Genomic DNA, 144,179 nt, shown 5'->3' with positions numbered 1-144,179 from the left:
AGCAGACACCTGCTCTGTGTGTGTGTCCCTGCCCTTGGGAGTGGTCCTATCCACTGCTGTGGGCCTGCTCTTGGGAGTCTCCCTGCTCTTAGTAGGTGCCTTAGTCTTCTCACTGTCCTTGGGAGTGTCCCTTACCTCTGCTGTGGGCCTGCTCTTGGGAGTCTCCCTGCTCTTAGTAGGTGCCTTAGTCTTCTCACTGTCCTTGGGAGTGTCCCTTACCTTTGCTGTGGGCCTGCTCTTGGGAGTCTCCCTGCTCTTAGTAGGTGCCTTAGTCTTCTCACTGTCCTTGGGAGTGTCCCTTACCTCTGCTGTGGGCCTGCTCTTGGGAGTCTCCCTGCTCTTAGTAGGTGCCTTAGTCTTCTCACTGTCCTTGGGAGTGTCCCTTACCTCTGCTGTGGGCCTGCTCTTGGGAGTCTCCCTGCTCTTAGTAGGTGCCTTAGTCTTCTGACTGGCCTTGTCCAAGGAACAGTCCATGGACATGTGAGTATCCCTTGCCTTGGGAGTACCTTTCGTGTTGAATGGCTGTGTAGCTCCGGAAGGCATGTCCCCCAACAACACTTGTGGATCCTGTGTGTGTACTCCAGTGCATCTGACGTCGTCTACGTGAACAGATTTAGCTGATCTAGGGGATGGGGTCTGTGCCCTGCGTGCCCTGACGTGCTGTCTGACGCTGCTTCTAGTGCAATAACCTGTATTTGAGTCCTGCTCAGAATAATCACTACCCCCTGAGACATCCAGCGGTGTAGATGGGGAAACAGAAGTAGCACCCTGTTCGTTCGACTGTACTATTGCAGACGACACACTGCTTGCCAATGACTGCACTGTCCTGTGTAGACCTGCAAGATCGCCATGCATCCCTTCCATGAATGCCACCACCTGCCCCAACTTCCTATCATGGTCCTGGAAAGCATTTGTCATATTGGTCTGCCCCACACACAGCTGTCGCAGCAGATCAACGGCCTCAGCACACAGTGCATTTTGGCTCACCGTGGCAGGGGCAGCGGTGCCTGCACCGAACGCCACTCTGCTCCCCCTACTCCTCCGGCCACGAACAGTACATGGTGCAGTTGGCGGAAGTGTGGGCCCTGTGTGCTGTCTTCCGACAGAAGGTGATGAGTGCCCACTCCCAGTCTGTGACAACAGTGCAGGCTCACCAAGAGTGTCCGACGAGGAGGACGATGGTGTCTCCACATGCGAGTCCTCAGGGACGGTCCTGTCCCCCTCTCCGGCGCTGGCCTCCTCCGTGTCAGTCTGCGTGTGTGCGAAGTCTGAGCCGGACTCATTTCCTCGGCTACTCTCCACCGTCTGTGGCTGAGTGTCCTCTGTCAAAGCTGAAATGCACAGAAAAGATGTGTGAGTCATGGGCACACTCACGTACAGAAGGAACAGGATAGCCAAATCACATAGCAGACAAAGGTTTAGGAGCCCTCATCCTGCACATGGCCCACCCCTACCAGTCATCCTCACATTTTATGCCATGGGGCCATGGACCACTAGGGGATGTGCTTTAACACTCAACTACTAAGCAAGTGGCGTGTCAACATGGCGGACCTGGATGTCAAATGAGTACCACCCAATGGGACCAAAATGGCATCACAGGCATACATACGCAACACGGAACTCAATAGTGTGTCTGTGCACCAATACATGCATAGCACTCACAAGTTTCCTACACAGACAGTATGCTCACCGCTAGTTTGCTGTTGATCGGCACTCAGACGTTCGGCCAGTTCAGGATGCGTCACTGCAATGATACGGTGCATGAGAGGGGTCATGGAGCGTCGGACCAGACGGGGCGTCCTTGGAATCAGGCCCAGTGTTACTTCCGCTACATTCTTGCTCAGCCTGGAAATGTCGTCCCAGCGTTTGTGGCAGTGTGTATGTCGTCTGTTGCACACCCCCAATGCCCGTACTTCCCGTGCTATGCTCCTCCACAGGTCCTTGCGAAGGTGCAACTTGACCTACCATGATGGGAGACAAAAGGGTTTAAGTCAGTGGACAGGTGGCCTGTCACACACATAGGGGCAAGACGTTACTGTCAGCAGCCATGCACAATCAGGAACATATGTCTAGCCCACACTACACAGCTAAGATAGAAATAGGCCTGATCATTTGGCCCCCTCATGCACACCAACATGTCCCACACTGCACTTATCACCCGTCCCGGTGCGCCGTAGAGGCGTCCATAGTTGCGGAGTACACCGTCCACGAGGACATCAAGCTCCGCGGCGGTGAAGGGTCGAGACCGGATCTCTTTGCCTCTCGACATGGCAAGACCACGGAGTATGGCACTAGAGCAGCAGTCGGTGGTCAGCTCAGCAGCAGCAGCAGGTCGAGGTGATGGTCACAGGCAGCAGTCGGTGGTCAGCTCAGCAGCAGCAGCAGGTCGAGGTGATGGTCACAGGCAGCAGTCGGTGGTCAGCTCAGCAGCAGCAGCAGGTCGAGGTGATGGTCACAGGCAGCAGTCGGTGGTCAGCTCAGCAGCAGCAGCAGGTCGAGGTGATGGTCACAGGCAGCACTGGTCCCCAGGGTAGGAAGTTTCATTTTGGCCAACACACATATATAGGGCCCTCAGCACGTGTCAGTGGCATACGTCGCCAGCAATTGGTCAGCCCTGGAAGCGTGATCGTGAAATGGGCCAATGACTGGCCCTGTTGTTGCGGTGCACAGCTTCCGCTACTTGCGATTGGCCGTATGCGGCCAGCGTCCCTCTTCCCATTGGCTGCATGTGCAGGGACCGTCACGGGCACACATCGGCAACCGCACGTGCAAGCCTCAGGCACGGATGCTTCAGTTGCAACAATGTACTATCACTGGCGCCTCCATGGCGGTGCACGTACACAGCGGGGGAGGTGCAGGCCTATACACCCTGTAGATGTACGCAATGGACATGCCAGTTCATGACCCCCCTTACAGTCACCTTGCATCATCCACCGTACACCGGCCGGAGCGGCCGGGCCATGAACAACCGCCGTGCCCGGCCATGAGCAACCGCCGTGCCCGGCCATGAGCAACCGCCGTGCCGGCCATGGAAACCACGGCCGTTGCACGGACCGCCAGGGAACGCCGGTAGTGGAAGGGCCGTGCAATGGCGGTGGTTGCCATGGCCGGCACGGCGGTCCTGGGCAGGGCCTGGCACGGTGGTAGTGGAAGGGCCGTGCAATGGCGGTGGTTGCCATGGCCGGCACGGCGGTCCTGGGCAGGGCAGGGCCGGCCGGCCGGCCGGTGAAGGCTGGATGATGCAATGGCACTGTAAGGGGGGGCATGACCTGCCATGTGCATTGACATCAGCTAATGGATGTGTTGGCCTGCACGTCCCCCGCCGATCACGTGCCCCGCCATGTTGGCGCCAGTGATACAACATTGTTGCAAATCGACCATCCGTCCCGGAACCTTGCACATGCACTTGCCGGTGTGTGGGCGTGACGGTCTGTGCACGTGCAGACAATGTGAATGTCGAAGGCGGCCCGCGTATGCCCAGACGTAAACAGCGGATGCAGTGCACCGCCATGGCGTGGTCAATGTTTGCATCTTAGCCGATGATGCACCTTGTACCATTGTCTGCAGCTGCCTGCTCACGGTTGTGTGCGTGATTGCGTGGCTACACATGTCATGCTCCATCCCATGTGTGTCCATACCATGGCCATCGGTGAGCCACAAGTGTCCATCACGTGTGCATGTCCACATCGGGTAGTACCCTACACAAGTTTGTCGTACCTCACATGTACACAGTAGATCCCGTATGTATGGGCACCTGTGAATCAGTTGTCAGTGAGTGGTATGTGTCAGATGATGACTATGGTGGGGGTTCTGTTGTGTACTGTACATGTGTGTTGCCTATTGTGTCCCCATGCATGTGATGTCCGTATGCCCACCATTCCTGGTGTTGCCATTGGTGCATCATGAAATGGGGGGGTGGGGGGGTGTTTAATTTAGTATGTGTGCATGTACTTGCATGTGTGCATGTGATGTTGGGCCTACACATGTGGGTCATGTCACATGTCTGGTTGGCAGTGATGTTGAGGTGAGACACTGTGCATTGCACATGTTGCTAAACATCATGTTGCTAGTGGATGCACATTGTTGCTACGTCAATCCATGTTGTCCTGACAATCAGAGGAGTCACACATATGACAAGCATACACTGGATACTACATGTTGGTAGAGGGCGTTGACATGTGATTGAGTTGCACACACATGCGTTGTATGTGAATTGACTTCCATTCCATCTACTCCCACACAGGAGGGCTCCAAATGTCCTTCGCCCATACACTGTGCTGGAGGATATGGTGGACGAGGAGGTGATCCGGAAATTCAGGCTGGATCGCCGTCGATTGTTGGAACTTGTGACCCTATTGTCTCCTCACCTGCAGCCGCGAAGAACCTATCCAGGTTCCATGACACCCACGCAAAAGGTGATGGCGGCACTCCATTTCTTTGCAACAGGCACATTCCAGTACACAGTTGGAGATGCCGGGGGAATGTCACAGGCCATGTTCAGCACGGTACTCCGGGATGTACTGACAGCCATGATGCTGTACAAGCATGACTATATACATTTCCCTCAGGCGGCGGAGTTGGCAGCGGTCAAAGCTGACTTCTATGCCCTGGGTCGTATACCACACGTTGTGGGTTCCATTGATGGCACGCATATCGCTATCATTGCACCACGGGCACGTGAGCAGGTGTATAGGAATCGGAAACACTTCCATTCCCTGAACGTGCAGGTGGTGTGCCAGGCCGACAACATCATCTCACATGTGTGTGCAAGATTCCCTGGCTCTGCACATGACGCCCACATCATGCGGAGCAGCATGGTCCCCCAACTGATGGCTAATCTGCGTCCGGCACAAGCGTGGCTTGTTGGTGAGTATGCTGTGGTGACAGGAGTGATATCTGTGTGGCATGGTGTGCCCCACAATGCAGGTTGTGATGTTTCTCTCTCTCTCTCTTCCACCAACACAGGCGACTCGGCTTACCCAAACAGGCCTTGGCTGCTCAGTCCCATACGCAATCCCACTACAGCTGGAGAAATGAGATACAATGATGCCCATGGTAGGACACGTCGAGTGGTAGAACGGACATTTGGCCTGCTCAAGTCTAGGTTTCGGTGCCTGGATAAGACTGGAGGGGCCCTGCCTTACTCACCAGGCAAAGTATGCAAGATCGTGATAGCGTGCTGCATGCTCCACAACCTGGCTGTGCGCTATAACATTGAACTGCTCTTGGACCCTGATGAACTGCAAGTTCCTCGCCCTCCCGACCCACCCATGTCAACTGATGAGGATAGTGGTGAGGAGGAAGGTGTGGACCAGAGGCGCCAGATCATTGATCGCTACTTCCCTTGATTGTGAGTGTGCTCCTCTTGTGCTGCTTGGGTATGCCCTGTGAATGTGTGCTGGTGTTGTGGCATAGTGGTGTGCTTCATCTCTGTGTTCTGCTATGTGATGCATGCATGTGTGTGTGTGCTAAATTGTGGCCAATGCACGTCTCCATGATGTGTGTCGTCTCATCCATTACTGTTGTGATGCGTGTGGGTTGTTAAATGTTGCACTGCAGTGTGTTCTGATGAGTGTGATCATGTTTCCTGACGTGTCTTTGCGGTTTCTATTTTCCCTAGGTCACTCCCGCAGCGCCATGATTCTGTACCAGTTGGATACCTGTACCTAGTAACATCTGTTTCTGATGCATTCATGTGAATAAACATGGAGGCAACACATGATTGAGTGAGTAAGTGGCTTTTATTTACAAATTGTGCATGGGTGTAGGTGCATATTTACAAATGAGTGAAGGGGTGGGGGAGTGAGAGTAGAAGGTTATGGCAGATGAAATGTCCGTGCTGACACCACATAGGGTGGTGTCTGCCTAGTACAGCAGGCCTGTGGCAGGTGGGACCGGATAGTTGGCAGGGTGAATGGCATGCTCAGGTACTGGTACAGTCATTTTCGGTTCCTCTTGGAGCGTGTGCCAGCTGCTTCCACACTGCTCTCGCCCACTTCCAGCCTCGGACGGCCCCTCCGTCTTTGTGCCGCTACGGAGTCAGCTGGTTGCGCTGGGGCATCGGGTACCACATCCGCCGCAGGTGGCGGTGGCGGTGGCGGTGGCGTTGTTTGTGGGCTGGTGTTAGCGGATGTACATGGCATCCGCATGTTGGTTGTCCTGGTAAAGATGTCCACTAGTTGGCCAAGCCGCCTCTCAATGGCCCCCAACATTGCAGTGTTGTCTACAAAGTCCTGGTGGGCCCGGTCTGCCTGTGCCTGACCACGTTGATAGCTCACCTCCACCCTGCCCAGTGCTTCCAATGACTGTTGCACAGGATTGGGTGTGTTGGTATCCTCGTGTCGTCTTTGGCGTATGCTCCTGCCTGCCGGATCTGGCCTTGCATCTCTGCCTTGCCTCACACTCTCCCTGCGTGGCTGGGATGGCGCTGGCACGGCGTTGGCCGTTGGGTTGGGCAGGGTGGCAGGGGCAGGAGTGGTGGTAGTAGTGGTGGTGGTGGAGGTGGTGCTGGTGGTGGCTGTGCAGGTCACAGTGGCCGGTGTTGTAACAATGGCAGAGGCCGTAGTCGTTGGTGTAGGTGTGACCTGGGAGCCAGATGGCCCTGGCTGCCTGCTTGTGCCGGGATCATCCTCTGCCCCGGAGGTGGCTGCCCAATCGTCCCCTGAGACTTCTGTGAGTGGCGAGTCTGGAGGGCGGGTGTTGCTTCCAGCTGTCAGATTAGGATGACCTGCAAAACCAAAATGTGAGGATGAGTAATGTGGACTTGACAGGTTGTTTTCATTTTGTTGCCGATTCTGTCTGCACTGGTACTCACCCCACCCACCACCACCACCGCCATCCCTATGGACATGGAGGCCTGTTGGGAGTTGTAGTTACATCCCCTCACACCCACCACCACCGCCATCCCTATGGACATGGGGGCCTGTTGGGAGTTGTAGTTCCATCCCCTCACACCCACCACCACCCACCACCACCACCACCACCGCCATCCCTATGGACATGGGGGCCTGTTGGGAGTTGTAGTTACATCCCCTCACACCCACCACCACCGCCATCCCTATGGACATGGGGGCCTGTTGGGAGTTGTAGTTACATCCCCTCACACCCACCACCACCGCCATCCCTATGGACATGGGGGCCTGTTGGGAGTTGTAGTTACATCCCCTCACACCCACCACCACCACCCACCACCACCACCACCGCCATCCCTATGGACATGGGGGCCTGTTGGGAGTTGTAGTTACATCCCCTCACACCCACCACCACCGCCATCCCTATGGACATGGGGGCCTGTTGGGAGTTGTAGTTACATCCCCTCACACCCACCACCACCACCACCACCGCCATCCCTATGGACATGGGGGCCTGTTGGAGTCATTTCGACGTTGGTGAGTATGTGGACTGCATGCATGGGTTGGGGTCTGGGAGATGTGTCTTCACAGTTGTGTGAGGCACACCATGTACTTGTGCTCGTGGTGCTTGGTTTGTACTTACCAGCTTCTTCTCCCTCAGGAAGTCCATCAAGGCTCTCAGGGTGGATGATGGTCATCACCTTGTCCTCCCACTCGGTGTAGGGTAAGGGCTCCGGGGGGGTTCCACCGCCTGTGTGATTTGCCCGGAGATAGTTCTTGGCTCGTATGGATTTAACTCGGGTCTTTAGATCATGCCACCGCCTCTGTATGTCCTGCTTCGTCCTCGGGACGCTCCCGGAGGCATTCACCCTGGTGACTATCCGGTCCCACATGCTGTTTCTCCTGGCTATGCTGGTCTGCTGCACTAGGGCCCCGAATAAGTGGGGTTCCACACGGATAATCTCATCTACCATAACCTTTAACTCGGTGTCAGTGAATTTTGGGGTTTTTTTTGGTGCCATGGTGTGTGGTGCTCGGGGTGTGGGTTTGCGTGGATGGGGAGGTGCAGGTGTGTGGTGTGTAGGAATGGTGTGGTGGGTCTTTGTGTGGTGGGTGTGTTTTGGTGTGGGTTGTGTGAATGATATATGTCTTTGGTGTCAGTTCAGTGGTGTATCCTGCTAGCAGCTATGCAGTGATGCAGAGGAGTTGTGGAGTGGGTGGGAGTTCTTTTATGGTGTGTGTCTAGGCCGTGTCTGAATGGTTATTGGCAGTCAGGTGCTAGGTGGGAGTGTTGCCAGGTGTGGATTGTGTGGTGCTTGGCGGTGGATCATTGTGTGTTGTGATTGGTTTGGATGTTTTCGGTGGGTGGCCGTTTTTTTTCGTGTGTTTGGTGATAACTTCCGTGGCAATGTATGGCATTGGTTTGACAGTAGGGATGTTGTTTGTGTTGTCGTTCCGCTGTGGAGCACGGATTCTCTGTGCATTGGTACCGCTGCGGACGTGGATGGCGGTGACTACCGGGGTACTTGCGGAGTTATCCTAATTGCGGACACGGACATTGCGCAGGTATCGCGGGGGTAGTGGATGTATTCGCGGTCATGTGCGTACGCGGCGGTCGGTGTTCTTTCTGTTCCGTCCGCCTGCCGCGGACTCAGGTGTACTCCGACCGCCGCGGACGGGGATTGGTGTGCTCCGTACGCCGCGGTCGGCGTTTTTTGCATGTTTTATCCTAATTGCTGTTGCGGATTTTCCGCGGACAGGTCCGGAGTATCTTGCCACCTTCCGCGGCGGACGGTACACGTTTCCGTCCGCCATCCTAATCGACCCCTTAATTTGTATTTCCATATCTTGAGCAAATATAATAATTGTCATGTTACTTTATAAAAATGTAAATTTAAAAAATAAATATTTAATAATGTTAATATATAATATTAACATTATTAAATATAAATGGAAGAAGCTGAAAAAAACTGGTTTTTTATTTATTTCAATATAAATACTTGTTACTCAAAGTTAATGATGATAAATATGTTTATTTACAGAAAAAATGTTGTTAAATAATTTTGTGTGATAATTTACAACATGTACATAAATGATAATGTTATTCTGCAAATACTACATTTCAAAAAATTTTTATGTTCTTTTTGATTGTGATTGTATTGTAGTACACATAAAAAATGTAAAAAAATTTAATAAAGTTTTGTGAAAAAAACCATTTTGCATTATTTTGTAATATAATAACACGGTAATGTACAATTATATGCAAATGTGCTGGACACTGACCAATTAATATTTACTATTGCTACTCCAGTCAAGCTAATATCATGGAAGGTGCTGGACACTGACCAATAATTATTTACTATTCCTACTCCAGTCAAGCTAATATCAGGGAAGGTGCTGGATAGAGACCAATGATTAATTACTATTCCAACTCCAGTCTAGCTAATATCAGGGAAGGTGCTGGACTCAGAAAAAAATTATATTCCTATTCCAACTCCAGTGTAGCTAATATCAGGGAAGGTGCTGGACACAGAACAATTATTAATTACTATTCCTACTCCAGTCAAACTAATATCAGGAAAGGTGCTGGACACTGACCATGTATAAATTAGAATTGCTACTTTAGTATAATGTTATTGTATAAAATTTTGTCAAATAATTATATATTTTTTATTAATTTTATTTACATTTATTTTTATTATATTTTTTGCAGAGTAGTACTAAATTTATTTTTTTGCAGAAAAATTTGCAACTTTTTGTCACTAAAATTTATTCAATTATTTTTAATATTTATATTATTTTTTTGCACACTTTATATTCCTAATACTAATATTATGTTGAATGTATGACATAATATCGACAGACCAAATATCTACATACAAAAATATCGACACAAAAATATAAAAAAAATAATATCGTAGTACCAAAATTTCGAATTTTAAAATATCGTATTTCTAAAAGTATTAATAATGTAAAAATAATTGTAAAATACATACAATTTTACAAATATTAAATAAAAACATTAAAACATATTTCAAAAATTAAAACTAATACATATACATTTAAAATAAATTAAAAACGTAATAATTTAATGTAATTTTTTTTTTATTTCATTTCATTGATTTAATATAAATTTATTTTATATTTACCCTGTAAGCCTGTACCCCAAAAACCCAATACTGACCCTGAAACCTAAAAATATCCCTGTACCCCAAAAACCCAAAACTGACCCTGAACCCTAAAAATACCCCTTTATCCAAAAACCCAAAACTGACCCTGAACCCTAAAAATACCCCTTTACCCAAAAACACAAAACTGACCCTGAACCCTAAAAATACCCCTTTACCCAAAAACTGAAAACTGACCCTGAACCCAAAAAATACCCCTTTACCCAAGAACTGAAAACTGACCCTGAACCCTAAAAATACCCCTTTACCCAAAAACAGAAAACTGACCCTGAACCCAAAAATATACCCCTTTACCCAAGAGCTGAAAACTGACCCTGAACCCTAAAAATACCCCTTTACCCAAGAACTGAAAACTGACCCTGAACCCTAAAAATACCCCTTTACCCAAAAACTGAAAACTGACCCTGAACCCAAAAATATACCCCTTTACCCAAGAACTGAAAACTGACCCTGAACCCTAAAAATAACCCTTTACCCAAGAACTTAAAACTGACCCTCAACCCTAAAAAATACCCCTTTACCAAATAACTTAAAACTGACCCTGAACCCTAAAAATACCCCTTTACCCAAAAACACAAAACTGACCCTGAACCCTAAAAATACCCCTTTACCCAAGAACTGAAAACTGACCCTGAACCCTAAAAATACCCCTTTACCCAAAAACTGAAAACTGACCCTGAACCCAAAAATATACCCCTTTACCCAAGAACTGAAAACTGACCCTGAACCCTAAAAATAACCCTTTACCCAAGAACTTAAAACTGACCCTGAACCCTAAAAATACCCCTTTACCCAAAAACACAAAACTGACCCTGAACCATAAAAATACCCCTTTACCCAAAAACTGAAAACTGACCCTGAACCCAAAAAATACCCCTTTACCCAAGAACTGAAAACTGACCCTGAACCCTAAAAATACCCCTTTACCCAAAAACAGAAAACTGACCCTGAACCCAAAAATATACCCCTTTACCCAAAAACCCAATACTGACCCTGAACCCTAAAAATATCCCTGTACCCCAAAAACCCAAAACTGACCCTGAACCCTAAAAATACCCCTTTATCCAAAAACCCAAAACTGACCCTGAACCCTAAAAATACCCCTTTACCCAAAAACACAAAACTGACCCTGAACCCTAAAAATACCCCTTTACCCAAAAACTGAAAACTGACCCTGAACCCAAAAAATACCCCTTTACCCAAGAACTGAAAACTGACCCAGAACCCTAAAAATACCCCTTTACCCAAAAACAGAAAACTGACCCTGAACCCAAAAATATACCCCTTTACCCAAGAACTGAAAACTGACCCTGAACCCTAAAAATACCCCTTTACCCAAGAACTGAAAACTGACCCTGAACCCTAAAAATACCCCTTTACCCAAAAACTGAAAACTGACCCTGAACCCAAAAATATACCCCTTTACCCAAGAACTGAAAACTGACCCTGAACCCTAAAAATAACCCTTTACCCAAGAACTTAAAACTGACCCTCAACCCTAAAAAATACCCCTTTACCCAAAAACCCAAAACTGACCCTGAACACTAAAAATACCCCTTTACCCAAAAACCCAAAACTGACCCTGAACCCTAAAAATACCCCTTTACCCAAAAACCCAAAACTGACCCTGAACCCTAAAAATACTCCTTTACCCAAAATTAATTAATATTATTTAATTACTAATTAATTATTAATTAACAATAACAAAGAAGTTAATATATTAGCACATTAGCTGTAATTAATTTAATGTAATAAATAATATTATTTTTTCCCAATTAATTAATTAACAATAACAAAATATTATATATAAAAAATTACTCTAATTAATGTAATTAACTAATTAATATTAATTAATTACCAATTAATTACTAATAAAAATATGTACAAAATTATATTAATTAATTAACTAATTAATATTAATTATTTACCAATTAATTAATAATTTAAAATATTTACAAACATATATTAATTAATTATTTATTTTAAATTACTCCCCACCCTTATCCCCTATTAACCCAACATCCCGCTCCTAAACATTAACTACAATTTATAACAATAACAAAGAAGTTAATATATTAGCACATTAGCTGTAATTAATTTAATGTAATAATTAATAATATTTTTTCCCAATTAATTATTTAACAATAACAAAATATTATATATATTAAAATTACTCTATTTAATGTAATTAACTAATTAATATTCATTAATTACCAATTAATTACTAATAAAAAATATGTACACAATTATATAAATTAAATATATTAATTATTTACCAATTAATTAATAATTAAAAATATTTACAAACATATATTAATTATTTATTTATTTTAAATTACTCCCCACCCTTATCCCCTATTAACCCAACATCCCGCTCCTAAACATTAACTACAATTTATATTACTATTAATAATTTATTTTTTTTTACCTTTTTTCTACATATTATCGATATTTTTTACTTTGACTATTTATCGATATTTTGTCTTGTCGATTTTTTTGAGTCGATATTTTTGTACTCGATATTTTTTTATCATTATTTTAATCGATATTTTTCCCAACGATATTTTTGTTATCGATATTTTATTATTGTCGATATTTTTAACTCGATATTTTGTCCATTCGATATTGTGGAGTCGATATTATGTCTAGTTACCCTTGTTTATATATTACCAGAATTCTTGGGATTTGCTAGGCACAAACAGCTCAAAAATCTGCAGCCATTTTTCCTCTGTAAATTTTACTTGCCAGACCAATGTTGAGCGACTCTTGGCTGCTAGTTTTAGTTCTTTTTTTGCAGACTCGGATCTAGTTGCTCGATAGGCTCTACGTTTAGAGTTCAGTTGTCTGGAGCAATTCTTAATTGCTGGTTGATGTCCCAATTTATAAGCAGAGTGAACATGGATTCTTTGAATGTCGCTCCCCCGAAGCTGATGTGCTAAGTCATATGCGAGTGAGCCCCATTCCCTTATTCGGCCCATGTTATTATGGCCAGTCTGCAAGCCTTTCCATGTTAGTTTCCATGAGGCAAATGTATGGCTTGGAAGCGGCCCCCATTTAATTCTTCTAAAGAGTCTATATAACTCTTCCAACTTTGTGGCTCCAATACAGCGAAGAGTATAACGTGTTTTTGCAGTAATGGACAACTCTAATGTAAGAGCGGCATGGTCACTTTCGATCCGGGGTTAGACCGTATAATTTAACATGTGTTTTTGTAGACTCTCACTAAGTAGAATGTAATCTATTGTTGTCTGGTTGTTGTAAGTGGGTACTATCAATGCTGTTGGCTTGACTTTTGTAGTTAAACAGTGTGTCGTTGCCAGATTATGTGCCCGCATTAGGGTATTGAATCTTCCGGTGCTTCCATTGCGGTGATTTTCAGGGGTCTTTTGTCCTATGTCATGCATGTTAAAATCACCAAGAATAATGGAATCCATGCCTGCATACCGTAATAGCAGAGTTTCAATCTCGTTTTAATAACTGGTTGAGTTTGTTGTTTGAACCCGGCCCTTGGTGGTTGAAATAGACATTGATTAGGAGTATTGATGTTGGGCCGTCTGTCGTGATCAAGCCTTTCAAAATGCCAGCCAAAAATATGTCTGATGAATTCTGTATTACTGAAAAAAGTACTTTCAGCTCATGCTTGACGTATATTGAAATGCCCCCAGATGGTCTCCCGAAATTGTTGGCTTTTATTGCGGGTTAGAAATATTCAGCATAGTCCCCTATTGGTGTTAAAGAAGTAGCCCATGTTTCCTGGGCACACATTATGGTGTCGATTCCGATCCGGTAAAAAGCGCTCCGAATTGCAGTTCGGAGCGTTTTTCCCCGTACGAATCGCACCCGTAGGCGTCCCCGTACGATTCAGCAAGTACGATCACAAATTAATGCGTGACTCCGTACGACTCGTAAAAAACACCGTACAAATCGAAAATCCATACGAATTGCAGTCGGCTGACGCACCACGCAGCGTCCGTACGTAAATAGACCGCGCCTTCCGACCCAGGAAGTACGATCCGAGTCGAACACACACCGTACGGCTCTTTTGCTACGAGAGCTCTAAACTACCGTAAACCCACACTCCGGCAAACCCGGCACCCGGTACACGACAAGCAAGACATGAACGCCATTGTCCGTGTCATCCCTATCCTGTACGCCCACCACCTCGTATATAAAAACCGACGACGGCGCAGAAGGTGAGTACAACGAACTCCAACATACCTGTACGTGTTGCCACTCGGGCACATCTCCATTGCACGACTGTCATGTCTGGGTACGTTGCACCACACACTTCCGCACATCACTAGTGTAATACGGATAGAGGCCGCACCAACGTCATTGACCACGGGGTACGTTAGGTCACCGCACATCACTAGTGTAATACGGAGACGTACCGCACCTACGTCATCGACCACGGGGTACGGAACGTCACCGCACATCACTACTGTAATACGGAGACGTACCGCACCTACGTCATCGACTTCGGGGTACGGTACGTCACCGCACTCCACCAGTGTTATACGTGCCGCATGTACGTCATCCAGCTCGGGGTACGGTACGTCACCGCACAACACCAGTGTAATACGGAGACGTACCGCACCTACGTCATCGACTTCGGGGTACGGTACGTCACCGCACTCCACCAGTGTTATACGTGCCGCATGTACGTCATCCAGCCCGGGGTACGGTACGTCACCGCACAACACCAGTGTAATACGGAGACGTACCGCACCTACGTCATCGACTTCGGGGTACGGTACGTCACCGCACTCCACCAGTGTCATACGTGCCGCATGTACGTCATCCAGCTCGGGGTACGGTACGTCACCGCACAACACCAGTGTAATACGGAGACGTACCGCACCTACGTCATCGACTTCGGGGTACGGTACGTCACCGCACTCCACCAGTGTTATACGTGCCGCATGTACGTCATCCAGCCCGGGGTACGGTACGTCACCGCACAACACCAGTGTAATACGGAGACGTACCGCACCTATGTCATCGACTTCGGGGTACGGTACGTCACCGCACTCCACCAGTGTTATACGTGCCGCATGTACGTCATCCAGCTCGGGGTACGGTACGTCACCGCACAACACCAGTGTAATACGGAGACGTACCGCACCTACGTCATCGACTTCGGGGTACGGTACGTCACCGCACTCCACCAGTGTCATACGTGCCGCATGTACGTCATCCAGCTCGATGTATGTCATCCAGCTCACCGCACAACACCAGTGCAATAGACGTGTGGGACATACGTCTGCTAAGTAATTGTATGTGTAAGTATGAGAGTGTGTGTCTGAGACCCCCCCCCCCCGGCCACCTGTGCCCAGCATCAGAGTGTGTGTATGGCTAAACCCCCCCCCCACTGCCCACCACTGCCCAGCATCAGAGTCCCCACCACTGCCCTGCATCAGAGTGCCCAGCATCAGAGTGCCCACCACTGCCCACCACTGCCCAGCATCAGAGTGCCCAGCATCAGAGTGCCCAGCATCAGAGTGCCCAGCATCAGAGTGCCCCCCACTGGCCACCACTGCCCAGCATCAGAGTGCCCACCACTGCCCACAACTGCCCCGCATCAGAGTGCCCACCACTGCCCAGCATCAGAGTGCCCACCACTGCCCAGCATCAGAGTGCCCAGCATCAGAGTCCCCACCACTGCCCACCACTGCCCAGCATCAGAGTGCCCACCACTGCCCACCACTGCCCAGCATCAGAGTCCCCACCACTGCCCTGCATCAGAGTGCCCAGCATCAGAGTGCCCCCCACTGGCCACCACTGCCCAGCATCAGAGTGCCCACCACTGCCCACAACTGCCCAGCATCAGAGTGCCCAGCATCAGAGTGCCCACCACTGCCCAGCATCAGAGTGCCCACCACTGCCCAGCATCAGAGTGCCCACCACTGCCCAGCATCAGAGTGCCCAGCATCAGAGTCCCCACCACTGCCCACCACTGCCCAGCATCAGAGTGCCCACCACTGCCCACCACTGCCCAGCATCAGAGTGCCCAGCATCAGAGTCCCCACCACTGCCCACCACTGCCCAGCATCAGAGTGCCCACCACTGCCCACCACTGCCCAGCATCAGAGTCCCCACCACTGCCCAGCATCAGAGTGCCCAGCATCAGAGTGCCCCCCACTGGCCACCACTGCCCAGCATCAGAGTGCCCACCACTGCCCACAACTGCCCAGCATCAGAGTGCCCCGCATCAGAGTGCCCACCACTGCCCAGCATCAGAGTGCCCAGCATCAGAGTGCCCACCACTGCCCACCACTGCCCAGCATCAGAGTGCCCACCACTGCCCACCACTGCCCAGCATCAGAGTCCCCACCACTGCCCTGCATCAGAGTGCCCAGCATCAGAGTGCCCACCACTGCCCACAACTGCCTAGCATCAGAGTGCCCCGCATCAGAGTGCCCACCACTGCCCAGCATCAGAGTGCCCACCACTGCCCAGCATCAGAGTGCCCACCACTGCCCAGCATCAGAGTGCCCAGCATCAGAGTGCCCACCACTGCCCAGCATCAGAGTGCCCACCACTGCCCAGCATCAGAGTCCCCACCACTGCCCTGCATCAGAGTGCCCAGCATCAGAGTGCCCACCACTGCCCAGCATCAGATTGCCCCGCATCAGAGTGCCCACCACTGCCCAGCATCAGAGTCCCCACCACTGCCCTGCATCAGAGTGCCCAGCATCAGAGTGCCCACCACTGCCCAGCATCAGAGTGCCCAGCATCAGAGTGCCCCCCACTGCCCACCACTGCCCAGCATCAGAGTGCCCACCACTGCCCAGCATCAGAGTGCCCAGCATCAGAGTGCCCACCACTGCCCTGCATCAGAGTGCCCAGCATCAGAGTGCCCACCACTGCCCAGCATCAGAGTGCCCCGCATCAGAGTGCCCACCACTGCCCAGCATCAGAGTCCCCACCACTGCCCTGCATCAGAGTGCCCAGCATCAGAGTGCCCCCCACTGGCCACCACTGCCCTGCATCAGAGTGCCCAGCATCAGAGTGCCCACCACTGCCCAGCTCATACATCATAAACATACCATTGTCAACCTCATTACCCTCAGGAGATAGACACATTTTAGTATACCTAAATGTGAACATCACACCAGCTCCCAGGCACCCAGCAGTCACAGACATCATCACACAAACTACAAATCTGAAAAGCAAAAATTAGCTTTATTCAGCGGAATCACAAAATAAAAGCAAATGAGAGTCCTCGCTCATTAAAGGCCAATGGCCAGTCCAATAGAGTCTCAGCAATAGTTTGTGCCTCCATGGGTGTCATCTCACCCAAACCTGCCTGCACATGGCGTTTAATCAGCTGTGCTGACTACGGGGGCACCATCTGTGGAATCCTCCGGCACCGCATGGACAGGAGAGGGAAGGACAGGTGGAGTGGGTGCAGGTGTAGTGGATTCATCCACACTGGTTGGGGCATCGCAGAAAGTAGATTCAAAAACCTGGCTGCACACCTCAGCCAGGGCGGAAAAACTACCACCTGAACCCGGGGACACATTGGGGGTGGAGGTACAGGGCTGTGAGTCAGTCCTACTGGGTGTGTGGATGCGTGTGTGAGGTGTCTCCCCTCTCGCTGTGGGTGTGCCTACTTGCCCTTGAGACTGTGTGCGTGGAGCTTTGAGCTTCTTATGCTGTGTGTGTCCGCTGGGTGTGTCTGACCTGTGGCGTGTGCGTGTATGCTGTGTAGGTATGTGAGAGGCACAGGTGGATGGCTCTGAAGGATGGGGGGGGGGACAGATGCTGCTGGGTGTACATAGCTGCCGTCAGTGTTGATTCAATGGCAGCCACACTCCGACGCAGATCAGACATGGCTGATGACATGCCCTCCATGAACGACACCACCTGTGTAATCAGTTGTGTATGTCCATGGAGGACAGACAGCATGGATGCCTGACCTACTGGAATCTGCCGGAGTAGGTCCACTGTCTCAGCACTGAGGGCAGCAGGGGACACAGGGGCAGGGGCTGCGGTGCCGGGAACAAAGGAGACACGGGGACTAGCACGGACCCTAGGCACACCAAGGAGTGGGAGGTTGGAGATGGGACTGGAGGAGGGGAGGGCAGCCAAAGATGTATGAGTGACCATTGCTGCATATTCCCCCCCTCCTGAGAGTCTGTCTCGGATTCGTCGGCATGGTACGATGTGTCAGTCACATGTCGTGCGGCCTGTAGACTCTCCTCCCACTCTGTGCCACTGCCTCCCTCTGACACCTCCCAGCAGGTGGCACTGTCGGTGTGTCCGTCCGCCTGGTCCACGCCTCTGTCTCCTCCAGATTCAGATGATGATGCTGTGAGCAAGGAGAAGAATGAAAACATATCAGTCACCTGTACACATCAGACATATCAGCTGCAAATCATATGGCCTCTTTCGTCAACATGGCATGCATCATGAGTCACATGACACATAACTCTTCATAATGACAATTCTACTTGTGGAGAAATGTCAGAGACACAAAGCTCAATGTAAGGTAGGAGACAAGGTATAGGCAAGGAAAATACTTGTATGAGAGACACAATCATGATCCACTGCCTGACAACAGGATAGCTGATGATGCATAGCAGTTCATTAGCCAACCCTGCCACCCAAATGAAGACCTGTCCATGTTTGATTCGCTTTGACTCTGTGCCACATTAGAAAAGTCCTGGGCAAACTGCCATGTGATGCCATCCTGGGACCTGAAACAAGTCTTCCATCACCTCACACTGCCATCACCGCTTTGTACATCCAAAGTCACATTGTGTGGCAAACCATCAATACTATGTACAAAGAACATGCCACAGATGTTGAGAATATGCACACACGCACTGCCCAGTGTGAGTATGCAGAAGTCCAAAAAATAGCACATGTACATTGTGCACCTGCAGCTAACACAAGATAATTAGAAAGTGTACCATGGACAAAGGCCACTGAGGCTGACTTGTGCACAAAACACTTGTTGAGACTCAAGAACAGTGCCACAATATGAAGAAGGGCAGACATAGTGCACATGTGGTGCTACATCTAAGGTACGAACAGGTGTCACATACCCCCCTACAACATGAAGATGTGCAAAGGAAGATGCAACTTGAGACACTGCACCATAGGAGTACATGTCAAAAACAAGCATTAGCCAAAGCAAACCTCTACTGTGGAGTAGGGCAAGGCATGTAAAGAAGCAGCTGCTGACAGAGGGACAATCGAATTCCAATGCATGAACTGCCTGTCTGACCACACCACTCAAACTCTGGGAGTGTGACCATGCCTTAGAGCTCTTCAGGTACCATTTCTCACACACATGACTACAAACAGACATGTACCTACCCCCTTCGTGCTGCTGTCCCTCCTGCAACTGCCTATGGAGGTCTGGGAACACCACTTCCAGGACCCGGAGCATGTTGGGGGTGAGTTGGCGGCTGCCGCCATGCCGGCGTGGAGCTTCCAGCTTCAGCTGGACTCGGGCGATGCGGCGGCTCCAGCACCGGATGTCCTGCCACCTCTTCTTTATGTTTCGAAGCCTCCTGCGAGGCCCCCCCTCTCTCCGGACAGCCCTGGCGATGTCCACCCAGATTTCACCCTTCTCATAGGCAGATACCTGTCACAAATGTAAAGTTACAGAACATCAGTATACCTGGTGCATGTTCCCAAGACACCCATATGTCCACAAAATACATGATGACAATAGGGCAACGTATGGCACACACATTAGCATCATTGTCCAGGAGTATGTGGCCTGTGTGCTAACACAACTGCTTAGCATGACATTGAAAATCTACAGATTACATGAGGGCTGTAAAACACTCTTTGAGCATGACACTCACTGAACAAGATATGCTATGTCTGGGTGCAATGCAGCACGTGACATGCTGTCACACACCACACTACAACAAATAACTCTCTTCTAACAACACTGTGCACCCTGGCACTCACTCACAACAACATTGCATCTATCCACTATTACTACACAGTGGCTATGATGTCACACACACAACAGGTGCACACTCCAAGGTATTGCACACATCACTCACCTGATCCTCTGGTCTCCCATACAGCTTGCTGAAGTTTGGCAGGAGGGCATCCAGAAGGGCCTTGTTCTCACCATCAGTGAATGCAGGTGCCCTCTCCATGTTCAGCTAATCAGGGCCAGAGGATTCAGAGACAGCAGCTGTGGTTAGCACACCAATGTTGTGCAGGCAAGTGCCCTCCCACAGCCACATGCTGCCTTATATCTGTGCTGCAGAGGGTCTGTGAGTCCAAGGAGTAGTGTGTGATAGGCCACCATAATTTGCATCCTATGTTCCATCCAATCACATCACACCTAAGCCCATGACACACATATGCATGGTTTGAAAATAGAGCCAGAGCTGAACAACAACTTTCGCAACATTGTATACTTTTTCCTAACTGATTCTTCCAGGACACCTGTAGGAGTGTAAAAAAACTCCGTATCCATGACAACCTGGTTGCATTTTGAACAGTACACTGTTCCCCTAGTTGTTCCCTATGCATATTTTAAAATCCACACACAAGTACGGTGACATTGCCATTGCCAATGCTACACATTGAATGGTGTAACGATGCGTACACAGGCACGTACCATTGGGGTACGCTCAGCTCGCGCAGAGCCTAAAGGCGATAGGGAAACGATGCGTACACACGCCCGTACCATTGGGGTACGCTCAGCTCGCGCAGAGCCTAAAGGCGATAGGGAAACGATGCGTACACAGGCACGTACCATTGGGGTACGCTCAGCTCGCGCAGAGCCTAAAGGCGATAGGGAAACGATGCGTACACACGCCCGTACCATTGGGGTACGCTCAGCTCGCGCAGAGCCTAAAGGCGATAGGGAAACGATGCGTACACACGCCTGTACCATTGGGTTACGCTCAGCTCGCGCAGAGCCTAAAGGCGATAGGGAAACGATGCGTACACAGGCACGTACCATTGGGGTACGCTCAGCTCGCGCAGAGCCTAAAGGCGATAGGGAAACGATGCGTACACACGCCCGTACCATTGGGGTACGCTCAGCTCGCGCAGAGCCTAAAGGCGATAGGGAAACGATGCGTACACACGCCCGTACCATTGGGGTACGCTCAGCTCGCGCAGAGCCTAAAGGCGATAGGGAAACGATGCGTACACACGCCCGTACCATTGGGGTACGCTCAGCTCGCGCAGAGCCTAAAGGCGATAGGGAAACGATGCGTACACACGCCCGTACCATTGGGGTACGCTCAGCTCGCGCAGAGCCTAAAGGCGACAGGGAAACGATGCGTACACACGCCCGTACCATTGGGGTACGCTCAGCTCGCGCAGAGCCTAAAGGCGACAGGGAAACGATGCGTACACACGCCCGTACCATTGGGGTACGCTCAGCTCGCGCAGAGCCTAAAGGCGATAGGGAAACGATGCGTACACACGCCCGTACCATTGGGGTACGCTCAGCTCGCGCAGAGCCTAAAGGCGATAGGGAAACGATGCGTACACACGCCCGTACCATTGGGGTACGCTCAGCTCGCGCAGAGCCTAAAGGCGATAGGGAAACGATGCGTACACAGGCACGTATCATTGGGGTACGCTCAGCTCGCGTAGAGCCTAAAGGCGATAGGGAAACGATGCGTACACAGGCACGTACCATTGGGGTACGCTCAGCTCGCGCAGAGCCTAAAGGCGATAGGGAAACGATGCGTACACACGCCCGTACCATTGGGGTACGCTGAGCTCGCGCAGAGCCTAAAGGCGATAGGGAAACGATGCGTACACAGGCACGTACCATTGGGGTACGCTCAGCTCGCGCAGAGCCTAAAGGCGATAGGGAAACGATGCGTACACACGCCCGTACCATTGGGGTACGCTCAGCTCGCGCAGAGCCTAAAGGCGATAGGGAAACGATGCGTACACACGCCCGTACCATTGGGGTACGCTCAGCTCGCGCAGAGCCTAAAGGCGATAGGGAAACGATGCGTACACAGGCACGTACCATTGGGGTACGCTCAGCTCGCGCAGAGCCTAAAGGCGATAGGGAAACGATGCGTACACACGCCCGTACCATTGGGGTACGCTCAGCTCGCGCAGAGCCTAAAGGCGATAGGGAAACGATGCGTACACACGCCCGTACCATTGGGGTACGCTCAGCTCGCGCAGAGCCTAAAGGCGATAGGGAAACGATGCGTACACAGGCACGTACCATTGGGGTACGCTCAGTTCACGCAGAGCCTAAAGGCGATAGGGAAACGATGCGTACACACGCCCGTACCATTGGGGTACGCTCAGCTCGCGCAGAGCCTAAAGGCGATAGGGAAACGATGCGTACACACGCCCGTACCATTGGGGTACGCTCAGCTCGCGCAGAGCCTAAAGGCGATAGGGAAACGATGCGTACACACGCCCGTACCATTGGGGTACGCTCAGCTCGCGCAGAGCCTAAAGGCGATAGGGAAACGATGCGTACACACGCCCGTACCATTGGGGTACGCTCAGCTCGCGCAGAGCCTAAAGGCGATAGGGAAACGATGCGTACACAGGCACGTACCATTGGGGTACGCTCAGCTCGCGTAGAGCCTAAAGGCGATAGGGAAACGATGCATACACAGGCACGTACCATTGGGGTACATTGTGTCAGACATGGTCAAGTGAACGATTGTGTAGGCTGCGTCCCTGTCCACCTTCATGTCACCATTGGCAGAGTCACACTAGGAAATCACACAGCAGGGATGGAGTCTACACTCATGTCGACCATGTGGATGCATACATCAGCATGGCACACATACATCAGTATGTGCCAGGTTTGGCAGACATTGAAGAAGCACAGGGATTGTGACCCTGTGCCTCAGTTGATGTGTGAATAGCTTGCACAACATGTCATCATTCATGATGCACATGTGCATCACATGCATTCAACAATTTCAACACGATTAACGTCTGCAACATGTAGCGAGGCACATGAACACTCGAATGGGCCACAATTCAGTACAGGGAACTGGCACATGATGACAGGAACATGCCCACTGTCACAGAGGTGTCATAGCCGCACAGCATGACCCTGTGTGACCACGTCATGTGTGTGCCATGTGCTACATTGTGCATGCTGTTAGCATATGCCATGAACAGGTCAGTAAAGTATTACTCACCTCAGAATATCCCCACATGTCATCCTGGACATGGCAATTTCCGTAATACCGTACACTTGTGTGTTGGTGTGTAAATCCTCTGGCTCTGCAAGTATCCTTGGCGTTGTGTCTGCCCTGATGACGTTATCTGAGTAGTCATATGTCACCTCTGCGTCCACACGTCAGGTCCTCTGTTTCTTTCTCAACACCAACGCAGGTCCGGTCTAAGTTAAAGCTTACACATTTTGTACCCTAAATCATTGTACTAACACTTTAGAACATTTATCTTTTATTGTCATACTCAAGACCGTGCCAATAGGGATGTCACTTACAAAGCCTGTGAGGAATGAAAAGGCCTCATGTTGGTGAGTGACCCTCACCGTCTGTGTCTCCACGGTTTTCACGTCAGGCACAACAACAAGAGCTGCTCCAATTGCGGGGACCTGACATATGAATCCAGGTGTGATATGTCCCACAAGCCACTTAGACTCCAGCAGTTGGCACAGCACCACAATAGCTCATGGTTGGGATGTAGGACCAGTGCATGTGTGTGGGTGTGGAGACATGTGAGCCCCTCATTAGTACATCATTCCCCAGGGCAAACTCGTCAGGTAAACAACAAAAGTCAGAGATGTGTAATTGCATTGACAAATAACCACGATGCAAGTGCAATGCTGCATGGGATTAGGGTGACGGCGACCACACGGCTCCATCAGAATAGCAGCCATCGTAGCCAGCACCACGACCTACGGTCCCAGCCCTGCATGTGACACAGGAGGAGTAAGTGCACTTCCTCATGTCCATGATGTCCCTCACCCCGCCCACTGACTCCGCATCAGCTTCTGGCCCACCGTACCCGTCAGGGGGCAGTTGCACCTCTGTTGATATGCCCCTGACGCCATCATTCGCTGAGTGACGGACGCAGGCGGTGCATACGCCCCAGAACCGCTGTGACAGACATGATCGGAATGTTCATCCTGGTCCCCGCTGGTTCAACTCACAACCTCACTGCCAGATCTCCCCCAGGTGTCAGCCGTGGCGCCATTCTGGGGTGGTGCTGGCCCCGATACCACACACTGTACGGCTCCGCCGTGGTAACTGTGTGGAAGAACACCGCTCTTAATGCTGCATGGGAATGTAAACATCAATGAGCTGGCCACACCTCATTACAATAGGCGCTAATGAGTATTGGGAGGGTCAAGAAGACCCACTGGCACGTGAGTGTCAGTCCCAACACCACAGGACAGGTGGACTGGGGGATGCGAGTGTTGTGGACACCTAGCCAGACACAGGTGATGTCTCAACTCAAAAGATGTATTTGGATGATTGGGCAACGTTCAGTGTAGTGTTTATGTGGGCGGTTGGAACCATGGCCCTTCATCTCCCTGTTGCTGCGGTGAGGACCAACTTGTCACTCAGGTCCTTCAACTACACTAACGCTACGCTGAGCCTCTGCAGGCCTATCTTGATGAGAGTACTGTATGTATATTTGCAAGCATGTACAGCCACGCAGCATGTTTGTCTGTACATAGGCACGTTGTCAGACCCCCACTGCCCTACCCGGACTGACCATGTTCCCTGTCCTACCACCCCATCCAAGGAAGCATCTGCATGCAGCCCTCAAAACCACAGAACACATTCCCGTTACCTACGCTGTAGAGGGTATCCAAGAGGTACAGGCACTACGCAAAGATGTCATCATCCTCCCTGACTCTGGGAGTGATGTTTAGCTACTTGACATGCATCTTTGCCTGCTACCCACACTCTCTGTGGGATATGTTTGTGTAACAGCTGCCAGTGTATGCATTGTAGGTACGGCCAAAACGTGGCCACGCCCTTGTCGGATGCCAATCAACAACACTAGTTTTGTTCCAGTGTGGCCTGCATAGCCACCACTCACTGGTCAGATCGATGACACCCAGGGAGGCTAATTAGTCCAAAGCTATGTATGTATTGAAACGTGACACTTTGCTACTGCCTACTGTTCCTTACAGATATTGGTTTACAAAAGGTAAGTAACTAGTCCTTGAAAGTACTGTGCATCTGCTGTAGGAGCATCTATGTTGTGTCCTTGCTGTGATGGCAGGGTGACTAATGTACACACACCATGCCACGTGTGTTAATGTTAATGACCCGTTCACATGTGTGATGGCATCACAGACCGTCAGTGACAAATGTAATTATCATGCTGTATGATGATGGTCATGTAATTGTCACTGAAAGTACACACCGCGACATGACTAAGGCTGAACAGTGCAAATGATTGCACATGTGGTGTGTGTGTGTATTGCAGTCTGCCCTCTGGGTGTGCAGACAACCTCCTACTGACATTGACATGACGTGTCTCACTGACATGATACATTGTCATGGTCACTAAGACCTTTACATCTGAAGACTTGTATGCATGTCACATCCATTCCACACACTACAGGTATTTTCCTTCGCCACGGAGGAGTGTGTGGGAGCTGGCATCTGTGTGTATCCCACACCACACTCCAAATTGTCTACATTATTTGAAGAAGTGTTGCTTGTGCCATGTACATTGTTATAGTCTTAGTCAGACAGTTGTAGACATATCCTTAAAATTGTGTCTTGCAGGGCACCCCCTCTGGAAAGGCCGTTGCCTGACTTGGAAGCCATGAGGGAGCGCAACTGCATCCGTCGATATCGCTTTGGCCGACAGTTGATCAAGGACCTGACGGGCAGGCTTGAGGCTCACCTACAACCACGCCACAGGTATCCAAGTGCACTGACACCCAAGGTAAAGGTGATGGCAGCCCTCCATTTCTTTGCCACAGGTACCTTCCTATTTACCATAGCTGATGTGGGAGGGATGTCTCAGACCATGTTTAGCCGGGTATTGGGTGATGTTTTGGGAGCAATGTTGCTCCACCTTGATGAATTCATTACATTCCCTACTCCAGAAGAGTTGACAGATGTCAAGGGGGAATTCTATGCCCTGGGCCGTATGCCACATGTAATTGGTGCAATTGATGGTACACATGTTACTCTTGTCCCACCACATGCTCAGGAGCAAGCGTATCGCAACAGGAAACACTACCACTCGATAAATGCCCTGGTGGTGTGTCTTGCCAACATGATTATCTCACATGTTTGTGCACGTTATCCAGGATCGTGCCACGATGCTTTCATCATGAGGCGTAGCAGGGTACCACAGATGATGCTGCAGCTGCACAACCACCGGGCATGTCTAGTTGGTGAGTATACACTGTGAGCTCTGTATGTCAGTATGTCACAACTTCATGATCTGCATCATATGATTCACTCTTGTACATGATGTAAAATTGCAGGAGACGCTGGGTATCCAAACATGCCGTGGCTAATGACTCCGCTACGCAACCCCAGGACAGCTGCAGACCAGCGTTACAACAATGCACATGTGAAGACCAGGCAGGTGATCGAACGGACCTTTGGACTCCTGAAGAGCCGCTTCAGGTGCCTGGACAAGACAGGCGGAGCCCTCCAATACAGCCCACGCAAGGTGTGTGACATCTTCACCGTGTGCTGCATGCTACACAACATGGCAGTGGAGAAGGCTGTGCCACTCTACCTGGATCCTGATGAGCTGGAACATCCGCCCGTTGAGGATGAAGGCCTTGGCCAGGATGCCAGTGGTGAGGAGGGTGAAGATGATATCCGCGGTCACCTCATCCGCAACTTCTTTTCATGATGGTGAGTCCTTTCATCTTTTAAGTAAAAGATGGACTATAGAGTAGCATGGGTAGCATGCTGTGTATGCAACAGACTGTAAGCAAGATCACTTGGATGTGTGTTGTGCTGTGTCACATGTTCAGTTGTAATGCTACACACATACGTGCTATGAGTGCACTCGGAATGTACAGGTGTCATACTACATCTGGCTATTCAACAGACATTGACAAAATGACATTATACCGAACGTGACCCCTTGTGTGCCACTCTCATCCACAGCTCGCCCTGCCTGTTGTCCGTTGGGGTACATCGTGGTCATCCTGCTGCTGCTCATTATGATTGCAACGTCAGCCACATCAACGGAGCATGCTTGAACATGTGGAGAAGTCAATTTGGGTAAGGACTTATATGAGGCTGTTTAGCGTTGGTATGTGTAGAAATGTGTGGTACATGTTCATGTGCATGTGGTGTCATCTTGCATACATGCTACTCCATTATGTACCTCATGACATGTATGGCCACTCCCATGACAGGATAGTCACCCCTTCTGTCATCTGTTGTACTTTGATACTCTGGTGAATGCATCAATGTGTGTAGACATTGCCACAGCAACATTGCACATACCATGGCATGACATTGTGTCAGAGGTCACAACCACGGACTCTGTGGGGGATTGCAGCCTCACTGTGTGCATTAGAATGTGACTGGATCCTCACCTCCAGCTTGTGCGCAAGTCCAGTGTGATTACCATGAAACCATGTGGTGTTGCCCAGTGTATGTTCCACATCTTAAGACAACTGTCCTGTGAATCAGTTAACATGGATGCATTGCCCCTTGCAGCAGTATATCATGTCACTGTCATGTCGTTACCTCAGTGCAGGTTGAGAATACTGCTACGCCAGCCTTCACAGTGAGTAGCCGTGATGTTTAGATGCACATGATGCCATGTATGTTTAGCATGACAAAGTAAAAAGTGTGAAAGATGCATATGTGAATTTCTGTGTAGCACCAGTGGAGTGCGGTCATTCACATGAATCTCTGGTCGCCGGCACCATGACTGTGCTATGGTAGGGTCTGATTATGTAGCTTGGATGGACATCACTTGCACGTAATATTTTTTGTACATGCATATCATGTTAAGCATTGTGATGCATACTTGACACGCCAGAAGACTGGCTACAGAGTGCCTTCATTGCATGTCGATCATTAGCTTCCTCATCATATGTGATACTAACAGCTGTAGTGGATTTGCTCAAGTTAGCCTACAGGGCCCTTATGGCTAACCAATATCACATACAGACTTTAGAGTTAGCGTTAGTTGGATTTCCATATGTTTCCATTTGTTACTGAGGTCTACCTCATCTGTGCCTGGGAATGTGTTTATACTACATAGATCTTTTTGCATGGGTGCTCACTTGTGAGCGTTACACATGACTCTAATGGATGACAGACTGTCCCAGTTTTTATGTGTCTGTGTCACAGCATCGAATCTGATGTGATGGCATGATTAATCATCATTATTTGTCACCAGACAGTACACTTCACAGGTGTGACTGGTACAGTGTAGCTAATGAGGTTTTTGAAGTGTCTGTGACATGAGAATGTTGTCCTAATGCTTAATTGCCTCTGTTTCAGGTCTCCCTCCCAGCAGTTCCCATCCTCTCCTTCCCTCGCCTGATCACCCTTTTGTGTCTGTTGTTTGTACTCAGACCAATGGGCTATTTGGAGGTGGAACCCTTAGAGCATCACACCAGTCTGATGAAGAAAGGTACGGCCAGTCGTTGACAGCCTTGTAGGTATTCGTAAAGCGGCATTACAGGTGACATCATGATTAGTGTAAATTGGACTTATTGACAATGCACATGTATGATTGTGAAAGCTCCATGGGCTCACAATGTAGATTATCATGTTGTGCATGACGTCTGACTCCTACAGAATATAGTGCCTGCTTGTGGCTCTACACACATGTCCGTCTAACGTGCACATATACTATTTTGAACGTAGTTACCTCATGCTTGTTAGGTGTGTAACTGTATATTGACCACACGCATGGGGTGGGTGAAGGCTAGAATACTATGTTGTGTGTGAGGTACATGTCTTTGTTGGTGCAGTTTTCCTTTGAACATACTAGCTCTTGTATACACCTGCAGACGCTGTGTGTCTTGTGCCCCACTTGACCGTAAGGGCCCTGATCCACTGACTGTGATGTGTGGTGATTACTGTGCCATTTAGTTGTCAATGATCCTGAGTGAGGCAGACACTCCTGCCTTCACATCCACATGTCACTTTGTGCATTGCGGCTGCCCTTGTGTCATGTGTTTGTTTAGCAATTAGTCACACCCCTCCTGCCGTCATGTATTCACTCATTGCTGCAGCTGCATACACAGCCAACATGCAGCACACACTATCCAGGAACACAGACACCTACAGGATGACCCTCCTTCCATCCATTAATAGAGCATGCTCCGGCCACCCTACACACAGACAACACCAGACATTCACCCTCGTGCTATGAAAATGCTTTGTACTCAGCCATAGCTGCTGCTATGCGTGTGTGTGCAACACATACTGGCACAACTATGCAGATTCACATTACATTGGGTCTACGTACCACCAGGTCATGTGGCGTGTCCAACACACACACACCTTACATAGGCACAATATTGTACAGTGTTAGCTTGTCAACACCACTAGATCCAAAAACTGTTAGCTTACAGTCACGTGCCAGAACACAACATGCTCACACCACTTCAACATTGCTGTCACAGTCAGTCAAGTTGGCACATGGGACACACACCATGACCCTGTCTCTTGGGTGTGGTGTGATTTGGCCGTTCCGGGGTTGGTATTTGTCTGATGTGTGTCGTTTTTCTGTATGCGTTGCTCCCATTACAGTAGTATAGTACTTGTAGCTCCATAGGGGTAGGTCACCTAATCAGGTGTGCTTGTGTAGAGTGCTCCAGCCCATTGCCCATAGTCTGTCCAGCCACCGTAATCCTGTGCGGCATTAATCACATACACAGTAATGCATCATGCTGATGGTAGCTCACATACCTGAGGACACAGTTGTAGGTACTCCCTACATGGACTACTACTTTTGTGACACTGACATGTACTCCTCAAAGTGACTCTCCTGGGCCTGCCTGTGCTAGCAGTATTGGGATTCAATCCCCCCTCCAGCATTGACTGTCCCACACAGGTGTGTCTTACCATCCATGTATGTAGTTTGTGGAAATTTCTGACCAATGTGTGTCCTCACTCAGATTCTGATCCAAGTGTGTGGATGACTGCTGTTTGTTGTATACCTTGCATTTATGACATTTGCTGACACATATACATGTATGCTGTTTCAAAGATTACTCACCAAATGCGTATGATGTATAAATTATTTATTGGGTGCTCTAGTGCATGAAACATGAATAGGTGCTGTACAGAAAGGGGGGGAATCCAAAATTCACTGCTGGAGATGAGATGCCTTACTGTTTCAGTCAACAGAGTCCAGCCCACAGTGCCTGACATCATTGGGCAGACTGGGACCAGCAAGTCCATGTGGGAGAGTCTCATAGGGGATGCTGTTGCACCCAGGGGCTATATGCCAGGTCCAGTGTCCTGGGAGAAGTCCATGGGCCACAGGCCCTCAACGTCTTCGGCGTGGACGACCCACCTTCCTTGGGGGACCCTCATGTGCAGGCATGGACGATGCATGGGACGCTACGTCAGAGGGTTCATCCTCCTCCCTCTCCTCCCTCCCTGTGGCTGGTGTTGCACTTTGCCGTGATGTTGCTGGCCTTGTGACACAGGGAGGGGGCTGCATGTTGGCAGCCATCTGACGTAGCACATGGACAATGTCCCTATGCACCATCAAGAGCTGAGCCTGGTGTGCCTCCACCCGTCCATAATGCAGGTCTTGCCTGGCTATTTGCTCTGCCTGCTGTTCTTTGAGCTGGTTGAGGGTCTCCGCAAGCTGGCTTACCTCACTGGTGTCCCGCCGGTATGCCTCAAGGATGTTACCGAGTTCAGCCATACCGGTCCCTGCAGCTGACTGCCCAGATTCTCGCCTCCGCCTTGCGCCACTCCCACCACCCTGACCCACATGAGCACGGCCTGCGCTTGTGGGCACATCCGATCGACGGGCCCCCCGAGTGCTGGGAGGGTGGAGGTTGTCACCAACCTCAGGGGCGCCCGACAAAGGGTGTCCCTCATTTTCAGACTGGCTCGATTGTGAATCATGGGCAGGGCTCTGACCTGTCTGCTGGGATGTGGTGGGAATAGGTCCGGTGGTTGGCAGAGATGTAGCTGGTATAGTTGCTGCAGGGGTTTGGGATCCAGAGGAGCCAGGTTGGCTGGGGTCATCCACAGTGCGTTGAGGGACGGCGCTGGCGGTGGGGTCTGGGTCCTGCTGAGCCTGGGACTGGGATCCTTGGCCCCCCTGGCTGGGGGGGAGATCCGCACATTGCCCTGTGTGTGGGAGAGAGAGAGACACTGTTAGGGCTATATCAAGTGACATGTGGTTTGGTTATCCATTATCAGCATCACTGTTCCACAAGCTATACATAGTTGACATTGTACAGTTGTGTATTTAGTGGTAGAAAAAACAATAGTACGATGGGGTATATACATTCTTCCAATCTCTTGACAATGACTGACACAGCCATTGCTGTGTCTTGTGTTGCCGGCACCACACGTGTAAAGCATTTGTAAGTTTCACGCAACATCCTGGATGTGGTGAAAATTCGTATGTGTGCGTCAAGCATGCACAGAGTTTAGATGCAGCATGTTGATGTAAGAGACAGAGCATCATTATTTAGCATGTCAGCGACTACTTTGGATGTCTTTTGCTGTTCCATGCTGGCCAAACAATGCCAACACCGCTGGACCTGTACACCCACTTGGAGATCATGGCTTTAGAACTTGGCACTTCTCTGAGACGCATCACCTTGTCAATACCCATGTCCATGTTGGTACTTATGTACATCCACAAAGGTAATGAGATGGGGCACTAGCTTTTTTAGAGGGGCACAATGGACTGGAGCTTCTGTTATGTGCATGTAAGAGTTGTATGCATATTCATATGAGTACGTGTTTTGTTGTGGTACATGGCAATTGGGACAGTGTTGCAATACAACGCCTGTCCCCCGGGGATGAGTTTCTGTAAGGGGTGTGTACAACAGGCCATGCTATTACTTTGTTTGCGAATTGCAAGCGTCCATTGTTCATGTTTTGGCTGTCCCCTCATGTGGTATGCTGCCATTATGTTGGATTTGTGTTGGTGCACAGGATGTGTGACCTTGTTCTGATGTTTGTGTTGGCAATGAGCACAGTAGGGACTTGTGCTGCCTACACCTGTGCCCATTGTGTACTATAGAGCTTTCTGAGATGTGTGTCCTGACACAGTACAGTGTTGACAGCAAATGGTGGGTGACTTACAGGCACATAGCAGATGCTTGCTGGTACTTGTGAGACATCCCTTAACATTCAGCTCTATGGAGTTTGTGAGGCCTGTGCAGTGCTTGTGTGCAACTGTGTGTGTGCCCCAGGGATGTGCGTTGAGGTGACCGAGGGACAAACACTGACTGATGGAGACAGAGGGAGAGGGAGACAGAGGGAGACAGAGGGAGAGGGCGACAGAGGGAGAGGGAGACAGAGGGAGAGGGAGACAGAGGGAGACAGAGGGAGAGGGAGACAGAGGGAGAGGGAGACAGAGGGAGAGGGAGATAGAGGGAGACAGAGGGAGAGGGAGAGGGCGACAGAGGGAGAGGGCGACAGAGGGAGAGGGAGACAGAGGGAGAGGGCGACAGAGGGAGTGGGCGACAGAGGGAGAGGGCGACAGAGGGAGACAGAGGGAGAGGGAGACAGAGGGAGAGGGAGAGGGCGACAGAGGGCGACAGAGGCAGAGGGCGAGACAGGGATGGAGACAGGTAGATTGTGCTTGCTCTCTTGCTACACTGCCTTACTTTGTCACAAAATAATGCATCTCTGAAAGGTGTGTCAGCAAAATGTTAATATTTAGCAGCTGTGGTCTAGTATCTTGTGTGATCTTTACCTATCCCTGTGCATTGGGCATTATGCTTGTGTGTGTCCCTGGGACATATGGCATGAGAGCAGCCTCTTACCCTACACATTGCACCCTATGTGCCTCCCCCTTGCAACTACCACCATTTGGTTGTGTACTGCTTGGAGTCATGGCCACCCACCCCATGCTGCTGGGCACTGTTGTTAGTCTACCCATGTAAGTTGTGTTTTTTGTACACTCACCAGACTCAATGGCTCCTTCTATTCCATGTACTCCCACCGCTGGCAGTAGGACCATGACCTTCTCCTCCCAGGGCTGGTATACAGGAGGTCTGCGGGGACCACCGCCTCCAGTGTGGTGTGCATTGGCGTAATCCTGTGCCATCTTTTTCTTCACCATCCTCCGCAGATCGTACCACCTGGACTGGCAATCATCCCTGGTGCGTCTGATGGGTGCAACAGCATTGACCCGGTCTACAATCCTCTCCCACAGGCGTGTTCTTTCTGCCAGGCTGGTCTGTCTGACCAATGCGCCAAACAGCTGCGGCTCGACTCTGATGACTTCATCAGTAAGTATCTCCATCTCCGGGTTGGTGAATTTTGGATTCTTGGGTGTGGTCATGGTGTGAGGTGTATGTGATTGAGGGTGTGATGGTGTGTATGGATGAGGGTGTGTGTTTGTGATAGTGAAGGAGGTGGTGTTGGTGTAGATGTGATAGGGTGTATGTGTGAAGGTATGTGGCTGCAATTGTTGGTGTGCTCTCTGTTTCCTCGCAAGCATGGGTATGTTGCAAAGGATGATGGGTTGTATGTGTGGTCCCTTTTATTGGTCAAATGGTGGGTGTGGCTTAATTTGATTTGTAGGTGTGGGTGTTATATGGGGTGGGTGTTGGTGTTGTCCTCTGTTTGGCTGCTTGGCTGTGACCAGGACATTGATTGTCAAAGGTGTGTACACAGGAGACATGTTCAGTGTGGTAGTGCGACTCGTTAGCAAGGTCCTTGTGGTCGTTTTGGTGTTGGCGTTATGTGTGCTTGCGGTACTTGTGCGTGCGAGTGAGTAGTACGGACCGTTGGCGGGTGGGGGTGTTCGCGTAGGCTTGTTGGGGGGTGTGCGTGTCGTACTTGTGCGTGCGAGTGAGTAGTACGGACCGTTGGCGGGTGGGGGTGTTCGCGTAGGCTTGTTGGGGGGGTGTGCGTGTCGTACTTGTGCGTGCGAGTGAGTAGTACGGACCGTTGGTGGGTGGGGGTGTTCGCGTAGGCTTGTTGGGGGGGTGTGCGTGTCGTACTTGTGCATGCGAGTGAGTAGTACGGACCGTTGGTGGGTGGGGGTGTTCGCGTAGGCTTGTTGGGGGGGTGTGCGTGTCGTACTTGTGCGTGCGAGTGAGTAGTACGGACCGTTGGCGGGTGGGGGTGTTCGCGTAGGCTTGGCCGAGGGGTGTGCGTGTCGTACTTGTGCGTGCGAGTGAGTAGTACGGACCGTTGGCGGGTGGGGGTGTTCGCGTAGGCTTGTTGGGGGGGTGTGCGTGTCGTACTTGTGCGTGCGAGTGAGTAGTACGGACCGTTGGCGGGTGGGGGTGTTCGCGTAGGCTTGTTGGGGGGGTGTGCGTGTCGTACTTGTGCGTGCGAGTGACTAGTACGGACCGTTGGCGGGTGGGGGTGTTCGCGTAGGCTTGGCCGAGGGGTGTGCGTGTCGTACTTGTGCAAGCGAGTGAGTAGTACGGACCGTTGGCGGGTGGGGGTGTTCGCGTAGGCTTGTTGGGGGGGTGTGCGTGTCGTACTTGTGCGTGCGAGTGAGTAGTACGGACCGTTGGCGGGTGGGGGTGTTCGCGTAGGCTTGGCCGAGGGGTGTGCGTGTCGTACTTGTGCATGCGAGTGAGTAGTACGGACCGTTGGCGGGTGGGGGTGTTCGCGTAGGCTTGTTGGGGGGTGTGCGTGTCGTACTTGTGCGTGCGAGTGAGTAGTACAGACCGTTGGCGGGTGGGGGTGTTTGCGTAGGCTTGTTGGGGGGGGTGTGCGTGTCGTACTTGTGCGTGCGAGTGAGTAGTACGGACCGTTGGCGGGTGGGGGTGTTCGCGTAGGCTTGGCCGAGGGGTGTGCGTGTCGTACTTGTGCGTGCGAGTGAGTAGTACGGACCGTTGGTGGGTGGGGGTGTTCGCGTAGGCTTGTTGGGGGGGGTGTGCGTGTCGTACTTGTGCGTGCGAGTGAGTAGTACGGACCGTTGGCGGGTGGGGGTGTTGGCGTAGGCTTGGCCGAGGGGTGTGCGTGTCGTACTTGTGCGTGCGAGTGAGTAGTACGGACCGTTGGCGGGTGGGGGTGTTCGCGTAGGCTTGGCCGAGGGGTGTGCGTGTCGTACTTGTGCGTGCGAGTTAGTACGGACCGTTGGCGGGTGGGGGTGTTCGCGTAGGCTTGGCCGAGGGGTGTGCGTGTCGTACTTGTGCGTGCGAGTGAGTAGTACGGACCGTTGGCGGGTGGGGGTGTTCGCATAGGCTTGTTGGGGGGTGTGCGTGTCTTACTTGTGCGTGCGAGTGAGTAGTGCGGACCGTTGGCGGGTGGGGGTGTTCGCGTAGGCTTGTTGGGGGGGTGTGCGTGTCGTACTTGTGCGTGCGATTGAGTAGTACGGACCGTTGGCGGGTGGGGGTGTTCGCGTAGGCTTGGCCGAGGGGTGTGCGTGTCGTACTTGTGCATGCGAGTGAGTAGTACGGACCGTTGGCGGGTGGGGGTGTTCGCGTAGGCTTGGCCGAGGGGTGTGCGTGTCGTACTTGTGCGTGCGAGTGAGTAGTACGGACCGTTGGCGGGTGGGGGTGTTCGCGTAGGCTTGGCCGAGGGGTGTGCGTGTAGTATGTATTGATGGAGCTTGCAGTGAGGCGAATGTCCCATACGAATCAATGTTGAAGCGTGAATACTTTGGCCCGTACGTATCTCGCTCAGGCATTTCGTTCCGAATCGGAATAGTGAGTTTGTACGGACTGATTACGAATCGTACGGTGGTCTGCCCGAGGCTTATACGTACGGGTATACGAATGTCAATCGTACGGATCGTAGCAAATCGTACGGAAATCAACGGTAACGGATCGGAATTCGCTGGTCGGACGGTAGTTTCCCATTCGTACGGAATCGGCTACGAATACGAATCGTACGCCGGATTTTTTTACCGGATCGGAATCGGCCCCTATATCTGCTCCTGCGAGAAGTGTAATTGCCCCTGGACTTTGCAAAACTTTATGTAGCCCCGCAACGTTCCAGGACATTATATTAATTGTTCGATTACTCGTGGTGGGGCTATTGTGCTGAGCGTGGCCGAAGGTGGTCTTTGATGGTATCGAATGATCACCCAATGAGAAGCTGATATTACGAGCTAGAATTTAATGCCAGTGGGACTGGACTTTAAATGGAAATATAAAAGTGTAGACACTCACTATTCAGAGTACCGTTTTGCTTCAGAGAAGTGCTCATACTCTCCTATGAAATGTATTGCAGCATTGCTGAGATCTGCAGGTACTCTCTCTTTTAAATTCAAGAAGTGCAGATACTCAGTACTGGACAGTACATACCGATTTAAAGCACTCGTAGTGGAGAGCTTTTCATGAGCACCAGTTTTAATACACAAGGACACATTCTTTTGATAGGTAGAGCCTGAGCAAGCGTGCAAGCGCTGCTCTGTAGATGATCTGTTGTAGTTCAGTACGGTGGAGATGCCCTGCCCACTCCCCAACCCCCGCAAATATTTTTTACTGTCTTGTCTCTTTGTCCTTTGTAAATGCTGGCCTCTGATTCCTTAATAGGCTTGTTAATCCCTCCTTAGTACGGCCATGTCTTCATTTATAACCTTGCATGACTACTGGCCCCTTTACTTGGTTGTTACACAGTACGTGTACTATTTCCTTTATTGAGTTTTTCCTATGCTAGGCAAGACGATGTGCTTCACTTACATTTGGCGGGCCATGCCCAATTTCACTTTCACAACAGCCGGGACAATGGCGGCTGTTTGTTTCCAAAGGTATAGGTCTTGCATTTAAATGCAAGACCTATAGCATTGCAAATATTTTTAACCATGGCGGCCACGCGCCTTTCTGTTTTTCTGCAAGCGCCGGTATCTATAATGCTATCATACCCCTATGATACCCGTGTACATCATAATCGCAGCACAGAGACGCTGCATTGTGGCTTATTCCACCACGCATGACACCACAGCAAGGATGTACGGGAACCATTGCAGCCCATCGTAGCCAGCAACACACTGTCTGTCACCTTTGCATGTCACTGTCTGGGTCCTAGCGCAGCCTGCTTCTCAACCGTCCTCTCCACCTATTCCCGGATGGTTTGTTCACCTCTGACATTCCTGTATAGTGTAAGTATGTGTGACAGTGTGTGTGTCTGAGAGTGTGTTTGTGTGTCTGTGTGCGCACAGTCTGAATATAATGCGGTAAGTGCGCAGGGAGCCGCAGGCCATGGCCTCTAAAGGGGTTTTACAGTGCTTTTTGGAGGATTCAGCTGAGTCCAAGCAAACTCTGGAGTGTGAAAGGTGGGGCGACTGTCTTTGGGCAGTTGCTTTCTCTCTTTGGGGGACAATAATCTGCTTAAGTGAGCCACGGGGAACTCATTACAGCTTCAAGCCCAGCGTATTCTGGTCCAGATAGACACCAAAAACCCACCCAGAGGCCCCCTCACATCCTCTACTCAGATACAATCATCCCCTACCCATTGCCGCCCTCCACTCCATCTGTCTGCTTTGATTTCACGAGCACCAGGAGCTTAAGGATGCCACTTTCTGTTCACCAAACACAAGCTCCTTTTAGCACTTAGATGAGCCGAGTGCTTTTAAAGCACATTATTCCTGATCTTCCTATCTAAACACACTAGAGCGAAATTTAATGAAGTTATTATTGCAAAGATGGACGGGCGGTTACACAGACTTAATGCCAGCTGGGGGCATAAATCCAGAATCATACAGCGGTTCATCAAAGAGGGTAAAGATCTGTAGAAATTTCTATTGACTGAAATATGTGTGTAGAAATCTGCCATGTGACCCAAAGCACCCAGTGCCAGCAGCCCTTTAAGAAGTCATCTCTGCGCCCCCCCTTCCGTCACTCCCCCACTCGAGTGAAGCTCCTCTCTCTGAGGGCTATGCATATACTCTTTGTAATGTCGCTTTTTGAACAAGCTCTCCTGTGATGACGTTAACTGTGCCTGGAGCCACTCCAAGGGCAGCTCGTGTGAACCACAGGGTGTGAGCTCGGGGTGCCCGGGCCTTTTCTCCTATTGTGCGAGTCTGAAAGCATCTGTTCGCTTGTGATTTTCCCCTGCCTTTCTTGCACACTCTTCTAACTGTAAGACTTACTTTTCTCTGGACATGTCCAGCCTTGTAGTGTAGTTCCTATTTTCCCAATAGGCTCTGCGCATTGGAATAATACCTACAGCAGTAAAGGCCTAGACCAGACGTTAACTAGGTCTACTACTGTCGATACTAGACTTAAGTTTGGGGTTTGCCAGCGTAGCTCAGAGTTCGCTAGAAACTTTCTCGAATGTTCAAGGAGGAATTAACTTCCCTGATTAGACAAGAAGGGATTTAGTTTCTGACAACCATAGAACATGACAACTTTGCTCTCCCCTAATCAAGAGTCAATCTCGAGAGTCTTGTGAGCACAAGGCAATTATTTTACTCAGTCAGTACGTGCATTCTTAGTCTCATCAGATTGTAGAGAAAAGGAAGAGACGGGCGTGTTCAATAAAAAGGTGTTATTTATTGATCAGTCTCTTTTCTCGTACAAGAGAAATGGATCGATATTATTGCAATACTTATAGTTAAGTAAAGTGCATACATTAAAAGCAATAGTATAAAATAATACTGTAAAAACATTGATATGGTTTCTGAGCCATATGATGTTTAAAATGATTAAAATATATTTACATACACATATACATTTGACTAAACGTACTCAACTGGTGTTTCTAAATACGCCTACCCCGTGTACCTGACCTAAGTCTAATGCGTGGGCGGGAATAGAAAGTTACAGTTTAAGTTAAGTTTGTTTTTGCCAAGTGAATAACTAAAGAATTCTCTGTGAGGGGTTATTCAGTTCTGTACCTGGAAGTTAGGATGAATGAGGAATGGTATCTCTTTCTCTGCTCTCGATATTCCAGGCTGCCTGCGAGGGCTGCCCAGAAGCGCCGGTGCTGGGTCTCTCGGCTTGAGATAGCAGCGCGTCTCTCAGCGCGTCAGGAAGGCGGGGCTGCTGCCAGCGGGGTCTGCTCCTGCTCTCGGCTTCGGCAAGTGTGGCTGCTCCGTCTCGTCACCACGTGTGTGTTTGCATAGGGCAAGATCGGCAATATTTATACCTTAAAGGTGCCGAGATTGACGTAAGGATGGACATAGATACGTCAATAAAGATGTCATACGACTTGCTCGTTAGCACATTCTTTACTAAAGTTCTCTGTGAAATCAAAACAATGGCCGCACGGATTTTCCAGGTTGTCATAGGTTTGATTTGTTATGAGAACGTCGTATGCCTTATCAGGGGCTGGAGGAATGTCGCTTGTCTAATTAGATCTCAAGCGTTATGACCTAATCAGATAACACGTTCCTGTGCCGTAGTGTGACTGCGTCAGATAATGGTATCTGCATCATGGGGGCTTTTCTTGCCTCATGGGCTGACTGTTAGTTAACTTGATAGTTAGTTTAACCAGAATAGGGTCAGGAATAGGGGGATTGATTCAGAACCTATAGGAATACATGACACCCACTCCACGCTAACTATGGTCATATTTACTAATCTATGCATAGTATAACATAGTACAACATACTATAGAGTATAGTGTATACCTTATCACCCCAAAATACATAAATGCATTTTGAAATTTTCAAATATACTGAAAAATTGCAGTCATATATATTGTATGCACTTAAGCTATGAATTAAACGCTAAAGTAAACACGCATTTGTAGACATTATTGCTTATTTGGTATATGAGAAATACACATGAAATGGCTCTTAATATGGCTATACAGAAAGAAAGTTCGAGACCATTTCATCACATAATAAAATATTTGTGAACATCCCAGTGGGCAACTAAAGTTCATAAAGTATCTAAAAATAGAAATCTTAGTTCTCTAGGAATAGTTTCTTACTTTAAGCAGAAGATAAGTGTCCCGAAAAATTTGTGAAAAATAATTTGGGGCTGCTAAAAAATTGTTGTCCGTGAACTGGTGGGAAGAATTGTTCATGTGACTTTATTTTTAAAGTTGAAGGCCGAATTCAGGGAACGCCGTGTGCGAGCTTGCTCAAAAGTCTCTATTTCTGTTCCGGAGAGAACATCATATCATTAAGGCTTTCGAAAAAACTGTCAACAGCTTCATGGGAAAGTTCCACTAAGTCGGAAATAGGGGTAACCATGCATTCGTGCGCATGATTGTCTGCATTGACATTCTGTATCGCATTGCTGACAGAAGGTCGTACCTGTTCAATGCTGCTTTCATCTTGAACTTCACTACTCTTCAATCGTAGTGGTGAAGATTCCAGGAATGCCGTCATCAGAATTGGCAGCCTTTGAGGGCAGCACAAAGCGTGAACCTTGGTAGGAACCAACAATGTATCCGCATCCACTGGCGCATCCGATTGTAGCGTCAGACAGGTGTCTAACACGCATTCTTCTCCGCATAGCAGACATCTCAATACAGGTAAAACACATCTTTGCCACATTGGTCGAAATGATAGAAACCAAGTCATGTTCAGGTCTCTAAGCCGGGATAGTCCCAGGATTTTTGATATCCGGTCCCGGTATCCAATGGCTAGGATCGTTTCTTCCATTGTCGCGAGAGTTTGATCTGTGACATGGGTTGCCATAACGAAAAATAAGGACTAAGAATAGGATTCCTGCAATTAGTCCCAGGATCAGGGGAAGTCCGCCAAAAATCGAATGGACGAAATCTGGAAAAATACCCAGTATGGCTTTGAATGGTGTTAATGCCATCGAAAATACTGTCTTAAATACCTTTGAGACCCCAGTGGTATCAGAAATATTTAAGATTTCGCTCAGGATTTCCGCGAAATGTACGGGGGAATTAGTTGATAATAATGTATGTATCTCTGCAGTCGTCCTTGCGACTTGTAGATCATACGTTTCTTTTGATGACGTGAGCCTTGTCGGCGTCTGAAGAAGCACTGTTTTCATTCTGCTTAAAGTATCTATTCGAATAGAAGTAATTTTCAAACTGGGCCATGCCCTTGCCTCCCTGTCTGGAAAGGAGCTGGGGAATAAAGAACGTCCACAGCACTTGACCTTCGCCGTCGTAGTGACTAGATAAGGAGTCCCGGGCATAAGACTACAACATCTGCGGTCTACAATAAGAATGTAACTCCCATTATAGAGTCTTTGAAAGAATGGTTCTATTTCAGTTGCAGGTGCGCCTTGCTGGTGACATGAAAGGTTGTATGAATTTCCTTCACAGGCTCCATGCAAACTAATTCCGTTACACAGAAGCGTGCCGCTTAGTGACATAGCACAATTGTTGCCACTAAGAAACACTTTCTGTCCTTTATTACTGACACATGCATGTGAATAGGGCAGGTTCCAAGTTGTTTTAAGGTACCCCTTTCCCAATTTCTCGTACATGCCAGCCTGTAAATATTTTTGGCAGTATTGAAACCTGAAGGTTGAGATTGGAATATTTATGATTCCGTGGATTATCCATTCACTGACAGGTCGTTCTGACATTGTCATTGGTAATCTTTCTAGTTTTTCAATGCTCAAGATTGTATAATCAGCACCCTTTTGCGCCATACCGATTTGTCTATCAGTAAGGTTAAAGATTTGGAATAGTGACGTTGTGTTGATTAAACGCCAAGGCACATAGCCTGAACGCAGATTTTGCAACGTCCAGCCAAGCTGTACAATAGAACGCAATTGTGACTGACCATGTTGTAATAACAGTAAGTCTTGCGATAATATGTCGATTGCTGACGACACAATGCTGTCCAAAGAAAAAATTCTGAAGGACAGAGTCATTAACCCATTGTCCACTACAGAAAGTGATTTTTCCAAATTAATACGGTCAATTTCCCGTATTCTCTCTGCTGTTTCAATTTGAGTAACCTTCCAGGCCTCATTGTATGCTGCATATACAGAGGCTGCTATGAAACGCTTTTGACGCTGTTTGCGTGGTCCCATTATGAAATCACGCAAGTCAGCACCATCAGTAAGTAAAGTTAGGTGTTGCTTAATTTCGGGCAGTGTGGAAGTTTGTAGCCATTGAAGGCATAATTTGCCCACACTGTAGGTTGTTATTATCCCTGGGTGATGTCTTTGGGGATATCTAGGGTCTGGCCTGGTCATTTTGAAACCCTGTGTTTTATTCAGGAATCTATCTTGACAGTTATTTGTATCTGTGGGCCAGATCAACCATTGTTTCCAATCAGGATGTGTTCTGTTTTGGTTTAATATATGGTTTACGTCTATCTCTTCATCTGTATCAGAGTTATTGCTAAACATTATTGGCTTTGGAATAGACGGTTTATTTAAATCTTTGATTTTGGCTAAGCCAAGACAGGTGGTTTGTTGAACAGTGTCATTTAAAAATATCATTTGTTCTGGGATCATGCAGGCTCTAAACAAAGCTTCTATACCCTGTACTTGCCAATCTTTTGTACCCCAAACACTTTTCAAATCAACATTTTTGTCCCAATAATCAAATCCAAAAGTATTCATTTTTTCGAAGAATGAATCTGAATATATCAACTTTGTGTTGGTTATCATGGTTTTCATCCCTGTCTTGTTTGACATTTTATAATAAAATGTTTCAGCATTACTTGTGTTAAAACCTGAAAAATATGAATATTTGTCGTAAACAGTTCTTGAGCTCCCTTTTGGAGGTGTTGCACAATGTTCCCATTGATTATAATTTAAAACATTTCTAGGTTGTGCAGATTTATGTAAAAAATGGTTACCATAGTGGTTATAGCAATACATACTATCATAATTTGTAGAACCTTGCAAATAATCATGTTTTGTAAATTTAGCAGACATTACTAGATCAGACATCATGTTGTTAATGCTTTCGAAGTCCCAATCATCAGCAAATGAGTTTGGTTTTGCAAAGTCACTCAAGGAGATCTTGATTTGGTGTGGATATTTCAGGATCTCGACCGGACCATAAATTTCATAGTCAGTGTTGTCCCATGCTACCCCACCAGGTATCGGATTGGCTGTGAAGTTGGCTGAAGAAAGTTCTCTTTTCTCGACGTGTGAAGATGTGTGTGGTTTGAGGACCAAGTTGATGTTCTGGCTTGCTGTGTCCATTTTAGCATATTTTCCCTCAATGAAGCGTCCCAAAGTAAATACCATGATGAGCCAAAGTATGAGGATAAATGCACCAAAACCCACCCAAAATTCAATCCATGGAGAAATCAGATATGTTTCTTTCAGTTGTTTCAAAAGTTCCTTAGCTTTGTCTTTAAAGGATTTTGATGATGGCTGTGTCTTTGATTCACTGAAGCCTTCAGAGGAATCATCGAAGTTGATGAAGTACCCGGATGCAGTTCTGTCAATTGTTCCAATTGCTTCAGGATTTTTGTTTCTTGCATTGTCACTTGGTACTTCATTGTAGATTGGTGTGTCTCTGCTAAATGTTTTTATTTGGGTTGTCAGAGGTCTGAGTTCTATTGCTTTGTTGCATAGTCCTTGTTGTTCTTCTGTAGGCGTCTCGAATGTGATGAGCCTCTTTGTTAGGACCTCTGTACTGGTAGCAAACCTTGGTGTTCTGCTACTTATTGGGAGTCCACTTGGCCTACTGTTTGTTATCGGCCCCATTTTGTGGTTTTACCAGGTCGATGGATACAACTCTGTTCTCCTTTTTACCAGCAAGTGGCGGTAGTACAACTGATCTTGTCCCGTTGACAGACAAGACAGGAACTGCTTTTCTGTAAGAAGGCCCAAATTCCTTCTTTACCGCGATCTTCTCCCTGACTAGATCCCCGACTTTTGGAATCCAGACAGGTCTTGCTGGGACAGGTGGTGATTCTTCAGTGGTTGTTGGCTGTTGTTTCAACTGTATGTTGCTCAGGTCTTTTCTTGTTTTGTTTAAGTCCTGCAAAATAGCCAAACGGTCTTTGACATCAAAGCTTTTTTCTTTAACCACTGAAGTCTGACTATCAAGGTCAGAGATTATCATTCTAGTTCCAAATAATAATTCGTACGGACTGAATCCCTTCAGAGAATTTCTTGGCAAGTTATTTAGACTACGTTGGACACTTATTAGATGTTTGACCCACCCAGCTCCCGAACCTAATACCTTTGCCGTTATAGATTGCTTTATGTCACGGTTTTTTCTTTACACCATCCCGTACCCTCAGGAAGGAAGTGAGAAGATTCCCGCTGGACTGTGCTCATTCGGCCATGTTTCCCCCCAGGCTGGTGGGCTTGAGTGAAAACAATGGTCAAACGTAACATGCTCTTAGCGTATATGCCATTTAGACTCGCAAATCTTTGTATAACAGTCCGGACGTCAGCCGAGTGCTGAGGATCGACATTATAAGTGGAAACTAGCCTGTATATGTTAATCGCAAGCCCTGCTTTTTACTGGTGATATTATCTGCCTTGATACGACGAGGTATTAAACTGTTTCTCTCCCCACTGCGATCTCTGTTGCAGTTTGGGCAGTTTTTTACAAACATGGTGTAATGCAGGCTCATGCCTGGCCACCAGTACCGTGATTGTAATTCTTCCAGAGAATCTTTCAGTTTGAGGTGTCTGAGACCCTCGCCCATATGTGCGTCTGCGATTAACAAGCTTCTCCTGTCCATGTTTGGAATCACTCTATCCCCCACTCCAGGGATTCGAGCAAAAGGGACGGAGTTTGCATCGATTATGTATGTATAATTGAGTGGATAGTTGATCGGTAACGCTGAGCAGTCGCCTTTTGATGACGTTTTCACCGCCAGCATTGTTTCACCGTCAATGTATTTTAATGTACGCTTTTTTCGATCTACGGGAGCCGGTATAGTGGCTGCCGCTGCGGCTGTTTCAGCCAATGAATTCCCTACAACGTGAACGCCATCACGCTGATGACTCAGTGAGTGTGTCACGTGAGTCTTTGGTAGTTCTTTTTGTAAAAGAGCTATTTGTTCCCAGAGCAATTTCTGCTTTATTGGTGCATCTGTGTCATCTTTGTAACCGTTCTGAATCCATGTCTGCAAATCCTTGTTATATGCTTTGACGCAGTAATATGAATCTGACACTATAAGTGTCGGGAATTCGCGATCCGCATTATCTAGCGCCATTTTCAAAGCTATTATTTCAGTTTGTTGTTCTGAATTAGTTTCTACTGAGTGCGATTTTGTTAATAGAGGTCTTAGTTTACCTCCGCGCCACACTTCTTTTGTAATCTCACATGTGGGGTTGTATGCATGTTCTCCCCAAACGGAGGGTTGAGCATGTCCGTCTGTATAGATTACACAGGCGTAATGTCGTAGAGGCAGAATGTCGATTGGCAGAGGATACGTCTTTTCATACTTTAGATTTTTTAATTCTTCTAGTTCTGGATCAAAGTAGTAGTATACTTTGTCCGTTGTGATTGAATTCACCCATTGTATCCATTCCGGATTCAATGTTGTTGTTGGTAAATTACACGGTGTTGTTAGTGCCTCAAAGGCTGATTCTGCTGTTCTGACTGTGATATGTCTACCGTCAGCTATGTCTTTTTCTCTAGCTATTGCGGTTTGAACTGCGCGAATATTTTTTCTGTATTACTGAATTTCTGTTCAGCTTCTGTGTACAAGTGTGATTTGAATGCAATTGGTACCTTTTCTCCTTCATTAGAAGTCAGGTATGTGAATCCGCATCTCCCTGGGATGACTCGAATCACAAGATTGCGTGTGTTATCACGTGTTTCTAATTTTGTTTTAATTAGCATGTCTGTTTGTAAGGATCTCAAAATTTCTGTGTGTGTTTGAGTCCAATTGGATCTTTTAAAGTCTGGTTTAATTAGATCATAAAGGGGTTTGACCCTTTCTGCGTAATTTGCAATGTATGTTCTTCCGAAATTTAGGAAGCCTAGAATTGACTGTAGGTTTTTTAGTGTTTTAGGAGCTTGGATTACGGCACATTTCTCTAGGAAATTGTCTGCCAGGCTTTTACCTTCACTTGATAACTCATATCCTAAGAATAGGACTGTCAGATGGGCAATTCTGGACTTTTTAAAGTTGAATTTGTAACCCTCTGCTGCGAACCCAAGTATTATGGTGTTCACTCTTTTCAAGTGAGTATCCAAGTCATCATCTGTTAAGTAAATGTCATCGACATAAGATAATGCTTCATTATCATATAGCTGTGGTAATTCTGTTACTCTCGCTGAGAATACCCCCGGGCTGTTCTTGTACCCCTGGGCTAACCGACAGAATTGTTTTTGAGTGCCATTTACTGAGAATGCAGTTAAATATCTGCTCTCTGGTGCTATGTTTTGACAAAAGAATCCATTGGAGATGTCCAAGGTTGTTTTGTATTTTTTGCGCACTATGTTATTCATTAGTGCAGCACTGTGTGAGTTTTGCACTGCAAAGGTTTTGCAACATGTGTTAAGGTGTCGGTAATCCAAAACTAGACGATATGAATTGTCTGGTTTGGAGACCGGAAACAAAGGGTTGTTCATTTGTGAGGTGCAAGTTTCAATCAGTTTTATTCTAGCTGATCTAGTATTTCATTTACTTGTTTTTTAGCTTCTTGCTTAATTGGGTACTGCCTTTGTGCAGTAGGTTGTGATTTTAACTGGATTTTGTGAGGAGGAGAATCCTCATCCCATCCTACATGATTTTTATATAAAGCAGGTGCTAAGGCCACTGCCCACTTTCTAGCAAGTGTGTATTTTTTATGAATCGGGATTTGATTCGAGAAGGCAGGCATAATTACTTCTTCGCCATGAGGGCACTCCCTGACAAACTCTGGTAGCCAGTCTTTTTCAGCTAGAAGGATATCATAGCCCTTGGAGAGGTTATCCCAAAATAGTCCCCTTATTTTCCTAGTCTTATCTCCCTCTATACGTAATGTTATCTCGTATATCTTGTGGGGCTTGCTAACTCTGGTGTCTGCAGTTTCCACTTGAAGGTATTCATTCGTGTCCACTGTCTCCAGATGATTCATAAGGACTTTGCGAGCTATGCTCACCTCTGCTGCGCTGTCTAGCATTGTCTGAGGCCATTCTCCGTTTTTCAGTTGTGTCCTCAGTATTCTCGGCATTTTTAACTACCTTGATACTGGCTACCTTCTTTTTTGGAAATTGTAATTTCTTTTTTAGCTGAGCAGGTTCCTTGTCTTTGGACTTGGTGTGCTCTTCTCTTTGTTCTGATCGTCCTCTTCTTTCCGATTTCTGCGAGGAATTCTGAAAAGATTGAGAGGGACGTGTATCAATGTCTTGATATCTATCAGGTTTTTTAATATTATCCCTATTTCTAAGGTTATATCTATTCCCAGAGGGGTCACTCTGCGGTGACCTCTGTCTTCGGTTTGGAGATTTCTCCCTTCGCCTAGGAGACCTTCCTCGGGACTGGAATTTCTTTTCTTTTGGATTGGATTGTTTGTTTCCATCCCAGTTCTTTTTTGGTGAATTATTATTAAAAAATATTTTTTCTGGACTTTCAGTCAGTTGCGGTTTTACTGGTATTCCACCTAAACTATCTCTACCTAGTTCCTCATAGGATTTTTCTATGATTCTGGCAATTTCAGCTGGTTGGTCTGCTATATCTGTCTCTTTTAAAGTCTTTCAGTAATTTCATACCAAGAGTTAAAGCTGGTTCTGGACCGTATTCATCTTGAATTTGTTTTAGCACATCTGGTATCACCGAAATGGATGGAACACCGTGCGTTTTTGTGTAGATGGAAGCAAAGCCTTAGCGGAGGAGCCGCCTCTAAAAAGGACCATGTTGTTGCTCCTCCGGCGTTACAGAAAAAGAAGGGCAATATAGAGAGAAAATGTCTCTTTTGAAAGAATTTCCCTTCCCGCTACAATGCTCACCTGGCGTGAGGTCACGCTTCAACTTCACCACTAGGGAGAAGTAAGCGAAAAGTGAGCATGTGACCATCTTTTTCCACATCATTAAGAGCCACAATTGTTTGAAGGTATTCTTCTCTTGTACAGTCGCATAAATAATGGTGCGAAAGGAGCCGGGTTCCACATTCTAGACTGGAACCCCTAGCTGATGAACCTTTGTTGCCTGCTTTGTAAGTGTAGAGGGGAAAAATCATTATACATTCATACATTACCATTGCCCATGATTCTAAGAACCACAAACTCCTGATCCAAAGTTCACATATTTATTATAACGCCAAGAAAAGAAGGACATATAAACACCTCATAAACAGTGTGAAAATATACATGGGCACTAATACAAAACCAAATCTACGAATTACATTCAATCTTTGAAAGATGCACAAAATAACTAATTCTAAAAGTAGGACACAACCAATGATAGAAATCACATCTAGAACGTTTTCCATTTACAATTTGTAATCCAGAGCAAGCCCTAAATTGTCGCTACACTGCCTCTAAGGTGGCATCCCTACTTAATATCTTCTTAGGCAAGTCCCCAAAAGGTGTCAGCATGTGAAGACTTCCTAAGAAGCACACTCACGTTATTTGCATCTTAGTGGCGTAAAGCTACGGAGCTCGTTCTAATATGTTCTCTCTCTCCTCCCTAGGTAAGGCTGAAGAGCCCCAGACTCTGTCCCTAGTCTTTAATGCAAAAATCAAAAAACACACCCCAAGTACATCATGTGACCGCCTCATCAATGAAACACTTCCTTGTGGGTAATTTACAATAAAGTAATACCGTGGCCAAGCTTCAGTCCGATGACCTTGGTTCTCAGGCCTTTCCAGACATGGAAAACATCCTCCCTTATTATCAGCTCTGCTCTTGTGAAGGCATCCTCTTCTCCCTAGCGCGGTTATACTAACTAACAAGGTTTAATTCCTGCAACTGCAGCAGATACATGAAATGAAGAAAGAGAAAACATTCCACTGATACATAACTTCTAATTAACCTTCAACTCCAGAGCGAACTGGGAGAAACCAAAGTTAGGCCTACCAAGTTTGGCTAATATAAGACAGTACATGAACAAGAATACATATGCGTATACACTGTTAATATCCACATTTTACAGGACCATTAGTATAAAACACTTGTTAATCATGAATATGCTTTCACACTCTTATAATTTCATCTAAATGAGTATACGTATGTGTTAGACCTGGCACCATTGGCGTGGGTCTCCCTTCCATTTATTGCTGTTGCCTCATATGTTTTTGCTGGTTATAGATGCTTTGGGCACTGTGGCACTGCTATTCAGTGCCACAGTGCAAGTGCTCCCTATGATAAATTGATGTATGGATTAGTGATTCCATGATTGGCTGGTTTGGATTACTTTTCAGACTCTAGTACAGTGCACTGAGTGTGCCCAGGGCTGGTAAATCAAATGCTGCTGGTGGGCTTGCAGCACTGGTTGTGCCACCCACAGAAGCAGCCTGTAAAGTGTGTCTCAGGTCTGCCATTGCAGAGCCTGTGTGCAGTCTGGTACTGCCATGTTGACTGGGCAAGTGCACCCACTTGCAAGTCCCTAAACCTTCCCTTCTTTTCTGCATATTAGTCACCCCTATGGTAGGCCCAAGGGCAGGGTGCATTGTAGACAAAAGGTAGGACATTCCCTGATGTGTGTGGCATGTCCTAATAGTGAATTCCATTTTCGAATTTCACTACTGCAAGGCTACCTGTTCCCCATAGGCCAGAATGGGCAGTTTGATTATAACATCTCATAATCCTAACATAGGGGCCCATTACGATCGCGGACGGACTTGCGTCCATCCGCGAGGCCTGAGTAGGAGGGAACGTCCGCATGTGCTGCGGCATTCCCTCATGTGCAATTAGGATGTGACCGCCACCCTGGCGGTCACATCCTATATTTTTAACATTGCGGCGGGTGCTGCGTAAAGCAGCACCTGTCGCAATGTTAAAAATTAAAGCTGTGCATTTGCATGCACAAAGCGGCAGGCACCGCGCGGTGCCTGCCGCTCTGTGCATGCAAATGCTGGGGCGTACCATAGGTACCCCCCATGTGCACCCCCCACCCCTCCTTCACCCCTGGGGGCCCGCAACGGGCCCCCAAACAAAAATCCGTATGCCTTTGCACGGCGGAAATGCCGCCGTGCAAAGGCATGTAGATGGGTGGGAGGAGTTGCACCTGCAACCTGAATGGGACTGTGCCTGACTTCCACAATGCTGGCTCCACCTCCTGTGGTGCGTCTGATGTCCCTGGCCCACACTGTCAAAGGAAAGAAGGAGTCTTGTCAACAAAGTGCTCCAGGACTGAACAGAACTGGTTTGGACTAGAGACAGACACTGTCTGCGTTCAGAGTTTGGTGTATAAAAGAGGGAACCCACACCCCAGAACTTTAGATCACTTTTGAGAAACAAGAAGAACCTTTGCTCAGGAGAGGTATCAGAAGGAAATGGAAGGAGGAGACTATCCCTAAGCTCAGTGCTGTTTGGGGGATTGGCCTGCAGTGGTTGCCTGACTGCCAAAGAAAGGAGAAAGGAATTTTGTACGACGTTCATCAACTTGTAAAGGATCTCCATGGTCTTGGAAATTGAGTTTGCCTCCTGCTGAAGTCTCAGGAATAACAGACTTCACCAACCAGCTCCCCTGAGTTCTTTCAAAGTGCCTACTGTTGTGCTGGGCAGGGCCAGACTGGGAACCAAAACCGGCCCTGGCAAAGTGCACGGCCGCCCCCCCCCACCCGCCGAGCTCTTTGCCAGGGTCGGTTTTTGGACGATTTTGTTACAGGGCCGATTTTGCAGCTATGCTGCAAAAATGGCCCTGTAACAAAATCGGCCCTCAGTGGCCCAAAACTGGCCCCCACCCGTGCGGAACACCGGGGGATTGCCCAGTGCCCGCTACGGCCAGTCCGGGCCTGGTGCTGGGCCTTCTGAGGGACTGCGTGTCGCAAGGAGCTGGAAGTGCAACTCACGAAGGAGAAGTGTGACGCCGCCGCAGACGCTGTCGTTGCATCACTGAGGAAGGGTGTCGCCGCTGCCGCTGTCGCATCGCATTGTAGAAGCGCCTCGATCACTGGAGAAGAGTGTCGCCGTCGCAGCAGATGCCGTTGCATCACTGGAGAAGCGTGTCGCCGCCGCAGACGCTATTGTCACATCACTGCTGAAGGGTGTCGCTACTGTCGCATTGCATCACCGAAGAGCCTCGCATCACCGGAGAAGAGTGTCGCTGTCGCAGCAGACGCTGTCTCATCACCCGAGAAGCGTGTCGCAGGGCCTGTCGCGGCTCAGAAGATTGGTTGAGTCGCCGCACGGCCGTCGGGCATGCAAGCATTGTTGTCGCATCAAGAAGAAGACGCCATTTTGTTTAATCGCACAGTGGCTGGGAGACAGGAATGGTGGTCCCATGTAGCAGAGGAGACGAAAGTATGCCCTGGGTCTCAAGGACTGCTGCATGGTCTGGATTGGTTTGTCTTTCTTAGGATCTGGAAGAACATATAGAAGGTAGTAGATGTGAAGGGGGTAGAGGTCCACAGAGGGGGACAGCTGAGTTCCTTGGGACTGAGCAAGACACAGGGGGCAACAGATTACCCTGAGACAAACAGGAACACAAACAGAAAAGACTATCATGACTAAACGGTACATACAGGGAGGGGAGGGGAGATCCGAGCTGTCTGGGGCTGACAGCAGCCAGGGCCCGTGGAGGGAGTTCCGGTGGGGCAGAAAGGAAGGCGGGGGAGGAGCACGAAACAAATTTCGTAGTGCGTACTGCATCAGGCAGGGTCGGGGGGTGCTAAAAACCAGAATATGGATAATTGGAGGTAAGTAAACAATTTAATTAATAAAACGAATTTCGTAGTGCGCACGATGCAGGGTGCACTACGAAATTTGTTTTATCAATTAAATTGTTTACTTACCTCCAATTATCCATAGTCCGGTTTTTAGCACCCCCCCACCCTGACCCACCCCCGCCCGCCGTCCTGCCCCACCGGAACTCCCTCCACGGGCCGCGGCTGGCTGACAGATGCATTTTACTCATCTACCAGGAGAGTATCACCTACCTTAGAATCACTTTCACTCTACTGAAGAAGCCAAATTCTTCTCAAAGTGAGAAACGCTGCCCCACAACCCTTTCTCACTCTCCAAACAATGTTCACACTCATTGATTTAAATAGAATCGCCCACGACAAGCAGCGTACGTCACCCTCTGTGGAGACCATATAGGATGAGAGATATTACTGAGAGTATGCAGATGGTACAGATATGCCAAAGACATAGAGGGACATATGAGGACTGAAGACTGTCATCGAACCGAGAGCAGGACAAAGGGAGCGGCAAACTGGCAAGTGCCTGAAGAAAAGATATGGACCAAAGACTTTGGGGGCTCAGACACTACAAGCCCTGTGTCTTCTGACACACTGCAGTCTTACTCCTATGATGGGTCCAATCTTTGTCTTAATTCTATGTCAGTGAATATATTATATTCTTTCTTCCATGTCAGTTGTGTGTTCTGGTATTCAGCTTAAGAAATCTGGTGACCTAGGGCTCATAGCAACCAAGCTACATCACTGATCGCTAGCAAAGTGTAGGAAACCAGCCAAAGAGCCTCATAGAACCATATGTCCTCTGTAGCAAAACGTAGCTGGAAAGCCTCACCATGCACACCATCTTGTGTATTGCACAGGGTTGGATTGTAGATCACGTGAGGTATCCGCAGCAGACAAGGTGCAGTGCGAAAAATCAAACTTCTCTGCTTCTCCATCCCTTCTTTATTCCTGTCACCTGCTATTCGTTTCTGCAGAGGGTCTTAGGAGCAAAAACGTCATATATTCGTGAGTGAGTCGTCTATAAAAACCGGAGGCCGAGTAACTCTTAGGACCTGATTCCAAGTTGGTTGGAGTTTGTGAATCCTACACAAACTACTGCTGAACAGGGGTCAGAATTCCGAGTTGGTTCATATTGTATTGTATTGTATTGTAATTGCATTTATATAGCGCTTATTATCCCTGACGAGGCGTCGAAGTGTTTTTTCATCGAGTTGCGCGCTGCTCCGGAACCCATAAAGGATTAGCAGTGAATTAGTATAGTAAAATATATAAGTAATTAAAGTGTTGGATAGGTTAGTCAGTTATTTAGATTCAGAAGGATAGAAGAGGAAAAGAGGTTTGTATTTATATAGCGCTTGCTACCCCTGATGGGGTGTTGAAGTGCCTTTTTTTTTAGACAGTAGCACGCTACTCTGGAAACCCATAAAAGATTAGTGGTGAATTAGTATGGTGAAATATAAAAGTAATTTGAGTGGTGGATATTAGTCATTTATTTGGAGTGAGAAGGATAGCGGAGGGATTGAAGGGGGAGAAAGGTTTGCATTCATATAGTGCTTGTCAGCCCTGAAGGGGTGTTGAAGCGCTTTTCTGGAAAATAGCATGCTACTCCGGAATCCATAAAAGGATTAGTGTTGAAAATGTGTATAGTGAAATATGAAGTAATTTGAGAGGTGGATATGTTATTCAGTTATTTGGATAGAGAAGGGTAGCAGCAGGATAGAAGAGGGAAAGAGGTCTGTATTTATATAGCTCTTGCTACCCCTGATGGGGTTTGAAGCGCTTTTTTTGGTGAGTAGCACAATACTCTGGAACGCATAAGGATTAGTGTTGAATAAGTATAGTGACATATGAAAGTAATTTGAGTGGTGGATGTGTTGGTCCGTTATTTGGATTGAGAAGGGTCGGGGATGGGTAGAATAGGGAGAAGGTTTGCATTTATATAGCGCTTGTAACCCTAATGGGGTGTTAAAGCGCTTTATTGGTGAGTAGCACGCTACTCCCGAACCCGTAAAGGATTAGTGCTGAAAATTAGTATAGTGAAATATGGAAGTAGTTTGAGTGGTGGATGTGCTATTCAGTTGGATAGAGAAAGGTAGCGGAGGGATAGAAGAGGGAAAAAGGTTTGCATTTATATAATACTTGCTTACCTCTGAAGAAGTGTTAAAGCACTTTTATGGCGAGTAGCACACTACTCTGGGACCCATAAAGGATTAGTGGTGAATTAGTATAGTGGAATATGAAATTTGAGAAGTGAAAATGTTAGTCTGTTATTTTGATTGAAAAGGATAGTGGAGGGATAAGAGAGTGAAGGATTATTTTTTTTGGGAGGTCATAGCATTATGAGGAGGCTTTTGGATGAGTTAAAAGGAATTGTGGAGGGGAAGAGTCAGAGGAAAGAGTTTAGAAAGGTTTGTTTTGGGGATCGGTATAGTAAAAGAGGTGTCAGATGATGCAAGGAGGGGTAGAGGATTGATTGCAGTAGCGTACCTGAGTTTTCCTGAGGCGGAAGCCGGGAAATAGAACTGTTGGTATTTTAATCTTTTTAATCTGCCTATTTCGCACACTTGGAAACTTGTTCCCACCGCCTCCACACCGCGCTAGTACCCCCGCCCACGCAGATGATTAGGAGCTGCTGTGGACGTCCTGCGGACAGATTGGAAGGCATTGGACCCCGCTCATACCGCTACATAAGCCTCGATCCCTCCCCAGCACAGGTTGATTGATTGCAGTAGCGTACCTGAGTTTTCCTGAGGCGGAAGCTGGGAAATAGAACTGTTTGTATTTTAATCTTTTTAATCTGCCTATTTTGCACACTTGGAAACTTGTTCCCACCGCCTCCACACCGCGCTAGTACCCCCGCCCACGCAGACGATTAGGAGCTGCTGTGGACGTCCTGCGGATAGATTGGAAGGCATTGGAGGTACGGACTAGTTGTTCCTTTTGATCCTGCCCACCCCAACGTATATATGGCGGCGCCATCTCGGTCGCGCCGGCGGCACGCCGGAGGCGCACCAAAGGCAAGCCCGTCTGCGCCCGTCCGCGCCCAGACGGGGCCAGGGGCCAGTTCCCCTGCTCAATTTTCGAACTTAGTGACTGGCTACTCGAGGGCCCAATTATTGTCTCTCAGACCAGCCATGAAGGCAGATTGTACTGTTTTCTTTCCGTATGATAGCGTCCCAAGAGCATGCAGAATGTGTCCTTTTGGTCTGGATGCCGCATACCCTTGTAGGAGCTGCGCGCCTTGTATCAGGCCAATACGTGACATGGTGTTCAAGTTCTGCAGCCTTAATTGCAGATCTCTAGCCAAGCATAGGCGTGAGATCTTTGATCTCCTTATGGATCAAAGCCCCGATGCACTGTTCCTTACGGAAACATGGCTGCATGACAGCTCAGGGCCAGACATTGTCGAAGCCTTACCAGCAAACTACACCATTCTCAGGCAAGATAGAGTTAATGGAAAAGGAGGTGGCATTGCGAATATCACCAAGAGCAATGTCCAATGCTTGCTTGAACCCGCAAAACTTAAAGATTGCGAGGCAACCTACTTCAAGCTTGCACTCCATCTCAAGTTTACTCTTTCCGGCCTGTTAATCTATCGCCCCCCAGGGCCAGCTAATGCGTGGGCCCCACAACTATCAGAATTTGTTGCCACCGCATTATTACACTCCAGTAATTTTATGATCTTGGGTGATCTTAACATTCATTTGGAAGACCCCACATGTAGCGTAAGCACTAACCTAATGTCGGATTTGGAAACCCTTAATATGGTGCTACACAATCAGGGCCCAACACATAAAGGGGGCCATCTGTTGGACCCTATCTTTTCCAACTTGAATAACATACAATGCCATCCAGCACTTCCTATCCATTGGTCAGATCATTATATGATCTGGTTTGATCTCTCTCTAAGGGATCTTCAGGTCCAGCCCAAATATTCTACAACTACCTTAACGAGAAATTGGAAAAAGCTTGATGCAGCCGCCTTTAAGCAGCACCTCAACTCCCGTCTGCCTAAGGAAAAAACTGATAGGGACAGCGTAGACGTAGTAGCTGCTAGTTCTAATTCCTGGCTCACTGAAGCCATCAACAGTTGCCTGCCATCGTCCCGCAAAAAAACAATTATCCATAAACCTCCAGCCCCTTGGTTTAATGACCAACTAAAATCTGAGAAATCACATTGCAAAAAACTAGAGAGAGCATGGAGAAAGGACTATTCTCCTACTGCAGATCTGGCTTACAAAAAGGAATGGAAGCACTATCACAAAGCGTGCCGCCAGGCCAGAACCATCTACATCGCTAAAACGATAAACGACGCCACAAACAAATCAAAAGTGCTTTTTGGGCTAGTCAAGGACTTAGCAGGATCAGGCACAGTGGCCGGAGCTCCACCCCTGGATAGATCCCAGTGTGAGGAGCTGGCCCAGTATTTTACTTCAAAGATCGAGAAAATCTATCAAAATATAGCTGAGCAATATGAAGACAGAAGGTCCCCTCTTATCGACATTAGCGTGAGCCTCACGAGCACGCTGCCGGTTTCATATGCCCTCCTGGAGGAATGGCCAGACCTTAATCCATCGTCGATATCGATACATCTGGCTAAGATCAAATCTGGCTCCCCTAACGACCCTCTCCCCGTCTCCGTGCTCAGACTTCTGGAGGAGCCTCAGCTCGTCAGGATCTGCTCCACGCTCAATGCCTCACTACATCAGGCCAGTGTCCCGGCATGTTGGAAGCACGCCATGGTTTCTCCCCTGCTGAAGAAACCTATGGCTGATCCTAAAATCCCTGCCAACTTCAGGCCGATTTCGTTACTTCCTATCTTCTCCAAAGTACTGGAAAGACACATCTACCAACATTTGGCCCTGTTCGTCTCGACCAACAATCTGTTGCATGATTCACAGTCAGGGTTTCGCCCAGGATTCTCGACAGAGACTACACTCTTGGGTGTCACCGAGAATCTCCGTCGGATGCTCGACAGAAGGGATACCACCGCACTGATTCTATTAGACCTCAGTGCGGCCTTTGACACCATCTCCCACGCCATCCTACTTAGAGCACTGGGCTCTTTAGGTATTGGTGGCAAAGCTCTGAAATGGTTTGAATCGTTCCTGACGGATAGGACTTTCCAGGTTTTCTCCCACTCCTCGATATCCAAGGTCCATGCTTCCCCATTTGGAGTCCCCCAAGGCTCAATTCTCAGCCCTCTTCTTTTTAATTTATATGTAACTCCGCTAGCTCTCATTGCGAAACGTGCTGAGCTCACGCTATTTTCCTATGCGGATGATTCACAGATAGTTTTCTCCCTCTCGCAATCAGACCTGTCCCCTGCTGAAGAAACCTATGGCTGATCCTAAAATCCCTGCCAACTTCAGGCCGATTTCGTTACTTCCTATCTTCTCCAAAGTACTGGAAAGACACATCTACCAACATTTGGCCCTGTTCGTCTCGACCAACAATCTGTTGCATGATTCACAGTCAGGGTTTCGCCCAGGATTCTCGACAGAGACTACACTCTTGGGTGTCACCGAGAATCTCCGTCGGATGCTCGACAGAAGGTATACCACCGCACTGATTCTATTAGACCTCAGTGCGGCCTTTGACACCATCTCCCACGCCATCCTACTTAGAGCACTGGGCTCTTTAGGTATTGGTGGCAAAGCTCTGAAATGGTTTGAATATTTCCTGACGGATAGGACTTTCCAGGTTTTCTCCCACTCCTCGATATCCAAGGTCCATGCTTTCCCATTTGGAGTCCCCCAAGGCTCAATTCTCAGCCCTCTTCTTTTTAATTTATATGTAACTCCACTAGCTCTCATTGCGAAACGTGCTGAGCTCACGCTATTTTCCTATGCGGATGATTCACAGATAGTTTTCTCCCTCTCGCAATCAGACCTGTCCCCTACTTCCCTGCTTCAATCTGGGCTCAGCAAAATAGCCACCTGGATGAACCAAAATTTGCTGAAGTTCAACGGGGAAAAAACGGAGATCCTTATCCTCGGGAGTAGGCCCGATCTGTGGTGCGCTAAACACTGGCCGGCGGAAATGGGCCCCATTCCGCCAGCATCAACACACGTGCGCAACTTGGGAGTTACCATAGATCAGGGCCTAACAATGCAGACGCAAGTGATGAAAGTGGTGGCTACCTGCTTTGCCATCGTGCGCTGGTTGCGAAAGATACTGTGGATGTTGCCACCCACCACCCAGAGGTCTGTGGTTAACGCCTTGGGGACCTCCCGGTTGGATTACGGCAATGTGCTCTACCTGGGGGTTACTAAGGCAGTTACCCGTCGCCTTCAAATTGTCCAAAATGCTGCGGCGCGTCTACTCTGCGGCTGCAAAAGGAACAAACCCATTACACGACATCTCAGGGAACTTCACTGGCTCCGAGTGGAGAGCCGTGTGAAGTTCAAAGCCTTAAGCTACATGTATAAAATAAAAGCAGGCACGGCTCCAAGATATTTACAATCCTTGGTGACGACGTACTCCCCAACTCGCACACTGAGGTCATCTACCCAATAATTTTTTTGTGTACCCAAGGTCAGACTTGCCAGGATGGGCGGGAGGTCCTTTGCCTCCATGGGTCCTAGGCTCTGGAATTCCCTCCCTCCGCCATTCGTGCGGAACGCTGCTACGGCCGTTTCCGGAAGGCAGTCAAGACCTGGTTGTTTAACCAATAACTTTCCATCTACTGTATGTTGCTCTAGTCATTAGCGCAGGGAAACCCTATCTGGGTAGCTGTCGCGCTCTACAAGCTGAAAAAATAAATAAATAAATAAATAAAATAGAGTAAGGGAGAGTCTAGAAAGGGTCATTTGGGGGATCATAGTAGTGGTATGGGGTTTGGGATAAAAGAGAGAGTGGGTGTAGAGGATATATTGATAGATGTATAGGGTGAGAAATAGGGTAGTGCATTGGAAAGAGTAGCAGAAAGAAGTTTGAGATGAGTCAGAAACTTGGCTTAGAAGATATGTTGAGAGAAGTATAGGGTGAGAAATAGGGTAGTGCATTGGATATGCTGAATTAGAAGAAAGTGATAAATATATAGATCCATAAGAACATTGAAAGTATTTAGATGCATAAAGGAGGTAGGTGTATGTAGATTAAAGATATTGATAGAGGTACAGGATGAGAAATAGGGTAGTGCATTGGATATGCTATTAAGGAGGAAAGTAACAACACACAGATCCAAGTACATGGAAGGTGCATAGATGCACAATGGAATAAGTACATGTAGACCAAAGATGCACCAGATAAACTCTGGTTTTTAAGTGTTATTGTACATATATATATATATATATATATATATATATATATATATATATATATATATATATATATATATATATATATATATATTTTTTTTTAACATAATTATTCTACATGTTTATACAAAGTAATACACAAAGATAGGTACATACCTATAGTAAAAATAGATGATTATATACAGAGGGATATGCTGTAAACTTCTGTTTGCGTATGGTGCTTATGTGGGGAAGAGCCAATTCTTGAGCAGTTTTCTGAAGATAAGGTGGCTGTCCGTGGATCTTATGTTGGGGGTAAAGAGTTCCATAGTTTGCCTGCTTGAACAGAGAAGGATGTGCCACCCATGGTTTTTTTCTTGTATCTTGGGATTTTGAGGAGAGGTGCCATTTTAGAGCGGAGGGTCCTTTGTTGAATGTGTTTGGTGATTTTATTCCTGATGAAGAGCGATGCCATTCCATCTATTGCTTTGTGGGTGATACAAAGCAGCCTGAACATGAACCTTCTGGCAACCAGTAACCAATGCGGGGCTTTCAAGGCAGGGGAGATGTGGTTTTGCGGTTTGATATGCAAGAGTAGTCTGGCACCCGAGTTCTGAATCCGTTGTAGTCTTTTCCTGGTTGTTACAGGTGATCCGTGGTAGAGGCTATTGGCGTAATCAAGTTTGGACAGAACAAAGGAGAATGGTATCTTGGAGCTTGTGTGAAGTGTGAAGAAAAGGGGCCTGAGATATGCACAGACTTTTACCTAAAACTTCTCACCCAGCCCAATATAACCATTACACAGAAATGGGATCTTGAGAAAATACACCTATCGCTTCAACAGCCCAAGCATCATTTATGTAGAGGAAACAGGAATAGGATTTACACAGAACTTGGGCCGTTTCACCTATGTCTGTTCCACCATCATATATGAAACAAACCTTATAGCTGTATACCTCCTGGGACTCCCCTTCCAAGGCCTTTATTTACAAAACATGACAAGCGATTACAACAGAATATACCACTGGGACCCTGCAAGGCCATGTACCACCTTTATATAAACAAGCAAAGCCAATAGGTTTGGGTTTATTTAATGCACTTATGCATGCAGCCATAGCCCTTTATAGCAAGGCTTACAGGAGTGAGCCAGCAAGAGCAGATAGAGGAGGATAGAGCTGGGAAGTAGACCCTCATGCAGTTTTAAACAAGCACTGAAGTGGAGGTGGAAATACACATCCACACAGCCAATATCATTTTGAGCGATAAATATTCCATTGTGCTCAGGCAAAACGTGATTCACAATGTTTCAAGCCAAAGTCTGAAAGGGAGTTGTTGAAGAAAGTCATTGGAGGAAAGGGGAGCAACCATTGCACGCACTTTGTATAGAATTTGCAACAGGCCGGTTTGATAGCTGTGCTGTTGAAGGTCAGGCCTAAAAAGAGGATCTAGAATCTGCATACAGCAGAAACGTTACCAAACACCCTATGAATGACTTATAAAGGAAATATTGCATTTGCCAATTGGTGATTTGTGAACTCCTAGGCTCTTGCCTATTTTCAGGTGGTGAGGTCAGAAACTGCTGTGCAAAACTGTAAACACTGTGCACTGCACATACATGAAGACTATCTCACATACAATGCGTCCAGCCCAGATTGTCTCTTTAAGAATTGGTTGCGGAATAGCCAGGAGTTGGTAGGGCTGAAGTGTGTACTGTTAAATGAAGTGCACACAGAAGAACTTGAATAACAGAAGAACTTGAATCAGCATAAAGATAACATTCTAATTCTAAAGCCTGTCTACCTCTTATACTGAGTGGGATAGATTCCTATAGAAAGAAGAGCAATGCAAAACAAATTTCTAAAGGAAGCAGTGAGAGAGTAATGAGTGTGAGAGGGATGTGTGTGTGTGGAGAGATCCATTAGTGTTTTTGGTTGGTTGATCATACCTTCCCGTGTAAAATGGATTAATAACAGGCAAAATCGAGATTGATGGATTGTTGCAAGTTATGTGTAGCAGTGGGGAGCTTCACTATAGGGTCTCAGACTAGAGATGATATGGCTGCTCATTGGCTCTGGGTCTTTATGTGCGACTATAAACGGAAGACCAACAACCCTGAAAGTTGACATCTAGTATAGGTAGAAGTTCATGGCTGCTTCATGTCCAGGTTTTGGGGAGTCTTAGCAGCTACGCAAGAAGAAGAGTGACGAAGACCAGAAGATGCATCTTTTCAATAAGATGAAGCTCCAAAAGGATTTAATGCAGAAAGGAGAGACTTGGCCCACCTTTTAGTGATGAAAAATAGCATAGAACTTCAAGGAGCACAAGTCTTACAATGTGCATATACTTTTGCTAATGATAAAAGTATTTTTGCTAGAAAGCAGAGTAGGTCACAGGAGACCAAAAGTTGGAAAATGACATAGGAAAATGAGATCTCACCAAGGACGAGGCTGCCAGTGTGATCATCGGCATGGTGGCCCCAGAGTCTAGGGCTCACCCCCACGCCCTGCGCTCAGGCTAAGAACCTTGGGGTATGGTTGGATACCAAGCTCTCCAACGAGCATCATACCAGGCGGTGGCAGGCGCCTGTTTTGGAGTCCTGTGGGGCCTCCGGAAAACCTTGGATTTGTTGCCTACAGCAGCCAGGAAGACCATGTTGCATGCCCTGGTGATATCGGGCTTCGATTATGGTAATATATGGTACCTGTGTGCTACCGCTAAATGCGTGCACAGACTCCAAGGCATCCAGAACGCAGCAGCATGCTTGGTTCTTATGCTTCCGAAGACGGCCTCTTCAAAGAGGGCGCTGGTCTCCCTCCACTGGTTGCCAATTAGGGAGAGAGTCCAGTGCAAGGCGCTGTGAGCCTGCCACCGGATCATTCAAAGGACGGGCCCCACCTACTTGTTTGATCCACTTACTCTATATTCTCTAATTCGGCAACTTAGATCAAGTGGGATGGGTCTGATGTGTATTCCTTCCATTAAGAGAGCAAGGATGCGTGGTCGTTCATTTCGCTTTTTGGCCACACAGCAATATAACAAACTCCCCCTGAGCCTCCGGTTGGAGGGTTTGGAGGTCACTTTCAGGAAAAAACTGACAAAGTATCTTTTCCCAGCTGTATAGTCCCTCCTCTAGGACAGGTTTTAGCTGCAAAGGGCAGTTTGCACGGCAGCGCGGGGACACACTGGCCTGGTGTAACCAGGCGTTTTTTTTAAATATGATTATTATTATTATTATTATTATTATTATTCTATCACAAAGGAAAACGTGGAGAGGAACACAGATAAACACTTGATGGTTGTTTCATGTAAGCTGCAATCATGGCCAGCTCATGGTCTTGCAGTGTACGTTGAGCTATCGGCTATAGTAGCAGAAGATTTACCATACACTTTTATTCTGGGTCGTCGTTTGAGTGTTTCTGGTTGCTGACAGGCCCTGTTCTTCAGATTTAGGAAGGCTCAGGCAATCAAAGGCTAGTTATTAATAGATCAGCCGTTGAGGTTCACTTACGGAGGGTAGCAGGATCACATTCTGGCAGTGTGGGTAAATGTGTAGATTTCAGCATATTGGAGCATTTAGTGGTGTGTTTAATACCCCACCCTTCATCAGAGTTCGACTGGTCAAGCTTGCTGGAATTTAACAGGGAACAAAATATGGTATTTACTGTCATATGAGGATTTTGCTGTGGTAAGCACCAAAATCAACATTATTCCCAAAAACTTGGAATAGGTGCTGAACAGGGCGTTTATTCCTCCAGCCCTTTCCCCAGTGGACTGGAGGCATTGGAGGCCGGGTTTGACCGCAGAAGGCTGCTCCTGGGGCAGATTTACTTTGTTGTGAGTTGCACATTCAATTTTTGGTGTGAAATATATAGGTCCATCTGTGTACTGGGGTATGACACGTAACAATTTTTTAACTTGGGATAGGAGCACCTAGAGTGTACAGCATTAGATAGTTGGTATTTAAATATTAGAGCCAAGATATGGCTTTGGGTATGTTTACGAAGAATGTCCCATTTTAGAGCAGGTCATTGTTTGGGATTATATATCCTGAGTGGAGGGCGACCTGCGCTATATCCCTCTGTAGTTCCTTGTTGTGCATGCAGATTTACAAGCAACTGATGCATCTGAATAGATGCATCAGTTTTCTTGCGTCAGAGCCAAATGTCCTTGCGACACTATGAAAGCACTGTATTTACAATACAGTGTTCCATGGCACAAGGATTAACAGATGCGTCAGAAATTCTGATTCATCCGTTGGTGCAAAAGTGATGCATTGCTGGAGTTGCTCATGAAAGTGACGCAACTCCAGCAATGCACAACAATAGATGGGTGAGTACCATTCAAAAAGCCCTGCGTCATGCCTTATGCCTGGTTTGGGCAGGCATAGAGATTTTGATGCAGTGAAGGCGTGAAGAGACGCAGTGAAATTTCATAGATTCCACTGCGTCAGTTCTACATGGCTTTTTGCTTGGGAACGTCCACCCTGAATACATTATACCTGACGAAGGTATAATGTGACGCAGGGCTTTACAACGTGACGCATCTCCCTAGATGCATCAGTTTGTAAATTGCGGTAACATTGGGCCACAACATTTACGCCGCGGCTGAGTCACAAAAGTGAAGCAACGGCAGCGCAAAAGTCAGCATGGGGCTTGTAAATCTGCCACCCCCTGAGAGTAACTGCAGCAGGCATGGGGAGGCTTCAAGAGACAGAAAAAGGAGGATTGGAGGGGGCAGGTGGGGATAAAGCGAAGGAAAACTAGAGAGGAGAGAAGAAGAGTGAGTGAATGTATGGAAAGAAAGAGAGATTGAGCAAGGAGAGGGAGGGAATGGGGCTGATTTGTGTATTTTTGCCAGGGCTGCTTTTGGTTCCCCAGTCCGGTCCTGTAGCTACCTAATGCATTCAATGCATTCTGAATTCTGGGTGTCGGATTTTTTGGGTTCCGATAAATAGCACCTACTCCTTCAATCAACTAGGAAGCAAGGTCATGGCGTGTAACACTGAGCTTCCGCAAGAACCACAGCACCGAGACCGCCCTCATCGCCGCCACAGACGACATCAGACTCATGCTCGACAACGATGAGAGAGCGGCCCTCATCCTCCTGGACCTCTCCGCTGCCTTCGACACCGTCTGCCATCACACACTACCCACACGCCTCTACGACGCAGGGATCCGCGACAAGGCCCTGGACTGGATCACCTCCTTTCTCTCCAACAGAACCCAAAGAGTACGCCTCCCCCCGTTCCTCTCCGAAGTCACCAAGATGATCTGCGGTGTTCCGCAAGGATCATCCCTCAGCCCGACGCTCTTCAACATCTACATGGCCCCACTCGCACGCATCGCCAGACTCCACGACCTCAACATTATCTCCTACACCGACGACACCCAGCTGATCCACTCCCTCACCAACGAACCCCTCACCGCCAAAGCCAACCTCCACCGCGGTATGAAGGCGGTCGCCGACTGGATGGAAGAAAGCCGGCTCAAACTCAACACAGACAAGACAGAGATCCTCATCCTCGGGCCCAACCCCTCAGCCTGGGACGACTCCTGGTGGCCCACCTCCCTGGGCACCGCCCCCACACCGACCACCCACGCGCGCAACCTGGGAGTCATCCTCGACTTGAAACTCACCATGACCAACCAGATCAACGCAGTCTCCTCAATCTGCTTCTACACGCTCCGCATGCTCCGCAAGATCTACAGATGGATCCCTACAGACACACGAAAGACCGTCACACACGCCCTCATCAGCAGCAGGCTTGACTACGGCAACGCCCTCTATGCCGGAGCCCCAGCCAAACTCCTCAGCAGACTCCAAAGAATCCAGAACGCCTCTGCACGCCTGATCCTCGCCGTCCCCCGCCGAGACCACATCACCCCCCACCTCAGAAACCTGCACTGGCTCCCCATCGACAGAAGAATCACCTTCAAGCTCCTTACCCACGCACACAAGGCACTCCACAACACCGGCCCGGCATACCTCAACAACCGACTATCATTCTACACACCCAACAGGAGACTCCGCTCCGCCGACCTCTCCCTGGCCGCCGTCCCACGCATCCACAGAGCCACCTCCGGAGGCAGGTCCTTCTCCTACCGCGCCGCCAAGACATGGAACTCCCTCCCCTCTCCACCTACGGCAGACAGAAGACCCACAGACCTTCAGGAGACTACTCAAGACCTGGCTCTTCGACCACTAGCTGCAGCCCCCTCCCCCCAGTGCCTTGGGACCCTTGCGGTATGTAGCGCACTTTATAAATTGCCTGATTGATTGATTGATTGATACCTTAACCAGCTTCTCACTTTGTGAAAATTCCATTAACTGCTTCATATAATCGCGGCAGTATGTGAAATCTGCAAATGATGTCAAGTTTGTTCTTGGCGTAGGTACTTTTTCGCTAAGAAAGCGCCATAATCACCTTCCCCATGGAGAGGGTGACCAGACTTCCTGGATTTCCCCAGATAGCCCCGGTTTGCAGGGGACTGCCCCGGTGTTTCATAATTTGTAAATACATGTCCCGGTTTCTGCTACAAAGGTCAAACTATCATGCAAAGTTGAAGTTAAAGGCATACTCTCGTTAAATAATAAAAATAAATCTATAAATAAAAATGTATCTGTCAGGCATTGTAGGTTGATGTGGGCTGCATGAATGCTGCAGCAGGTGGGAGACAGGCAAAGAGCTCAGGGGGGCCAAGGGTGGAGGTCGAGGTCGAGCCATAGCTAATGTTATGTAAGTATGTAAGGGTAGTTTATACAGGCTTTAGTCCTACTTTTATGCCTGCCATGTCCTGGTTTTTGCTGCTTAAAAAAAATCTGGTCACCCTACCCATGGAGCCAATGTCATGTGCTCAAAGAGGCGTAAATGCTGTTTGCTACACCGGGGTCGTCAACACTGATCCCCATTGGTTGTATTATGGGACCGCCCAGACACCTACTAAACACTTCAGCATTGACCCTTGACACAGCTGCATTTCTCTTTAAAATTCATGAGCAGAGGAAGCTCATTTTCATCTGAGCTGTCAGAGAAGCTGCAAATGAAATCTCTACACATCCCCAATGCCGCAGATTATGAGCCACTCTCAAGTGATTTTTCTCCATGCCTTTCACAGCCGGCATTGTAGAAGGACCGAACAAAAAACCATGGGATTATCTGTTAAGAGCAGAAAAACAACCTTGAAGGGGAAAAGAAATATGACAATGTGTGGACAGTGGTTAATGTAAAAGACTGGCGACCTGAGGAATGCGTTGGAGGATTAAATTATGCACCTTTCAGCTTTCTGTCTAGGTCATGTTCACACTGCTGTAGAAAAGAAAGAAGCAGGCTTCGCTCCTTTTTTTCTCTTGCAATTTATATAGTTATTGAAATAATGTGAAAATAGGGAAAGCTATCCAGTTTCCCGATGGTGAAAGAACTTATTTTCAGCAGACAATAAAGGCCAGATACACTAAAAAATTTCCACATTTGTCAAGTGTAGATGTACGAATGCACATCCTTTTATTTACAAGCTTGTCCTGATTTATAAGTCAGGTGTTGTGTGCAGCTGGGAAGTCATGATTTGCATCATTTTCCCGGAAGATGCTGTTTACCGCAACCCAACACCCCTGCATACTCTCCATTGTGGTAAGCTTATGCTAAATGTCAGTTTTTACACTGATCAGTTTTTAATCTTTTATTCCTAATGACATTTTTTTTATATAAGTACTTATCTTACTTTCCCATGGGAAAACCAAAGGGCATTTTACAAGGAGTAAATGCCACCAGAATGTCACTTCTTGCAATGCTCTGGTGGCATTAACTCCTTCGCCTTAGGGGTATATTTATTTATTTGAGAGTTTTATATAGCGCGAACAAGATCTTTGCAGATATCAGAGCGCTTTACAACAAGGGGTAGTAAAAACAAGAGAGCAATTAACAAGCTTTTGAGCGACAGATAGTTGAGGTAGTAAATGGGTAGTAAAAATAAGGTAGATAAAAGAGGGAGCATAAACAATCAGTTAAACAATAATACAAATAGTCAATCTGATAAAAAAGTATTACAAATAGTCAGGAGTCTCAAAAAGTTCCAAAGTTAGGTACATGTTCAGGTGAATTTAGCCATGAGGATAGCTTTCACTTCTTTCTTAAAGAATGTGTACAAGAACTAGTTAGCTACAGTTTTCTTAACACGGTCTATATCGTGTTAGCGATATATTTACAATATGAAGCTTCATGTCGATAGTTCCCGGTGGCCGCGGTGAAAACTGCCTCTAACACTAGCTTGAAGGCGATACAAATTCTGACGTTAGCGGGCGAAAACTGACAGCCCAAAATAACTTTTGTTGCCTCTAGAGGCAAAATAGCCTTTAAGTCCACCTCCAATGTAAAATAGGGAATAAAACCAATGGAATGCAGAATGGAGCAGCCAGGGCCAAGTGCAGCACAGATCAACAACCCCCCAAGCCTCCAAACCGTAGGATGACCAGCCAGAGTCCCAGGGGAAGAAGAAATTCAGGGCTACAATCATGAAAAGAGCATTGCTGGGCAAAACCAGTGATGCATCACTTATCATTGTGCACTCCTTGCAACACCATGACATCCAAAAGCTTGAAAGCCTGGACAGTACCCAGGGCCTGGAGGCCATGCTGGGCCTGCATCTGGGACTCGGATTGGGATGCGAAGGTGGTGTGAGGTTGCTGGGTCGTGATAGTAGACATTGAGGCGTCGGCAATTGCTCTTACCTGGTGGTGGAGTCTGCCAGGTGGCATGGAAACACGTTGCTGACCTGTGTGAGAAGACTGCCACGTAACCCTAGGCTGTGAACGGTAGAGGCGCTCCTGTGCACCAACGTAGGGAGGTCTACATCGCATAACATGCACCACCACTACACCGGGGTGCACGGAGGAGATTACCAATGGTGGGCTGCGCCTCTCTGCTTCACAGGTCGGAGGATGTTGCACTGGCCGGACACTGTGGAGGGTGAGGCTCCTGAGCTGCACTGAACTTGTGTGGCAGGAGCCCTGCAACTTCACGCCTAAGGGGGATCTGTTGCATCCTAAACAAATAAGTATCCCACCAGGTAAATAGGAACAGTCGGGCACTACTCTCAGCTGGTGGTACACTATCCGCTTATACGTGGGGGAGGAAGCAATTCCTTTTTGTTAAATAACCCTCACACACTCTAGTAGTGTCATGCTTCATCATCAGGTTTACCGTGACTCCTAAAGGTCAGGGTGGGCTCGACCATCTTCCAGGGAGCTCTTAAGAGAAATATGCCAGTGGGATTTAAAGATAAAAAATCCTTCTTTTACTCCAGGTATCCCTTTATTAGTGGAGTCATGAGGGATATTAAAATTATTAAAGAATAAGGGTCGTGAGGAGGTAATGGTCCTCTGACCATAATGACAACATGTTCCAGTCCTTGCAGGTAGGCCCAAGAGGGTTCTGGGCTTTCTTTAGGGCAAATGGGGTTCCCTCTCTGGGAATGTGAAGAGGTACTATCTAGTATTTGGTATGAAGTTGGTAAGTTTGGTAAGTTATATACTTATCTCCGAACCGGTATTTCGGAATATCGTGTCCGCCCTATTGCGGAATGCCGGGAGATGCGGACCCAAGTAGGTGAGCAAATGGGGCAGGACCTTTAATAAATCTCAGACTACAAGGCTACCCCTTGACCTGCAGTCTCTTGAGATACTGTTAGTCCTCCACAATAGGGCGGACACGATATCCCGAAATACCGGATCAGAGATAAGTATATAACTTACCGGTCCTTGAGCAGGGCAGGGGCGGAGTGGCATGCCCACTCAAGTGCGCAATGACGGTTAGTCGGCCCTCTCAGGCCACCCAAAGCAGTCATACGCCCATCCCTGTTCGCCTTATCACGGTGCTCAAGAACAATCACAATGCCGCATTGCAGTGTTGGGATTGGCTTAGGTGAGGGAGCCTGGCTGCCTGCTTCCTGTTACTGGAAGCAGACACTGGAGAGCAGGAGTACAGAAGAAGCGGGATCTGGTCTCGAGGTCAGTATTAAAAAAATATATATTTACAACCCCCGCTACCCCCCAATGTTCCCGCCCCCTCCAGTGTCCTTTCCTGCATTTCCTGACTCCCAGCTGTCCAGTCCCCCCTGCAGCACTACATAATGGCGGCTGCTGTGCGGACATGTACAGCAGGAGTACTTCTGGTGTCCCAAAGACAAGCCGGTGTGTGTCCGTCCGCACCTGGACCGAACCCAGCACCAAGGACCCTTACTTTCAGACACTCCAACGCTACGATGCCAGCACTCTCCTCACCATGAACCCTGGACGCCACACCGCCTGCCATCTAGCACCACTAGAATTTTCTTGCACCCTGCGCATGTCAAAACTGCAAACGCAACTTCTGCCACATCAGCACCCCAGCTCCTCCTGCCGCAGCTGACCGGCTCAACTGCACCTTCCTCAACGTGGGGTCCCTCCACAAACATGCAACAGAAATCTGGGACCTCCTCGAGCCCACCTCTTCAGACATCGCCTTCTTCACAAAAAACCTGAACCAACCCGGTACGCTTCAAGCGTACGGGCCGTACTCTGCCTTGCGATGCGCTCTGATCCTGACTTCCAGCGGTGGGGGTGGCGAGGCGAGCAGTGCGGCTCAAAAGGGGGAGGGTGAAGAAGAGTGCGGGTTGACCTGGCTGGACGGTGCGAGCACAGCTCTGAACAGAGCGGAGTCACACTGTGCGGGGTGGCCGGGCACAGGCTTCACAGCAGACGGGGACGAGGCGCACTGAGATCGCGGCTCCAGCGGCAAAGAAGATCGTACAAAGTCCAGCAGCTCGTTAGTGAAGGCAGGAGGAGTCCAATGGTCCTGGGGCTCCGTTCAGAGGGCAAGCTCACCCACAAGCCCTTGGATATAGTTGAAGTACAAACAGAATAACGTCTCTTTCAGTCTTTTCCTCTCCTTTCACAGCAAGGCAACCACTGCAGGCCAATCCCCCAGGTCAGGGACAGTACTCCTCCTGGCAGCTTTCCCAGTTCCTTCTTGTTGGGCAGAGGTTCTTCTTGTTTCAAGCAGGATCTAATTTCTTAGGAGCAGGGCTCCTATATTTATACTACAAATCTTTTATTCTTTGAGGCCAGGGGGCCGTTGCCTAGTTCAGTCCAGTTCTTGAGCACTTTGTTGACATGAGGCTGCCTTCTTCTTTCAGGGTGCAGGGCAGAGACGCTCCACAGGGGGTGGAGCCAGCATTGTGGTGCCAGAGCACAGCCTTATTCGGAGTCAAGGGGCACTCCTCCCACCCATCCTGGTGTAATCTTCCTATTCACTACCTGGCTGCCCAGCCTGTCTCCTGGAATTCCCCAGCCCTGTCACACACAGAAACCAGACAGCAGATACACATCCTAGCAGAGGTGGGCTGAAAAGGTTAGGCAAGCAAATACCAACTTTCTAAAAGTGGTATTTGCAAACACAGAACATTAAAATAAACTTTAAAAGATGTATTTTATTATTCTGAGTTCAGGCATACTAAACTCGAATTTCTACCATGTTCCCTGAGTCTGTTAGGATCATAGGATGTAACAATTCCAATAGCCCATTCTGGCCTATAGGAAAAGGTAGCCTTACAATAGTGAAAAACGAAAATGGCTGTAATTCACTATTAGGACATGCCACACACATCAGGGCTTGTCCTACCTTATACTTGCAATGCACCCTGCCCTTAGGCCTACCATAGGGGTGACTAATATGAAGTTAGGGGAAGGTTTGGGGACTGGCAAGTAGGTGCACTTGCCCAGTCAGCATGACAGTACCAGACTGCACGCAGGTTCTGCAATGGCAGACCTTAGACACATTTTACCAGGCTACTTCTGTGGGGGGCACAACCAGTGCTGCAGGCCCACTAGCAGCATTTGGATTTACAAGCCCTGGAAACTCCTGGTGTACTGGGGTCTGACAGTAAACCAAATAAGCCAATCATGGAATCCAATCGGCATATACACTTTATACAGGGAGCACTTGCATTGTGGCACTGATTGGCAGTGGCACAGTGCTCTGAGCAGCTAACACCAGCAAAACACATAAGGCACAGTAACAAAAATAGAAGGGAGACCCACGCCAATGGTGCCTGGTCTAACACCATTGTAGACCTCACTGCACCCCAGGCTCTCCCATTCACCGACAACATCCTACTCACAGACCTCAAGTTCCACCTGGACAACATCAGTGACCAGAGCACCACCCCCCTCCTGGGGAACCTTGCCAACATCAGACTCAAGCAACTAGTCACCGCACCAACCCACATTGCCACACGCTCGAGCCTGTCTTCTCCATCAGCGGGAACTTCAAATACAGCCACACAACAGGGCTATCCTGTACCGACGAATCATTGTTTACACCACGCCTTCACCACACCCACCATATACCATCACCATCATTTCCCACCCATCGCAGCTGGATCAAGGCATTGAAGAACTTTCCATCAACTCCCTCAGCAACACCACTCCGTCAATGCATACAGACGCCAACACTGCAGCACACAACCTCCACCGATGGATCTACAACTGCGCTGACACCCTAGCACCCCTCAAGAATAGATGAATCAAACAACACTCCAAGAAGGCCACCTGGCTCACTCCTGCCCTCTACTAGTCCAGCCCCACCTGCAGACGTCTTGAGAAGAGATGGAATCACAACATCAATCAACTCTGCAACACAGTCACCCTTGCACCATGGCACAAGGGTGCCTGCGTTGGTGTATTGCAGCCATTGTGTACCAACGTAGAGGAAAAACAGAGGGGGGCTTATTTATGAGCCCCTTCTGACAGTTTCACCCTGCCGGTGCGTCATTTTCTTGATGTACTTGCAGCGTGATTTTTGCACCATGTTGCGCCATATTTGCAAAGTGACACATCTAGGCATGTGCGTGACCTTGTGAAGCCCTGTACCACATTATACCTGCATCAGGTATGATGTATGCAGGGTGGGTATTCCCACGCAACAAAGCCTCATAGGAGAGACTAATCACAAAGCTACCAGCGGTGGACCACAGATTCTGCAACTCAATCCCCGTCACATTAAATGTATTGTCCCGTGCAATCCTTTTCCGGCATTTGCCGCCATTTAGTGCCACTGGAAACCAGAGAAATTGACAAACTTTGAAAAGGAAGGTGCACCAGAAATGAAATCGAAATAGCAAGTTTCAGTCTATCATCTTCTTTTTATCGGTGCAAATTAGTTGCACATGAATAAAATCAGTCATCAGCCAACATGTTTCGCTCCTGTCACAAAAGGAACTTCATCCGGGCTTCATATATCAAATAGCGTGTTCACACAGTTTTTCATAAGGACAGTTGTGTAATCACAAGGATAGTCACCCAAAAATAAGGGTGTTCACTCAAAACAAGTCCCAGCTTGCAATCTGAGTTGTGGGGAATCCCGGTTCAGGAAAATCGCCTGCTTTCATCAGATTTCACTGCAACAATTGTAGGACGCCACTGCGTCAGTACCTTACACCCGCCTCATGGCAGGCTTAAAGGTGACACAGTGCCACAGGGATAGGCTGGCCCCATGCATTACTGGAGTTGCGGCATGCTTGTGACACAACTGCAGCAACGCGTGACTATAGCGCTGACAGATACGTCCGGATTCCAGACATATCTGTCATTAATTGCCACAAGGAGCGCCATACATTGAATAAAGCACATCCATAGTGTTGCAAGAAGGGCGTAGTAAAAAGTGTTCAAATGCTGTTTTGTTGCAGCGATGCAACACTTTTCATGAAAAATGCCCAGGAATTCACTCTATCTTATTGATGGTGCACATTCCTTCCCTGTAGTTTTGTTGCAGGGCAGCACAACAACAATGCTTGCAGCGCTGTCCAGCACCAAAACCTTCTGAAATGAGGCCCCAAGTGTTTGCACCATTTTTAAGACCAGCTATATTCTGGTCTTAAAAAAACTGCCTCTAACTGGATTAGGGGCAATTTTTTCGGATTTGCACCATACAAGGAATTCCCTGTAAATATCGCAAAGTGGGATTAACAGCAGTTTTTGCACTATCCTAGAAATTCACCTTTATGCCGGAAAACTGCTGCTAACTGCCGTTAGCTGCAACTTGTAAATACGGCATACCAAAAGCTGCAGTAACGTTAAAAAATTAACCCTATGGCGGTGTTAACTCATTGTACATATACCCCTTAATGTGACTTAACGCCGCTTTGTATATAATGCCCCTATTCACCCAGCACTTAGCGTGAAAGGAGCGTGCAATGTGTGTTGCAGTGAGCTTTCTGCTGCAGCCCCCATTGCTTTTTGACCCTGCCCCATATTTACATCGTATGGGACAGCGCCAAAAATAAGAGCTGGAAATACCTGGGGTGATATGTAACGCCCGCTCCGCCACTTCTGAAACACAAGGCTGCACCATATTTACAAGAATATGGTGCGGCCTTGCGTTTCCCCCAGTGATGGCGCTAAGTTTAGCAACTTAGTGCCAACCAGGCCCCCTTGCACCATAGTGCGAGGGAGACTGCGAGCAGGGGAGGATTGTTTATGTGCAGGAAGGTGTACTCTGTAGTGAAGTTCCTATATCCCTGATAGGCTCTGTGCAGTGGAATAATATACACAATAGTTTTGACATAGGGCTGAGGTCAGTATGTGTCTATCAAGTACATTAAACGTAATTACTTGTGTGTGCCACCTAACTCAGAGGTCACTAGAAACTTCTTGAATAAACAAGAAGGGATTAGTTTCTGACAACTGCATAAACATGACAACTTTGTTTCCCTTAGAATCAGAACAGTCTTAGAATCGTGGAAACAATAGATAACAGTTTCACTCAGTCAATTGTGCATGCGGTCTTTCTACAAAGTTGACACAGAAATATGTAGACGGGCGTTTCAATAAAAAAGGTTTATTGATTAGTCTTATTTCTCGTGCAAGAGATATAAACTGCTACAATCGTAAGACAGAATGCGAAGTATAATACGTACAGCGTTAGCAGTAAGATAAAAATAATACTGCAATAGCATGGTTTGTAGCTATGACATATATTCATAAAAATACATACATAAATAACACAGGCTAAAATGTGAATACTCATCTGGTGCTTCTAGCTAATTCTACCCCAGTGTACCTAACCTAAGTGTAGTATGAAGTAAGAAGTAGGTGCTGTTTGTCTATAGTATAGTTTAGCTATAGTTTTGATTGGTGTTGCCACAAAAGTCCCTCTAGGTTCTAGTCTGCTCCATACCTTAGAATGAGAGAGGTTGGAATCTCTTTCCAGGTCTCGAGCTCTAACATCCCGCAAGGGGAGTCACAAACACTGGAGCTGGATTCTCTGCAAGGAGGATGACAGCGTCTGGTCAGTGCGTCAGGTGGGGACTCGACTTCCTTCCGAACTTGCCGTGGCTAGCTGTGTCGTGCAAGTATGCAGCCGAACCGTGCTTTGCTATGGTAAGTGACAGTATATTTATACCTTGAAGGTCTTTAGGAATGCCAGTATTGATGTAAAAGTCGGGCAGAAGAACATCCTGAATGAACCCCTAAGGATTAACCGGGTCACCGCGAGATGTGTGCAAAGGTGCCGGGGGAGCTGCAGGAGCAACGTAGTCTCCTCAGCACGAAAATGGAACATCCCGCCCTAAGTCTCATGGGGACTCAAAAGAATACCTCCTCAAGGGCTCAGCCAGGCATTATCAGCATCCCCATGGCTGGAACTTTTGTTCTATGGCTGGGGGTGCCTTAGGGACTGCTTCAAAGAGTAAAGTGCTGAGTTGGGGATGTCTGGAGAAGGGCATTCCCTGGAGGTGAAAAGGTGTAATTACACCACAAATGCATTTAATCAAGTTATTTCTTTTTAAAGAGACTGAAAAGCACATGTGTAATATTTGGTACCTGTGTAAGGTGATGTCATAAGTGGGGTTATATTGCCAGACATTCCTGCTAGGGTGTCTGGTTGTATATGCTTAATCCTGTGATTCATCTGTAATGCCTTTAGGGGCTGTAATAGCAATGCATTATAATGATCAACAAATGTGATGAGTACTGTCTTTCTAAAGTGATGCTTAAACATGTCTTCTTGCTGCTGCGCTTAGGTGAAGAACAACCCAGACTGTTAGCCACTAAAGATAGAGAGGTGTAGACGGTATGGTCAGTATGACAGATTCGGTCAGGGTTATGTGTCATCAGGGCACCTGCCTATGTTAAATGCTTGTTGAGGTAATAGGGTGGGTCGCCACTGGGATGATGCCAGTGCGCAGGGCCCTCGCTCCAGGTTATGGTCAACTAACTGCATTAGGGGGCAAGATGAGGTGCATACTTGGGAGTGGTGGTACTAGACCGCACACCACCTGCGGGAGGGGTGCAGATGTTATGCAATGTCACAAAGTAATTCCAACAGCTTATGTATATTTGTAAAATGGTGCATAGTATTGTGTAGTGTGTGTGTATAATAAATGTACTCTTACTTTTATAAAGCAAAGTACAGACTGGGCAATCAATTATTGAGTGTTATTCCTGCGCACCTATAATGGCTATTACTAGCCCACACCATCTCCCTTGAGTAAGCCTCAGACTGCTCTGCAACGCTACCCTCTGAGAGTCAGGAGCTACAATTGGGTGTTTGGTTCCCAGTGAAGGACAAATGTAGTCATGTTATTTGTGCTGGCCTCACAGAGACCGTTTCCAAAATACGTTTATTAGCAATACTATGCAGAGGAGTCCAATCTGACTCACACCCTAAGATGTCTGCCGCGGGCCTGGCCCTCCAACAGTCTGCAACACGTAATGAATCTTCTCAAGAGCCCCCAACCATGCCCACAATGGAAGGTTACCGGCTTGGTCTAAGCATGAACAAAAGAGGCACAGGAAGATGGGCTACCACCTACAACTCAAGGTTACCGCGCTGAGTCTCAGTGTCTCCTAACGTGGGAGCAGAGTTACACACAAGGATAAGAATGCAAGGGCAGAATAGCCTATTCATTAGTAAATCAGAATCCAACCTTGAGCAGTGAAGGAAATAATAGCTGAATACAGTGTTCTGCTGAGGCAAGCAATACGAATAATTAGGCCTAGTTCAGACACAGCCTAATGAGGATTATGAAATACAAAATGCAGTCACACGTGCTAACTGAAGCTTACACATTGCAAGGATAACTCAGTGGGTTGCATAACCTAAATACAAATGGAACATCATTTAGCCTCACACTGCTAACCTACTATGGCACGGAATAAGTCTATATTAAGAATGGGTTTTTCAAACCTAACAATGGAAAAATAAAAAATGAGGAGAAATAGTGCATTTCTCTGTGTTTTGCCAACTTAAGACAAGGATTTACCTGGTCTTAATTTTGTGGCTCCATCCAATGTACGCCGCCCTTGTACATAGGGGGCAGCATCAAAATGAATAGGTGGTGCAGTGGAACGCCCACCGCAACACCCACTGCCCAATCCTTTCATGCTAACCATAGCGTGAAAGGGGGCCTTACGTACAAGGCAGCATTAAGCCACATTAAGTGGCTTAATGCTGCCTTGTACATAAGGCACAGCCCCTATCGCCACCACAACGTCGGTAAAAGTGATGCTGTGGTGGTGATAGAGGTTTGTACATATGCCCCCTGGTCTTAAACAGGAGATACAAGGAGAAATGTTTTATTTCTACTCGTATATTGCTAATTCCACGTGTGCTGCATTCTGCAGCACACATGAATAGAGCAAATCGACTGTTATGCTTGTTTTTGTGCAGGAAGGTGTTCCTTCCTGCGCACAAATAATCGACAGTGCAAGGCAAAATTCAGGAGTGCACCATATTTTTGTAAATATAGTGCATCCCTGCATTTTAAAACTTTCAGAGTGCGGCGTTACCTGTTTTGGAGTTACACCATGCTCCGCCAGTTTATTGTAAATATGCCCCAAATGTCTCTCCTCCTCATTTAAACGAGTGCAAGGGGTGGAAGCAAGTACATGAATACCTGTAGGAAATTCTCTGATTGGTCTTTGTCAAAACTGTTTAGGACTAAATGTCGAAATCAGGCGCAAAGTGCCCAGTGCCGATTGTCCATCATTGATGCTCGTCATAGAGTAGTGGGTGTCAGCAGCTCTCACTGATCCCTTCCCATTCCATGACGAGTAAGGGACTGCCATCTCCTCTCATTGGTTGACCCAGGGTCAGCCAGTGAGTGAAGGCGGCCTTCCCAATCCTCCAGGATTTTTGGAAGCTTCCCTCCTGTGACCCAAGATTACTTTTGCAGTGGTTAAGTTTTTCTTTTTTTTTTAAATGTTTGGTGGGTTTATTTATCAATGTGTGTGTATTAGTGCGTGCCACCTGTAAATGGGTGTGTGCCCGTGCATGGGATTGTGAATGGTGGAAGAAAGTGTGCATGCTTGTGACTGTATGGGTGTGCATGTAAATGCATGAGTGAAAGAATGTATGTATGTGCATGTGTGGCCTGCCCGCCCCCACCTGATCCAAATAACAGCCTCCACTGGCCAAAACATTAGACTTACAATAAACAACTGTAAGTTTCTGCACACACTTTTTCCATTGTGAATGGGTCCCAATGACTTTATGTTGTTGAAATTCAATTTTGCTTTATAAGATCACATCCGATTGTCCTGTTCGGAAAGCACACAGCACATTTGTCTTGAAGGATGCCACCTGCCCCTTCAGCTTCACCATGACCTGTGTCTTCTAAACCTTATCGATCTCTAAAGGGCCCTGCCCGAGACTTTGCGGAACAAATTAGGAACAACATGTGATGAGATACCTTTGTAGGAGGTGGAAGTGGTGATCAAAGTTATCAGGGACCTTTCAAATATACTACTAATATTACTGTTCCACAATGTGTTAATACTTATGCTAACATACCACTTACGGGTATTTGTTTGTGTTTAATTAAATATCAGAATTGCCCTTCCCACTTTTCAGCCGCTAACCCTAAATATTTTGCAGATCTGAACATTTTGCCTCTATCTTTCAACACAGTGAAGAAACTCCTTTTTCAATGTCTAATCGAAAGAGGAAGGAGTGTAGCTTAGTTAGTGGGATTCGGGGGGGGGGGAGGGGAGGAGAGATGAATCTCAAATTTCCGAACTAAAACAGGAGTGGGCCGTAGGGTGAATGCGTGAGATGACCAAGGTTTGGGATGGTTTGTTCCCACAAGAAACAGAGTAAGCACTGATTTGCATTAAGTAGGACTCTGTCCATAGTTGCACAGTGGGTGAAAAAAACGGGTTGGAATGCTAACCCACGTGATTGCTAGTGGATAGCGTCTTTGAAACGTTTGTCGCATCAACTTTTGGGTGTTTGATTGCCGGTAGTATGCTGGAAACCTGAGACTGGCACAGCTTTCCAAGGCTACTACTGCCTCAGTTCTTAATTTGAGTGGGGGTTGTCGTGGGGGGTTGGGAGGGGGGGGCGTGGCACTTCTGTTTGGGGACTGACACTTATTTCCCCATATCAGATATTTTCAGAGTGCAAGAGAGGGAAATCACGCAGATCGGAAAGACGGAGAAAGAGAAAGAATGCAAAAACGGCACTAATGGAGAAAGCAGGAACCTACAAAAGCAAGGCAAAAGGGTAGAGGATGTCTGCTATTGGTTTGAAGACTAGCAGCCTTGGGATTCGCTGCAGCAACATATAAGGCACCAGCCACCAGCTTATGAGCAGGGCTTTGGGCACCTGCCGTTTTTTCTTCCAATGTTTGTGAATTCCACAAAGTGTGACATTTTAACCCATTTAAAGGAGTACCTCTATGGGTGCAGATGTACTACTTTTTTGGGTAAACTGGTCTTATATTTAAGTTCCAAACCCCAAAAAGAACCCCTTAAGGGCTCTTAGTAAAAGAAGGATGATGAGGAAAACCAACACAGTAGCATACATGACTGAGGGACCCAGATCAAAAAACCAAGCCACCAAATGCATTTATTTGGGGACTATCACACACCAAACACCCCTCTGAAGCTACCCCCTGCTAAAAGGTGTAGAATAACACCACTTCCAGTCTCTAAACCTATAAATGCACATGGCCTCCACTTACAGCCTGATTCTCTACATGGAGCAGAGCCAGCATTTTCAGCCTCTAATCTTCTATTATCAGTAGGGCGTCGACTTCCGGACTTTGAATCTCTTCTTGCAGAGGAATCTCGATTTACAATATCTAAAACAATACTGATGCGGAGAAGCGCAACTTCCGGCTAACAATCTTGCAGTCACATTCGCCCCTCTCCTTCCCTCCTCTAACTCGATTCTACCCGCCTTTCTCTGCGCCTGTGTATGATCGTCAAACACTCAAACCCCTTCGAAGCTCGCAGCCTAGCGCGGTTAATTTATGAGTGTGCCGGGGACACTGTGATTCATTTTAATCTCATCTTGCAGGACAGCGAAAATATGTTGTCAAAAATATTTCATTCCTGTAAAAGATGAGCCCACTGAGGCTTTTTTTTCCCTTTTCACATTAGATTTTGTTTTTCCCATTGTTCTCCCTTAGTGCTGTCGGAAGGAGAGATGGCTGGTAAAAATAGCGGCGGCCAGACCAGCTCACTCATTTGAAAATTCTATTATTTACGATTGCTATATTCTATTGATCCTTCACCAGCACATCTGACAACACTACCTGTGAGGGAGAAACAGGAACATGCAGGGAATAAATAAAATTTAAATGCAAAGTTGATGCATAACATATTGGCTGTGCGGTGAAGAAGAGCACAACAGAGGCGCCTTGTTAGGTAGTCCACTGGGTTCAGCAGCTCCTGCTAAGATTTGTGTGCGTCACGGACTGAAATTCCTCTAAAACAGCCCAGCGGGTCTAGGCACTAATTGTAGGTACAAGAGTGGACCACACATATTTCGAGCCCAGGAGGAATGCTGAGAGAGGTGATGCACCTACTTCAAAGGTTGTTTGGTACAGGGGTGAAGTTTAGTCAATAATATTAGTGAGGGTGTTAGACTGTTATACAGTCCAATTAATTCAGTAGGTATGTATATTTAGAATAACAATTCATAATGCAGACTATGGGGCATATTATCTAGGAAGTGACGATGAGAGGGGTTACCCTCCTTGGCTTAACACCTCTCATCGCCTCTTCGGAAGCGCCAGGCTGCACCTTATTGCCAAGGATATGATGCAGCCTGGCTTTTCCCCCAGTGATGGCGCTAAGTCTCACGACTTGATGCCAATTCAGGCACCCTTGCATCAGAGTGCAAGGATGTCTGCGAGCAGGGGGGTTTGTTTATGTACAGGAAGGTGTCCCTTCCTGAAAATACTGAGAGACCTCTGAACTGACCTTCCTTATTTATCCAATTGGTATAACAGGATTGACAACCATAAATATAGATGGGATTCATACCATGTAAATAGGACATATAGGGCCAGATGTAGGTAAATGTCATTTACCGATTCTTAAATACCGAATTTTACCGATTCGGTATTCAAGAATCGGTAAATTAGATGTAGGTAAAAAATCGGTATATTTTACCGAATCGGTAAAAATCGGTAACTGACTTTCGGAATTTACCGAATCGGTATTTACAGAATCGTTATATACCGAATCGGTATTTCCCATTCATTCCTATGGGCCAAAAGGAGTGCACAACAAACTTTTTGGCAGGCACTCCCTCACTGTTCCCGAGTCTGCCAAAAGGAAAATCTGGCAGGCAATATTAGAAAAAGTGAATGCTGTGGGAGTCACGACCAGGAATACTGAGGATCTCAAGAAAAGATTCTATGACCTCAGGAGCCTCACCAAAAAAAAGATGGCTGAAATCCACAAGCACTGGATTCAAGCAAGCCGGGCTGAAGACGGCTGGAATGCCAGAAACCGGTCCTCGGAAGCTTGTTTCCGGTCCAGGGAAGACATGGCTTGGCAGTTCGGGCTGGACTGTTCCCATGAGGCACAGGGTCAGACTGATTTGCATATAGCCATGTCTGAACTGGGGTGGCAGAGTGGGCTAAAGAACGGTGATGAATTAAACCCAGATCTTTTGACTGGGTGTGAGTGTTTGATTGATTCAGATGCTCCGTCCATCACCACCCCCTTTTGTACCGCTTTTGGTCGCCATAAGTGTGGCAGGGTATGCTCAGACGTGAGTCCCTTGCTCACTTTGCCACTGGATTCAAGCAAGCCGGGCTGAAGACGGCTGGAATGCAAGAAACCGGTCCTCGGAAGCTTGTTTCCGGTCCAGGGATGACATGGCTTGGCAGATCGGGCTGGACTGTTCCCATGAGGCACCGGGTCAGACTGATTTGCATATAGCCATGTCTGAACTGGGGTGGCAGAGTGGGCTAAAGAACGGTGATGGATTAAACCCAGATCTTTTGACTGGGTGTGAGTGTTTGATTGATTCAGATGCTCCGTCCATCACCACCCCCTTTTGTACCGCTTTTGGCCGCCATTAGTGTGGCAGGGTATGCTCAGACGTGAGTCCCTTGCTCACTTTGCCACTGGATTCAAGCAAGCCGGGCTGAAGACGGCTGGAATGCCAGAAACCGGTCCTCGGAAGCTTGTTTCCGGTCCAGGGAAGACATGGCTTGGCAGTTCGGGCTGGACTGTTCCCATGAGGCACAGGGTCAGACTGATTTGCATATAGCCATGTCTGAACTGGGGTGGCAGAGTGGGCTAAAGAACGGTGATGGATTAAACCCAGATCTTTTGACTGGGTGTGAGTGTTTGATTGATTCAGATGCTCCGTCCATCACCACCCCCTTTTGTACCGCTTTTGGCCGCCATAAGTGTGGCAGGGTATGCTCAGACGTGAGTCCCTTGCTCACTTTGCCACTGGATTCAAGCAAGCCGGGCTGAAGACGGCTGGAATGCCAGAAACCGGTCCTCGGAAGCTTGTTTCCGGTCCAGGGAAGACATGGCTTGGCAGTTCGGGCTGGACTGTTCCCATGAGGCACAGGGTCAGACTGATTTGCATATAGCCATGTCTGAACTGGGGTGGCAGAGTGGGCTAAAGAACGGTGATGGATTAAACCCAGATCTTTTGACTGGGTGTGAGTGTTTGATTGATTCAGATGCTCCGTCCATCACCACCCCCTTTTATACCGCTTTTGGCCGCCATAAGTGTGGCAGGGTATGCTCAGACGTGAGTCCCTTGCTCACTTTGCCACTGGATTCAAGCAAGCCGGGCTGAAGACGGCTGGAATGCCAGAAACCGGTCCTCGGAAGCTTGTTTCCGGTCCAGGGAAGACATGGCTTGGCAGTTCGGGCTGGACTGTTCCCATGAGGCACAGGGTCAGACTGATTTGCATATAGCCATGTCTGAACTGGGGTGGCAGAGTGGGCTAAAGAACGGTGATGGATTAAACCCAGATCTTTTGACTGGGTGTGAGTGTTTGATTGATTCAGATGCTCCGTCCATCACCACCCCCTTTTGTACCGCTTTTGGCCGCCATAAGTGTGGCAGGGTATGCTCAGACGTGAGTCCCTTGCTCACTTTGCCACTGGATTCAAGCAAGCCGGGCTGAAGACGGCTGGAATGCCAGAAACCGGTCCTTGGAAGCTTGTTTCCGGTCCAGGGAAGACATGGCTTGGCAGTTCGGGCTGGACTGTTCCCATGAGGCACAGGGTCAGACTGATTTGCATATAGCCATGTCTGAACTGGGGTGGCAGAGTGGTCTAAAGAACGGTGATGGATTAAACCCAGATCTTTTGACTGGGTGTGAGTGTTTGATTGATTCAGATGCTCCGTCCATCACCACCCCCTTTTGTACCGCTTTTGGCCGCCATAAGTGTGGCAGGGTATGCTCAGACGTGAGTCCCTTGCTCACTTTGCCACTGGATTCAAGCAAGCCGGGCTGAAGACGGCTGGAATGCCAGAAACCGGTCCTCGGAAGCTTGTTTCCGGTCCAGGGAAGACATGGCTTGGCAGTTCGGGCTGGACTGTTCCCATGAGGCACAGGGTCAGACTGATTTGCATATAGCCATGTCTGAACTGGGGTGGCAGAGTGGGCTAAAGAACGGTGATGGATTAAACCCAGATCTTTTGACTGGGTGTGAGTGTTTGATTGATTCAGATGCTCCATCCATCACCACCCCCTTTTGTACCGCTTTTGGCCGCCATAAGTGTGGCAGGGTATGCTCAGACGTGAGTCCCTTGCTCACTTTGCCACTGGATTCAAGCAAGCCGGGCTGAAGACGGCTGGAATGCCAGAAACCGGTCCTCGGAAGCTTGTTTCCAGTCCAGGGAAGACATGGCTTGGCAGTTCGGCCTGGACTGTTCCCATGAGGCACAGGGTCAGACTGATTTGCATATAGCCATGTCTGAACTGGGGTGGCAGAGTGGGCTAAAGAACGGTGATGGATTAAACCCAGATCTTTTGACTGGGTGTGAGTGTTTGATTGATTCAGATGCTCCATCCATCACCACCCCCTTTTGTACCGCTTTTGGCCACCATAAGTGTGCAGGGTATGCTCAGACGTGAGTCCCTTGCTCACTGTGCCACTGGATTCAAGCAAGCCGGGCTGAAGACGGCTGGAATGCCAGAAACGGGTCCTCGGAAGCTTGTTTCCAGTCCAGGGAAGACATGGCTTGGCAGTTCGGGCTGGACTGTTCCCATGAGGCACAGGGTCAGACTGATTTGCATATAGCCATGTCTGAACTGGGGTGGCAGAGTGGGCTAAAGAACGGTGATGGATTAAACCCAGATCTTTTGACTGGGTGTGAGTGTTTGATTGATTCAGATGCTCCATCCATCACCACCCCCTTTTATACCGCTTTTGGCCGCCATAAGTGTGGCAGGGTATGCTCAGACGTGAGTCCCTTGCTCACTTTGCCACTGGATTCAAGCAAGCCGGGCTGAAGACGGCTGGAATGCCAGAAACCGGTCCTCGAAAGCTTGTTTCCGGTCCAGGGAAGACATGGCTTGGCAGTTTGGGCTGGACTGTTCCCATGAGGCACAGGTTTAGACTGATTTGCATATAGCCATGTCTGAACTGGGGTGGCAGAGTGGGCTAAAGAACGGTGATGGATTAAACCCAGATCTTTTGACTGGGTGTGAGTGTTTGATTGATTCAGATGCTCCGTCCATCTGTGGAAAAGTAAATTTTGCCATGTTCTGTGTCCCTACGTGTCATCCATCATATGTTATGTGTGCATGACCAATATGCATATGTTATTCCCCATGTCCGATTAATGACGCAATTATAGTTGTGTCCACCTCTGGTATGTTAGTTTCCAGTCCTCGTGAATACTACGAATATCAGGCCTATGTAAAGTAATGTTGCCACGTTTCTCAGTGTGCACGTTATTCCATTATAAAGTCCTCGTTTCTAGGCCTCAAAAGGGCCTGGACATCAGATTCAGCTCCTGTCTCCTGAAGCCTCGCTGAGGAGCGATACAGCCCCCACCTGTATCCTCGACCTTTCACTTACTTCCTGCCTCGCAGTGCCCGGTGCAGCTTGGCTCTGCCTCTGAGTCTGCCAAAAGTATGTTATAGTTCCAGTTATCAGTTCAGTCCTCCTTCTCTGCATTCCTAAGCTACTGAACTGCATCAATAGTTTCCGTCATTGTCTAGCCTTCAGGGCTCCATGTTAGAGAATATTGTATTTAATGGTCATTTAATATTCTTCATCACGCACTACATGTAGAATAATGCATGGTCCAGTCTTAGAATCAAGTTAGCCTTTCCCCTCCTGACTTCTAGTTTATATCAACATGTTCTCTAAACATCAGATACTAGATAGAGTTTAGGTACATGTCGCTCCGACCCTCCAGACTTTAGTCTCTGCTCCTAGCACAGAGTTCATAGCCCCCAGCTTTTCCTCGTAACACGTCATTGCCAGTTTGCGTGCACCACCAGGTTAGAGGTCCCGGCTCCTTAGGTAGCCCCCTCCTATGTTTCCGCCCATTCATGACATATTCTGTTACGTCTGCACCACATGTCTATGTATACGCCCAGTTACACCTACTTTTACTGTTATCTTTCGTGACTGCTACGCGTCATGCCTTCTGTTCCACCCACTGCTACGCCTACTGCAATGTAATGCTATGTGTTTGCGCTATGTATATATGCTCGTGTATTGTTATCAAAAGTTAGCGCGCTCATCCCAGACCCAGCCCCAGCAGCTGCTGGGCCCTGCCATCCTATTCCCGTGCAGGTTGTCCTGTTCCTGTCCTTATGCTGTATTAAACCTGCAAAACTCCTACTACCTCGAATCTTGACTCTTATTTATTGAGCTATCTGTTATGATATATGTCTAGTCAAAAATAGGGTATTATTTATTTATTTACCACATAATGGCGCCCGAACAGGGACTTGCCCTTTCCCCACGCGTCGGTGAAGCCACGCCGACCCCCTGACCCTCTGCAGCCGTGACGGAACCATACCGGCCACGTGCAGATATTTCTGCTTCAAGTATCCCTCAGGCCCACGGAGGAGACGGAGGAGGCGGTCCAGCATCCAAACGAGACGGTGGAGGAACGCGGCGAGTCCCGACCAGAGCCCAAGCCAAGAGTCCAAGGTCCGAGGTATCCGGAGGCCCACCCGTAACTGAAGTCCGAAGTTCGTCGTCCGTCGTCGTAGCAGTCCAGTCCAGTCCAAGGCCTTTCCGTTCTTGCTGCCCGGTGAGTACCATTGCTGGGGTAGTATCTAGACAGGGTCAATCTAAATTGACTCTGGTCCGTGGGTTGGTGGTACCCAGGCCCACAAACGAGGTGTTCACCTAGGTGGATACGGGTCTTGATGCGTCCCTTTATGGGACCGGTATGTTCCGTACTGTTTCAGCAGCGCATCCAGTAACTCTAGTCTGTTCCGTTCTCGAGAAATTCTTGTGTTTCTGTTCTCAGTATTCCAGGCAATATTTCTGTCCGAACTGTAATGTTATGATGTTGTTCCATGTATTTCCAATGTCGTGGTATGCCTGAATTGTTTTCCCAATTGTTATTGTTCCTCGTCTATTGTATTGTGTTCCGATTCAAGTTTACAATGTCTCTCTTTTCGAGATTACGTCAGTTAAAAACTAGAAAGGGTTTGTTAGAAGAAGCAGTTCCTGTTCCGCCTAGGGACAGTCCAGGTCACTTTATGTATCAGAAACATGGCATAAGTGCCATATTGTATCTAGATTTATGGGTAGATTATACCAAACAGTTAGAAGAAAAGTATAGATGGCCCGTATCGGGTACATGGGATGCCGAATGCATCATGCGAGTAGAAGAAGCATTATGGAAAAAGAAAGCCAGACAGTCACAGAAAGATGCCATCGAGTTATGGCGCAAAGAAGCTCATAAAAGAACCGAAAAAGAAATCAGAAAGTCAGAACTAAGTAGAGAATCCCAGGAACGAGCCCAAAAAAGAGAATTAATCGAGATAGGTGAACGAGTTAGAACTGAGCAATCAGACAGACAGAGGCATGCCCTTAATAAGGGTATGTATCCTCTTCTTGCTGAGGGCTTGCCAAAAGCGACCCCAGAGGCATCCAGTAATTTCCCGCCACCATTAGTTCCGACCAAGCTACGTCACAAACCGACCGCAGCTGATATTTTTATTTCATCCTATCTGGACGACACAGTCCCCGAATATGCAAATCCTGTTCACGCTCCGCCAGTCCCTGTAAATCAGGTAATTCCTGCTCCTCCAGATACCGGGGTGCCCTTAACAGCCCCCCCGGGTCAGCCCGCCATACAAGTCCAGCCCACGTTACAATTACCGACCCTGCCAGGACGAAAAGCATCAGTTGATGATTCTAGTTTAGGGGCCGCAGGGGGAGGTCTTCCTCAAACCCCGCCGCCATACAAGCGTTTATCAGCACTCGAATTACATGCTCAAGCATCACAGCGTACTCCTAAAAGTAATAAGTCTGTTGCAGAAATCAGGCAAACCCTTGGCGAATGTGTCTATGACCCAGTTCCAGGCGAATTTAATATGGTTTTATATTCCGTACGCATAAGGAGGGTGACCGAGTATCTAGTCACCTTGCCGAATATGAAAGAAGATCTAGACAGAATATATCGTTTCATCCGTACAGGGGATGACCCAGAAAGTATTAGTAATGCCATGTCTCAAAGGAAAGCCGAGATTCAGCGCATGATATTAAAGTTCTTAATTAACTGTCTAATAAGAGAACAAGATTACCCGTCTAAAGATCCAGAAGAAATGAAAATCCTGACAAAGTGGAGTGATAATATAGCCGAAGGAAAGCACAATACCATTAGTGCCATGGAAAGTATGTACAAGAAAATCCGTAGAGAGATAATAAAGATACACGAACAGCGTAAAGCAGCACAAGTAAGCGAGAAAGAAAGTACCTCTGATCCTGAAGAGGAAGACGATGAGAATACTGCCAGAATAGCGTATGTAGGGAAACCTAGATTTCCAGATCGCCATTTACGTCTAGAACCCAAGTCTACTTTCCAGCATCCAGCACCAGAACAAGGTTCCCTAGAACAAGTATTTCAAGCTACCGATCACATTCTGAAATCACGAATCGGTTATAGTGAGTTAAGTACTATGCATGAACAAGAATTAGTGCGATCAGCAGTCCGATGGATTACTGATTCTACCACTTTTCCAGACGAAATAGTGGCACAAATGTTTCTGAAATTGCCCCCAGCCGAGCAGCGACTGGTGGGTATGTATATGATTCAGTACCTCATTACTCTGTATGAGGGTCAGCACTCTGATCCAGGTCCGTTACATGATATCCTGAACGAGTTACTCCAGTACAGATGGAGAGGTCTAGGTACCGATTTAATTAGTGTCATTCTAGAACAGCGTCACAAATATAGAACATTCTTGAACCCGCATTTTGTTCATGTCTCACCCCCAGAAAGTAAATCATTCTACATAGACAGACAGAATCCGTTACGAGAAGTCCACCCAGTCAGAGGAACGGGTGGCGAAATGCAGCGAGTGTTTGTATACACTCCAATCACAAAGATGGAACTCCTTGAAATGAAGAAATTAATTCCCTGTCATGACAAAGATCCAGCAGGGTTCCATCGAGAATTAAAAGACATGCTCCGTATGGGAGAATACACATACCCAGATATCATTAAAATGTTAAAGGTTCTGCTACCCGCAGGGGTGTATGAAAAGCTAAAGGAAAAAGAATGGGAGGTGGGAGAGAAAAAGATCGATTGGGCAGTTCTAGAAGCTGAAGACAAGGCACGAGTACCAGGTACCGGTCTTGGAGATAAATGTAAAGAATTACCAGAATTATTAATTCAAGTTTTACCCAGATTATTGACAACTAGAAAAGAAGACTGGGATGCAATCTCAGCCTGTAAACAGAAACAAGATGAAGATATTAGTGATTTTTATTCTAGATTTGAAAAATGTTTCAGTATCAACAGTGGTCTCAAGACAAGTAGTGAGTCATACCCTCACCTTTTTGTTACTAAATTAGTCGAGAATTCAAGTCCACCAATTAAAAACCGAGTTCTGAAAGTCGAAAGCACCTGGCAAGCAAATACTCCGTCCCAGATGCTCCAGATGCTCCAGTACCACCAGAATAGAATCAGGGAAGAGCAAGAACACGAAAGAAAACGTATGAAAGACACGAAAATGAAAGTGCTAGTTGCACAATCTGTTCCTCAAGACAGTCAGAAGAGGGGTCCGAATCAAGCCAGTCATCCTGCAGCTCCCGTTAAAGGGAACTGCAATTATTGTAAACAGCCAGGTCATTTTATAAATGAGTGTGCAGTTCTGAAACACAACATAGCTACTGGTAAGACTAAAGAAAGACCACGTCCGCCTAGACAAGAACAAGTTTCACAGATTCCTCAGTCACAGAATGCACCACAGACAGTTACAGCACCGCAGCCTATCGCTGCAACACAGCACGTCACACAGCAGATGTACCAGTATGCACAGTCTGAGTATCCAGAGTACCAGCCATATTCATGAAACAGCCTAGAGAGGGAGGTAGGCTTGCCTCTCATCGAGATACCTGTAGATCAAGAAGGTCCCTATGTTCACAGTCAAGTATTAGGGAAAGACAGAAAGTTTTTGATTGATACAGGGGCAAGTAGGACCACAATTAGTCATGCCGAAGTTCCAGGGGCTCCGCTCTCAGGCTCAAGAAATGTTTCCCTTGGATTTTCAGGAAAGCCTATCGTTAATGAGATATCTAAGCCAGTCACTCTAGAAGTAGGTCCATTGTCCCGCACTACTGATCTGTTACTTACTAAGTCATGTCCAGAAAATCTATTAGGCATTAAAACACTGAAAGAGTTAGGTGCCGTTATATGTTGTTCCCCAGAGGGAATACGTCTGTTCCTACGTGACTTTAAGGGTCACTATGTATTACGAGATTTTGATTCCAGACTGTCCAAAGTTCCGCAGCATTTATGGGCGCAAGGTCCAACTGATGTAGGTTACATGCAAATCACACCCTATCGTGTGACTCTCAAACCAGGTGTAGTGTTACCACGAATCAGACAGTATAGATTGCCACCCGAGGCTGTAGCAGCCTTATCCAAAATTATTGACGAGCTCATCGCTCAAGGAGTAGTTGTAGAAACTGACTCCAATGTATGTAACTCTCCGATCATTCCAGTCATGAAACGTACTGATCCAAATGCACCCCCAGTATATCGATTAGTGATTGACTTACGAGAACTTAACAAATGTATTATTCCGCAGTACCCAGTTGTCCCAGACATCTCTTCCCTATTAACTGCTATTGATTCCGAAGCTACGTTCTTCACAGTAATCGACCTCAAGAATGCATTTTTTAGTGTTCCTATTCATCCAGACAGCCAGTTTCTTTTCGGATTTTGTTTAAATGGAAGGAGCTATATGTTCATACGAGCTCCTCAAGGTTTCACAGAAAGCCCTAGTATTTACAGTCAAGCACTCAAGAAACAACTAGACAGCATTCACATGCCAACTGACACTGCCCTACTCCAGTATGTCGATGATCTACTGATCACAGCCCGTTCTGAACATGACTGCGAGCGAGCGTCACTCACGGTTTTGTATTTCCTAGCCGAGATGGGGCACAAGGTGTCACCTTCGAAGCTTCAATTCTGTGTCCAGCAAGTGGTATACTTAGGACACTTACTGTCCAAGAGGGGTAGGCAGTTGACACCAGACCGTATCCAGTTAATAGCGAGTCTTCCCCAGCCCAGAACCCAGAAGGAGGTACGTGCCTTTATCGGCCTTACTTCTTATTGTAGACAATGGATTCCCCAGTATGCATTTCTAGCCAAGCCACTGATACAGTTAACGACACAGGAGGCAGCCGTATCGACTGTTCTCCCTTGGACATCTGAACATACACTTAGTTTCAACGAGTTAAAGAAAGCCCTATGCCAAGCTCCAGTTCTAGCTACACCGAACTACAGTAAGCCTTTTACACTTTTTGTCACTGAACGCGAAGGTACAGCATTATCTGTTCTCACACAAGATCAAGCAGGACAATACAAGCCCTGTGCTTATTTTTCGAGCACATTAGATCCGGTCGCCCAGGCGTTGCCTGCGTGCCTCAAGTCAGTTGCAGCCACAGCACTAGCTATTAGACAAAGTGATTCCATAGTCTTAGGACATACCTTGACAGTACAAGTTCCACATTCCGTGGAAGTTCTTTTAAACCGAACACAAACTCAGCACTTGACAATTGCACGTTTAACAGGTTATGAATTGACACTGTTTCAGCCACACATAGTAATTAGACGCTGCAACATCCTGAATCCTGCTACCCTGTTACCATCAGTTACGTCAAATCCTGACCCACATGACTGTGTGGAAGTAGTCAATATTACGACAAAGCCAAGACAAGACCTGACAGACATTCCGTTACCAGATCCTGACCTGACACTTTATGTGGATGGTTCATGTATGAGAACTAGTACAGGAGAACTAGTCGCCGCGTACGCAGTGACTACTGACACCGAAGTTATTGAAACACACCGTATTGATACCCTGTCCGCTCAAGCAGCAGAACTAGTTGCTCTGACACAAGCCTGCATACACGCCAAGAACCTGAAAGTTAATGTTTACACAGATTCACGTTACGCATTTGGAGTTGTACACGACTTTGGAGTGCTCTGGCAGGAGAGAGGTTTCATGACTTCTCATGGAACCAAGATTCAGCATGGTTTCCTTATTCAAGCTCTGTTAGATGCCATACATTTACCGACATCCATTGCTATCATGAAATGCAAAGCACATACGAAAGTCACTGACATTATTTCTCAAGGTAATGATCTAGCAGATCGCACAGCCAAGCTTACAGCACAGACTCTAGACATTCCAGTTAACCTGACACACACTCCAGATCCGATTACATGTATGACAGTTAAGGACCCTACTGAAGATGTCATAGATATCCAGTTACATGCTACTCCTGAAGAAATCAAGAAATGGTCCGAACAAGGAGGGGTCCAGACAGATCAAGGATGGTTAACAAAGGGTAGAGCCACATGGTTTCTCCCCGACTCTATGGTTCAAGTCATCATTAATACCGCACATAGTCCAGCACATTTAGGAGAAAAAGCTATGTTAGACAGTATCCAGAACATTTGGTTCAACAAGCATTTACGAGCTGCAGCTAAGCAGAAAGTCCGTACCTGTATGATATGTTGTCAGTTTAATCCAGGTAAAAGTGTCCCGGTGGAACAAGGTGGTTTCCAGCCTCCTGACCACCCCTTTGAAGTCCTCCAGATGGATTATATTCAGATGGAGCGATGTCGAGGTTTCAAGTATGTCCTTGTAGTTGTATGCGCTTTGTCCAGATGGACAGAAGCATATCCAGTCCCAGATTATACAGCCGCGACCACTGCCAAGCAGTTGGTTCGTGAATTCTTCCCTCGATATGGACTCCCTAGAGTCGTATATTCTGATAACGGTCAGCCATTCTCATCTGAACTGATGAAGCACGTTTCCCTGTTGTTAGGGTACCAGTGGAAGTTTCATTGTGTACGCCATCCCGAAGCAGCCGGTCTAGTCGAGAGACATATCAGACTCTGAAAATTCGAATTGCAAAAATATGTAAAGATAAGGGTGTGGACTGGCTAGTAGCTCTGCCAGTCGCTTTGTTTTATATGCGCATGGTCGCACATTCCAGATCAGGTCTGTCCCCGTATGAGGTCGTATTCGGCCGCCCCCCTAACATGTGGGGTACTCCTAGACCCCGAAGTATTACTGATGTTTCATGTAATATGCTGACAGATTACCTAGCTTCCTTGATGTCTGCCCTCAACTCATGTCGTTCACAGGTTGCTGCCGCATTTCCAGACAATACCGAGGTGGCACCGCATGAAATCGTTCCAGGTTCCATGGTGATGGTCCGGAACTTTGACAGATCAAGTCCGCTGGAGCCTCGATGGAAAGAGCCCCGTCAGGTCCTCCTCACCACCCGTACAGCCGTGAAGTTGGAAGGCCGAAAAGGATGGATACACCTTTCTCATGTTAAACTTTTTAACGGACTGAAACCCGCCTTAAAGAACATTTCCCAGGATTTTAAGGACTGTCCCGCAAAAGACATTGATACAACCCCTCCCTTGGTAGAGAAAACTCCGCAGCAGGAGTATAAGCAAAAACTCCGGTCTAGTAAAATAAGTCAGCCAGTTTGATTGTATAAGTCCTCCCCTAGGTGAAACGGTTAGACTGTTTCTGACATGTATAAAATAGACCCCCATAGTGAGAGAGTTAGTCAAAACTCAATTCAATGTATCGTTTTTCTAAGTTTCATATTATTCATCAGCATAATGATTTCCTGCACCAGTTACGCATTTTTCCTGTATTTTCCAGTTCCTCATGTAAATAAGTCTGCTAATGCTACAGTAGAGCACACGTTTAGTGATCTGCCTCCTCACGAATATTCCTACCGCCTCGCTATGCGTAATAACTCATTTATCCGCATGTTACATTACTCACACCAGACCAGCAATGCCACTAATTGTTGGGTGTGTGGTCGACTCCCCCCTTTCCAGACACCGAAGGGAGTTCTGCCACTTTTTCCTTATCCGTTCTCACATAATGGTTCGTGTGGAGCATGGTCCACGTTAACGTCATCCTCAACAGATATGTCTTTTCTTAACAGCACATGTTTCCCAGACAAGCAAGGTTTCCCCCACCGAACAGGTTTAGATCTAGAAAATGAAGTGTATAAATTAGGTAATTATTCGTCGAATTTTATGGTCCTGAATGTTCAGTCTGATACTACTCCAGACTCACCTGCTATTTCAGTATTACCAGTCAAAGGCGAATTATGTGTCCGAAATAAGGGTTCCGTACACGTAGGACATAGTGATTGTACTACTATTGTCAAGTATAGTGACAGTGGGAAATCTATTTTTAAAGCTTCACGTCATTCTTATTTTGTTTGTGGTCAAACTGCATATGTTCGTCTGCCCCTCGATTGGGAGGGAACCTGTTACATTGCCTTCCTACTGCCACCTGTTTTTCTAGCCCCACCTGACTACCATAGGAATTCCTTCCTAGTACATACTAGACACAAGAGAAATCTCCCGATTGTCGATTATACTGAAACTGCTGCAGAACAATTCATTGATATTGATAAAGGTGTTTTCCCTTATTTAGGTACAGTTGTAAACAGTAAGCTAATCCGTAGGTTAACAAGAACCCTTGAAGCTGTAGTAGATGAGACTGCCTCCGCTCTAGGTAACTTAACCGAAGAGCAATCCTTTATGAGAATTGTCGTTTTACAGTATCGTCTCGTCCTTGACGTCATACTGGCCGATAGGGGCGGGGCCTGTAGAGTCCTCGGATCTAGTTGCTGCATTTTCATTCCAAATAACGCGCCGTCTGTTTATTCAGCTATAACCAGACTCCATAAAATTGCCCATCTGTTACACCAAGATCCAGGCACCTGGACATGGTCCGGTTGGTTCTGGAATATAATTTCCGCCTGGGGATGGAAAGTCCTGTCCTTTCTAGGTATTGCAGTAGCGATCATATTCAGCTGCTGCCTCTGTATACAATGTGGCCCTGCGATTTGCGGCATTTGTGCTACCTCTTGTATTCCTAGTCCCAAGCCCCGTTCTAAAACCCGTTCCAAGACAATTCGAGACGAGCAAATGATACTGTATGAAATGATAGATGGTATCATGAATATTGATGTTTCCTGATGGAAACGTAGTGACAAGGAGGGAATGTGGAAAAGTAAATTTTGCCATGTTCTGTGTCCCTACGTGTCATCCATCATATGTTATGTGTGCATGACCAATATGCATATGTTATTCCCCATGTCCGATTAATGACGCAATTATAGTTGTGTCCACCTCTGGTATGTTAGTTTCCAGTCCTCGTGAATACTACGAATATCAGGCCTATGTAAAGTAATGTTGCCACGTTTCTCAGTGTGCACGTTATTCCATTATAAAGTCCTCGTTTCTAGGCCTCAAAAGGGCCTGGACATCAGATTCAGCTCCTGTCTCCTGAAGCCTCGCTGAGGAGCGATACAGCCCCCACCTGTATCCTCGACCTTTCACTTACTTCCTGCCTCGCAGTGCCCGGTGCAGCTTGGCTCTGCCTCTGAGTCTGCCAAAAGTATGTTATAGTTCCAGTTATCAGTTCAGTCCTCCTTCTCTGCATTCCTAAGCTACTGAACTGCATCAATAGTTTCCGTCATTGTCTAGCCTTCAGGGCTCCATGTTAGAGAATATTGTATTTAATGGTCATTTAATATTCTTCATCACGCACTACATGTAGAATAATGCATGGTCCAGTCTTAGAATCAAGTTAGCCTTTCCCCTCCTGACTTCTAGTTTATATCAACATGTTCTCTAAACATCAGATACTAGATAGAGTTTAGGTACATGTCGCTCCGACCCTCCAGACTTTAGTCTCTGCTCCTAGCACAGAGTTCATAGCCCCCAGCTTTTCCTCGTAACACGTCATTGCCAGTTTGCGCGCACCACCAGGTTAGAGGTCCCGGCTCCTTAGGTAGCCCCCTCCTATGTTTCCGCCCATTCATGACATATTCTGTTACGTCTGCACCACATGTCTATGTATACGCCCAGTTACACCTACTTTTACTGTTATCTTTCGCGACTGCTACGCGTCATGCCTTCTGTTCCACCCACTGCTACGCCTACTGCAATGTAATGCTATGTGTTTGCGCTATGTATATATGCTCGTGTATTGTTATCAAAAGTTAGCGCGCTCATCCCAGACCCAGCCCCAGCAGCTGCTGGGCCCTGCCATCCTATTCCCGTGCAGGTTGTCCTGTTCCTGTCCTTATGCTGTATTAAACCTGCAAAACTCCTACTACCTCGAATCTTGACTCTTATTTATTGAGCTATCTGTTATGATATATGTCTAGTCAAAAATAGGGTATTATTTATTTATTTACCACACATCACCACCCCTTTTTGTACCGCTTTTGGCCACCATAAGTGTGGCAGGGTATGCTCAGACGTGAGTCCCTTGCTCACTTTGCCAATGGATTCAAGCAAGCCAGGCTGAAGACGGCTGGAATGCCCGAAACCGGTCCTCGGAAGCTTGTTTCCGGTCCAGGGAAGACATGGCTTGGCAGCTCGGGCTGGACTGTTCCCATGAGGCACAGGGTCAGACTGATTTGCATATAGCCATGTCTGAACTGGGGTGGCAAAGTGGGCTAAAGAACGGTGATGGATTAAACCCAGATCTTTTGACTGGGTGTGAGTGTTTGATTGATTCAGATGCTCCGTCCATCACCACCCCCTTTTGTACCACTTTCGGCCGCCATAAGTGTGGCAGGGTATGCTCAGACGTGAGTCCCTTGCTCACTTTGCCACTGGATTCAAGCAAGCCGGGCTGAAGACGGCTGGAATGCCAGAAACCGGTCCTCGGAAGCTTGTTTCGGGTCCAGGGAAGACATGGCTTGGCAGTTCGGGCTGGACTGTTCCCATGAGGCACAGGGTCAGACTGATTTGCATATAGCCATGTCTGAACTGGGGTGGCAGAGTGGGCTAAAGAACGGTGATGGATTAAACCCAGATCTTTTGACTGGGTGTGAGTGTTTGATTGATTCAGATGCTCCGTCCATCACCACCCCCTTTTATACCGCTTTTGGCCGCCATAAGTGTGGCAGGGTATGCTCAGACGTGAGTCCCTTGCTCACTTTGCCACTGGATTCAAGCAAGCCGGGCTGAAGACGGCTGGAATGCCAGAAACCGGTCCTCGGAAGCTTGTTTCCGGTCCAGGGAAGACATGGCTTGGCAGTTCGGGCTGGACTGTTCCCATGAGGCACATGGTCAGACTGATTTGCATATAGCCATGTCTGAACTGAGGTGGCAGAGTGGGCTAAAGAACGGTGATGGATTAAACCCAGATCTTTTGACTGGGTGTGAGTGTTTGATTGATTCAGATGCTCCATCCATCACCACCCCCTTTTGTACCGCTTTTGGCCACCATAAGTGTGCAGGGTATGCTCAGACGTGAGTCCCTTGCTCACTGTGCCACTGGATTCAAGCAAGCCGGGCTGAAGACGGCTGGAATGCCAGAAACGGGTCCTCTGAAGCTTGTTTCCAGTCCAGGGAAGACATGGCTTGGCAGTTCGGGCTGGACTGTTCCCATGAGGCACAGGGTCAGACTGATTTGCATATAGCCATGTCTGAACTGGGGTGGCAGAGTGGGCTAAAGAACGGTGATGGATTAAACCCAGATCTTTTGACTGGGCGTGAGTGTTTGATTGATTCAGATGCTCCGTCCATCACCACCCCCTTTTATACCGCTTTTGGCCGCCATAAGTGTGGCAGGGTATGCTCAGACGTGAGTCCCTTGCTCACTTTGCCACTGGATTCAAGCAAGCCGGGCTGAAGACGGCTGGAATGCCAGAAACCGGTCCTCGAAAGCTCGTTTCCGGTCCAGGGAAGACATGGCTTGGCAGTTTGGGCTGGACTGTTCCCATGAGGCACAGGTTTAGACTGATTTGCATATAGCCATGTCTGAACTGGGGTGGCAGAGTGGGCTAAAGAACGGTGATGGATTAAACCCAGATCTTTTGACTGGGTGTGAGTGTTTGATTGATTCAGATGCTCCGTCCATCACCACCCCCTTTTGTACCGCTTTTGGCCGCCATAAGTGTAGCAGGGTATGCTCAGACGTGAGTCCCTTGCTCACTTTGCCAATGGATTCAAGCAAGCCAGGCTGAAGACGGCTGGAATGCCCGAAACCGGTCCTCGGAAGCTTGTTTCCGGTCCAGGGAAGACATGGCTTGGCAGCTCGGGCTGGACTGTTCCCATGAGGCACAGGGTCAGACTGATTTGCATATAGCCATGTCTGAACTGGGGTGGCAAAGTGGGCTAAAGAACGGTGATGGATTAAACCCAGATCTTTTGACTGGGTGTGAGTGTTTGATTGATTCAGATGCTCCGTCCATCACCACCCCCTTTTGTACCACTTTCGGCCGCCATAAGTGTGGCAGGGTATGCTCAGACGTGAGTCCCTTGCTCACTTTGCCACTGGATTCAAGCAAGCCGGGCTGAAGACGGTTGGAATGCCAGAAACCGGTCCTCGGAAGCTTGTTTCGGGTCCAGGGAAGACATGGCTTGGCAGTTCGGGCTGGACTGTTCCCATGAGGCACAGGGTCAGACTGATTTGCATATAGCCATGTCTGAACTGGGGTGGCAGAGTGGGCTAAAGAACGGTGATGGATTAAACCCAGATCATTTGACTGGGTGTGAGTGTTTGATTGATTCAGATGCTCCGTCCATCACCACCCCCTTTTATACCGCTTTTGGCCGCCATAAGTGTGGCAGGGTATGCTCAGACGTGAGTCCCTTGCTCACTTTGCCACTGGATTCAAGCAAGCCGGGCTGAAGACGGCTGGAATGCCAGAAACCGGTCCTCGGAAGCTTGTTTCCGGTCCAGGGAAGACATGGCTTGGCAGTTCGGGCTGGACTGTTCCCATGAGGCACATGGTCAGACTGATTTGCATATAGCCATGTCTGAACTGAGGTGGCAGAGTGGGCTAAAGAACGGTGATGGATTAAACCCAGATCTTTTGACTGGGTGTGAGTGTTTGATTGATTCAGATGCCCCGTCCATCACCACCCCCTTTTGTACCGCTTTTGGCCGCCATAAGTGTGGCAGGGTATGCTCAGACGTGAGTCCCTTGCTCACTTTGCCACTGGATTCAAGCAAGCCGGGCTGAAGACGGCTGGAATGCCAGAAACCGGTCCTCGGAAGCTTGTTTCCGGTCCAGGGAAGACATGGCTTGGCAGTTCGGGCTGGACTGTTCCTATGAGGCACAGGGTCAGACTGATTTGCATATAGCCATGTCTGAACTGGGGTGGCAGAGTGGGCTAAAGAACGGTAATGGATTAAACCCAGATCTTTTGACTGGGTGTGAGTGTTTGATTGATTAAGATGCTCCGTCCATCACCACCCCCTTTTATACCGCTTTTGGCCGCCATAAGTGTGGCAGGGTATGCTCAGACGTGAGTCCCTTGCTCACTTTGCCACTGGATTCAAGCAAGCCGGGCTGAAGACGGCTGGAATGCCAGAAACCGGTCCTCGGAAGCTTGTTTCCGGTCCAGGGAAGACATGGCTTGGCAGTTCGGGCTGGACTGTTCCCATGAGGCACAGGGTCAGACTGATTTGCATATAGCCATGTCTGAACTGGGGTGGCAGAGTGGGCTAAAGAACGGTGATGGATTAAACCCAGATCTTTTGACTGGGTGTGAGTGTTTGATTGATTCAGATGCTCCGTCCATCACCACCCCCTTTTGTACCGCTTTTGGCCGACATAAGTGTGGCAGGGTATGCTCAGACGTGAGTCCCTTGCTCACTTTGCCATTGGATTCAAGCAAGCCGGGCTGAAGACGGCTGGAATGCCAGAAACCGGTCCTTGGAAGCTTGTTTCCGGTCCAGGGAAGACATGGCTTGGCAGTTCGGGCTGGACTGTTCCCATGAGGCACAGGGTCAGACTGATTTGCATATAGCCATGTCTGAACTGGGGTGGCAGAGTGGTCTAAAGAACGGTGATGGATTAAACCCAGATCTTTTGACTGGGTGTGAGTTTTTGATTGATTCAGATGCTCCGTCCATCACCACCCCCTTTTGTACCGCTTTTGGCCGCCATAAGTGTGGCAGGGTATGCTCAGACGTGAGTCCCTTGCTCACTTTGCCACTGGATTCAAGCAAGCCGGGCTGAAGACGGCTGGAATGCCAGAAACCGGTCCTCGGAAGCTTGTTTCCAGTCCAGGGAAGACATGGCTTGGCAGTTCGGCCTGGACTGTTCCCATGAGGCACAGGGTCAGACTGATTTGCATATACCCATGTCTGAACTGGGGTGGCAGAGTGGGCTAAAGAACGGTGATGGATTAAACCCAGATCTTTTGACTGGGTGAGAGTGTTTGATTGATTCAGATGCTCCATCCATCACCACCCCCTTTTGTACCGCTTTTGGCCGCCATAAGTGTGCAGGGTATGCTCAGACGTGAGTCCCTTGCTCACTTTGCCACTGGATTCAAGCAAGCCGGGCTGAAGACGGCTGGAATGCCAGAAACCGGTCCTCGGAAGCTTGTTTCCAGTCCAGGGAAGACATGGCTTGGCAGTTCGGGCTGGACTGTTCCCATGAGGCACAGGGTCAGACTGATTTGCATATAGCCATGTCTGAACTGGGGTGGCAGAGTGGGCTAAAGAACGGTGATGGATTACACCCAGATCTTTTGACTGGGTGTGAGTGTTTGATTGATTCAGATGCTCCGTCCATCACCACCCCCTTTTATACCGCTTTTGGCCGCCATAAGTGTGGCAGGGTATGCTCAGACGTGAGTCCCTTGCTCACTTTGCCACTGGATTCAAGCAAGCCGGGATGAAGACGGCTGGAATGCCAGAAACCGGTCCTCGGAAGCTTGTTTCCGGTCCAGGGAAGACATGGCTTGGCAGTTCGGGCTGGACTGTTCCCATGAGGCACAGGTTCAGACTGATTTGCATATAGCCATGTCTGAACTGGGGTGGCAGAGTGGGCTAAAGAACGGTGATGGATTAAACCCAGATCTTTTGACTGGGTGTGAGTGTTTGATTGATTCAGATGCTCCGTCCATCACCACCCCCTTTTGTACCGCTTTTGGCCGCCATAAGTGTGGCAGGGTATGCTCAGACGTGAGTCCCTTGCTCACTTTGCCACTGGATTCAAGCAAGCCAGGCTGAAGACGGCTGGAATGCCAGAAACCGGTCCTCGGAAGCTTGTTTCCGGTCCAGGGAAGACATGGCTTGGCAGCTCGGGTTGGACTGTTCCCATGAGGCACAGGGTCAGACTGATTTGCATATAGCCATGTCTGAACTGGGGTGGCAGAGTGGGCTAAAGAACGGTGATGGATTAAACCCAGATCTTTTGACTGGGTGTGAGTGTTTGATTGATTCAGATGCTCCGTCTATCACCACCCCCTTTTGTACCACTTTTGGCCGCCATAAGTGTGGCAGGGTATGCTCAGACGTGAGTCCCTTGCTCACTTTGCCACTGAATTCAAGCAAGCCGGGCTGAAGACGGCTGGAATGCCAGAAACCGGGCCTCGGAAGCTTGTTTCGGGTCCAGGGAAGACATGGCTTGGCAGTTCGGGCTGGACTGTTCCCATGAGGCACAGGGTCAGACTGATTTGCATATAGCCATGTCTGAACTGGGGTGGCAGAGTGGGCTAAAGAACGGTGATGGATTAAACCCAGATCTTTTGACTGGGTGTGAGTGTTTGATTCATTCAGATGCTCCGTCCATCACCACCCCCTTTTGTACCGCGAAATCCACAAGCAGGCAGACCTAACCGGTGACTGACCTGGAGGAGATGGTGGCCTCAACCATTGAGGCAGACAGCGTCTGCGGACTGGGAGATGTGGACAGCTCAGCCAGAGCTGCAACAAAAAAAGGTAAGACGCATGCGCTGCATTACACCCCATACCAACCTGCTTCCCTTTACCCTTTGTGGACAAGCAAACCCCAGTCCAGTACTGCTATCACTATCCAGGAGCAATGCATTATGGGAAATGTAGTCAGCAAATGTCAGACCATGTGTAACAGCGCAGGCATCAGCAAGTTAGTGAAATGAATGCAGATAAATGAAAGTGAAATGTGTAAAGCATTTATGGTAGTGACTGTGACACAGTAGTACTCAGTTGACATACGCTTATTTATACCTAGGGGCCAAAACAGGCAGGGGACCCACTGACACAGAAGGGACTGCACCAGCGAGGGAGAAGAGTGAGCAAGCAGGTCCAAGCCAAGTGCAAGCCTCGCAGGAGGAAGGTGACACGACTGGCATCTCACATGAAGATGACACTGTACAGACCCCAGAGTTGCTGCACTCCCCACAGCTTTCCCAATCCCCTCCTTTGGTATTCTCACTAGAAACTTCACCATCACTGCTCCAGTCCAGTCCTGCAACCCCACCAGCCAGGAGGCGTGTTGTGGCCTCACTACCATTAATGGAGGCAGCAGAGGGTGAGGGGGAGGCTCAAGTCACAGTAGATGTGAGTTCAGCAGCACGGCAGTCCACAGGTGAGACAGTCACTGCTCGCAGAAGACAACGCAGACCCAGCAGTGCAGGTGGACGTGGTGAGGGCACTGTGTTCCGTGGGCTGGAGGGGCGCATGGTGCGCATTCAAAGGAGGCAGGGCAAATCCATCCAAGCCTGCCAACGCCAACTCTGCACCCTGAATGTGCAAATGGGAGACATGGGGAAGGGCATGAGAGACATTGTGGAGGCAAATAAAGAGGTAGCAAAAACAAATACGGACATGGGAGCAGGGATGCAGCAGATGAGCAACTCAATTACGCAGCTATGCTCCAAACTTGATAGTCTGTCACACACAAGGCGCAGGGATGCCCGTGCCCACAATGCGGCCATCAATCGTTTGGCCACCACCACATCCCTGCTATGCAGGAGGGGTGTAAATATACAGGAGGCTTTGACCCAGAATACAGCTGAGGTCACCAGGGGCATGGCCAGAATAACGACTGCACTAGAGGCAATGCTGATTTCGCAGACAGCATAGAATCCTGCCCTGGACGTGGCAGAGGCTGATGACACCAGTAGCCGGAGCAGCATAGCAAGCGCTATTTTGGAGACACGGAGGAGTACCAGGTGCCAAGCTGAGGCTGCAGGGCACGCTGAACAAAGCGAACAACATCCTAGTTGCTCAGGGAAGAGCGGGCGCAAGTGAAAATACCGGTCATTGGTGAAGTAACCCGGGACAGACTGTCCCCACGTGTATAATGTTTATTCTGTTGCACTTAAGTGCTTGAACATTGTGGCACCATTAAAATATGTTGGTCCCATACACAACCTGTCTGTGTCTCATTACTTACTCAGGAATAGTTGCGTGTAATCTCCTCACGTCTGTATCTGCCATCACTTGGTGTTGCCACTCCAGCAGGTTGTGTTTCAGACACAGCAATCTCGTCATCATGATCCTCATAGTCTGACAACTCCACCTCAGTGACCTTCTTCACAGCAAGGTTGTGCAACATAGCACAGGCAGCAATGATTTTACAGCAGGTGATGGGGGTATACTGCCGTGCACCTCCACTCTTCCAAATACCAAAGGTACGCTCCACAATATTTCTTGTGCTCTTGTGGGCCCTGTTATATCTCCTTTGGCTGGGTGTTGAGGGGTTGAGGTAGGGGATGAGTATGAATGAGCAGAGGGCATATGCACTGTCTCCTAAAAGGAAATGGGAATACATTACTCACATGCATACCTGTACTTCTTACTGCAATAGGTGTTAATGGGATCGCACACTGTGTCTTACCTAGGAGGTATCCTTCACCAAATTCACCTGCTGTCAGCCGTGCATAGATACCGCTGTTTTGAAATATGAAGGAGTCGTGGGTACTTCCAGGAAAATTACATAGAATGCCGCCATTGTGAAAAAAGATTTGCATTTTGGGTCCTTTTTTATAGGCTGCACCTGGTTACCACCTGAGTTCAATCCATGGTAAATACCGACTCTTAAATACCGAATTTCAAGCAAATTCGGTATTTAAGGGCTTACCTACATCTCAATATACAATTTTACCACTTCTTATTTTCCGAATCGGTATTTTACCGATTCGGTAACTTTACCGATTCGGTATATTTACTGAATCGGTAAATTTACCGAATCGCAAACCGTTGCGACTCGGTAAAATTACCGATTCGGTAAATTTACCGATTCGGAAACTTTACCGAGTCGGTAATTTTACCAATTCGGTAAATTTACCGATTCGGACGATTTTCTGTCCCCTACATCCCAAATGACCAATACCGGTCGGTAACGGCCGAAGTTCGGTAATTTCGGCCGTTACCGACCGATATTTGGGCCACCTACATCTGGCCCATATTGTCATATTGAGACCTCATATCTCAGCTGTTTGATTCTTTTTAAGAATTTTGCATAGTGCGAGAATGTGTGTGCATGAGAAGAATGAATGGTGAGACAGTTTTTCGAATGAATGGATGATATTGACATTGTGTTGTTTGTGATTATTGTTCTATGGGGCATATGATCCTTTGTATCAAAGCTTTTTTGATTGTTGATATAATGAATTGTAATTTATTGTTACATTTTCCAATACTAAAAAAATTAAAAAATATATAAAAAAGACTTTTTTACTATGAAAAATGAAACAACCATAAACTAAAATGACGAATAAAATAGAAGTCTAATGAAAACCTAGTGTTTGCTGATTATCAGATATTTGTGCAGTATCCTTGCTAAATATAGTCTGAGTTATACCGATTGGATAAATAAGGAAGGTCAGTTCAGAGGTCTCTCAGTATTTTCAATATGTTCGCTTTACCTCTCCTCTAGACCTAAAAGTACATTGGGGGTACCCTAGTTTAGATACAGGTGTCCCTTCCTGCACATAAACAAACCTAAAATGCCATTTTGTAACTTACATGTGTGCTGCTTCATGCAGCACACATGTAAGTGACAAAATGATATTTTTAAAAAAGGTTTGTTTATGTACAGGAAGGGACACCTTCCTGTTCATAAACATACCTTGGCATTTTGCTTTTTCCATGTGTGCTGCAAAAACGAGGAGAAATAAACCATTTCTCCTCGTTTCGCCACCTTAAGACTAGGATTTTCCTGGTCTTAAGTTCGGCGCTGCCTCCTATTATTGCCTCTCTTGATAATAGGTGGCAGCGTCGAAGTGAATGGGTGTTGCCTTGGGACGCCCACCGCAACACCCACTGCATTACCCTTTCACGCTTATTTTAGCATGAAAGGGGCCCTATTACCAAGGCAGCGTTAAGCCACTTAACATGGCTTTTAGCCTTGTTATGTGGTTGAACGCTGCCTAGGGAATAGGGCGCTGGCCCTATCGCCACAACATCACAACAAGGGCATAGTTGCGCGTTATAAAAGCCATTTCATTCACAAGTGACATTGTGGTGGCGATAGGGGCTTGATAATATACCCCTGAGTCTTCTTATAAAATCAGTAAATGTTGGTCTGTTTGGCTAACTCACAGTACCACATCTAAACTCATAAATCTCCAGAGTTATGGCCTGGTGGAGAGATTCAACCAGACTTTGAAAGGTATGATTGGTGGTCTCTCTCAAAAACTCAGAAGGAGCTAGGATGTCCTGCTTACAGGGAAGTGCCACAGAAGGGAGTGGGGTTCTCACCTTTTGAACTGATGTTTGGGCATAGGCTTGTCAAGGAAGATTGGGAGAAGCCTCTCAAAGACCTAAAACAGGAAGGACATATTTGACTATGTACCTGGCCTTCGTTCCAGGATGGCAGAGTGTTAGAAATGGTGGTTTCTAGTTGGCAGAGGTAGGTACCTTTGTCCAAATTGGGACCCTTGCTTCTAGTCAGGGTAAACAGGATACACACTTTAGATAACCCCCGCTCACTCCCTGGGTAGCTTGGCTCAAGCAGACAGACCTATCCCAAAGGCAATGTGTAAAGTATTTATACTCAAAACACACAGTAATACAGTGATAACACCACAAATGGAGACCACACCCGTTTAGAAAAAGAAAGTATCTTTATCTAAACTCAACAAGACCAAAACGACAAACATCCAACATACATGTAATAAGAATATGACTTTAAGAAGGTTTCAAACAACTTGGTCCATAGAAAACTATTGATGCTTGAAATCTCACAAAATACCTATAGATGCATCAAAGTTCACAAGGCCAAACAGCCCCAGAGATGGTAAGTGTCGTAAAACAAAAGAGATGTGTCAGTTCCTGAGACCATGGGGAGGCGATGCAACAGTTCTGCTGCATGCCGGAGAAGTGATGTGTCGAATCCGGTCTGTAGGGGGAAGTGAAGCGTCGACTTCAAGACGGTACTGGTCCGTAGGTGATGCTTCGGGAAAACTTGCCACACAAGTACGATGCGTGTAAATCCGGGATGCGTTGGTTATCGATACGGAAGAATCGAGCGGCGCTACATTAGTTTCTTCAGCCGCGATCCCTCGATGCATCGGTTCTTGTAGTGGCGAGAGGCGCTGCGTCGGTTTCATCTGCGGTGCGGCGATGCATGGAGTTTTTTTTGCACATCCGCAAAAAGAGTGATGCGTTGATTTTCTCCGATCTCTCGGTTTCTTCCAACTCCCAGCAGCAGCACAACCTCCAGACGCCCAGAACTGGAAAAGGCACCACCTGGCAGGTCAGAACTCTCAGCAGAAGAGTTCACAAGAGCTGGGGGTGACTTCTTTGTGTCCCTGAGACTTCAGGACAAGAGACCAGCACACTCAGGCCTTTGGAGATCTTCTTCAAGCAGGTTCAAGGCAAAGTTCCAGTCATTGTCCTCTCCTTGGCAGAAACAGTAACTGCAAACCAACCCCACACAGCACACAGAAAAGGGGCAGTACTCCTCCCAGCTCTTCAGCTCTTTCCCCTGGCTCTTTTCCTTGACTCCAGTAGTGATCTAAAGTTCTGGGCTTTTAGCTCTAATACTTATACCCCAAAATGTCTTGATTCTCTTTGTGCATGGGCCACTGAGCCCAGTTCAAACCTGCTCTGTCCTCACTGGTGGAGTATGACCGCAGGGGGTGGAGACAGCATTGTGAAAGGGAGAAAAAACCCAATTCAGGTGCAAGAAAATCTCCTCCCACTACTCTAACGGCAGCCAATCCCCATTCAGCTCAGCTCTGAGGCATCCAGGAAGGGTCAGGCACACCTCAACCCCCAGTTTGTGTCAACATTGAATGCACATCCCCAGCCTCTGTCACTCCAAAACCAGACAGTCAGTAAAAAACGGGCAGAGACACACGGAATGGTTAAACAAGAAAATGCCTACTTTCTAAAAGTGGCATTTTCAAACACACAATTTAAAAACTATCTTTACTAAAATATGTGTTATTAAATTCTGAGTTCATATAGCCTATACTTTATTTCTCTATCTTGTCCCAATAGAAAGTTATGCTTGTAAGATGTTACAAAGCATTTCCCATTCTATCCTAAGGGGTAAGGTAGCCTTTATATGGTGAAAAACGAAATTTAGCAGTATTTCACTATCAGGACATGTCACACACACCAGCACATGTCCTACCTTTCACATACACTGCACCCTGCCTAGGAGGGGTCCCTTGGGGCTACCGTAGGGGTGCCTTATATGTAAGAAATGGGATGGTTAATCAGTGCTGCAGGCCCAAAAATAGTATTTGTAGAGTGCACTTTACTAGGGGCTTACCAGTAAACCAAATCAAATCATGGATAACCAATCATTTTCACAATTTACACAGAGATTATATGCACTTTAGCACTGATCAGCAGTGGTAAAGTGCCCAGAGTTCTATAGCCAACAAACACAAGCCAGGAAAAAATAGGAGGAAGAAGCAAACATTGTGGGGATAACCTTTCAAAAAAGGGCCACGTCCAACACAGCCCCCTCCCAGTCTGAAGCCAGGATAGACCGATCCATACCTCGATGAGCTTCCCTGCTTGGTGCGATAGAAGATGGAACCAGGCCCACACTGTAGGGGTCTATCCCCATTCTACGCCTTCCTGAACACAGTTGGATCCCTCTATCCAGACTCTTAGGGCCCACTAAGCTGACCCATGGGGAACCCTTCTCCTCACCTGTGGACCCCATTTGTGCAGTGCCTAAACTTACTTTGCTCACAGATGTGTCCCAATGGGCAGACAGTACCCACATGGCCAACACAGTAGTGTGGCCCAGTCCACCCAGGGTGTGACTCCTGTCCCCCTCCCAAGGGCAACTCTGTCCATCAGGACAGCAAGCCACAGTGGCCACTAGCAACTGTCAGTGGTGAGAGCCAGACCTCATGCCTTTCAGGCCTCTGTAACCTCTGTGGCATCCGACAGTGGGGGGGAGAGGGCCGTAGCCCTAGGTACCTGGCACCCTCTCTCCACTCTCCCTCCTGCCAAGTCAGGTATAGCATCTTGACACTGGCCCACCAACCCAGGGTCATTACCCTGTGGCTGACAAGAGACTGGGGTGGGCAGTCCCACACCATGTCCCCCACAGGGAGCAGTCCCCCCCGATTCCAGAATGGTCAGGGCACTTGTGGCAGGAATTCAGCACAATTCTCTCACCAGTTCAGGGGTGCTATCCTGAAACTGGTAAACCAGCCCAGGGTCTGTACCCCGGGGCTGGTAACGGGACTGAAGTCGGCTCTCCAACACCTGGTCCACCTCCCTGGGGCTCTGCGCCCTCCCACCTGGAGCGGCACCCCCAGAAGACAAACTGGTAGAGGCACTGTTAGCAGTTGCCCCTTCCTCCAGGTCAGGGGGACAACCTGAACCTGGTCCTCCAACCCAAGGTCTGTATCCTTACGCTGGACCTGTGCCTGGCAACCCAGGACTTACAGGGTAGTACACCAACCCCTCGCCTTCCAAGGGAAACACACTCCTCATGAGTTATGCAAGAGTTTGCCTGGTGCAGGTCTCCAGCCTCCTGTCCACCTGACAGAGCATGATGCCCCCTCAGGCCAGAAGTAGCCTCACCAGGGTCAGTCCTGTGGCCCTCTGACCTCAGAGCTGGCAACCCCTGACCCACTGGTCCTTCCTCAGGGGACTACATCCCCCCTCACCATTTTCTCTGGACTCGTGCACCATCCCAACTGGAGCAGTGCTGCCAGACATCAGAACTGGTGGGATGCATGTTACAGCAGTCTCGCCCAGTTCACCTGACAATTTGGGATCCCCCTCAGGGGATGGCCTTCTGGTACAGACTAGGCCCCCCTTCTGGTGTTCACTCATGGAACCAACCAGACGCTGGGACTGGGTTTCGGGCATCTTGGTACATAGCTCACTCCCACTCCTTCTCCTCTGAGACAGGACGTGGGACTCTACACCCCTCCCACTACACTGGGACCTATCTGGGCTACCACAAACCTCCCCTACTTCACTTTGGTTGGTGAAAACCTGAGTCACTCTTTAGAATTGCCTCAGGAAGGAGAGACACAAGGAAGTGGTGAAACAATCCTTTATTCGAGTAAAAGATACGACGACCTCAGCCACAGCTGACAAGGCACAGCTGCTCATAACACTTCTCGCAGGCGCTCGCTCTGGAACGCTCACGGTGGTGACATTCTAAGTGAAGTCACCGCCGAGTGTTCCAAGGCCTACAGTGGGACAGGGGGGTGATGGGTGGCTGCGTAAGGACGATACCACACATCCCCCTTCCCTAGACAACAAAGTAGATGAACAGGGTTGTAACAGTACAATAACATTGTCAAACTACATGGTCACGTATTGCTCCAGATGTCTGGGATGTTTAACCACTCTCTGGCTGGTTCTGCTAACAGGGTGGGATACATCAGAACGTTCCCTAACAGACTGTTCTCCTCGCACATGTGTTTCGTCTACCCTCCCTTCCCCAAGGTTAGTGTCTTCATTGGGTGGGCGGTATGGTGTACAGTCATAATATCGAGTCAATTATTTCGACTGGACAGAATATCGAGTAAAAAATATAGAATGGACATAATATCGACTAGACATAATATAGACAACAAAAATATCGACTAGAGAAAATTAATATCGAATAGAATGGACATAATATCGAATCAAAAATATAGAATGGACATAATATCGACTAGACATAATATAGACAACAAAAATATCGAATTTAAGGTAAGTTAATAATAATTTTTATTTTTTGTGTAATATAAGTCTGTAGCGGGTTGTGGGTTTATAGGGGAATAGGGTGGGAAGTAATTTAATTCTAATTAATTAAATATGTTAATTTATTTATTGATATATATTTAGAATTAATTGTTAATTAATTATTAATTGGTAATTAATTAAAATATAATTGGTAATTAATTATAATTGATTAATTGATAAATATTTTAATTTTAGTAATTTATTTTCTGTAGCGGGTTGTGGGTTTATAGGGGAATAGGGTGGGAAGTAATTTAATTATAATTAATTAAATATGTTAATTTATTTATTGATAATAATTTAGAATTAATTGTTAATTAATTATTAATTGGTAATTAATTAAAATATAATTGGTAATTAATTATAATTGATTAATTGATAAATATTTTAATTTTAGTAATTTATTTTCTGTAGCGGGTTGTGGGTTTATAGGGGAATAGGGTGGGAAGTAATTTAATTATAATTAATTAAATATGTTAATTTATTTATTGATATTTTAAAAAAAATAATTGTTAATTAATTATTAATTGGTAATTAATTAAAATATTATTGGTAATTAATTATAATTGATTAATTGATAAATATTTTAATTTTAGGGTTCAGGGTCAGTTGTCAGTTTTTGGGTAAAGGGGTATTTTTAGGGTTCAGGGTCAGTTTTCAGTTTTTGGGTAAAGGGGTATTTTTAGGGTTCAGGGTCAGTTTTCAATTTTTGGGTAAAGGGGTATTTTTAGGGTTCAGGGTCAGTTTTCAGTTTTTGGGTAAAGGGGTATTTTTAGGGTTCAGGGTCAGTTTTCAGTGTTTGGGTAAAGGGGTATTTTTAGGGTTCAGGGTCAGTTTTCAGTTTTTGGGGTAAAGGGGTATTTTTAGGGTTCAGGGTCAGTTTTCAGTTTGTAGGTAAAGGGGTATTTTTAGGGTTCAGGGTCAGTTTTCAGTTTTTGGGTAAAGGGGTATTTTTAGGGTTCAGGGTCAGTTTTCAGTTTTTGGGGTAAAGGGGTATTTTTAGGGTTCAGGGTCAGTTTTCAGTTTGTAGGTAAAGGGGTATTTTTAGGGTTCAGGGTCAGTTTTCAGTTTTTGGGTAAAGGGGTATTTTTAGGGTTCAGGGTCAGTTTTCAGTTTTTGGGGTAAAGGGGTATTTTTAGGGTTCAGGGTCAGTTTTCAGTTTGTAGGTAAAGGGGTATTTTTAGGGTTCAGGGTCAGTTTTCAGTTTTTGGGTAAAGGGGTATTTTTAGGGTTCAGGGTCAGTTTTCAGTTTTCGGGTAAAGGGGTATTTTTAGGGTTCAGGGTCAGTTTTCAGTTTATGGGTAAAGGGGTATTTTTAGGGTTCAGGGTCAGTTTGGGGTTTTTGGGGTACAGGGGTACTTTGTAAAAATAAGGTAAAATTACATTTAAATTACATTTATTTAATAAAATTAAATTATATTAAATTATATTATAATATTTTTTATTAATTTATATTCAAAAAATTATTATATACTTACCAATACTTATGTTGTAATGGTATGCGTTGTAAAGGTATATGCGTTGTAAAATCTTGCGTTGTAAATGTATGCGTTGTAAAAGTTTTTGCGTTGTAAAAGTTTTGTTGTAATGGTAGGCGTTGTAAAAGTATGCGTTGTAACGTCATACATCCCTGGAGTGGGAATAGTAATTTTAACCTCTACGCTATCCAGCGCTTTCCCTACTGTTGCACCCACTGGAGTGGGAGTAGTAAATTTTACCTCTACGCTATCCAACACTTTTGCTAATGTTGAACTCACTATAGTTGTAACAATAAATTTTAAACATTTTCTAAAATGTTATATATGTTTATTTAATAATATGTTTAAATATATATATATATATATATATATATATATATATATATATATATATATATGTGTGTGTGTAATTTTTGGTGATATAATTTTTTTAATTATATAAATTATTTATTAAAATTATATTTTTTTAATAATTATTTCTAAGTTTATATTAAATATATTTATTACTATATTAGTTTTAACTTACTTTTAAGACATTTTAAAAAATCGATATTTTGACAGTCTATATTTTTGTAAGTCGATATTTTGGAGTCGATATTTTGGTACTTACCTGTTTGAAGATAGGGAGTCGATATTTTGTCAATCGATATTTTTGACTCGATATTTGTGTATCTCGATATTTGTGTCGTCGATATTATGTCAGTGATCCGGGCGGTATCTTACTACTCTTCCCAGGTTCCAAATCTTCCCCTCCTGAGTTTTCACAGTATTTCTAAATAGTTTGATGATCTTTGTGGGTTTACTGAACTCGGACCAACGCGCTCTGCCTGTGGGCGCTTTGATTTTTATGTCATCCCCTACCTTGAACCCTGCCTCTTGCGTGGAATGTAATTTATTAAATCTTTCTTTCCTCTCTATCATGGCCTTGCGCTGTCTTTCTAACCCTTTGGACTCCCTGGAGTGATCAGTCCATCCTTTGTGCCAACCCATCCATCCCGGTGAAAGCTTTGTATTAGACCTTCTCGCCCGGAGCAATTCGAAAGGGGTAGCCCCCGTTGTTTGGTGTGGAGTCAAACGGTAGGCTTCGAGACGCCTCACAATTTCCTCCCTCCAATTCAGTCCACTGGTTTTCGCTAACTGGATGCTTTCCTTGAGGGTCTTGTTGAACCGCTCGACCATCCCATTGGTCTCAGGGTGGTAAAGCGTGCATCATTTGTGTTTAATCCCATACTTCTCAAGAAAGTCTTTCATTTCTTTTGAACAAAGTTGCACTCCGTTGTCCGTCAACAGGCTGCTGGGTAGGCCTTCCCTGAGAAATAGTTCCTGTAGGAACTCTATGACTGCCTTCGTAGTGATCTCAGGTACCACTTTCACCTCTGGCCATCTCGAGTAGAGATCCATGGGCACCAAAACATACGGCGTGCGTATATCTCCTGTCAGTGGGCCTATTATGTCCAAAGCCACTTCATCCCACGGCCCTGAAGGGAGCGGTCTGCACAGCAGAGGAGGTGTATGCTGTTTCAAGACTTTGTCGCTAACCGTACATGGAATACAGTCTCTAACTTTCCTTTCAATCATTTGGTCCATGCACGGCCACCAGTAGTCTTCCCACATCTTCTGTTTGGTCTTAGTGATGCCCAGGTGTCCGTCATGAGCTAAATCTACCAGCTGCTCTCTCACGGTTTTGGGGGGAATCAGCCTTGTTCCACGGAACAAACATTCGTCAATGACAACAGTTCCTCTCTAACCATCCAGAATGGGCGTATGGATTCGTCTTGTTTGTCCTCGTGTTTCTACTTCCCTTTTACTCTCTCGCACACTCCCATAAGCAGGTCATCTGCTCTAAGGGCCTCTTTCCAAGATTCTTCTCCGATGGCCCCTTGAGTTATCACACAAACATTTTCTGTTTGGAAGTCATCCTTGTCTTCACTGTTCGTCTCGTAAACCTCATCTTCTTCCTTCTCTTCCACTAGGCGCGAGAGGCAGTCGGCCGCTAGGTTCCTCGTTCCGGGTACATATTCAAAGCAGAACGTGTATTCCTGGAGGTTTACAACCCAACGCCTGATTCTGATTGAAATTGCGTCAAGCCCCTTCCTGCTGAATACTTCAACCAATGGCTTGTGGTCTGTACGTAGAAAGAACTTTGGGGCATATTACCAAGGGCAAGTATCGCCGCTTTTTCAGCGAATTGTGCCGAAAAAGCGGCGATACTGCTAGAGCCCTATTAACAAGGGCATTTTAAAGCCTGGCGCAAGCCCATTTTGCATGTCGGCGATAAACATCGCTAATGACATGCTAAGTGGGCGTTCAATGTGGTTGGAGGTGGGAACACCCTATTACCTAGGCAGGCGTTGGGAGAGGGAGACCTGCAATAAACTCGTTTATCGCAGGTCTCCCAACGCCTGCTCTGACCAGGTGTTAGGGCATTGATAACATGGGGGAGTGTATCATAAAGCTGAATCCACCCCCCCATATTATCAAGGAACACATTAGCGCGTGAAAACAATGTTTGTTTTCATGCTCTAATATGCCATATCGCCGACTATCGCCGGATTTCAATTCGCCTACGTGATGCGCATTGATAATTGTGCGCTAAAAAGGCAATGAAATCCGGCGATAGCCGGCGATATGGGGATGTGCGTTGTGCATTTACTAACGCACTTCTTGGTAATATGCCCCTTTGTTTCCCAGATGAAATCCCTGAACTTGTTCATGGCCCAGTGTACCGCCAATGCTTCTTTCTCGATTACCGAGTAGTTGATCTCGGATTTCCGCAGGGACCTTGAGGCGAAGGCTATTGTCTCCTCTCCAAACACCCCTACTTGTGTGAGGACTGCTCCAAGCACTTTCGAGCTCGCATCGGTTGTTACCACTGTCTTCCTATTGGGTATGAATGCCTTGAGGCTGGGTGCTTCTGCAAGTGCTGTCTTCACGTCCTCGAATTCCTTCTGGCACTCCTCATCCCAATCGAACACTACATCCTTCTTGAGCAACTTGCGTATGGCATATGTCCTTCCCGCAAAGTCCCGCACAAATTTGCTGTAGAATTCCAGCATTCCCATAAACTATTTAATGTCATCCTTGTTCTTCGGTGGCATCAAGTTGGTTATGGTGTTTTGGAGTTCAGCTTTAGGACGGATCCCACCAGGTGTCACTTTGTGTCCCAAGAAATCTAGTTCTTTGCAACCAATCCTACACTTTTCTCTCTTTACTGTGAGTCCTTGTATTCTGAATCTCGCCAATACCTGTCTCAGCCTTGCGTTGTGTTGTTTGTTATCTGCACCGAACCCCAACACATCATCTTGATAGCACAAGACACCTTAAATGTCCCTCAGGATGCCACCCATGATCCTTTGGAATACGGCTGCAGCCGATACTAGCCCGAAGGGCATTCTCTTGAATTTGAACGCTCCCATTGGCGTCACAAACGCTGTAAGTTCCTGTGAGTCTTCGTGAAGCTTAATTTGGAAGTAGGCCGACGTTAGATCCAGGGTTGCAAATACTTTCGCTCCTTCCAACATGCTCATCATTTGTGTGATATTTGGCAGTGGGAATTTGTCGACCACGACCTCCTTGTTCAGTGCCCTGAGGTCAATGCATAGGCGTACCGATCCATCCTTTTTCCTGGCTGCGACGATGGGCGCCAGCCAGTCCGTCACCTCCACCGGTTCTATGACTCCTAGGCTGCATAGCTTTTCTAGTTCAGCCCTAACTGCTTCCTGGATAGCTATGGGAAGGTTCCTGACTTTGGCTACAACCGGTACTGCTTGCTCTTTGAGTTTTATCCTGTGTGAGTAATTCTTCAGGCACCCCAGTTCACCAATGAATACTTCTTTGAACTCAGTTGCAATCTTGTCCCAAGTTTCTTCTACTTCCTGTACCAAAATGTGTGGGGTTTTGTTCTGGTTGAAGTAAATGACTAAGCGCCAGATGTAGGAGCCATTTACCGACCTGTAACGGCCGATTTCGGCCATTACCGACCGGTAAATGGGTTTTCGGTATGTAGGGGAACTTTTTTACAGAATCGGTAAATTTACCGATTCGGTAAATTTACCGATTCTGTAAAATACCGAATCGGTATTTTTACCGATTCGGTAAATCTCAGATGTAGGTGGGACTCTTCAGAGTCCCAAAGGCCCTACAAATTCGGTATTTTACCACCCAATCCAATTGGGTGTTAAAATACCAAATTCAGGTGTGCACACCTATGCCATGTGACAGAGGCAGTCCGTGTGCCACATGGCGCACATGTCAATTTTCGGGGTGCCAGAGGGTGTCAAAGTGACACCCCCTGCACCCTTGCTAAAATCGGTATTTACCGATTCTGTAATTACAGAATCGGTATTTCCCATTGATTCCTATGGGCTTCACAGCCCATAGGAATCAATAGGAAATACCGATTCGGTATTTACCGAATCGGTAAATACCGAATATTACCGATTCGGTAATTCCACATCTGGAATTACCTACATCTCCCACCCTCTATTTTACCACTTCTTAAATACCGAATCGGTAAAATTCGGTATTTAAGAAGTGGTAAAATAGATTTACCTACATCTAGCCCTAATTCTTTTTGGGCTTGCCACCCCAGTATGCTGCCACCCAACGAGGAGCCATAGACTTTGGACACTGTTAGTCTACCTTTATATTCTACTGTGCCCCAGAAGTATCCCTTCATACTAATGGGTTGTCCGCCGTAGCCTCCAGGCCTTACATCCATCTTGCTCAACCTGATTTTACCTTTTGCCACCCTTTCGAATTCTTTTGCGTTAATGATCGTTAGTTTGGAGCATGAGTCAAACATAGCTTCTACCCCAGTTTCTTCAACCTTTATGGTATCTTTTGGATTACTGACTTGGCCACTCTGCACCTACAGGACGATTTCATCACACACCCTGGTCGTGTTGTCCTTCGCTTGCTTCTTGTAGCCCTGCCCACTCCTGCAATACTGTCTAAAATGGCCTTTCCTGCCACATTTACTACATGTGTATTTAAGCGCAGGGCAATCTCTGTCATTAGCCATGTGTCCTTGCTTCCCACACCTATAGCAGTTGCCTTTGAAGGACCATCCTGTTTTGCTCTCTTTTTGCTCTTTATGCGCCACCTTCTGCTCTTTGACTTCCAGGACACTGTCCATTTCTGCCACTACCTCGCTCACCTTAACCTTGCTCTCGCTGGCTTTGCTTTCACTATCCTGTTTGATTTCGCTTACACATTGCATCATGTGTTCCACCTGCTTAGCGACTATAAGTACCTCTCTTAGCGGTGGGTCATCTTTTAGCCGCAACTCCTCACGCACACGCTCAATTCTACATGCCAACACAAACTGATCCCTGATTCTTTCTTCACTTGCACCCCCAAACTTGCATCTTGCCACCAGTTTCCGTAAATCAGACACAAAATCTTCTATAGACTCCCCTTCTTTATGACCTCTTTTACCAAAATGGTATCTTTCCATTATGGTGCTAGTTTTGGGGAGGTAGTGTAGATGTAGCTTCTTTAAGCTTATTTCGAATTCTTTCAATCCCCTAGCTTCTTGTGCGCCTAATTCTGGGAGATGCTCCAACACCTCTTCGCCCTCCGCCCCCAAATAATATGACAATAGAGCCACTTTTCTCTCCAACCTCAAATTCGGCCCGCATACAGTTGCATAGTTCATAAACACTTTTTTCCATTTTTTCCCCTGGACTTGATAGGAAGAAAGGGGGTGGGGTTACGTTTTGTATACTTCCCAACACACTCTGCTAAATTCTCTACCCACTGCACTTGGTGATCCCCACTCTAAGGTGTGTAATTTGGCTCTAAAGAAGACAATATATGTTGGTGTTGCAGAGTAATTACACAAATTTTCTATGGTGTGGATAAGAACTGAATTTAACATTTCATACTAAACAATTCACTCACAAGTTAATGAGATGCACTCAATATGCTATACAGTGTACTCAAAAATTAATTTGTACGAAAGGGGCTAGTAACACTTTGTGGCAACTGGGGAGGTGTTGATTAGTTCTCCTTATTTCCTGATGAGCATTTTACCAGAATCTTGCATTTTACCACCGTGTACCCTTCAGCCCACTAGATGGCACTGTAACTCCTTGTGCCTGCTTACAGCCAGATTCTCATTCTCCTGTACCACAAACCAGTTTCTTGTTCTATTCTTCGAGTGTCTGGAGAAGCCACCGGATAGTGAGGGAACTGCGCTGTTACTTTAGGCTGTCATTTCATCGTGACACTGAAGGTTTCACACACGTCACCACAGCCCCGAATGATCCGGCAGATATTAACAGCTGCTCTCCCCGCTCTCAGTCTACCATCCGTTGCACTACTCTGCTGTGTTCCTTAAGATTGTGAGCTCACAGTTTCTACCAACGTTAATGCCAGAGCCTTAGGTTCTGCACAGTCACTCACTGACTCGCTGAAATTCCTCCTTGGCTCCCACGCTGCATTCCTCCTTTGCTATTCACGCTGGCGCACAATCCCCATGCCTCACCCTCTATGAACTTTTCCTCCACTGACAAGGCACGTCAGCCTTTATGCGTAGACTAGGTTCGTTGGTCACATTGCTCTCATTCAGTTTATTATTTCTATCCCCTTCAACTGTGTGCACAAAAGGCAGCACTGCACCGATATCCACGACTCTAGCCTGACCAGACTTTTCGTTAATTAATCTGTCCGACAGCCCCAGTGTGCACCGCACTGCTTTGCTCTATGCTTCAATGCTTGTTTCCCTTTTCCACACGATGTCACTCACCTGGTAATATCTTCTTTTGTCTTAGTGCGCTGTTTTAGGGTGATGTCTGCTTTCACCTCCGTCACGTTTTACATACCGCTCGTGATTTTAGACGTGATGCCTTCATGTGAAGCACTGTTGTTCCGCTTCTCTCTTTCGTATTTCTTTAGTCTTCTACTTCTTAATTCTGTGTGTTGAGGTCGCGTTCTTCCATCCCATGTTCATCCTCGTCGCCAGTGTAGAATTGCCTCAGGAAGGAGAGACACAAGGAAGTGGTAAAACAATCCTTTATTTGAGTAAAAGATACAACGACCTCAGCCACAGCTGACAAGGCACAGCTGCTCATAACACTTCCCGCAGGCGCTCGCCCTGGAACGCTCACGGTGGTGACATTCTAAGTGATGTCACCGCCGAGTGTTCCAAGGTGTACAGTGTGACAGGGGGTGATGGGTGGCTGCGTGAGGACAATACCACACACTCCTTTCAGGATTACTCCCAAAAGCTTCTTCAGACCCACTGGAATCCACCAAAAGGTCTGCCTCCAATGCAAACTTCCTGGGGTCAGAAAACTCACACTCCACCGGCTGTTGGCATTGGTTTGGAAAAAAGCGACTTAAATTATGCTTTCCAACAATTCAATCACACAGCCCCACACACGTGCTAACCAAGCTACTCGTTGCCTCACCATACAGTGCCTCACACAAGTACCCCACATCTCCCTCCTGAGACTGGCAAGACAGTGTCTGACTGTTTCTGTCACTCAAACCACACTCTTCAGGTGGTATCCATTCTACATACCAAGATGTCTATCATGGGGGAACCCTTCTCCCTACACCTCTCATCTAGAGTCAGTAGATTGTCCCTCTCACCACTAGGAATATGAACCCCTGTGCCAGTTCCCCACTCCACCTCAGGGGCACTGCACACAACTGGAGCTACCTCATAAACCTGAACTCCCTGGTGAGTGTACCAACCCCCTCCTTCAAGTCAGGTGCCACATCTCTGGGTATGTGTACTTTTCCCTCAGCACTAAATATCACAGTTTTGCTGCCAGCATCTGAGCTGGACTCGCCATCATCCCAGCCAAGCTCATTTCATGAGCTGCACACATTTCCTTTTCAGCTTAGACACTCATGGCCTCAAGCCTCTACAACTCCACACCAATCTCTCTCATTCTCAGCTCATGTGCCAAGATTAATTTCTTCTCTTCCCAGGCATGAGCATTTTTGCTCTCCTCTGCCTTATTCTGGATTTCCATTTCCATCTGCTTCATCCTGCAGCCTCATGACCTCCAACTCATGATCTCTGGCCCTTTGCCTTTTCTCCAAATCCTCTGGAGAAACATCCCTGGAAGAATGATTGCTGCCAGCCCTAGAGGCTGCTCTCCCAACAGGCAAATCCTGGGATCTGAAGCTGCCCTCTGGCACATCCCATCCACATCGGCATCATCAGTCTACCAAGCTTCCTTGGCCTCCCCAGGCCCCTAGGGCCTTCTGTAGCTCTTCTTTCCTAGAGTTGTTCCTCATGGGACATCTGAAACTCTTGCAGAATTGCTTGAGTTGCTCTTCTTTGTAACTACTTAACATTTCAATGTCAAACTCCAATTCTGTAGCCTCTACAGAGACATGGCGTGTGGATACTTCAATGGTCAGATCAAAACCAGGACCAAAAATAAAACACAGTATGTGATTGCATAGTGGCATGCACTAGTCCAGTGATGTACACCAATCACTGTGGGTCAAGTACAAATACAAGTTCAAACCCACCGCTGCCACCAATGTTAGAAATGGGGGTCTCTAGTAGGCAGAGGGATGTACCTTTGTCCAAATAGGGACGCTTGCTTCTAGTCAGGGTAAGGGGGATACCCTTTTTACCCCTGCTCACCCCCGGGTAGCTTAGCATGAGCAGACAGACTTATCCCAAAGGCAATATGTAAAGTATTTGTACGCAAAACACACAGTAATAGAGTGATAATATCACAAATGAACACCACACCAGTTTAGAAAAATAAAGTATCTTTATCTAAAGCAAACAAGACCAAAACAACAAAAATCCAACATACATGTAATAAAAATATGACTTTAAAAAGGTTTCAAACAACTTGGTCCATAGAAAACTATGGATGTGTGATTTTTCACAAAATACCTGTAGATGTGTCAAAATTCACAAGGCCACCCAACTGCAGAGATGGTAAGCATTGAAGACCATAGAGATGTGTCAGCTCCTGAGACCATGGGGAGGCGACGCAACAGTTCTGCTGCATGGTGAACAAGTGTTGCGTTGAATCCGTTCTGTAGGAGGAAGTTATGCGATGACTCCCAGATGGTACCTGTCAGCAGGCGATGCATCAGGAAAACTGGCCGCACAGGGTCGATGTGTGGAAATGCAGGATGCTAAGGTGATCGATGCAACGGTGTTGAGAGGCGCTGCATCGGTTTCTTCAGCCGCGATCCATCAATGCGTCGGTACTTGCAGTGGAGACAGGTGCTGCGTCAGTTTAGGCAACGACGTGGTGATGCATGGAGATTCTTCTCGTACAGCATTGCTGCAAGCACAAACTCCAGAGGTACAGAACAGGTACCTCCTGGCAGGTCAGAACTCTCAGCAGCAGAGTTCAGGGGAGCTGGGGGTGAAGGTTTTGTGCCCCATAGACTGTAGAACAGGAGGCCAGCACATACAATCCCTTGGAGATTTTCTTCAAACAGGTTCAAAGCAAAGTTCCAGTCTTTGTCCTCTCTGTGGCAGAAATAGCAACTCAAGCCAACCCCACACAGCACACAACAAAGGGGCAGTACTCCTCCCAGCTCTTCAGCTCTTCTCCTTGGCAAAGGGTCCTCTTGACTTCAGAAGTGATCTAAATTTCTGAGTTTTTAGGTCTAATACTTATACCTCAAAATGTCTTTGTTCTCTTTGTGCAAGGGTCTCTGAGCCCAGTCCAAACCTGTTCTGTCCTCACTGGTGCAGTATGACCACAGGGGGTGGAGACAGCATTGTACAAGGGGGACAGGACCTATTCAGGTGCACAGAAATCTCCTCCCACTATTCTAAATGCAGTCAAGCCCCATTCAGCTCAGCTCCGAGTCATCCAGGAAGGGCTAGGCAAATCTCAACCCCCCCCTAGTGGCTGTCTATAGTGAATGCACATCCTCGGCCTCTGTCACTCTAAAACCAGACAGTCAATACACAAATAGCCAGAGGCCTACAGAATGGTGAAACAAGAAAATACCTACTTCCTAAAAGTGGCATTTTCAAACACACAATTTAAAAACCATCTTTACTAAAAGATGTGTTGTAAAAGCACTTTCTCTGAGGCAAAAACCTGTTGGAGTTAGAATAGCATTTTTGCACACCATTACTGACAAGCACTTTCCCTGTGGCAAATACCTTTTGGAGTTAGAATAGTTATTTTGCCCCACACAATTTTTAAAACATTGATGCAAAACATTTTTTTTGCAATGTATTTATTTTTACTACACTTACATTTGATTTCATAATGGATGTCTTTATGGAAATCAATTCTGATATCTTTTTGTTCAAATTATGTTGAATGGGTAAAAAAAAAATTAGCGTCTGTTTTGGAGTTTACATGTAAACGTCTCTGTAATTTAATACCACTTACTTAAAAACTCGTAAAACATTTTTGCGGTGCTTCATATTGCTCAAACTTGACTCAAAGGTATCAGTGCGCTTTACATGAGCACCATTTGCATTTCAGATGTCCACAATAATTTTGTTAGGCACGGGTAGATTAAGGGTTTTGCCCAGAATCATAGGATGTTGAGCGTTGAACCTGGTTCCCCAGCTTTGAGGTCGCCTATTCTAGCCGTTAGGACACATCATCTCACTACTGCAAGGCCCAGCTCTCCAACTAAATAACATTGAAGTTACCTCATTACCGTTAATAATCTGTAATTTCCAAATAGGAGTAGGTAACCAGTCCATGTTTGGTGTTTTTGGGATTGTAATGAATACACCTCTCTCATGGTAAAGTCAGATTTTAAATACAATTTCGAAAATGCCACTTTAAGAGAGCTCATAGTAAGGGGTCAGGCCTTTTTATACAGCAGAAGTAGTCCTCATACAACTATATAAATAAACAAGTTACCCTAGCTGAAACTATTAAAGTCACACTCTCTACTGAAGGACAAGTACACAAATCTCTTTGGCCTTTGTATTTATTCACATAAATTTCACCTTGTTTCGCTAGTATTTTATGTACACATTACCATATCTTTCAGACCACAATTCATTGATTTAGGTAAACATGATCAAACATTATGTTCCCAACTTAAAACACATCAAATTATTAAATATAAAAACTCAAAAGTGCTCTTGAAGTGCATTTAGCTTGAAATCAGTCCTCTTATCATCTCTATGTAGAGGCTCTATGCCTTATTACTGTTTGAGAAGTAAACCTCTTGCTGTAAGTCTTTCTTGGGGGTTAAATAATCTGTAGTTTGCCTCTGGGTCACATGACTGGATGTAGCTGACAGTTGGGCTTTGTGTATTGCTTAAAGACAGCCACACACAATAGAGAGCTGAGGTGTGCCTGGATCGGCCATCACTGGCAGGATGGGAGGGCAGAGCTGGGCACAGCCCTACTTACACTTGAATAGTCTGTGTCCTAGCTCCACTTCAAGGGCTGCATACCCCCTGTAGTTAATGCAAACACAATAAGATGATGGACAGAGCACTGATACATTTCAGACACTCAACCCCAGTCACTATTAGATCTGGGTTAAATCCATCATCATTATTTAGCTCACTTCACCACCCCAGTTCAGACCCAGCCATATGCAAATAAGTCTTGACCATGTGCCTCATTGGAACAGTCCAGCTCAAACTGACAGGCCAGGTCTTGGAAACAAGCATCCTGGGACTAGTTTCGGGGAAACACCCCATATCAGCCAGGCTAGCTTGAATCCATTGGCAAAGTGAGCAAAGGAGGTGCCAGGATGCTTGTTTCTGGTCCAGGAGGACCTGACAGGCAGTTTGGACTGGACTGTACCCATGAGGAACATGGTCAAGACTGATCTGCATATGGCTGGGTCCAAACTGGGGTGGCATAATAAGCAAAATAACGATGGATTAAACCCAGAACTGTGACTGGGTGGAGTGGTTGAAAAGTTTCAGCATTCCATCCATCATCTTGTTGTGTTTGCTATGTTTGCCCTAAGTGACTCTTTCTTTCTGTACCACTGGATTCAAGCAAGCATGGCTGATTAGGGGTGAAGCCCTGAAATCGGTCCCAGGATGCTTGTTTCCAGTTCAGGGAGGACCGTGCCTGTCAGTTCGGGCTGGACTGTTCCCATGAGGAACAGGGTCAAGACTGATTTGCATATGGCTGGGTCCAAAGTGGGGTGGCATAGTTAGCAAAATAATGATGGATTAAACCCAGATCTCTGTCCATAATCTTGTTGTGTTTGCTACCTCTTGAAGTTAGTCTGGAGCCACAACAGGAAAGGTAGGATGCCCAGGGAATTCACAGGGAAACATCTAGAAGCTTCTCCCATCTTCCAGAGGAAAGGTACCAGGTATAAATATAAGACCTCAGAAACCAACTCTTCAGTATACTTCTAGACCATTGGATTATCTGCCAGAAAAGAAGGACTGCTGTCCTGAAAGAACTGCCATTCTGCTGCACTACTGCCCTGAATTGTTTCCCTACTATGCTGACCTGCTTCCTGCTGCCCTCTCGCCTGGGTGAGAAGAACTGGACTCCGCATCACCTCAGAACTGATGCATCGCTTTGGCTGTGTGACGCATCCTCAATGCGGAACCACCACGACACTCTGCAAATCAAGATTAAGGTACTTTGTTCAGCGGGCCTAACTGGGTCCCTGTGGCTATTTTATTTTGTTTTATTTGTTAAGTTTATAAGGCGCACAGCTACCCAAGAAGGGTTTCCCGGCGCCAGGACGGAGCATTCAGTAGAGCAGGACCTTCCGTAGGATTTACTGATCAAACAACCAGGTTTTGAGGCTTTTTCGGAAACGCATATAATTAGTTTCTTTGTGGATGGAGGTAGGAAGAGTATTCCATATGGAGGGGCCTAGATAGGAGAACGACCTCCCACCCATTCTTGAGAGTTTAAACCTAGGCACACAAAAGTTTGCCGCGGTTTGAGACCGTAGATGACGAGCAGGTACATAGGGATGCACTAGTGCTTGAAGGTATTTGGGAGCAGTACCAGCTTTTATCCTAAACATATAGCTCAGGGCTTTGAACTTAATGCGATTCTCCACCCTGAGCCAATGTAGGTCACGTAGGTAACCAGAGATGCTGGAGGTCTTTGAAACCCTACAAAGCAGCCTGGCGGCAGAGTTCTGGATTAGCTGCAGTCTACGTACCACAGCCCTATTTGACCCAAGATAAAGAATGTTGCCGTAGTCAAGTCTTGATGTAATAAGAGCATTGACTACGGTCTTTTGGGTGGAAACAGGCAACATCCATAACATTTTCTTGAGCCATTTTAAAATGGTGAAACATAGAGCAGCTACTTTACCAGTTTGTTGGTTCATAGACAGTGTACTGTCTATAATGACACCCAGGTTACGAACATGGCTGGTTGGTACCGGGAGATTTTCCATTTGAGTAGGCCAGGGGGAGGACTTCCAGAGATCTTTATGTTGTCCTAGGACAAGAACCTCCGTCTTATCGCCATTAAGTTTTAACTGGTTTTGGTCATCCAGTTATAAATATCGGTAAGGCCCTGTTTGAGATGGGAAGGACCAAATGGACTGGAGTCAGAGAGGGAAAAGATGATTTGGGAATCATCTGCATAGGTCATTAGAGTGAGTCCAGCTTGGTCTGCTATATCCGCTAAAGGTTTTACATACAGGTTGAATAGCAGAGGGCTAAGAATTGAACCCTGGGGTATTCCATGAGGTGAGGTAAAGATTTTAGAGCAAGCTGAAGCTGATATGATTTGGAAAGTGCGATTTTCTAGAAAGGAACAAATCCATTCAAGTGCTGCACCACGTATACCAGTATTTTTCAGTGTATTTATCAGCCTTTTGTGCGAGATGGTATCAAAGGCCGCACTGAGGTATAATAAAATGAGTGCAACTGTTTGGCCTTCATCAAGAAGCTTACGGATCTTTTCGGTCACTCACAGTAGTGCTGTTTCCTTAGAGTAACCGGCCCAAAAGCCAGATTGAGAAGGATGGAGAGAATTATTGATTTCTGTGAAATGTGTTAAGAGTGAGTGGACATGTCTTTCTAGGATTTTCAAAAAGACTGGTAAGAGAGAAATGGGTCTATAATTGGATGGTACCTCAGGATCAGCCATTGTTTTTTTTAGTAGGGGAGTCACCATTGCGTGTTTCCAGAGAGCAGGTACAGTAGATTGTAAAAGTGAAGTATTAAGAGTATTAAGAATCACCTCCAGATGAGAAATTTCAAGTTGTTTCAGAATATTAATGGGAACTGGAACCATTGCTGATCCCGATTTGATACTTTTGAGGATAGTCTTAAAGTCATCCATAATAATGGGAGGCCAACAGTCTAAAGTAACCATAGAGGCGGGAAAAGTTACAGTATCCTCTTGACTCGTGGATGTAGTGGTGTCAGGATTTGAGCTATTCATTTCCAGGATTAAATTATCAATTTTCCCTATGAAAAATTGAGCGAGATTATCGCACTGTAGCTCATTAAGAGGCCGGGGAGTTGCAACATTTTGGGAACCTGCCAATTCTTTGACCATGTTAAACAGAGTTTTAGCATGGTTGGTAGCTTCTGTAATAGTTTTGGAAACATAAGAGTCTTTCGTTTTTATACGGGAAGTATGATAGTTATTTCTAGCTTTAGTATATTTGATTTTTTTCTCAGGTGAATAGTGTTTGCGCCATTGCCTCTCTAGTGCTTTGCACTTTGTCTTTTCAATTTTAAGTAAGTCATTATACCATGGGGCTGGGGGACGATGATTATTGAATTTTATGTAAGGTGTAGGCAGACATGATCAACGGCTTCAGAAAGCCAGGTTAGAGTGGTCTTTGCTGCAATTTCCATTTCGAGGCCATTTGGGGGGAATTGCCACGGAGAGCTTTATTTAAAGCCGAAAGTTCCAGTTATTTCCAATTCTTCCTCGATGTAATTTGGGAGGAGAGAGGAGGGGCGATTGGGACTGGTAGTTCAAGAGTGAATTTAGATAAAAAATGGTCTGACCAGCATATAGGAATTGCAGGGTAACATACCAGCACTCAATTGTAGTTGGCCCGATCTTGTGGCCCGAACTTGTGACTTTGTGCCAGTCAGGTGGGACCAGTTATGAACAGTTGACCCTTTGTACTTTTTGGTTCTATTTTTACTGAAATATTTAAACCTGCATATCTCTGGTTCAACTAATTGGACTTTTGTCATTTTGGTCTTGCTTTATTTAATATGAATTCCTCTCTTTTTCTTATTTGGAGTGGGATCCTTTTGTGCTGTTTTTCACTTTATTACTGTTTGAAGTGTTGCACAGATATATTTACACATTGCCTCTGAGTTAAGCTTTACTGCTCTCTGCCAAGCTACCCAAGGGATGAGCACAGGTTAATTTAGGGTTTGCTTGTGTCTTCACCCTAAGAAGGATTGTGCTAGTTGCTTGAGAAGTGGTTTACCCTCTCACCCAGCAAACCAATTTCACCTAGAAACAGGCTCAGTTAGGGTTGCAATTGCTATAAAAAAATCCCTGACCATAGTACCCCAGAAAGGCATGCAGTTCACTAATGTGGTCATACACTACCACCCAACCTCAGCCATTGGACATAGGACAGTGGGAAAGTTTTAAACATGGTACTAGAAGACTTGACGTTTCATTATGGCTTTACCACTTTGCCAAGATATGCTGGTTGTGAGCTCTGTATTTAAAGTCTGGGGAATTTCTACCTCACAGTGGCATTTCTTGGGGGAGAGTTGTCTCTGAGTCTCACCATCACTTTCACTCACATCCCAGTTGTTGTGTAATGAGCAAGATGGAAATTTTGGAATCAGAGAGAATTTTTTTATTAATCTTGGCCATCTCTTGTGACAAATTGTGCTCTCTTCGACAATCACTTTCTCAACCTATTTTTCTAGCTAAATCTATCAAAAAACATATGGGTGAGAATACCCAGTCATATCACTATAACATGGTGTGGTCAGAAAGATGTGATTCTTGAAATAAGGAGTTAAGCACTGTGATGTATGTACTATTGCTTCACCAACATTTTGATAATCCAATCATATCCTTGTTATGCCTTTGTACCCCTAATTACTATTAATTGATAGAGAGAGGTGAACCACTGACAGTTTGAGCCAAATGCTTGGCTATGGCTCACCTTAAGGTTCTCCTGGACTCTCCAGCCCAAAACAAGCCGACCCTTCATGTAGCTTTTCTGTCTGCCTCCCAAACTGTAACACGTATTTGCCAAGTTTTAATAACAAAGCATTAACTTTTGATGTAAAATAGAGGGATATAAATACCCACTAGTGTCTGAATTGCACGCAGTGAAACCAGAAAACATGAGATCAATCTTGGCTTGTTCAATTGACCAAATTATATGATCCTAGGTAATTGTTTTATTTTCCTTTTCTCCTTTTTTTTGTTTATCTCATAATAGATCCCTGAAATACATTAGGTCTGAATGTACCCTGAACAAAACCTTCTTTTTTTGTTTGATTTCATAAACTATAATATTGTCCATGTATAAAGCAACCTAGGCCACCCAAAGGGTGCACATAAAAATGGACTTGACTATTCACTAGTTCACTATTGGCATTGTCACCAGGATGAAGGGGGTGGGGGCATGAATGTTTTTAAGTTCATGTCTGAAAACTATCACTTAAAATACTTATCAATGTGCAGGTATAATCTGATACACCATGGTAAATTGTTTCTGAATGTTAATGAATTACACTATTTTTTTAACTTTAAAGAGTCTTAATCAAATTTTTTACATTTTATTGCAACATGTCTTTAAAAAAAGTGCTCTGAATTGTACAAGGTACAGGACATACCCTTTGCTTTTTTGTTTTTTATTCATGTAAGAAATTGCGTTACTGACTGAGGAGGTGAGAACTCATTTTTTTGCAGAGGAATTTACTCCGATTCCTGCCAAGTGCCCAGGACTGGGGGAGGCACCTTTTGGGATTGGGGACTCACTCTAGCAGAGGCCAGCTGGATCGGCCATGTCCAGTTGTAGGTCCAGAAATGTTCAGTTGCAATAGGTCAGCTGAGCAGTTGTAGGGACGCCTCCGGAGCTTCTATTTATGTAGCTCAGAAACTGACCCTTGGAGTGACTCGGGTTAGCCTGGGATGAATGGAGCAGGTACAGCCTTCCTTCTCAGAGAGAAAGGCAGGCCTCATGCATCACAGCAGTCCTCTGGGGAACAAGGGAGGCCTCAAGGAGCAGGGCAGTCTTCTGTTAGCAACAGGTCAGTCCTCTGGTAGCAACAGGGCAGTCCTCGGGTTTTTAAGGTGGGCCTCAAGCAGCAGGGCAGTCCTTTGGGGAACAAGGCAGTCCTTGTTCTGTAATGTCACAGGATCAGGAGTGTACTGAAAAGTTGTTCCAAGGCTCCTATATTTATACCTGGTGTCAACCTTTGAAGTGAGCGGGCTCCATATGATACCCCCACATCAGGAAAGTTCCTTCCTTCCACTGCCAAGGCTCTAAGAAATCTGAGTTGACAAAAGACTAGTATCCACCAACTCCTAGTCCCCTTTTGTCTCTTGTTGGGAGGAATACACAAAGTCCAAAAACAAAGTCATTCACAGCCATGTGACAGAGGACACTGGCAGATGGCACAAATGGTTAGGACAGGGAAATACCAACTTTCTAAAAGTGTAAGTTTCATACGTACTTAAAAAACAACTTTACCATGAAAAAGGTTTTTAGGTTATATTTCATTTGAATCTAAACATGACATTCCTACCTGTAAGTTAGCACTTACTAATTGTAATAAGGTAATCCAAATGTATCCATTCAGAGAAATAGGCCCTACAGTAGTGAAAAATAAAATGTGGGTTATTTCACTTCCAGGACATGTAAAACTTAAGAATATATATATATATATCCTATCTGCCCCAAAAAATAAAAATCTAACTTACTGCAACTGCTGTGGGCTCGCCTGAATTCCTTGTGTTTGGAATCCTTGAAAATATATATATATATATATATATATATATATATATATATATATATATATATATATTCACTGAAAAAACCATAGGTTATAGACCATATATAGTTAGGAATTAGCATTTACAAAACCTTGAAAATTCACTGAAAAAACCATAGGTTATAGACCATATATCGTTAGGGATTAGCATTTAAAAAACCTGATTTTACTCACACAAAACCATTGAAATTCCATATATAGTTAGTTGCACTAACTATATATCGCGCACCCGCAATCCACTGCTGATGATGTCACATATTACATCATTCATGACATGGTCAGTGACATCACTGATGACATCACTGATGACATCTCAAATGACATCACTGATGACATCACTGATGACATCTCATTTGACATCAATGACCACATCACTGATGATATGATTCAAGTGACAATACAATGCATCTCCTCACATTTTAATATAACCTCTGTTTCACCCAGTGTTAAATACAGAATATAATTTTTGAAACCATTGACACACCAATACTAGTTACTACATACGCACTCACTGATTCCTACGTCTACACACACCTTCACTCATTCACCCATACAATCATTCATACATACAATCACTCATCTTTACAACACTATCATATGCACTCATACACCTATACAGACACTCACAGTCTGCCACTCATCCATGGAGTTACTCACACACCTAGTCAGTCCTGTAAAGAATCAATGACACTTCCATTTTCTTGTCTATACAGTTAAACATAGAGCGCCTTACATTTTCAAACATATACTAACACATACTTACCTTGTTATACAATCATTGATACAAGTACACATTGATCTGCACAGAGTCACACACCTCCCAGCCAGCCACACACACACTCAGTCTCCCATACAAATACTTGGACAATCAATCAGTAACCCATATAGTTAATCATATAGCTACTGATCAACACATGCAGCAGTTTACAGAACAACAGACATAATGATGCACAAATTAAGACACTTTAGTCACTAACCCATGCACTCAGTGAGACACATTTAATCACTCACTCATACATTCAGTCATGCACCTACTAAATCCTTTGTCCAGACACTTATACTTCCACTCATTCTTCAATATGTAAGACACATTTTAACTTTACAGAAACATACAGTCACTGGATGTTGTCATCAGTGATGTCATCAGTGATGTCATTTGAGATGTCATCAGTGATGTCATCAGTGATGTCACTGACCATGTCATGAATGATGTAATATGTGACATCATTAGCAGTGGATTGCGGGTGCGCGATATATAGTTAGTGCAACTAACTATATATGGAATTTCAATGGTTTTGTGTGAGTAAAATAAGGTTTTTTAAATGCTAATTCCTAACGATATATGGTCTATAACCTATGGTTTTTTCAGTGAATTTTCATGGTTTTGTAAATGCTAATTCCTAACTATATATGGTCTATAACCTATGGTTTTTTCAGTGAATTTCAATGGTTTTTTAATAGCAAATATCATAAGCTGTCGAATGTCAAGTACGTGGTAAGTAAAAACATTTTCGTGTTTATGCACACTGATCTGCTTTGAATGCTGCCCCCCACCCCTCATTTCTATTAGGAGTACTCTCTCTTTGCAGATAGTGAAGGGTAGTTAACGCAGGCCTTTGCCCCCATTGTAATCCGTCGTGCCTGCTTCTCTCTCCATTTGATTGATTGTTCTCTTTGGTTCATTCTCTATTTACAAACAAGCACAGAGTCGCAATACTCTGTTTAGTCTTTGCAGATAGCGAAAAATCGTGTAAAAAAACAAAAGGAATCGAGCAAAATCAGTAGGCCACTAATGGGATCTCTTTTTGACCTCGCTAAAATAGAAACATTAGGAACAACCTGTTGAAAATAGCAATGTGTATGTACATAAGCGGCGTTCATTTGTGTTCACAGTACCCCTTGTTGATTGTTTGAATCGAGCATTGAATTGTTCGAAATTGGTTCTCTTAAGGATCTGCTCTGCCTGCAAACGAGGAAGAATAGGAATATTCTCTCTCCCTTTGCAGATAGTGAAGGGTAGGTAACGCAAGCCTTTAACACGTCGTACCTATTTCATTCCTCATTGATTGATTGATTGTCCGAACATTGACTGTTTGGGAATTAGTTCTTTTTGGAGGTATTCCCTGTTTGCAAATAAACGTAGGAAAATCTTTGCAAGTAGTGAAAGGGTACGTAATGCGGACCTTTCTCCCCCGTTGTAATCTGTCATGCCTATCTACTCCCCACTGATTGATGCACCTGTTTCACCCGGACCATTTACTAGAGATAGGTCATCTGGCCCGACCAGAGAGCACCCCTAGTGAAAAGGACATATGCAATAATAACGAAGTGATCACTGTATCCTGTTAACAGAAACTTTAGCATGAAACAACCTGGAAAGAAAAGAATAGGAAAACGAAAATCAGTAGGCCACTGATGAACTTTTTATTAAATAACAAACAAAGAAACGATAACAATACGTAATGATAAAACCTATTATTGTCCTAGAAACAAGAAACGTTAGAAGTAAGCCCGTAATAAGAAACCTGAAAACATCGCCCCTCACTGCCCCAAAACGTGTCTGTCCCACCGCCTGCCACGGCCAAATAACGGCAAACTGGGAAAGATAGAAGTCAGCAGACATCCGCCCCATTCTAGAAACTTCCAAAGGGCAACAGGTTTTTGGCTACGCCCAGCCGGAAGCAACACATATAAGGCGGGTCCTGCTGCCACGCCTCGGCCAGGAGATCATCACGTAGGGTGTAGCCGGAGGAGAGGCCGAGGCCAGCGGGACCCGGCCAGGGGGATTGACAACACTGGAGAGTTTCAGGGGGGGGAATGTCCGTGTCCTCGACCCTCCCCTCTCTCTCCCAGTCCGGCCGCGGTGGCCCTTGAGAGTTGCAGGTTGTCCCTCCACACTCTCTCCCGGTCCGGCCACCAACGGCCGGGGGCTGGGGCCGACGGGATCCGGCTGCAGCCGATGAGCCAAGGAACCCGTTCATGGGGCCAGAGCAAAGGGCGTCCGGCCGCCATCCACCGGAGGTCCGGCCCAAAGACGGACGGGACATTTCTTCTTTCTTGAATAATTGCTGCAACAACCCTGGGGGGGTATGTCTTGCACATGCCTCCGACCCCCCCCCCCTCTCGTCCTCATCACCTGGTCCGGCCATAACAAATCTCAAGCGAGACGCCGTGGGGTGCACTGGGAGGGAGAGACGGTGCGAACAGGCCTCTCCCGCCTCCCCAGGTGGAGGCTTCCCAGCTGCACCCTCAGCGCTCCAGGCGCCCGGAAAAGGGTTCTTCCACTGTGGCGATGCTGCAACGTCTCGCCCGGCAGGGTGGAGCCCGTCCGCTCATTTGACCCCGCGATCGCCAGTAGCTACCGAACTCTCAAAATGGCGGTCGACCTGGCAAGAGCGGGCCCAGCATAAAGAAATGGCCCGGTCACTGGTTGACTCCACCACCGTAGTCCTCCACGACCTTGAAGATTCTAGAGGAGCCGCGGGAGTCCCCGACCCCTGCAGACACCCCCGATGGGGAATGACTGCCATGATCGCCCGTGGAGTGACGAAACTGTAGCCGCAGGACGTCGGCGCTCCCATGCTGGCGCCAGCCTCAGTTTGAATGACTAGAATCCTGCAGACCTCAGTTCCGGTGAAAGCACAGTGTGACCCGGTAGGAAAAATTGTTGCACCCCCTCCCCTTTTTGACTGATGGTTCAAACCACCAATCCTTTCCTTTGCCCTTTTAACGGAACTTTGGACTGCCTCCCCCCCCCCCCGCGGCGCCCCACGCCGTTATTTGCTGGGCGGCAACTTACTAGACATCACCTTCGTGACATCCAGATTTCAGCGCGTTCTGCTGCCTTGGAACTATTCGCACAACAGACCGCTACTGACAACCCACCCCCCCGGGACGCCCCACGCCGGATACCCAAATCAGTGCGGCACCCAGGCAACATCTTCTGAATTTTCATAATTTGAAAGAACTAGTAACATGTCCTCATCAGGAATTTCCTCTTCAATCATCTCATCAGGAATTTCCTCATGAAAAGTCTGCAATGATGATTCTTGTAACTCTATGGTCTCCAAACATTCGATAAATTCGCCATCAAGACATTGATCAAAAAAATCATTCAAGTCATCTCCTCCTTGTGAGAATATTTCATTATTGGTGCTGTCAATTTCAATAAATGTAGTGGATAATTCAAAAGAAATTGCCACGGTCTCTTCGTTGTTTAAATGTTTTTACTGTTTTTGTTTTGTTGTATATATTTATAAGTTATTAAAGTTTTATATTCCTACTACTTTGTTGGAGTGCTATATATTTTTAATGTGACACATAATTGTAAAAACTTTGATGTACAAAGAGTCATCCCTGGAATCTTCCGCTTCAGGCTCGGTCCCCTCCCCAATCACAATACAGGATGGTTTTCAGATAGTATGAACACGTGTGGTGTGACGGATCTCATCGGGTGTGGGCCTTGATCTACTATAACTCCTTTGAAGAGGGGTGATTCTTTACAGCTGGGGCCATAAACTACATCTGCAGGGCTAGCTGATAGCCTAGGACCGGCCTGGACAATCGGACACAGAGGAAGAGGAGTGTCAGAGGGTGCGGTAGTGAATAGGGCGAAAGGGAGGTGTCGGGCGGGCACAGAGTGTGATTCTCAGGGAAGAGCAGCGCAGATGGGGGGAGGTTTATTGCCCATGCATAAGACAGAGAGCGGGGGTGAGCAGTGCCTGGGGAAGATGCTTGCGAGGGTGGGGAGCCATGCTACGAATCGACAGCGTGCAGAGAGTGGGTCTGGTCAAGGCATCTAAAATGGCTGCCGTGCACAACAAAAGTGTGGCATTTCAAAAAAGGCAAGATGGCGCAGACAATGTTTTTCAACACTTCCTCATTTCCTTCGAATCGAACGTTAACAGACGTTGGTGCATATTGCCAAAGTTAAGCGATATTTATCGCTAACGATGCTTAGCAACGAATTTTTTACCGCTAAGCATCGTCAGAAATTATCGAAGATAAACCTTGCTATTATCAAGGTTTATCGCAAATGCGATAAAAAACGGCCGCAATGCATGAATATCGCTAAAAAGTCAGCGATATTCATGCATTACCGAGCTAATGCTCTTAGCCATGTTATCCACCTCCCATTGGATAACTTGGCTAAGAACTGCTCAGGGCAGGTGTTAGTTTTTGGAGATATTCGCGCTTAGCGCGAATATCTTCAAAAGTTGGTAATAGGAGATAGATATCTTGCATGTTGTAATGCAAGTTATTGTGGTATATGGAACTCATACCATAATCTCTCAGGAAAGCAGAAACTGATCCTTTTGGGACCGCCTGAGAAGGCCTAGGGGGTGAGGGGTACTCTACTTTGCCCCCTTTTCACGTTCCGAACTATTTTATTTTACTCTCTTCTGTAATTACACAAAATGGCAGCGATAAGATGCATCAGAGACAGACAGTGAGAGAAAGGAGGCCGGAGATGAAGAAGAGATGTCAAATACACATTGGAGATAATATAGTGGGAGAAGGGAAGTAAATATGAGTAAACTTACCATGTAACATAAAAATGTTCCACTCTATACTATAAGTCTCATTTTATACTACAATCACTTCGCTACAACCTCATAAATTAAAAATAAAAATGAATAATGTCTCAAACAATTTTTGTATTTCTAAATATAAATTTATTCTTCTGAATTTTCAAAATTTGAAAGAACTAGTAACATGTCCTCATCAGGAATTTCCTCTTCAATCATCTCATCTGGAATCTCCTCATGAAAAGTCTGCAATGATGATTCTTGTAACTCTATGGTCTCCAAACATTCGATAAATTCGCCATCAAGAGATTGATCAAAAAAATCATTCAAGTCATCTCCTCCTTGTGAGAATATTTCATTATTGGTGCTGTCAATTTCAATAAATGTAGTGGATAATTCAAAAGAAATTGCCACGGTCTCTTCATTGTGAGCCATTTTATTTTGAAATTGCTTGCTGTAAATTGCAGAAAAAAATAATCACTTTCATTTATCGTTTTTAGTAATACATAATATAAAACTAACTTTATCAAGTATTTAGTATAACAGAAGGACTGTAAATAAATAACAGAAAACATTTTTCAAATTATCTTAAAGTGTACAACATAGTTCCCCTTACAAATTAACAACTCACCTTTTTAAAAGTAGGAGAAGTGTTAGTACTGTGTAAACCAAACACCAGAAATTGAGCACCAAAAATTCCTCACAAATGTACCTCAGACAGTAGTATCACAAAATGGCTGTGGTTTCCTCTCATTTTAGATATATACATAACCAATTAACTTTCATCACACACAAATACAAAACCAAAGTAACATTTTAATTGGTTCTAAATTTCAATACTTTCAAATGTGTTTTCCCCATGCAATTTTCCATAGGACATTTAGATACGTCTACAGCCTGAATGGCTGAACGGAATTACACCAAACTTGGCAAAATGGTACATCAAACCTAAGAGGTCAGGGAGGATCTACTATGCCCCCTTATGGTCATTTGCCCCTTCGCTTTGGCCTCCTCTTGTCTCTCGATCCTACCGAGAGACAAGATGGCGGCCGCTACGGACTGTTTGGAATGTTTACAGACGCCGGAGAACCAATCACCTTCGCAAAGCTCCGTAACGCGAAAAGTACGCGAAGCGGAGCGCTGTTACAGATATATATCTTTTTTTGAACGTTAATTTCTCAAAATCCACTGGAGCACATATATTGAAACCTAGCAAAGGCACATCGGGCTACCAGTCCCTAATATTTTGCCAAGTTTCGTACAAATCCATTCAGCCGTTCGATTATTATTATTTTTTTTTTTTTTTGCCCCGCGGGGCCCTTTTAAAACCTCCACATCAAACCTAGGGGGTCAGCGAGGATCTACTATGCCCCCTTATGGTCATTTGCCCCTTCGCTTTGGCCTCCTCTTGTCTCTCGATCCTACCGAGAGACAAGATGGCGGCCGCTACGGACTGTTTGGAATGTTTACAGACGCCGGAGAACCAATCAGCTTCGCTTCACAAAGCTCCGTAACGCGAAAAGTACGCGAACTGGAGCGCTGCCCGGTCCGCTGTTACAGATATATATCTTTTTTTGAACGTTAATTTCTCAAAATCCACTGCAGCACATATATTGAGACCTAGCAAAGGCACATCGGGCTACCAGTCCCTACAATTTTGCCAAGTTTCGTGCAAATCCATTCAGCCGTTCGGGCTAAAAGTGAGGCCAACCGCCCTATGGAAAACTCAATGTTAAAAACACATTTTGGGACCCCCCTTTTTTCTCGGCCCCCCTTGACGAAACCCCCCCAAATTTTCAGGGGCTGCTCAGAAACAAAATGTTCAATTTTCCTGAAAATTTCAGCCAATTCCGTCCACAAACGCCAAAGTTATTAGACATAGAATTTTCAAAAATCCCATAGAGAAAAAATCCTAACTATATATACCTACTGGCGAACGCCAGTAGGTAATATATATATATATTGGAGCAATGTGCTCGACCATCCGACAATTGTGATGCAGCTTGCTTCTTGCTCCAACTGAGTATTAATGTGCCAACACGTTTCACGGCTTCACACCACTTCTTCCTGGGCTGCTAATTACACACAAAGAGGCACGCATTCTGTTCCTTTAATTTCCGGTTGTTTTATTAACATGCTCACCCCCAATGGGTGAGTGCTCTATTACGATGCATGATGGGATGTAGAGTTCCCAAACACGTGCTAAAATCCTGTTGTAGTAAGTTCAAGGTGTGTAAAGTTCAAAGCAAAATATTAAACCTGTAGTAGGGAGTCGGGGCAATGATTCAAGCTCAATTTGCATATGGAGCATTATGCTTTCTTGAAAACAAGCAGTTCGAACTGCTAGTTATCAAGAAAGCCGAATGCTTCATATGCAAACTCCATATGCCTCTTTGTGTGTAATTAGCAGACCAGGAAGAAGCAGTGTGAAGCCGTGAAACGCATTGGCACATAAATACTTAGTTGGAGCAAGAAGCAAGCTCCATCACAATTTCCGGATGGTCAAGCACTGTAGAGTGCTGTCTCATTGCTTTGCTACCTAAAAACAGGCGATAGCCCCACTTACCAATAACAAATTAACATCAACATTTAACTGGTGTAAGAAGGTCGGCTATCTACTGCTTGAAATACACCCAACTCACACCCATACCTAAAGATGAATATGTGATAGAGATACTAATCATGCACCACCACAAATACTCCCCTGGACCACTGCCCCCCTACTACCTCCGAGGCAGCGCAAAAAAGGCAACGGACCTTCCCAAAATACCATATCCCCTCAACCGCACAATAGCTGAATGTTCGGAGATGTGGCAACCAACTATGTATAAGGAAGGGAACTCGCACATCAACAATAATTCAAACAATTCCAAGTGTACCGGTGATATGCTGTATACAACTTACTATACAAACAACTAACCTTTCCATGTGGAGATATAGTATTGATACATGTAATCTACTGCACAGTGAACGCAACCATATTATCTCAGACACTGGGGAATATCTCGGTCATGTAGCTGTGTTGTCCCCCCCTTGAAGCGGAAGCGGAGTCGGCAACTCCAGTGTAAGAGTATAAATACATAGGGCACGCCCTGGGCATGGTTCACTTGTATGAGGACAAAAGAGTCTGCCAGGGCGGTTGCCCTCACCCTGCCACTTGGCTACCGCGATGACCAAGGGCCCCCTCGACACAGGCCCCATGCAAACCCAGCGCAAAGCACCACAGTCTTATGTCTGTATTGACTACTGCCTTCGATTTACACTATTGAAAACATTAAATTCAGCCTGATGTATTTAATGCAGAGACAATTATACTCAATGTCCTCAGATTTTGTTAAAGGATGTGACAAAAAGCATTCCTCAATGTCTGTGCTGACTACTGCCTTCGATCTACACTGCGGACAACAGGGTTCACAACTTGAATTCAGATTTGAATCTACACTACAGATAACATTGAATTCAGCCTTGAATTATTTAATGCAGAGACAATTGTACTGTATGTTCTCAGATTTTGTTAAAGGATGTGACCAAAAGCATTCCTCGATGTCTGTGCTGACTACTGCCTTCGATCTACACTACGTACAGCTGGGTTCGCAACTTGAATTCAGCTTTGGATCTACACTACGGACAGTATGGAATTCAGCCTTGATTGATTTAATGCAGAGACAATTGTACTCTATGTTCTCAGATTTTGTTAAAGGATGTGTCAAAAAGCATTCCTCGATGTCTGCGCTGACTACTGCCTTCGATCTACACTACGGACAGCAGGGCTCACGATTCAGGTGGAATGGCGATTGCAGATGACGCAATCCAGTAGGCAAGACACATTGTACCAGTGCGCCCTGCCCTGACCACGCATCATCGCAGGGTGCGCTCACGCTGAGTTCTTCAGGTGCCACTAACTCACGGCACCACAAGTCATCACCACGTAGCCTTATTAAGGCACAATTCATTAGACAGAAGACATTGTTCCCAGTGCAGCAGCCCGGACCACGCACCATCACAGGGTGCACGCACGCTGAGCGCCAGAGGTACCACTAACTCAGTGCACCATAAATCATCGCTACGTGGCCTTATTAAGGCAGAATTTACTAGGCAAAAGACATTGCTACCAGTGCGGCCTGCCCGGACCACGCATCATGGCAGGCTCCACACAAGTTAATTGCTTCAGGTGCCACTAACTCAGTGTACCATTATCATCGCTGGCTGCACACACGCTGAATTGCCAATAATGTACAGCTCTACTCAATGCCAAGTGGCCGTGGGCCCTTGCTAACCGCTGCCTCCTGCCTACACTGCGATCACCAGGGCTCACAATTAAATTGACTTTTCATTAATTAATTGCAGAGTGCAGTACAAAACTAAGTATAACGTCCCTCAAACCTATACAATATCCTTTTAGTATCCTTCCTTCAAGAACTTGCTTTATATCAGTTATAGGTTTAGTACAATAACCAAATTCATCTTGCAAGTCCAAACAAACACTGAATGGCAGTCTACACTGCAGACAGCACAGCTCACAATTTGAACTATAATATCCCTGAAACCTACATGTTTCGACAATGTACTGCATACATGTTTCATCTTTTGTTCGAATGGTGATTACAGATGATGTAGTCCAGTAGGCAACAGACAATGCTCCCAGAGCGACCCGCCCAGATCACGTATCATAGCTGGGTCTGCAGACGCTGAATGCTTCTGATGCCCCTACCTCAGTGCACCACAACTCATGGACCCTTTATGATAGAATGGTTTGTGTATGATTTCAGATCTGCCGCCTCTACCTGAGTGCACCACAAGTCATGAACCCTTTACGATAGAATCTTTTGTGTATTATTTCACATGTAGTGCTCCTACCTTTGTGCAGCACAAGTTATAAACCCTTTATGATAGAATATCTGTGAATGATTTGATGACTGGAGTCGAGCGCAAGTGCCCATACCCAGTTCAACTATCTATCTTGGTCTGTGTATTCATTATGTTTGTTAATTGCTGCTCCTGGGCCCTACCATATCACATTGTGCTGTAAACGGCGTATGCAACCATCATACCTCTGGAAGTAGGAAAAACTTTGGTTATGTAACTTTCTCTCGCTCATTCTACAAGTACAAACGTAGCGACTGAATCATTAGAGTACTGCAAGCAAAATGTATAGTTAATTTATAAGTGCCTGCGATTGCCAGTGTTTTTTTTGTAGTATATTTATATAGCGTGAATTCGACCCAAAAGTATTTCAGCGTTTTACATGAGCACAGTATTTACATTACAGTTTCAGGCACCAAGAGATTACGTGATTTGCCCACAATTACAGGATATAAACGCGACCCTGAGACTCGAACCCTGATTTCCAGCACCAAGTTCGACAGTGTACCTGACTGACCACAAAAGTATATATGTTGGCGCAGCCTTACTCCGACCACGAGCCTCAATCTAATTAGCTGCCCTTCATGTTCCAAAAGCTGCAACCTGAACTTTTCATGGCCCTGTATTGCTACAGCTTTAACACTCCACTGAATGTACAATAAACATTTATATCCACAGAAATGCGTCATGTCCACCATCTTTTAAGTGTGGAACTATGGATGAATATAGGGTCAGTGATACCCCGTAACTTCCATGTTGGCCATGCTGTGGGAGTTCACTCACATAATGACACATTTGCGTTTAAGACCCGGGTGACGGCAGCACTACAACACAGACAACCGAATGAGTTGATTTCTCATATAGCTCACGACGGAGCCACGCCCATTGCTCTGGAGTCATTCTTCACAGCCTCACGCAGCACTGGCATACGTCAGGCCAGCCCACTCCGCTTACGCTTACAGGAAAAGACAACAACGCTACATGACCCAGATTTTCATTGTAGTGATCTACTGGTCACAGGTCTAGTTGTCAGAACGGCACAGACACTCTCTCATGGCTAGTATACAGTCACACCACACCCATCCAGCACAGGTGTCACAAGACACCTGACACTACCAATAAAAAAGACCACTCGCACATGCTCTATGCCATTTTAGAGTTGCTCCCATCGAATGCGCTGTGATGGCCCGTCCTCGTAGTCCGGACACCTCATGTAGGCCCGAACCAAAGAACAGGGTGGCCCACCACCACGTGCGTGACCTCTTTGGTCACTGAGTTAGTGGTATGGCAAGGACTGAGCGGGTGAGCAACCTGCAACGATGATGGATGCATGAGTATGTCCTTTGCCATATCGATATCAAGACTCAGCACCAAATGTGAGACTTCATTGTGGCAGAGCGGGACTGCATCATGTAGAACAGTACTTTCCAAAGTGTGTGTCCCGACACAGTTCTGTGTCGCCTTCCATGTGTGGGTGTGTCGCGCTGTGATGGCGTCTGCGGGAAAATTAGGGAGAATGCTTGCATTCAGTGACACAGTACAGTACTGCAACGTACGTAGAGGAAGGAGAAGCGTTAGGCGAGCGTGAGGCCTTGTTCCCTTTCTCACACAGAGACCACGGAGCCGCTTCTGCTCCCCAGGCACTCAGTAAGTGAAATCTTCGGTGTTTTAAAACTCTCTTTAGGCCGCACGGGATTGCATTTACAAGTGGGTCGGATTTCAGCACATCCTGTAATTACCGGTTGGTTTAAAGACCAAATTAACCCCACCCCCTCCAGCGTAGATTTCTGCAGGTCAAAGCTGCTTGGCTCCTGGGTATCAGACTTGAACGGTGTGATAAATATCATCTATCCGTCAAGGTAGGGTTGCTACCCGACAAGTATTTTACCATTCTGTCTAGTCTAGAAAAAAACACTCGAGATAACCACCCAAATTTGGCATTTTTAGCCTTTGAACTGTAATTTTAAAGCCAGAAATGCAATTTAAAGGCCATAACGAGTATCCTGGAATTTTCTACATTCCTCCTATTTTATTTTAAAGTTAACTGATGTAGAATTGCAGTGTCGAAAAGGAGCCCAGAAGACTTTATACAAACTATTTATGAAAGTGCTATAATCTGGTCTGTCCAGAAAATAACATTTTGTGCAAATGGTCGATGTTTTTCCCGGAAAAGTGTATCAACCCTCTCTCCAGAGTACTCGTAATCAAAGGATGGAGCCTGGCAGGGCATTCTGATAAAGTCAACGGGGCAGATTTACAAGCCCTTTGCGCCACTTTTGCATCACTTTTAACATGGGAAAAGTGACGCAAAAGTGGCGCACGGGGCTTGTAAATAAGCCCCAACAAGAGAGACTAATCACGGCGGTAATTATGAAGGGATGTAAAGTTACTTGCCGTTGGAGTTTAGGACTGTGAGATGAATGAGATCACTTGCCATTGTTTTGGAATTGTAAACATTTATATTTGACTTCGATAAACAAAACCAAGACTCTTACCATGCAAAGCGGCAATATAACTTTTAAGAACAGAACCTTGCATATTTCGGTAACGTGGTCTTTCTTTACATATGTGCTGGCATCACCTTAGTACAGGTCAAATTTAAAGAAATGGACCATGAGTTTGACTCGGAGTAGCTAATGCTTAATATTCCTAAGTGTTTGGTAGCATACGTAATGAGCATATTTTGTATGCTAAAAACAAACACTGTAATTATATTTGTTTCCTGAGCCGCTCGTGGTGTGTTTTTTTAATTTCTGAACAGCTCCTGACAAAGCACTGTATTTCATTTGCAACTTCATAGTTTGTTTTATTTTCCAAAACAGATGTTTAACACATGAACTTTATTCCCTTAACACGTGCTCTTAACTTGTGTACTTGGTTTTAGTTTTGAATTTGAATTTGAATTTGAATTTCAAAACACTTATAGAGCGCACTTCTACCTAGCGGTTTCTTGGCGCTGAGGACTTTAAAACCCGGATAGCAGCTGTGAGGGAACTAGGCTGGGAATGCTTGCAGAAAGAGATGAGTTTTCAAAGCCTTACGGAAATCAGGGTAAAGTGGGATGGATCGGATATTGGGAGGGAGGGAGTTCCAAAAAATGGGGCCGAGAACCGCAAACTTCACCCCCCCACCCTCCACTTCCTGAAACGAGGGACGGAAAGACGGGACTGGGAGGAGGAACGAAGCTCTCTGGCTGGTGTATAGCTGGAGATTGCCGAGTTTATAAAGGCTGGGGCAGTTCCAGCTCGGGCCTGGAACGCAGTACAGCCGAGTTTGAAAAGGGCCCTCTCCCTAATGGGCAACCAATGCAAGTTCTTCAATACAGAGGTGGCATGATGGAATTTAGGGAGGCCATAAATGAGGCGGGCCGCTTGATTCTGAACCAGCTGTAGGCGTAGAAGGGCGTAAGCCGGGACGCCGTTGTATAGGATGTTACCGTAGTCCAGCCGTGATAAAACCATTGCCATCATGATAAGTTTGAGGGCGGGAAGAGAGAAGAATCTAGAGATTTTCCTGATAGTACGAAGAGTGAAGAAGCAAGAAGACACCACCATACTAATCTGAGAGTGCAGAGTAAGATTTTGGTTTAACGTGATCCCGAGTGTTTTAACAGAATAAGAAGGTGAAGGAGAGGGACCAAGTGAAAGAGGCCAAAACATAGAGGTCCAGGGACTGGATGCACCACCCGTCAAAACCAGCTCAGTTTTGTCTGGGTTGAGTTTGATGTGGTTAAAGTTCATCCAGTCGCTAATGAAAATCATGGTTGATTGGAAATTAGAGATAGATTCAGGAGAGTGTGAGAGATTGAAGATCAACTGGAGGTCATCTGCATAATTAAAGACAGTGACCTCCAGTTGTTGTAGAGCAGAAATGAGAGGGAAAATATAAAGATTAAATAGAAGAGGAGAGAGTGAAGAACCTTGGGGGACACCGCACTTTTAGTTGGTTTACTGATATTGCTCGAAATTAACAGCCCCTCTCCATGAGCAGTAAATTAATATGGGTCAGCGGGCACCTGGTCTAAAACCATGGCTGCCCTGAAACCACTGTAACCCAGCAGTAAGTAATTTAGCCACCTTTCAGCAAAGAAAGGCCTTGCTTCGCGCAGTGAGCAGTGGTAGACATGCCCCACTGCCAAGAAATACACCCTGCTGCGTGGCACTTTGCTTTTCGAAATCACTTCTGGGTGTGCTTCCTGCCGCTCAGAATAGAAAACAAGGAGCATTTTGAATTTTACTTCAGTGGAGAAGTTTAATTTAATTTTCTGTGCTACTGAAGTAAACTTAATGCAACTGCTACAGGGGAAACCGAGTTTATTCCCAACCAGCCATATACATGAAGCTCCCTTGCCTGCTCTGGAGAGCTGCTACCATAGCTGAACGCAGGATTGCAATCACTAATCAAAATCCTGGGCACCATGGCAACAATCACTGAGCAACCTGGCAGCTCACATCATAACTTTTCTTCTCTCTTTACACAATAAACAATGAACCATAGAAAAAGAATATGTCTCTAGTAGAACAGATTCACAATTGCTTTATTAACCTTCCTGCTTTCTCAAATTTGCTTGGAAATGCACCATTTGCCCACTATTTTTTCAAAATGTTCACCCCCCTGAGGGGGTTCGTGCTCGCTCGCTACGCTCGCTCGCATTACCGTGTCCCTAGATGAAGATTCTCTAAAAGGTGTGTCACCAACATGAAAAGTTTGGAAAGCTGTGATGTAGAAGGTGCCCTGTCCATCAAAAGGTGAGCAGTGAGGCCTGGGTGCGCAGCGGAGGGAGTAGATGGGGTGAAGCAGACTGGATGCAAAAAGGCGACGCAACAATTTAGGCGTACGCTGCCCTATATACCCTGTCTTATTGCATTTTGATTTTTTTTTTCCAATAGCAGGACAGTTTTTATAGCCGGCCAAATGTCCATCGCTCCCACATCTGTAACAAAGTAGATGAGTATTTATTTTTTTAGACTATGTACCCTTAAATTTACCATCTTATTTTGACAACCTTTCCTTTCTCAGTTGTTTTAGGACTTTTGCCTGCATTGCTGTGCGCAGTACGGATCGTGCCTTCATTGCAGTGTGCAGCATGAGACATTTTGTAAGTGAAAAAATGGGTATATGAATCTAACCTAGGAATCGCACATGCTTGTGATTGTGCGTTTCCTTCCATGCTACCCCATTGGCCTTTGCGTGCGACTTATTCTAAAAGACTGCACGCAATTGGCAAGAGGTGGGCGCATTGATCCTCCCATGGCCTATTGGTGTCTATTACGTGCTTGCTGCGCGTAATAGACACCAACAGGCCATGGGGTTTCAATTATCGTGCCCAGACACAGGCGTGATAATTGAAACTATGTGTGTGGCTGCGCACCACTTGTTTTCTATAACCGGATGGAAAACATTACTACTTCTAGTCATTGTTGATAAATCGAAGCCCATTAAAATAGTTGGGACCGTGCAGATGGTTGTGTTTTTGATGAGAGGGGGGTGTAAGAGGACGGTGTTATAATAGTCCAGATTAAGATAGTGGCAATTACCAGTCGAAATATCTTCCTTCGTGTTATTCCTGTTAAAGAATCTGTGTCATACAT

Source organism: Lissotriton helveticus, chromosome 5_1 (assembly GCF_964261635.1).
Source record: "Lissotriton helveticus chromosome 5_1, aLisHel1.1, whole genome shotgun sequence".
Taxonomy (NCBI): domain Eukaryota; kingdom Metazoa; phylum Chordata; class Amphibia; order Caudata; family Salamandridae; genus Lissotriton; species Lissotriton helveticus.
Note: the sequence above shows the minus strand (reverse complement) of the source record.